The following is a 144179-nucleotide window of genomic DNA, read 5'->3' as shown; positions in this document are numbered from 1 at the left end:
ATACAGGGTGGGCCATTTATATGGATACACCTTAATAAAATGGGAATGGTTGGTGATATTAACTTCCTGTTTGTGGCACATTAGTATATGTGAGGGGGGAAACTTTTCAAGATGGTGGTGAGCATGGTGGCTATTTTGAAGTTGGCCATTTTGAATCCAACTTTTGGTTTTTTTAATAGGAAGAGGGTCATGTGACACATCAAACTTATTGGGAATTTCCCAAGAAAAACAATGATGTGTTTTTAACCACTTATAAAATGAGTTCAATGTTCTGCCCATTGTGTTGGATTGTCAATGCAACCCTCTTCTCCCACTCTTCACACACTGATAGCAACACCGCAGGAGAAATGCTAGCACAGGCTTCCAGTATCCGTAGTTTCAGGTGCTGCACATCTCGTATCTTCACAGCATAGACAATTGCCTTCAGATGACTCCAAAGATAAAAGTCTAAGGGGGTCAGATCGGGAGACCTTGGGGGCCATTCAACTGGCCCACGACGACCAATCCACTTTCCAGGAAACTGTTCATCTAGGAATGCTCGGACCTGACACCAATAATGTGGTGGTGCACCATCTTGCTGGAAAAACTCAGGGAACATGGCAGCTTCAGTGCATAAAGAGGAAAACACATAATCATGTAGAAATTTCGCATATCCAGTGGCCTTGGGGTTTCCATTGATGAAGAATGGCCCCACTATCTTTGTACCCCATATACCACACCATACCATAAATTTTTGTGTTCCAACAGTCTTGGAGGGATCTATCCAATGTGGGCAATTGTCAGACCAATAGCGGTGGTTTTGTTTGTTAACTTCACCGTTCACATAAAAGTTTGCCTCATCACTGAACAAAATCTTCTGCGTAAACTGAGGGTCCTGTTCCAATTTTTGTTTTGCCCATTCTGCAAATTCAGTGCTCCGATCTGGGTCATCCTCGTTGAGATGCTGCAGTAGCTGTGGTTTGTGAGGGTGCCATTTGTGAGTAGCTAATATCCGCCGAAGGGATGTTCGACTAATGCCACTCTCCAGTGACATGCGGCAAGTGCTGCGCTGTGGGCTCTTGCTGAATGAAGCTAGGACAGCCACTGATGTTTCTTCATTACTGACAGATTTCATGCATCCACATTTTGGCAAATCCAACACTGAACCAGTTTCACGAAACTAAGCAAGCTGTTTGCTAACTGTAGCATGGGAGATGGGTGGTCTCGTAGGGTGTCTTGCATTGAAATCTGCTGCAATGACCCGGTTACTGTGTTCACCAGACATCAACACAATTTCTATCTGCTCCTCACGTGTTAACCTCAACAACATGTCAATGGCTGTAAACAAAGAGAAACTTGTAAATAACTCATGAAAGAATAAAGTTATGTTAAAACCAAGCACATCATTGTTTTTTTTGTGAAATTCCCAATAAGTTTGATGTGTCACATGATTCTCTTCCTATTGAAAACAAAAGTTGGATTCAAAATGGCCAACTTCAAAATAGCCACCATGGTCACCACCCATCTTGAAAAGTTTCCCCCCTCACATATACTAATGTTCCACAAACAGGAAGTTAATATCACCAACCCTTCCCATTTTATTAAGGTGTATCCATATAAATGGCCCACCCTGTATATCAGGGGGCTGGACTAAAGCCCATTGGTAGCTGGTTGCCTGTGGTTACCTGTGCCCATGGAACTCTGGGTATATCATGTGATCACATAGCACATGACATATCACATGACCATAGGAAGGTCCTATACAGGGTAAATATCCTAACAACCTTCATATATTATTTACATTCACTGTACAATACATACAATAGATGTACATACTCAGGGCCGTTTGATGGAATTTGGGGGCCCCAAGCAAAATAGACATGGAGGTCCCCCTCCCCACAGGGGGCATTATATGTGAGGGGCACAGGACAGGGGTTATTTTAAGTGAGTAGCACATGTCTGGGGGGCATTATATGTGAGGGACACATTACAGGGGGGCATTAGGGGCACATGTCGGGGGGGCATTATATGGGCACATGACAGGGGGGCCCTGTCATGTGCCTCTCACATATAATGCCCCTCTGTCATGTGCCCCTCATATATAATACCCCCTGTCCTGTGCCCCCCACATATAATGCCCCATGTCCTGTGCCCCTCACATATAATCCCCTGTACCATAGTGACCGAGCAGCTCTCACCTTTCTCACACGCTGTTCTGTTCTTGCAGTGTGAGCAGCAGGGACGTAATCTCCGGGCGATGATGTGAAGTCATTGCGCCAGCCTGCCATGGATGGCGTCCCCGCGGCTCACACTGCAAGAACGGAACAGCTTGTGAGAAAGGTGAGAGAATAGTGGAGCGGGACAGCTGACAGCTCCCGCTCCACCATGCTACAGGACAGGAGGGGCTATCGTCTCTGCCTCCCATCCCACTCCAGGCTCTCGCACTGCTGGCCCGGCCGGCCGACAGGGCCAGCTGCTGAACCGGAATAGGTGCAGTAGGACAGCCCGGCCACTTTAAGCATTAATAACTCTGGGATGCTTTTACTTTTCATTCGAAATCCGAGATAGTTTTTTCGTGACATATTCTGCTTTATGTTAGTGGTAAAATGTTGTTGATACCTGCATAATTTTTGGTGAAAAATGCAAAAATTTGATGAAAAAATTTAAAATTTAGCATTTTTCTAACTTTGAAGCTCTCTGGTTGTAAGGAAAATAGACATTCCAAATAAGTTATATTTTGATTCACAAAAACAATATGTCTACTTTATGTTTGCATCATAATGTTGACATGTTTTTACTTTTGGAAGACATCAGAGGGCTTAAAAGTTCAGCAGCAATTTTCCACAAAATTTTCAGTAAGGAAATATCTCATGTGTATGTCAAGTTGGCAGGCGCAGTAGAGGGCTCAGAAGGGAGGGAGCGACAATGGGATTTTGGAGAGTGAGTTTTTCTGAAATAGTTTTTTGGGGGGCATGTCACATTTAGGAAGCCCCTATGGTGCCAGAACAGCAGAAAAGCCCCAACATGGCATACCATTTTGGAAACTACACCCCTCAAGGAACGTAACAAGGTGTACAGGGAGCCTTTACACCTGTCAGGTACTTGACGACTTTTTGTAAAAGTTGGATGTGTAAATGAAAAAAAAAATTTCACTAAAGTGCTGGTTTTTCCCCAGATTTTACATTTTTACAAGGGGTAATAGGAGAAAATGCCCCCCAAAATTTGTAACCCCATTTCTTCTGAGTATGGAAATACCCCATGTGTGGACGTCAAGTGCTCTGCTGGCGCACTACAATGCTCAGAAGCAGAGGAGCACCATTGAGCTTTTGGAAAGAGAATTTGTTTGGAATGAAAGTCAGGGGCCATGTGCATTTACAAAGCCCCCCGAGGTGCCAGAACAATTACATTTTTCATTTTCACGGACCACTGTTCCAAAAATCTGTCAGACACCTGTGAGGGGTGTAGTTTCAAAATGGTGTCACATTTGTAAACACACGTGGCCTTCAATTCCGGACAAATTTTCTCTCTAAAATCCCAATGGTGCTCCTTCTCTTCTGAGCATTGTAGTGTGCCAGCAGAGCACTTTACATCCACATATGGGGTATTTATATACTCAGAAGAAATGGGGTTACAAATTTTGGGGGGCTTTTATTCCTATTTTCCCTTGTGAAAATGAAAAATTGAGGGTAACACCAGCATTTTAGTGAAAAATCTTTTTTTCTTCATTTTCCCATCCAACTTTAAAGAAAATTCGTCAAACACCTGTGGGGTGTTAAGGCTCACTATACCCCTTGTTACATTCCGTGAGGGGTGTAGTTTCCAAAATGGGGTCACATGTGGGTATTTATTTTTTGCGTTTATGTCAGAACCGCTGTAAAATCAGCCACCCCTGTGCAAATCACCAATTTAGGCCTCAAATGTACATAGTGCGCTCTCACTCCTGAGCCTTGTTGTGTGCCCACAGAGCATTTTACGCCCACATATGGTGTATTTCCGTAATCAGGAGAAATTGCATTACAAATTTTGGGGGTCTTTTTTTTCTTTAACCGCTTGTAAAAATGAAAAGTATGGGGCAACACCAGTATGTTAGTGTAATATTTTTTTTTTTTACACTAACAGACTAGTGCAGACCCCAACATTTCCTTTCATAAGGGGTAAAAGGAGAAAAAGGCCCCCAAAGTTTGTAGTGCAATTTCTCCCGAGTACAGAAATACCCCATATGGGGCCCTAAACTGTTTCCTTGAAATACGATAGGGCTCCGAAGTGAGAGAGCGCCATGTGCATTTGAGGACTATATTAGGGATTGCATAGGGGTGGACATAGGGGTATTCTATGCCAGTGATTCCCAAACTGGGTGCCTCCAGCTGTTGCTAAACTCCCAACATGCCTGGACAGTCAGTGGCTGTCCGGAAATACTGGTAGTTGTTGTTTTGCAACAGCTGGAGGCTCCGTTTTGGAAACACTGCCGTACCATATGTTTTTCATTTTTCTTGGGGGGGACTGTGTAAGGGGGTGTATATGTAGTGTTTAACCCTTTATTTTGTGTTAGTGTAGTGTAGTGTTTTTAGGGTACACTCACAAAGGCGGAGGTTTACAGTGAGTTTCCCGCTAGGAGTTTGCGCCGCAGCGAACAATTTGCCGCAGGTCAAACTTGAAGCAGGAAACTTGCTGTAAACCTGCCCGTGTGAATGTACCCTGTACATTCACATGGGGGGGCAAACCTTTAGCTGTTGCAAAACTATAACTCCCAGTATGTATTGACAGACCGTGCATGCTGGGAGTTGTACTTTTGCAACAGCTGGGGGCACACTGGTTGGAAAACTTTCAGTTAGGTTCTGTTACCTAACTCAGTAACTCAGTGCATGCTGGGAGTTGTAGTTTGCCACAGCTGGAGGCACACTGGTTGCGAAACACTGACTTAGGTAACAAACTTTGCAACCAGTGTCCCTTCAGCCGTTGCAAAAACTACAACTCTCAGCATGCAGTGAAAACTGAAGGGCATGCTGGGACTTGTAGTTATGCAACAGCTGAAGGCATACTACTAACACTCCCACCATGCCCTTTGGCTGTCCGTGCATGCTGGGAGTTGTAGTTATGCAACAGCTGGAGGCACAGTGGTTGCTAAACACTGAGAGTTTGTTACTTAACTCAGTGTTTCCCAACCAGTGCGCCTCCAGCTGTTGCAAAACTACAACTACCAGCATGCCCAGACAGCCGAAGGACATGTTGGGAGTTGTAGTTTTGCAACATCTGGAGGGCCACAGTTTGGAGACCACTGTGCATTTGTGTCTAAACTGTAGCCCTCTAGATGTTGCAAAACTTCAACTCCAAGCATGCCCAGACTGTCCAGGCATGCTGGGAGTTGTAGTTCTGCAACATCTGAAGGGACAGATGTTACAGAACTACAACTCCCAGTATGTCTGGACTGTCTGGGCATGCTGAGAGTTGTAGTTTTGCAACATCTGGAGGGCAACAGCTTGGGCACCACTGTATAGTGGTCTCCAAACTGTGGCCCTACAGATGTTGCAAAACTACAACTCCCAGCATGCCCAGACAGCCTTTGGCTGTCTCTGACAGCTCCGATCATCCCTATTTTCTTGGCTATCGGGTCACCAGAGACCCGATCAGCCCGGAACCTCGCAAGACCTTGTCATTAGTCAGTCACTAACTGACTGACTAGTGACAATGATCAGCAGCAGGGGACCATTCTGATGCAGCTGCATAGTGTCATCGGTCAGCTGTTCAGAACAGCTGCAATGACGTTTCTATCACCATGCCACCGGACATGGTGATAGAAAATGTATTGGATGTTTATGAACGTTCATTTGCGTTAAGTCACAGGAAAAATGGACGTTCATAAACGTCCATTTGCGGGAAGGGGTTAAAATTCAATACAATACCATATAATGACTTAGGGGTGAACTCTGGACCAGGTGGACGCTCCTGCCTCGTACCTCTGCTCGTATCTGTGGGGAAGATGTCGTGCTGATGTTCTACATGAACTGTGAATAAAGCCGTGGCCGCAGGAACTTTCAGGTGTGTGCTCCGTTCTTTCATTCCTTTCATCGTATTGTTTATACCTATGACTTTAATGACATGACATACTTATGATATAACTTTTTTAGTAGGTATGACTATGGACTATGCACAATTAGTGACTATGCATATAACAGACATAGTTGACTATAGATTTCTGAATGACTAGAACATTTTATGACATTATATTGTATCTGAAATTCTATTATGACTATGACATCACATTATGAGTACTGCGACATTTGATTAGTACTATGATATATCTGACAAAAACGGACATTTGACTGACTATTAGACTTGGTCTGCATGGTGATGAAAATGCTTATACATCCACTTGAACATTATATCATAAAGTTATTAGACATTATACCACTGTTTATTTTTGCTGTTAGACAATAGTTGTGGATTGGGTTGCCTGAGGCTTTCTGCCCAATGCCTTGGCTACTAGGGTCTATCGGCATTACACGCTTGCCCCTAGAACACTTTACTTTAGATAGAATTTGACATTCTTTTACCTTACATTTGGTTAGCTACAGGAATACCTTCTGGCCAGTAAAGTACCCTGGACACACAAAGACAAGAAGAAATGAAATTAGTAATATGACATTTTAGTGACTAACAGTGGTATGGACTGATAAGAATGTTACAGTCCCTAATGTATATTTGACTGAAATTTGTGACTGATGTACATGACTTGTGTTTTGGATTTATTTGTACTGAATTTATGTGTGTACACTATTTAAGTCAGTCTAGATATCTGGCTATGTGAGGCGTTAGTGTGAAGGGGGTTTTCTCGTCTCTTCCACAGGAGCTGGGACAACACCTATGTGGTATCACTAGAACACCTTTATACCATTCTGTACACGTGTACAGTAAACCATTTACACTTTATTAAATTTTGTTAGACATAACTTTTATTACCTAGAGACACAAGGGTCAAGTACTACCAACCAGATAACTCATATGGTCATGTTAGATTCACCTGATATCCTGAAGTGCAAAATATATAATTTTTACCATATATACATTAAAGCTCACGTATGGCTCAGTAGTCCCAATACATTATGGAGTCTCTGGTTAGAATCCCGGCTGTAGCTTTAGACTTAATGGAATCTCCTACAGCAAGGAGTCTCTCGGCCGAAGCCGGGCACAAGACTTACAGAACATTGCAGGATAAACTGGCTTAACGAAAGTCTGTCAGACACTCTTTTTAAACGTTGCTTGAAGGTAGGAACCTTTAACAATAGGAATGTACTCTTGTACAAAACAGTTAGTCATTTACCCTTAGTAGGTGCAGTCATTGTACACAAAACTTTAGATGGTCACTCTTTTATTTTCCATGGGGTTAACATGAGTGTTCCACGCCACATGGGTTAATCTTGACTGAGCAATGGTCGGACTGACAGTGACCACTACACTCAGAGCAGCGGCTTGCGCCACTTGGGGAATTGTAGGTGCCTGTTGGTCCGGCCAAACCTCTTTGACATTTTGAGTAGGCCGTGGCACATTGGTTGGTGACTCTGGATCAGGCCACACCTCCGTAACTGGAGTAGGCCTAGGCACATAAGTTGGTGCCCGCTGATCAGGCCACACCTCCTCAGGGGGAGTAGGCCTGGGCACATTCTCTGTAACAGAAGATAAAGAGCTGGATCTCTTGAGGAATCTGGGAGCCATAGCAGGCGCCTCAGACAGGTCGACTTCATCCTTAATGGCGACGTCTGGAAACTTCTTTGATCTCAGCCCAAAAGTATCTGCGTCCCAGTTGTCTGAAGGAAAGTAGATGAATGGCAGCTGAGTGGTGTTCTTTGGACTTGTGATGTCTGCTGCCCATTCTCCTGGCAGGCTTCTCGCCGGAGTGTACTCTAATATTTCACCTTGCTCCAGTGAATGGAGAGCTGGGGGAAGATAATCTTGTTGGACGGCTCCAATGTCTGCAGTCCTGGAGGGTGCCAAAGCCGAATTTGATAACTGTGGCGTGTCGGCACTCCAGGGGTGGTTCACTCTCTCTCTCGAGGGTAATCTAATTTGCGGATGTAGAGGGCCTCTAATTTTTTTGTATCTTGCTGCTGCTCTTGGTACTTGTCATAGGGCAGCCGCTTGGGCCCATACTCTTCTCTATATTTTGCCCTCAGTTGCTCCACTATGGCTGTAACTTCTGCTTCCTGGCGGGCCCTTTCAGCCTGAGCTGCAGGCTTGTCATCAAACAACCATTTGGGCAGAGGGGGTAACTGTGGGCGTGCAGTAGCTCCAGTAGGCTTCTGGGCCTGGGGCTCTCTATCTGGGCTGGAAGTTGAAGAGTGGGTAGAAAACATGGCCTCAGCCGGGGTACTTACTTCCGACTCTTCCGTTGCGATTTCTGCCCAAGATCCCCAGATTCCTGGTGAGGGAACAGCCTCCCTGGTGATGCCCCTGAAGACTCAGATGATCCCACTGGTGGGGTGGCTAGCCATTCGTCATCCTCCGGAAGCGGGGGAAGGTTGTAGGCCTCCTCAGTCCCAAGGGACAAACGCTGCAAACGATCAGCCAAATCTTGAAATAGTTGCGCCGCAGCAACTTTCCGCTCTGCCAGCATCATCTTGTGCTCTCTCCATGTGCTCCGCCAGCGCTGGCGCTGGCAGGAAGGATGTCATTGGTGCAGCGCTGACTTCCGGTCCCCCGGCAACAACAAGCAAATACAAGCAGTTCCACCTCGGCATGGAGACGACTACATGATGTCCACGCCCAGGGGCGGGACACAGACCAGCGCGGGACATTTTCGCGTGATTCTCGGATTCCTCCTTAAAGGGGTTATCCAGGTGTGGTAGCCCTTGGGGGGGGTGTATGGTGGTGGTGGTATGGTATCGGTATATGAGGGGTTAATATTAACCCTGTCACTTGTGACGCCAGTGTGAGGGCTGGTATTACTGAGGTATAGCTTCGGCCTATTGCCGCCCTTCCCAGAAACGACAGGCGTATGCAGGTAATGACTGAAGGTCCACACTGGAGTTAAACTTGAACTGAAGTAAGCTTTACTCTTGAACTTGCAGTACATTCAGAATACAGTTACAGTCTCTGCAATACACTTCTATAGACTTCAATGACTGACAGTTGCTGAGGACCTTGCATCTTTTGCAGGTTAATAGAATCAAGGTAATTGGTGCGTGGATCCGTCCGAATTTATGGGTAGATTAGGTCCGGTGGTCCCACAGAGTGTTTGGGGATTGATACACTCTATATTTGCTAAGGATTGGCCGTTGCTGCAAGGCTTGGGCCTAACTCACGGTTTTTAGCAGCGCAGGTTCTATAGAGAGATGTTGCTCGCTTGGCAACCCAGGAACAAAGAGAACTAAAATGGCTGCCGTGTCCCTTATATGGACAGCGGGCGGAGCCTAATTTGATAGGTCAGCTGTCACTCACCGTCACACAGGCTTCTGGGTGATCATCTGACTTCCTATACAGGTCCTAAACACATAATAAAACCAAAACTAGGCTAGAAATACCAAAGTGAGGCCTGGAACGCATCCATAGTGAGGCTTGGAAAGCATCACATGACCCGAAGGACCCGCGACACCACGGTAACAAGTAATTAACATTTATTTACATATACTATCCTATTTACATTAACCTATGCATAAATTAGAGATTTATACACTAGAATAGACCAGGACTAGAACAGGATGCTATAGAACAGGATGATCTGTACATTTGCTATACATCCTAAGTAGACTAAACACATTTTGATGCTATTTAGACATTTGAATACTATCTAGACATTTGAATACTATCTAGACAATTGAATGCTATCTAGACATTTAAAGAAAGCTATCTATCCTTTAGTTTCTAGCTTCCTATACAACTTTATAAAACTTATGATACATTTTGAAGCTTACTAGGCAATTAGGTCTCTCTAGACAATTAGATAGCTGCCTAAGACATTTTTATTAGCTCTCTATACATTTTGATGAGGCTAAACTGAACAGTAGCGCATACTTCTGTACATAAAGCTAACTAGATATTAGTACAGCTCTATTTACCTTTTGCATCAAGCTGACTAGACATTTGTATTATCTCACACATTCTATAAGCCAAACATTAAGTTCGTTAGTACACGAAAGGTATACTGGCTAGCCGGAAGCTAGGTCACAGTAAGGGTGGCTGCTAGGGTCTATCGACTACACACTACTTACCCCTAGAGCACTTTCAAAACAACCTATCCAGGTTATTCTAAGAATTACGTGTTTATTTTCTGTACAGTGGTCCCTCAACATACAATGGTAATTCGTTCCAAACGACCCATCGTTTGTCGAATCCATCGTATGTTGAGGGATCCGTGCAATGTAAAGTATAGGAAGCTGTACTCACCTGTCCCCGTCGCTCCGGACCAGGTCCTCACCGCTCCCGATGCCTTCCCAGGGGCTCCCGATGCTGTCCCGCTGCTCTGGTGTCTTCTTCGCGATCCTCTGGCTTCTTCCGCATCTTCTGCATGGTCCAGGCCTCTCTTTCTGGTGACGTTATTACGCTGCTGCGCCGGCGCGGCGTGCGTAGTGACGTAATAACGACGCCGGAAAGCAAGGCCCGGACCCTGGAGAACATGCGCAAGACACCGGAGGATCGCGAAGTGGACCCGGATCAGCGGGAATAGGTAAGCGAACCTGCCAGGAATGCTTAAACTGCTATCCGACAGCAGCTTAAGCATTTTGCGCTGTCCGATAGCAGTTAATGCGATGGCCCCGACATTTAAAAGCATCGTATGTCGATGCTGACATCGACATGCGATGGCCTCTGAGAGGCCATCGTATGTCGATTTTATCATATGTCGGGGCCATCGTAGGTCGGGGGGTTACTGTATTAGCAAGAGCATCTACTGGCCAGGCAGAGCATCTCACACACGCAATGAATAAAGAAGAGAAGTGTACCTAACAGTGGCAGGAATTGGGTATCAATATGCTACAATTCCTTAAGTGTTTTCTTAAGTGAGATATTTATTTGTTTTTGTGTATGTACTAGAGAAATTTTGAGGTAGTACATTAAGTGAGTAATCTAAGGTACTATGTGCAAGTACTATTTGAAAGGGAATCCTCCCTATCATTTTTGGTTGAGACAGGTGCTAGCGATGGGCGACAGCAATAATACTACCCCCGGAGGAGCCGAGGTGTCCCCTATTGAGTTACTACTAAACACCTTTGATTCATGATACATTTGTATGTACAAAAATGTATACATATTTTTAGTGTTGAGTGTACACGTGCTGTACGTCGATATTTTCCATGTACAACTCTGACCTATTGTAATGTACATAGACATTTGACTATATTTTCTATGTACAAACCTTACTTACTATTTATGTACACAGACACAGGGACATCTTTCTGTGTATGGAACCATATACAAATTTTCCACATATTTATCAAAACTCCAACATATTTCAGGTGCATTCACCCGATAAGTGCAACATTTGTCATAAGAGTTCTTATGAAGTTGGTGTACATGAAGCAGGCGTGTAAGGATCAGCAGTCCACCTACACTAGGAGTCCAGGACAATATACAAGTTGGCGTGTAAGGATCAGCAGTCCACCTACACTAGGAGTTCAATTGAAAAAATGAACACGGCCTTAACCATAACTCAGCCGGGTACAGTCCTTGATGAATCTCCTACAGGCTAGGAGTCTCTTGACTTAATAGTCAGGCACAAGCTTAGTGGTTACGTTGCTGAACTTTAAACTGGAACAACTTAGCACAGTCCTGCTGGGCACTTTTCTTGAACTTGGTTACTGTAAGACAAAATGGTTAGACAGAGGGAAAAAAAAAACAATAAGACATTACTTTAGAGTCTCTTTAGAAGATGTTCTTCTTCACTCTTGTCAAGGGCAGGATCAGACTTGACATAGCTTTGCCACACCACATTGGTGAGAATGGAGTTGTAGAAGGCAGCTTGAGAAGGGGTTATAGGCTTACTAGCCGGGATCACAGTGGGGCAATAGGGCTTGAGCACCATCTCCAAATTAGGAGCAACCCATGACCCTTTCATTGGTACCGTAGGAATTGGCAAACTCTCACTGCTCCGAGAGGGTCTTGGTACATCTGTGGGTACCCCAGGATTAGACAAACTCTCACTGCGCCGAGAGGGTCTAGGTACCGACTTGGGTGGCCACAACTTTGGCCTGTTTTCTTCACCCTGTGCAGAACTTGACTTTCGACGGTATGAAGGGTATGAAGAAGATGAAGAACTTGATTCTTTGCTGTATGTAGAAGATGATGCACTTGACTCTTTGCTGTACACAGAAAATGATGAACTTGACTCTTTAGGCTCCTCCTCCTTGGGTACGCTGGTGGAGGTTTTAGGAGCAGACCTTTTCGGCCTCAAGTTGAACGGATCAGATTTCCATTCCGTTGACGGGAAATATTTGAAAGGAAGCTGTGTTGGGGCGGTTGGTCTGGTGACCGCTGCAGCCCATTCTCCACGAAGGCTCTGGACGGGGGTGTACTCCACAATTTCACCCACCTCCAAGGTGTTGAACTTCTTATGGAGATATGGCCTTTGCACTGCTCGCCGGTTTACGAGGATGGTCTGCCCAGTGTGGCAATCAAGGAGTGTCCCATAACCTCTGACCTTGTCGAACTTGGCCACAGTTGCTCTTCTCCTTTCTAATGGCTCCTCCCCTTCTCGGGGGTGATCCCATTTACAAATGTACAATGCCTCCATTTCCTTGGTATTTTCTTGATACCGCACTAGGGCAAGTGTACGTGCTTTGGAGCATAGAGTTCTTTGTATCGGGCCTTTAGCTTTTCCATCAATTCAGCCAGCTCGGCTTCTTGACGGGCCCTTTCCCTTTCTGCAGTTGGGATTGGTGGGAGTGTCTTCCCAGGTAACGGTTGAAGTACTCTGTGCATGTACTCGATCAGCTCCGGCTCATCTCCGAACACCCATTGCGGCAATTTTGGTGAGCACGGTCGTGCACTTGGCAAGCTTGATCGTGGAATGACCTCAGGGCTGGAGGAGGAAGAATAGGCTGCCTCTGGCGGGGTACTCACAGAAGACTCCTCTGACGGGATCTAGGCCCACGAGCCCCAGGTCCTGTGGTGAGGGGACAATCTCACCGGTGACGCACCTCCAGGTGTCCCTGCACTGTTCGCTTGAGGTGTCTCTGGCCAATCATCGTCATCATCAGGCAGTGGAGGTAGATTGCAGGCCCCCTCTTCGTCTAATGACAACCGCTGCAGACGATCAGCAAGCTCTTGAAAAAGTTGGGCTGCGACTGCCACAATTTTCCGTGTTTCCGACTTGACCACGTGGAACGCTGCTCTCCGCCATGTCCGTACTCTCTGGCTCTCTCTACAGACTGGAGAGGTTGCTCTGTGTGGCGTCTTTTATAGTAGGTTTCTCTAAAATGGTGCTGGGCAGGAAGGACACTATCGGTGCAGCCCTGACTTCCGGTCCCTCCAGAAACGACTCCTGCATCTCTGAGTTCCCTTTTGGCTGGGATACAGCAACTTGGCGTCCACGCCCAGGGGCGGGGCGTGGCGCAGCGCGGGCTTTCTTCGCGCGCTTTTCCGGCAGCAGTTCGGCTCCGCCTGCGCTGACCAGACCAGAGGATCGCAGCATGAACTCATTGCGCAGTTTACACATTTCAACTGTAGACAAATCTTCGCCTCCCCCCTTACTTTTCTCTTGGCCCCCTTGTATGGTGCACCACAAGCACCGTTCTTGTACACAGCAGCACATTAATAAAGTTCGCTTTCTGTGGGGGAGTACACTTTCACTAGTGGCAATGGTAGGCACACACCCAAATCCTGTTCGTGCAACGCCAAAAAGGCTTTGTGGTAGCCCTTGGCGGGGTGTATGGTGGTGGTGGTATGGTATCGGTATATGAGGGGTTAATATTAACCCTGTCACTTGTGACGCCAGGGTGAGGGCTGGTATTACTGAGGTATAGCTTCGGCCTATCGCCGCCCTTCCCAGAAACGACAGGCGTATGCAGGTAATGACTGAAGGTCCACACTGGAGTTAAACTTGAACTGAAGTAAGCTTTACTCTTTTGCAGTACATTCAGAATACAGTTACAGTCTCTGCAATACACTTCTATAGACTTCAATGACTGACAGTTGCTGCGGACCTTGCGTCTTTTGCAGGTTAATAGAATCAAGGTAATTGGTGCGTGGATCTGTCCGGATTTAGGGGTAGATTAGGTCCGGTGGTCCCGCAGAGTGTTTGGGGATTGATACACTCTATATTTGCTAAGGATCTGCCGTTGCTGCGAGGCTTGGGCCTAACTCACGGTTTTTAGCAGCGCAGGTTCTATAGAGAGATGTTGCTCGCTTGGCAACCCAGGAACATAGAGAACTAAAATGGCTGCTGCGTCCCTTATATGGACAGGGGGCGGAGCCTAATTTGATAGGTCCAAGGTCAGCTGTCACTCACCGTCACACAGGCTTCTGGGTGATCACCTGACTTCCTATACAGGTCCTAAACACATAATAAAACCAAAACGAGGCTAGAAATACCAAAGTGAGGTCTGGAACGCATCCATAGTGAGGTTTGGAACGCATCACACGACCTGAAGGCCCTGTGACGCCACGGAAACAAGTAATTAACCATTTATTTACATATATTATCCTATTTACATTAACCTATGCATAAATTAGAGATTTATACACTAGAATAGAGGCGACTAGGGGTAGACTGGCTAACAAGGATCCCTAAGTCCTAGGGACTCTGGCTATGGGGACCCATAAATAAACAAGTACCGTATAGAATGCGGTACTGGGACACCACACAGGAAAAAACTTTTTTATATATATATATCAACTGGCTCCGGAAGGTTAAACAGATTTGTAAATTACTTCTATTAAAAAATCTTAATCCTTTCGGTACTTATGATCTGATGAAGTTGAGTTTTCTTTTCTGTCTAAGTGCTCTCTGATGACACGTGTCTCGGGAACAACCCAGTTTAGAATCAAATTTCCACAGCAAACCTCTTCTACTCTGTGCAGTTCCCGAGACAAGCAGAGATGTCAGCAGAGAGCACTGTTGCCAGACAGAAAACAACAACTCAAATTCAGCAGCTGATAATTATTGAAAGGATTAAGATTTTTTAATAGAAGTAATTTACAAATCTGAATTTGAGTAGAATACAGACATAGTGCACATCTACAATCTTGTATAATGATCTGATTGCTTCTCAGCACAATATCAAAAACTAACAGGTTGTTAGTATACATTTTTGATCAAAAAGTACAAGCCCACTCGCCACGTCAAGGCCACCTATTCAGAGTAGGTCCCTAACGTCCCTAGCATAAAATGGCGTAGCACCGGGCGGCGACCACCACCGCCGCGACACAGATGCCCACGGGGGGGGGAGCGACCCACTGGCAGAGCGGCCCCAATGCCTCTCAAACCAGTCTATGGGCCGCACCCGCCCGCAGACACAGCGCCACGGCAGCAACGGACGCCGCCCCGCACCACACCAGTGTGAACAAGGTGTAAAGGCTCACTTACCTTGCTCTCCCAGTCAGACTGGGAGGCTGCTAGGAGTGAAATGGCCCTAGTGTGGCTAATTACCACCTATATAGGTTTGGGCTGAGGGGGTGGGGAAGAGTGCAGCACATGTTCAAAAAAAAAAAAAGAAAGGATAGAAATCACAATATGAATTCGAGTAGAATACAGACATAGCGCACATCTACAATCTTGTATAATGATCTGATTGCTTCTCAGCACAATATCAAAAACGAACAGGTTGTTAGTATACATTTTTGATCAAAAAGTACAAGCCCACTCGCCACGTCAAGGCCACCTATTCAGAGTGGGTCCCTAACATCCCTAGCATAAAATGGCGTAGCACCGGGCGGCGACCACCACCGCCGCGACACAGATGCCCACGGGGGGGGGAGCGACCCACTGGCAGAGCGGCCCCAATGCCTCTCAAACCAGTCTATGGGCCGCACCCGCCCGCAGACACAGCGCCACGGCAGCAACGGACGCCGCCCCGCACCACACCAGTGTGAACAAGGTGTAAAGGCTCACTTACCTTGCTCTCCCAGTCAGACTGGGAGGCTGCTAGGAGTGAAATGGCCCTAGTGTGGCTAATTACCACCTATATAGGTTTGGGCTGAGGGGGTGGGGAAGAGTGCAGCACATGTTCAAAAAAAAAAAAAGAAAGGATAGAAATCACAATATGAATTCGAGTAGAATACAGACATAGCGCACATCTACAATCTTGTATAATGATCTGATTGCTTCTCAGCACAATATCAAAAACTAACAGGTTGTTAGTATACATTTTTGATCAAAAAGTACAAGCCCACTCGCCACGTCAAGGCCACCTATTCAGAGTGGGTCCCTAACGTCCCTAGCATAAAATGGCGTAGCACCGGGCGGCGACCACCACCGCCGCGACACAGATGCCCACGGGGGGGGGAGCGACCCACTGGCAGAGCGGCCCCAATGCCTCTCAAACCAGTCTATGGGCCGCACCCGCCTGCAGACACAGCGCCACGGCAGCAACGGACGCCGCCCCGCATCACACCAGTGTGAACAAGGTGTAAAGGCTCACTTACCTTGCTCTCCCAGTCAGACTGGGAGGCTGCTAGGAGTGAAATGGCCCTAGTGTGGCTAATTACCACCTATATAGGTTTGGGCTGAGGGGGTGGGGAAGAGTGCAGCACATGTTCAAAAAAAAAAAAAGAAAGGATAGAAATCACAATATGAATTCGAGTAGAATACAGACATAGCGCACATCTACAATCTTGTATAATGATCTGATTGCTTCTCAGCACAATATCAAAAACTAACAGGTTGTTAGTATACATTTTTGATCAAAAAGTACAAGCCCACTCGCCACGTCAAGGCCACCTATTCAGAGTGGGTCCCTAACATCCCTAGAATAAAATGGCGTAGCACCGGGCGGCGACCACCACCGCCGCGACACAGATGCCCACGGGGGGGGGGAGCGACGCACTGGCAGAGCGGCCCCAATGCCTCTCAAACCAGTCTATGGGCCGCACCCGCCTGCAGACACAGCGCCACGGCAGCAACGGACGCCGCCCCGCACCACACCAGTGTGAACAAGGTGTAAAGGCTCACTTACCTTGCTCTCCCAGTCAGACTGGGAGGCTGCTAGGAGTGAAATTGCCCTAGTGTGGCTAATTACCACCTATATAGGTTTGGGCTGAGGGGGTGGGGAAGAGTGCAGCACATGTTAAAAAAAAAAAAAAGGAAGGATAGAAATCACAATATGAATTCGAGTAGAATACAGACATAGCGCACATCTACAATCTTGTATAATGATCTGATTGCTTCTCAGCACAATATCAAAAACTAACAGGTTGTTAGTATACATTGTTGATCAAAAAAGTACAAGCCCACTCGCCAAGTCAAGGCCACCTAGTCAGAGTGGGTCCCTAACGTCCCTAGCATAAAATGGCGTAGCACCGGGCGGCGATCACCACCGCCGCGACACAGATGCCCACGGGGGGGGGGAGGGGAGCCATTTAATGCTAGGGATGTTAGGGACCCACTCTGAATAGGTGGCCTTGACGTGGCGAGTGGGCTTGTACTTTTTGATCAAAAATGTATACTAACAACCTGTTAGTTTTTGATATTGTGCTGAGAAGCAATCAGATCATTATGCAAGATTGTAGATGTGCGCTATGTCTGTATTCTACTCAAATTCATATTGTGATTTCTATCCTTTCTTTTTTTTTTTTTGAACATGTGCTGCACTCTTCCCCACCCCCTCAGCCCAAACCTATATAGGTGGTAATTAGCCACACTAGGGCCTCTTCACTCCTAGCAGCCTCCCAGTCTGACAAGGTAAGTGAGCCATTACACCTTGTTCACACTGGTGTGGTGCGGCGTCTGTTGCTGCCGTGGCGCTGTGTCTGCGGGCGGGTGCGGCCTATAGACTGGTTTGAGAGGCATTGGGGCCGCTCTGCCAGTGGGTCGCTCCCCCCCCCCCCCCCGTGGGCACCTGTGTCGCGGCGGTGGTGGTCGCCGCCCGGTGCTACGCCATTTTATGCTAGGGACGTTAGGGACCCACTCTGAATAGGTGGCCTTGACGTGGCGAGTGGGCTTGTACTTTTTGATCAAAAATGTATACTAACAACCTGTTAGTTTTTGATATTGTGCTGAGAAGCAATCAGATCATTATACAAGATTGTAGATGTGTGCTATGTCTGTATTCTACTCGAATTAATTTACAAATCTGTTTAACTTTCTGGAGCCAGTTGATATATAAAAAAAAAAAGTATTTTTTTCCTGGAATACCCCTTTAACCCTTGCAGATACTATTTGTAATGGAGCACGTAGCATGGCTTTGGCCCGAATTTCACAAAATGTAGCAATACAGTATTCTTCACCTCCCCCCTTACTTTTTTCAGCGCCCCAGCAAAGCACAATTTCGCTAACAATGTCCCGTACACTTGTGGGCGCAATTCCTGTCGCAGCTTGGAATTACTGTCCAAACATTTTTAGATGTTCTTTAGCTGTTATTGGGGATATAGAAGTATAATGGTGGCATGCAGTGCTTATGCTGAATGTGTTATAGAGACAGTCATAGGTTCCTTCTTCAGAAGTAATAGCATGCATACGGGTGTCTATATATGTCTCAATAGTACAATCCGACACAGATATGCCATCTGCAATGAAAGTTCCTCCAAGAGAAGTAAATGTTAATATCCAGAGCGGTGTAGCAGACCAGTTCAACTTAAATAGTCACTTGTATGACTGCTATTACTATTACTGGTGAAGAAGAAACCTATGACTGCCTCTGAAACACGTTCAGTATAAGCACTGTATGCCACCATTATACTTCTAAATCCCCATTAACAGCTAAAGAACATCATGCTGCAACATTTGCCTATTCATTTGAGCTCTGTCATCAGAACGACCCAAGCATGAGCGCGTGCTCGGCATCCACAAGGACGTCAGTCAAACGCGGCCAGTGAAGAATCAACACATCTCTTCCGCTTGCTGCAAAGTTTACTGAGAGCGCGAGCCCTGCCAGCCGCACCGCAAGTACCTGTACATGCGCACTGCAAGCATCTTACTACAGGAGTCCAGATCCCCCGTGAGGTGAGAAGTGCGCTGCACCAATTCTAATACTCCTCCGGAGGGTAAGTTATATATATATGATATATACCACTATATGCCATACAAGTGACTATTTAAGTTTAACTGCTCTGCTACACCGCTCTGGATATTAACATTTACTTCTCTTGGGGGAATTTTCATTGCAGATTGCATATCAGTGTCGGATTGTACTATTGAGACATACATAGACACCCGTCTGGAGACTTAAGTGTTCACCTAAGCATGGAACTTTACAATTATTAACAGATTTTTCAGCTGTATCTATATAACGCAGCACATTGGAAGCAGTATTCAAACTATTATTGACTATTATTCCAATCTATCCACACACCAGTGGACAGCCATTTATGCATCATTCATTTTGGTGGTGCTATATAAGATTGCATGTACTGGTGGCATTACTGTGTTTTTATTGTGGCTTTTTAATGAATTTTATGAGGTGGTATCACAAGGGCCCTGTGAGACACCTGTATATATATTATATATTATATGTTTTATGTTATATTATTTTACCAATAAATAAACTTTTAGAATCCAAACATTTATAGACTTTGAGCTCCAACATTTTATTTTGTGCTGTTAAATACAGCTTGAGTCTCCCTGTTTGGGAACGTACTGGTTTATGGGAGCTCTCGAGAGGGAGAGTGCCCTAAAGGTACTAATCCATTTTTTGTGTTTTTCTTTTCTTCTCTTTTCAGATACCGGTATGCGGAGGACTACGTCGGATTTGAGGACTACGTCGATGACCAGCAATTTTTTTAAATAAAATAAAAGGGTTAATGAGGGCTTGTGGGGGAATAATTTTTTGCAATAAAAGTTTTAAAATCTTGGGTCAGGTTTTTTTATTTTATTTACTTTACAGGCTTAGTAGTGGAAGCCATCTTATAGACGGAGTTCACTACTAAGCTGGGGCTAATGTTAACCCCAAAAACAGTTGGCGCTAACCCCCAATTGTTACCACAGTACCTCTAGCCACAGGTGTACCCGGAAGAGCCGATACCAACAGGCCCGAAGCGTCTAAAAGGGCATGCCTAGGTGGTAACAGGCTGGCGTTATTTAGGCTGGGGAAGGCCAGTAACCGTGGTCCTCATCCACCCTGGTAATATCAGGCAGTTGCTGCTTGGTTGGTATCTGGCTGATAATGAAATTATGGGAAACCACACGCAGCCAACCAAGCAGCAACAGCTAGACGTTACTGGGGTGGGTAAGGACCATTGTTATGGGCCCTCCCCAAGCCAAAATAACACCAGCCTGTTACCGTCTAGGCCCAGGAGCACCATTTTTGATGCTCTGGGCTTAGTGGTACCAGTCTCATTGACACCTCTGTGGCAGTGGGTACCGGGGCAACAATTGGGGGTTAGCTCTAGTTGTTTTTGTTAAGGCTAAGCCCTGGGTCAGTAATGTATTCCTGTAAAGTTAAAGGGGTTATCCAGGAAAAATCTTTTTTTTATATATCAACTGGCTCCAGAAAGTTAAACAGATTTGTAAATTACTTCTATCAGCAGAGAGCACTGTTGCCAGACAGAAACTCAACTTCAGCAGCTGATAGTTATTGGAAGGATTAAGATTTTTTTTATAGAAGTCATTTACAAATCTGTTTAACTTTCTGGAGCCAGTTGATATAAAAAAAATATAAATTTTAATAACAATAAAGAACACAACCCACATTTTAAACATTTTTATTACAAAAAAAATCACTCCCCACAAGCCCTCCTTGACACTAATTAAAATAAAATAAAAATCTTTGTCATCGACTCGAATCCGATGTTGTCCTCTGCATACCGGTATCTGAAATGATATAGTTAAGCAACAGCTGGAGGCTTCCTGTTTGGGAACAGGCAGAAATGGTTTGTCCATATTACACATTCTTAAAATGCCTTTTAAAACAAAAAGGCATGCTAAAAACATGTAATGTGAACAGAGCCATACCTACCAAACCTTGTTCCAGGCTGTGAGCTTCTTCTGTAGCTCCGCCTCTAGTGGCCACATCGCAGGAGGCGGGGCTACACAAGAAGAGGCCCAGACCAGCAAGGAGGTGGTAAGTATGGCTTTCATTACTACAAACATTATACAGCCATATAGATGGCTATATAGATGTTACATAATGTATTCATCCCTCATGGGGTTAAAGGAGTACTCCTGTGGAAAAAAAAGGTTTCAAACCACAGTGCTCTCTGCTGGCACCTTTGTCCATGTCAGGAACTGTCCAGAGCAGGAACAAATCCCCATAGTAAACCTCTTCTGCTCTGGACAGTTTCTGACAGAGGTGGCAGCAGAGAGCACTGTGGTCTGTCAGAAAATAACTTTTTTGCACCAGTTTATTTGAATTATATTTTTTTTGAATTTTTTTTCACCTCACAATCTAAGAGTCATAACTCTTTTATTTTTCCATCTTTAGACCCATATGAGGGCTTGATTTTTGTGGGACCAATACCATAAATTGTATGGGGCAACCAAAATAAATATTATATTGTAGGGAAATTAATCTACAACTTTGCAACTTTTGAAGGGTTTTGTTTTTACAATAATAGTAGAGAATGTAACATTATTTTTATTGTATTGATACACAGAATAAAGAGAACATGTCGATTCTACTGTAAATTGCACTCAATTAACAGTAAAATCGACATGTTCTCTTTATTCTGTGGATCAATATGATAAAAAAAATAATGTTACATGCTCTACTATTATTGTACTCATTTTAAAAAACTCAAACTTTTAAAACAAAATTAGTATGTTTAAAATTGTCCTATTCTGACCGCATATAACTTTCCTATTTTTCCATATATGGAGCTGTATGATGAATTTTTATTTAATTTTTTTGGGGATGTGATATGACCAAAAAGCAGCAATTAACATTTTTATTAATAGTTTGGACATTTACATACGCAGCGGTACCAAATATGCTTTTTTATTTATTTATTTATTTTTACACTTTTTTGTAAAATGGAATGATTTAACCCCTTAAGGACGCAGCCCTTTTTCACCTTAAGGACTGAGCCCTTTTTCGCAATTCTGACCACCGTCACTTTACGAATTAATAACGCGAAAACGCTTTTACCGAATATTCTGATTCTGAGATTGTTTTTTCGTGACATATTCTACTTGTACTTTGTACTCTACTTTGGCAACATCTGGAGGGCTACTGTTTGGGCACTGTAACAGTGGTCTCCAAACTGTGACCCTCCAGATGTTGCAAAACTACAACTCCCAGCATGCCTCGACTGCCCAGGCATGCTGGGAGTTGTAGTTCTGTAACATCTGTCCCTTCAGATTTAGCAATTTTCATGACATTTTTGAAAATTGCTGCTCTACTTTGAAGACCTGGGCATGCTGGGAGTTGCAGTTTGGCCCCCCTAGTGGTTGAAGGGGTTACTGTATTGTATGTATCCATCACACAGTGTCTTTATCCTGTCAGCATTTAATGTTATCTCTTTGCTCGGAATGTAGCCGCGAAGGTTAATTAACCATATTAGGACTTCCTATTCTTACATGTGTTATGGCTTTCTCGACCATCTGTCTCTCCCATGAATTCTCTCAGAAACCTCCATATACCTAATATTATAGGCTAGAGATTATACCAAATATTTGAGTGACGGAAGGAGGGGTGCAACCCCCCCCCCCTATATTATGTGCTTACGGACTACCGAATAAACTAGAGTGAATTTGACCAGACAAACTGTTGTTACGTGTTATTTCTGGTAGATTCATTCTCCTGGATCCAGATAAAGACTTAAATCAAGCTAACCACCGAAGTTCGGTACCAGGGGTACCTAGATAAGATCAGATCTCCTTACAATCTGGGGGCTCAGTCCGGGGTCGAGAAAGTCATCCCTGGATCCGTATGAGGGATATCTGTTTTATCCTCTGTCTGATCCGAGGGCACTGACAGCGTCTCGATCCAAGTAAGTAGAACCATTTACTTAGAAACTTCGGGAGGTTGCTGTGTCTGGGACACAGAGTGTCAGGGACACAATAGACAAAGGCTCAGGGAGTCATAGGTGATTATAAGAGGTGCTCCGGGAGCCCCATATCACCTTAGTCAGAGATAAGTGCACTTAAAACTAAAAGAAGCTGTTCGGGGAACAGAAGGTTACAAGCTTGATTTAACTCTTATATATATATGTAGTTTGTAATAATAAGAAATTTTTGAAGTGATAAGATCATTTGTTTGTGTGAGACGTTGACCGGGTGGTAAGTGTACGGTCAAATCTCACTCTGATTTTTTTTGTACTAACATCATTGACTGTGTAAAATTGCATGCGTTGTGGAGAGCTGCAAGACGCCCCACCCCTCTGGCTAGGAGAGAATCTGTTGACCCAGAGACCGGTGAACGCAAGTGGCGGCTCAAAACAGCACTAGTCGATAGGGGTTTTGGGAGAGTGAGCAAACAGTACAGCCAGTCCTGACAGTGATTGTATGATCACACTTCAAAACCAAACATACTAACATGGGAGCAAAAGGCTCTAAAACTAAGTACCCTAAACCAGAGCCAGGGGAAACTTGCAAATGTTATGTAACCCGTGTTAGTCCAAAAAAACTATTACCTGATCAATCCATGGGTAGACGATTTAGCAGGCTGGACTGAGGTAATGGATGCTGCAGATCCATTCCCCAGAGACGGTGACAATAGTGTGTATCATATGGATATGGTCAAAGGACTATGTCTTGGTGATAAGGCAGCCTGGACGCATTTCGATGCGAACCCTTCCTGGGACATGGATTATATGTCCAAGGGAGGGGAACAGTGGCTAGAAATAGCCCCCCCATTGGTATGATGCAGGTAATAAGAAAAGGAATAAGAACCACAGCTGTCCCAAAGATGATAGGTCCCTTCATGAGATAGAACGGGAAATAAGTTTGAAAGGGAGAGACCAGAAATTTCCACCACCACCCCCTTCACCGTATAACAGACCCCCTCCAGTAGTGCCTCAGTACCCAGTGTTGACTCCAGATGAAGAAGATGCAGTCACAGCAGTCGTAGCTAGGAGAGCTCCCCAGCCACAACCTTTAGCAGAATTAGCAGGAGGGGAGCTGCAGGAAGAGATAAGGACGCTGGTGCTCAAGGAGTTACTAGTGGGGGGGTCCAGACCCGCAGTATGTCTGATAAACAAGAAGCAAGTGAAGAAGTTAAAATGTTTTCCCCTTTTCTAACAGCAGGACAGCATCTTATAAAAAAAGCCCATAGATCTAGAGACCATTGACAGGGAATACATTACAGATCACACTTTCAGCATTATACCTGAGTGCCCCGTGAGTCTTCTTGGGAGAGATCTGTTTGTACAGCTGGGATTGCAACTCACAGTTGAAAACAACGGTATCAGTATATACTCTGATGCTTTGCCCATTGTAACTCCACTGATTTTTACAAACATACAGGAACACCCAGAGCTAGGGGACATAGACCCATCACTGTGGGCAAATGGGGACTATGACACAGGGCTCATTGATTGCACACCATACAAAGCTACCCTAAGGGAAGGCAGTACACCTGTATATCAGAAACAATACCCCCTTTCAAGAGAATAACTTGATGGACTTAGGCCAATGATAGAAGAATTCCTTAAAAAAGGAATCCTGGAAGAGGTGATTTCACCCTACAGCACGCCCGTCAATCCAGTAACAAAGGCAGATGGTACTACCCGCTTTGTACAGGATTTGAGGGCAATAAACAACATTATTGTGCCTATTGCTCCTATTGTCCCAGATGTCAATTCACTTCTTTCTGCCATTCCTGCAGACGCTGTCTATTTCAGTGCGATAGATCTGAAGAATGCTTTCTTTTCTATCCCAGTTGATAAGGTGACCAGACCACTTTTTGCTTTTTCCTTTGACGGACGTCAACTGACCGGGTGCAGAATGCCCCAGGGATATGCTGATTCACCTGTTGTGTACAGAATAGTCCTCCAAGCCACATTAAAACCATGGTACTCCCCACAAGGTTCTGTGCTGCTGCAATATGTCGATGATTTGTTGTTATGTAGCATGTCAGCGGAGGCAAGCATTCAGGATGGTTTATCACTGTTACAATGGTTATCAGGATGTGGTCACAAAGTGGCACTTAAGAAAATGCAATGGTGTAAAACGCAGGTGAAATATTTAGGATTTGTCCTCACAAAGGGAGAAAGGAGAATCAGCACAGAAAGGGTCAAGTCTATTGCGGGCCTGGTCACCCCGCACACCAAGAAAGAAATGCTTTCCTTCCTTGGTATGATAAACTACTGTAGACAATGGATCCCTGATTGCTCCTACTATGACAATGTTCTGAGGCAAGCCACTCTGGAACAGAGTCCAGATTTGGTGAAATGGTCTCCTGGAATGTATGATGCATTTGATTATTTGAAATGTTCGCTCATGTCGAGTCCGGGGCTTGGCCTCCCTGACTATAAAATGCCTTTTCACATGTTTGCACACCAAAATTGTAAAACCATGGCGGGGGTACTGACACATGAACATGGAGGCAAGTTACGTCCTTGTGCATTTTTCTCAAAGGTGATGCCCACCTCTGTACAGGGGATGCCGGCATGTCTGCGTTCCCTTGCAGCCTGTGCAATGATGGTAGAACTGACAACTCCTATTACCCTGGGACACTTGACCTTCCTGCACACCACACATGATGTTGTAGGCTTACTTAAAGGTGTACATACACAGCACATGTCAGAACAAAGATTGGTGCTATCCAATTTTGCAGAAAAATCCAAAAACAGGATTGATCTGCAAAGAGGGGAAGCCGTGCCTACCAAAACACAACGCATCTGTCTTCATTGCACATTTTTATACAGTTTCAGCTCTGCTAATCCTACATTCCTCACACTGCTTCACATGCTTTTCCCTTCACAACCTTGAGTCTCTCTACTGATGTTTCCACATCACTGATGCCAAGCAGTTAGTCACAGACTACATACACAGATGCATCACATGTTTGAGAAACAATCCTAACAACCCATTGATGATTCCTCACCAACACCTTGACTACCCCACTACACCATTCACTCACTTGCAGGTGGATTACACGCATATACCTAAAACAAAAGGAAAACAGGAATATGCATTAGTGATAGTGGACATGTTCTCCAGATGGCCAGAAGTCTTTCCTACAAAATCAGAGGATGACAGCCAAAATCCTGCCCATAATACTTGCAGAGATCAGAATGACACCTAATAAGAAGCTAGGGTTGTCACCATTTGAAATTCTAATGGATAGGCCCTTCCCTACACCCTGGGCACAGCGCCCCCCTAGTGATACAGGAAGGGGATTTGGACCTGATCAGAGATGAGTATGTTATTAATCTGATCAAGGTCCTCAGTAAAACTGAAGAAAAAGTTGCTTGTAAATCTCCCTCTCTTCCACAGGAACCAACTCACCCATTCCGGGTAGGAGACCAGGTGATTGTCAAGGCCCTCCAGAAGGGAAAGAAGCCGGGGAGCTTCATCTACGGACAACCCACCGAGGCCATCACCAGAACAGCGGTCCTCACTGAGCAGTCACCCACCTGGATCCACGCCACAAGGATCAAGCTGTTAAAGAAAAGAGAGGTACTAACGGAGGCAGACAGCCTTGACCTCGAAAAAGGCGGAAAAGGGGTACAAACGGGGGCAGACAGCCCTGACCCCCAACTAGGCGAAGAAGGGGTACAAACGGGGGCAGACAGCCCTGATCCCCAACTAAGCGAAAGTCTCCATGAGTTCTGGCAGTTAATTTCTAATAATGACACTGATTGCGGAACCTGGAAAATGAAATACCCTTTGCTAACAGAGACCCCACACTCAGGGGCAGGTATACACATATACCCAGGGAATTACACATGCTATAGGGGAGAAAAGGAAGGTGTCAATAGAAAGTACTTTACAAAGGGATATTGTGCTAGTTATAGCTCTGTAGAAGTGTCACTCACTCAGAACCAAGTTTTTTCAATAGGTGACATTTACTGGATCTGTGGCGATGGTAAAATAAGGTTCAAGCTAGAGGGCAAGTGGAAAGGAGAGTGTGCTCTAGCTAAAGCCATTATGAAAATTCACATATTCGCAGAAGGGGGAGAACACGTAAACTCTGCCACAAAAAGGATAAAGAGGTCAACACCTGCAGGTAGCTTCGATCCACATGTATACATAGACACAATAGGGGTCCCAAGAGGGGTCCCTGATGAGTTCAAAGCCAGGAGTCAAGTAGCTGTGGGCTTCGAATCTATCCTTTCTATAATCACTGTGAACAAAATGTAGACTGGATTAATTACATTTACTATAATCAACAAAGGTTTGTAAACTACACAAGGGATGCGTTACGAGGTGTTGCAGAGCAGCTCCAAGCTGATTCCATTATGACATTTCAGAACAGAATGGTCTTAGATATGATTCTGGCAGAAAAAGGTGGGGTGTGCAAAGTGCTTGTGGATCCTACATCATCCTGCACCGTCATACCTAACAACACTGGTCCCAATGGTAAAGTAACTATTGCAATACAAAAGTTAGAGGACCTGTCTGCCGAACTAAAAAAGAACTCAGGTATTACAGATCCCTGGGATCAATATTTTGGATGGTTTACTAACTGGAAACATGCATTAACACAATTAGCCATTATAATTTTTGTAATCATTATAGTTATTGCTGCATTTTCTCTATGTGTGATACCATGTATTAGGAGGTTGCTAGAAAAGGGAGTCGCCAATGCCACGGCCACATTTTACCAGGCCTCGCCCTCATTGGCTAATGAAGACACTACACCCAGTGGATACATGCAATACCTAAAACTCTACAGAGAAAGGAAGTTAAAAAAAGGAGAACCGTATAGTATAAAATATTATAAGGTTCTAAGAGGGGATTGAAGGGGTTACTGTATTGTATGTATCCATCACACAGTGTCTTTATCCTGTCAGCATTTAATGTTATCTCTTTGCTAGGAATGTAGCTGCGAAGGTTAATTAACCATATTAGGACTTCCTATTCTTACATGTGTTATGGCTTTCTCGACCATCTGTCTCTCCCATGAATTCTCTCAGAAACCTCCGTATACCTAATATTATAGGCTAGAGATTATACCAAACATTTGAGTGACGGAAGGAGGGGTGCAACCCCCCCCCCCCCCCTATATTATGTGCTTACGGACTACCGAATAAACTAGAGTGAATTTGACCAGACAAACTGTTGTTACGTGTTATTTCTGGTAGATTCATTCTCCTGGATCCAGATAAAGACTTAAATCAAGCTAACCACCGAAGTTCGGTACCAGGGGTACCTAGATAAGATCAGATCTCCTTACAGTGGTTGCCACAGTAAAGATCGATTTACTTTCACTTTCAATCCCCCCCCCCCCCCCACACTGTCGATTCCCTACCTGAGCAAAGATCCAGCAGGCTCCAGCGAAGATCCCAGATCCCAGGTCCTGCGCTGCCATTGGTCAGAACTCCGTTCTGAGTAATGGCAGGGGATAGGAGGAGATCGCAGCTTTGCGATCTCACTCCTCTCCTTTAGGCTGATCGGGGCTGTTGCTGTCAGCTCCGATCAGCCCTATTTTCCGGTTGATCGGGTCACCAGAGACCCAATCAGCCCGGAATTGGAGAAAATCGCATGTCTGAATTGACATGCGATTTTCTCCGATCGCCGACATGGGGGGGGTCTCAGGACCCCCCCTGGGCGATGTGCCAGGGTGCCTGCTGAATGATTTCAGCAGGCATCCAGCACCGGTCCCCAACCGGCTAGCGATGGGGACCGGATTTACCACGGGCGTATGGATATGCCCTCGGTCCTTAAGGGCTCGGGATGCAGGGCGTATCCATATGCCCTGTGTCCTGAAGAGGTTAAATGAGAGGATTGAAATTGTATTGGGGGAGGGGCTTATTCACATTTTAAGTTTGCATTTTTATGTGACTATGTGGGACTATTTATAATAATAATTCGATTGCTATTACTGCTCAGTACTATGCATATGAATAACCGTGGTCAGTATATCTGTGGTAGCAGAGTGGCAGCAGAGTGGCACAAGGTAGGTAAGGAGACCTCTGGCCGCCATCTTAAATCATCAGATCCCCACGATAACGCCGTGGGTGGTCCAATGAGTCTAAAAAAGCCCTGATAAGTTACTTTAGTAGCCGTGATCAATATTGCCCATGAATTGATGTATTTTTGGCTTTAGATATTCTGCTGTAATTCTTATTTATGTGCGTTTTTATGTTTTACTGCTATAAAAAGATAAAGAAAGTTAAATTGTAAGGTGCAGCTGTGACGACAGAGAGAAAACAGGGTTAATGCCAATGTCAGTATTATGTACACCAATCATCCATAACATTAAAACCTATGGAAAAGTGAAAATGGCCTGTGTGGAGGGCTGGTATATATTCGGAAGGAAGTGATCAGTCAGTTATTGAAGTTGATGTGTTTTATTTACTGGCTAGATGACTGAGAAAAACATCTCCAAAACATCAGGTTTAGTGGGGTGCTCCTGGCATGCAATGGTTAGTACCAACCAAAACTTGTCCAGGGAAGGACAACCAGTAAAATGCATTTCTGTGCAGGCTCCGCAGAAAGAATAGCCATGTCTATTTTTTATGTAGACTTTGGAATCTGTATTTCCACAGCAGTCGTTACAATTTGCGCTGTGTGCACAGCAGAATCCCAATGGTTATTTAGTGTGTCTGAAACAAATATAAAAAAAGTTGGTGTTTATAACCGATATTTCGTCTTATTTATAATATAAAATGAAAAAATGAAGCAAATGTTTTTATTCTGCTTCAACAGCTATCTTGCAGACCTACCGTATTTTTCGCCGTATAAGACGCACTTTTTCTTTCCCAAAACTGGGGGGAAAAAATCGGTGCATCTTATACGGCGAATACACCCCTATCGCGGCGGTCCCTGCAGCCATCAACTGCCGGGACCCCTCGGCTAATACAGGACATCACCGATCGCGGTGATGCCCTGTATTAACCCTTCAGACGCGGCGATCAAAGCTGACCGCCGCGTCTGAAGGGAAAGTGACACTAACCCGGCTGTTCAGTCGGGCTGTTCGGGACCGCCGCGATTTCACCGCGGCGGTCCCGAACAGCCTGACTGAATAGCCGGGGGGGGACCTTACCTGCCTCCTCGGTGTCTTCTCCGTTCACGGATCCCCTGTATGCCGGCGCTCTCCTTCCTCGTCATCACGTCGTCGCGCACGTGCGTCAGCGTGCGTAACGACGTGATGGCGGCGACGGAGAGTGAGGATACCCGGCCGGCAGCAGAGACGTTCCAGAGCGACGGGGACACGGCGACAGCGATGGAGCGACATCCAGGGCAGCGGTGACAGGTCCGGAGCGGCGGGGACACGTGAGTATTACCTCCTATGCAGTGGTCTTCAATCTGCGGACCTCCAGATGTTGCAAAACTACAACTCCCAGCATGCCCGGACAGCCAACGGCTGTCCGGGCATGCTGGGAGTTGTAGTTTTGCAACATCTGGAGGTCCGCAGGTTGAAGACCACTATTGGGTTCAAAATCTTTATTTTTTTAGATTTTGCCCCTAAAAATTGGGTGCGTCTTATACGCCGGTGCGTCCTATAGGACGAAAAATACGGTATGTGTCTCCATGGTAACATACAACAAATACACTTTATGCAGTCTGATCCTGCCGTCATTTTCTAAAAATACAGTATTAAATATTTATTATTTAATAATGTGTTTTGAATGACATTGCTCCAAAGTACTGTATAGGAATGAAATACGTGAAAATACACTTTAGTGAAACAAGATCATACATGTCACGGGTTTCTATAAAAAAATTAATTTATTTTGTATAAATACAATAAATAGATAAATAAATATATGCATAAAATACACATATAACCTCTAGAGCAAAAAACTCCCTTTCTTTACAGGTTTTCAGTGCTTTCAGCCTTAAACGACATGTTGGTTACCCCAATATCATCTCCTCTTGCCCTTTTAATACTTCTAACCTTCTTTCTACTCGAAAACCAATAAATAAGGATAGAAACTCCCAATACACCAGCAAGTATTGCCAGACCAAACCCTATTGCCAAATACACATAGGATCCCTGTAAAGTATGAAATGTGCTACATGGTCCTACAATATCTTCTTGGTTGAATCCTTCATTTTGTCCATCTCCAGGCTGTACCTGGCTTTGTCCTGCTTCATTAATGGCTACCACACATACCCTATAGGCAGTTCCTGAGAGGAGATTTGTTATTGAAAAGAAGCGATAAGACTGATTGAGCGAGGGTCCCATCTCCAGTGGTCCTTCAGGTGTACCATACAACACTCTATATGACTGCACGGTAGAAAGAGGGGCGCACCAGTTCACTTCAATCTGAGTCTGTCCGGGAGTTACTTGTTTTAAACGAGGGGAATCGGGAATAATTGAGCTTCCACTAATCCCAGGACAAAGGCATCTCCCCCCTAACCTCTTCTGTATCTCATCACAAGGTAGCTGGAGGTGTTTGCAGCGATCATATGGACAAGCTTCATTTGAAAAATGTGGAATGTCAGTGAAAACCTCATCCCCATCATCTTCATTTTCATAGTCATCATAGTCAACATGTTCCGTTAGGTATAGAATGTGTTCCTGTGTTGTTTTCAGACTCCGTGTTACGTCAGGAGCTTGTGGGTCAGAAGCTTCATTGTTCCTCCCATGTGGTAAAACAGTAGTCGGAAAGCTGATCTCCCTACTCCACGGTAGAGTGTCATTGCTGTCCATCGGGGATGGCATGTCATTTTCAAGGGGAAAACCTGTAGTGATCACACAAAGTTGGAACAGAAGGAAAAGTGGAAACAACAGGAGAGATATATGTAGACACATGATGGCTGCACAGTTTGGAAATGTAAGCAAGAACAAAGACTGGAGAAAGAATGATAGAATAAGGAGAAAAAAAAGGAATGCTAATTATAACATTGTTCCTCCAAAAATACAAAATAAAACAAATAAAGATTCAGTCTATGTATAAAATATACAGAATAATTTATTACTGAACTTCTACTGTAGGTTATGGCTCAAATCCCGTGGTCTTATTGGCTAGTGTTAAACCAAGGCCATACCTAAAATTCATAGAACCCCATAACAACTAAACTCAACTGCACCAATGCGTATAGCATTTAATTGAGATTTACTGCTTTTACTTGAGCATGAACAAAAGGACAAAAAGTTGTGTTATATATCAGATAAGCAAAATCCTGAGATACAGCTGTCAGCACCACTCCAGTCCCGGCTGAGGATTCAACCCTGCAGGTCTGTGCGCTCTGTAGATCACTCGGTGCCTGTGTCTGAAGTGCAGCATGCGCAGATATTCCACAAAAGAAAATAATGACACGGCACCCGAAGCTCTACTTCAATCTTACTGCTTTATTGCCACTGGCAAGGCTTATAATGAGGATGTGCTACACCCAGTGCATCCTCATTGTCATTACTTTCTTTTGTGGAATATATATCAGATAAGCCCAAAGGAAAGCCTAGGGCTGGGCGGTATGGCCAAATATGTGTATCGCGGTATTTTTGTAACTTATGGCGGTTCCACGGTATATAATGGCATTCCCTCCCCCTCCCCCAAAATTAATTATTAGCCCAGCGCTGCACTGTCCCCATCGGGGTACTACTCACGTCACCTGCAAGCGCTGCTCTCCTCGTCCTCCTGTCTATTGTGGCCGCCGGCGCTGGCACTCTATACTGAGCGGTATCCCTATGCCTGGGCTGCAAAAGGTAAACTAACGCATGTTCCGACATCGGCCTTACGCTGGGGACGGGAATGTCGGCAGCCGTCAGCCTATCACCGGCCGCAGCGATGTACCGCCTCACCCGGTGATAGGCTGAGCCCACTGTCATGTAAGAAGCCGGCTTCTTACATGACAGTGGGCTCAGTCCATCACAGGCCGAGGCGGAGCATCACTGCGGCCGGTGATAGGCTGCCAGCTGCCGACGTTCCATTCCTTGGGAAGCAAGTCCGGATCGACGGGGAAGGTGAGTTAAAGTTTATTTTTTTTACCTATTGCAGCCCGTGCATTGGGATACAGTATAGAGCAGTGGTTTGCAATCTGCGGACCTCCAGATGTTGCAAAACTACAACTCCCAGCATGCCCGGACAGCCGTTGGCTGTCCGGGCATGCTGGGAGTTGTAGTTTTGCAACATCTGGAGGTTGAAGACCACTGGTATAGAGTGTCAGCGCCGGCGGCCGCAACAAACAGGAGGACCAGGAGGGCAGCGCTTGCGGGTGACATATGTGAGTAGTACCGCTGGGCTGATAATTAATTGGGGAGGGGGGGGGCAGAACAGCGCTCGCGGGTCACAAATGATTAGTTCCCCGATGGGAACAGCGCAGCGCTGGGCTGATAATTCATTCATTCCCGAGGGGGAGGGGGCAAACCGGTATTGCGGTATAGGTTAAAATTCATATCGTGCAGCACAAAACAATTTCGGTATGCGGTATGAACCGGTATACCGCCCAGCCCTAGGAAAGCCCACATATTAGCCCAAGAAATCAAAACTACACAATCATTTTTTCCCCTAAATAAAAAAAAAACACATTTGACAGGACCCCCCTCAGCCCATGAAACACAGCTGCTTGTGGCTGCTACAGCTATAGTTATGACCAAGTGTTGAACATTCACTATTAGCATGCTTGACTGGGAAATTCATTGACTACTATAATGTTTTAACCTTTTTAAAACTTTATAAAAATATGTGTTCCTTCTCAAGCTTTTTCTTTCTCATCGACAATTCTTGTATCACGTGGTCCTCTCATACACGTAATGTGTTGTATCTCTCAAGCTATGGTTTTATTGTTTGGGACCTCAGAAAACAAATGTTCATTCAGAGGAAAAATTTTTTTTAAATAAAGCAAACCCCTATTGAAAATTATTTTTCAATTAACCCATAAAGTTTTAGCTTACCTTGCTATCTTTAGAAATAGTATGTTGCAGAATTTCCTAATATCCTTTGTGGCTTTCCTCTGTCTAACTCTTCTGTGAAGCTTCTAGAACATGAATATATTCCTCTGTATAGATATTTTCCCCTCTTTACAGCTCACTTTGCACAAATGTTCTCTTTGCCTAAGAACCTTACGTCTGCTATTCCTGGTCCCACACTGCAACTCTTTATAATACATGAGACCATGATGTCACTTAACTTACCCCTGAATCACCGACTGAGTATGTGGGCGTAATGTGGGGAGGAGAGACAGACACACAAGTAAATCAATGGGGAGTGCAGGGGACTGCTAGCGGCCACATTACTAAAATATTCTTTCCAGATGTTTGATACAGTGTGGGAATCCGAGCTCCATAGCACCAGATGTGCACCGCAGACTGTGTTTCTAGAGGGCGTGTTGCTAGGAATTCTTCCCTTTATGGCTAGTTTAAGCAATAAATCATAACGTTCTGAAACATGAAGTAGTTATGAATAGTGTATATATGTATCCAAGAACAAAGCACTGTGTACTAAATAAGGCCCTGTTCACACATTTAGAATCCAAAAATCTGTTGGCGTTTCTTTTTTCTATGGCATGCTGCCCTGTGACCAGCATGAGCAATGTTCCTGAAATGTCTCTCTTTTGGAACAGTTTTCCTTAAAGGAGTATTCCCACTAGCTATAAATCTCTGTTCATGGGGTACAGACCACTGGGCCCCCATATGATTTAGATGAGCAGTTCTCAACTTGGGTACATGTATCCCCAGGGGTACTTAGCAGTTCTCCTGGGGGGGAGGGGCTTGAAAAAAATTTGTATTGACGACCACAGCCACTGGTCACTACTTCAAAAACAGGGACGCTAGAAGTGGCTGCGGCTATTAATTGACATTGCTGCCTCCAGGAACGGAGCAGCAGGACAGCAGAGGAGAAGTGTAGGCACCAGGCTGCTGTGGACTAAGTTAATTTATAAATTTATTTATTTTTTTACACTTTTTGGGGGTGAAATGGGGAAAATGGGACAATTTAAATTTTTATTAGGGGAGGAGTTTTTCAAATTTTTTTGAACTTTAAAAAAAAAACTTTTTCTACTTTTATTTTTACACTTTAATAGTCCCCATAGAGGACTATTTATAGCAATCATTCAATTGCTAATACTGTTCAGTGCTATGCATAGGACATCAAGGGAATAGAGAGGGCGCTACCTAGCGCATTACCACTAAAAACAAGGGTGAACAGAGGTAATTACAATGCTCACCCAGAATGTTACACTCGCCAAGTGTAACAATGGAAAAGGGCTTGTATGTAAGAATGCCGGCAGCCGGTCCACCTTCGAACAGATGCACAAAGAAACAAGGAGCCTCCAAGGAGGTGGCGGACATCAAGACGCACTGGACACACTCAGAGGGAAAAATCCACTTTAATCACCCATCATGCAACGCGTTTCACAGATTATCTGCTTCATCAGGATTATCTGCTTCATATATATGCAGTGGTCCCTCAAGTTACAATATTAATTGGTTCCACGATGACCATTGTATGTTGAAACCATTGTTTGTTGAGACCATAACTCTATGGAAAACTGGTAATTGGTCCTGAAGCCCCCAAAATGTCATCCAAAAATAGGAAAAAGGGAGGATTAAAGAAAAATAAGTAGATAACTAATACAGATAAAGCAAATCCTTACATATTTAAGTAGGAAAGAGCTGCTGGGAGCTGTAAATCACTCTCTATGTAGAGGACAGGAGCTTCTTAGGGTCCTGTACAGTACACACAGTGTCCCAAAAAAAGTAACATGGAGCCTCCCTCACCTGGAGCAGCCATCTCTGGCACAGGTAAAGAGTAGTACAGAACATGTATTACCTCCCTGTACTGTAGGGGGCGCTACCAGACAGCGAATCAGTGCATGCACTTCAGGAATACAGGAGTGAATGCCCATTCTGATTGGTCAGTTCTTCCAGCCATTGACATGTTTTGCAGATCTGGACTGTCTGTACATTGTATGTTGAGTCGGGTTTTAGGATACAATGGTCCAAAAAGACCATTATATGTTGAAACTATTGTATGTTGAAGACATTGTAAGTTGAAGGATATATATGTGTGTATGTATATAAGAGCTGTAGGAGGTTCAGCACAGGATGACCTCTAGTGCGGTGCATAGTATCCCCCAGTTTTCCATACTGGATCTAAATACAACTCTCCCCTCAAGGAAACAGCACCAGTCCCGAGGTCCAATAGAATGCAGGCTAAAAGGTCTTTTATTGCATCAGAGCATAAAGTGCAAAAAGGTTTGCTAAATAGCCTTTTTCAAGCATGATACAAAGATACAAACATCAATCTTAAATAGGTAAGATCTCTGCTCTGATCTATTGAAAGTCATTCCTCGAGCCAAGCTTTTGCCCTTCTGCTCCACGGGAGGTTTCTGTCCTCCCTGAGCTCGCCTGCATTGTAAACACAAGTGTAAACAATGCAGTAATCATCATTAAGCCATGCCTCTACATTTCATAGGCTGGAGCTGTGACCATGTTACATAGTTAGTACGGTCGAAAAAAGACATATGTCCATCAAGTTCAACCAGGGAATTAAGGGGTAGGGGTGTGGCGCGATATTGGGGAAGGGATGAGATTTTATATTTCTTCATAAGCATTAATCTTATTTTGTTCCAGGAATGTATCTAATCCTGTTTTAAAGCTGTTAATTGTTCCTGCTGTGACCAGTTCCTGAGGTAGACCGTTCCATAAATTCACAGTCCTCACGGTAAAGAAGGCGTGTCGCCCCTTGAGACTAAACTTTTTCTTCTCCAGACGGAGGCAGTGCCCCCTCGTCCTTTGGGGGGGTTTAACCTGGAACAGTTTTTCTCCATATTTTTTGTATGGGCCATTAATATACTTATATACGTTTATCATATCCCCCCTTAAACGTCTCTTCTCAAGACTAAACAATTGTAACTCCTTTAATCACTCCTCATAGCTAAGATGTTCCATGCCCCATATTAGTTTAGTTGCGCGTCTCTGCACCCTTTCCAACTCCGCAGTGTCCCTTTTATGGACAGGTGCCCAAAACTGAACAGCATATTCCAGGTGAGGACGTACCATGTGATCTGGCAACTGTCAAACAAATAAATATACAATCTCTCTCCTAAATACAGAGTGACAGGATCTGTCCAATTGGGGTATTACAGTAAGGGGGACTCCATATCAGTGATGCTGGTGTCTAATGTATGAAAGCTCACCGTGGATGCAGAGATCGCAGTGGGTCCACGCTCTGTCCTAGTGTTTGTAAACACTGCATGTGCGGCTGCGCGGCAGTCCCATAAGCGATCGCGTGCATCCAAACAGCTGATCGTCTGTGAGTGACTCACCTGCTCATGCGTGAAGAGCGCGCAGTGCAGCCTGATCGTGTGGCCATCTAGGGCAAGAACTTCCCCTGCGCGTGCGCATGAATGCCGCACACAGCGCAGCTGTCCTGAAACAGATACGTGGATCCCGTACTCAGTGGTGTACCAAGGGGGGGCGGGGGGTGCTGCCCGCCTCGGGTGCCACTCTCAAGGGGGGTGCCAGGGGCGGACTGACCCGCCGCCGCTGCTGAGGTCCGGGACACTTGTCCCAGATCCCCAGCAGACAGCGGTGCCTTCTCCTGTATGCGCGATACACGCACATAGAGGAGAAGGCGTCCCCTCTGTGTGAGCCGCATCTGCAGCTACACAGAGGAGACGTGACCTCCGCCCCCACGCAGCACGCAGTACAGGCTTTGGTGACGTCACTCATCAGCGCCTGTACTGTAGAGGGGAGAAGATGCGGGCCCTGCAGATGAGGAGATCGCTGCGTGGGATATCAGGTGAGCATCCTTTTTTATTTATTTTTTTTGCTGTACATTTACCTATGGGGAAGGGGGGTTGCTCAGCATTTACCTATAGGGAAGGGGGGGGTGCTCTGCATTTACCTATAGGGAAGGGGGGGGGTGCTCTGCATTTACCTATAGGGAAGGGGGGAGAGGGGGGGGTGCTCTGCATTTACCTATAGGGAAGGGGGGAGAGGGGGGGTGCTCTGCATTTACCTATAGGGAAGGGGGGAGAGGGGGGTGCTCTGCATTTACCTATAGGGAAGGGGGAGAGAGGGGGGGTGCTATGCATTTACCTATAGGGAAGATGGGGGAAAGGGGGGGGGGGTGCTCTGCATTTACATATAGGGAAGGGGGGGGAGGGGGAGGGGGTGCTCTGCATATACCTCTAGGGAAGGGGGGGAGAGGGGGGGTTGCTCTGCATATACCTAGGGCTGGGCGGTATGACCATATGACCATATATGTGTATCATGGAATTTTGTTAACTTACGGTGGTTCCACGGTATATAACGATATTCCCCCCCCCCCCCAAAATCAATTGACCCGCCAGCGCTGTTCAGCACCCACCCCCCCCCCCCCCCCCCCCGCCCCTATCATGTGACCCGCGCGCGGTGTTCGGCTTCTCCACCCCCCCCCCCCCAAAATCATGTTACCCGCCAGCACTGTTCTGCTCCCCCCAATTAATGATCAGCCCAGCAGGGTACTACTCACATGTGTCAAGCACTGCCCTCCTCCTCTTTGTTGGGGGCCCGCCGGCGATGGAACTCACTGTACGCCAGTGGTCTCCAACCTGCGGACCTCCAGTTGTTGCAAAACTACAACTCCCAGCATGCCCGGACATGCTGGGAGTTGTAGTTTTGCAACAGCTGGAGGTCCGCAGATTGGAGACCACTACTGTACGCTGTATACGGCTTCATATATGACAGTGGGCTCAGCCTATCACTGGCAGGTGCGGGGCATCGCTCTGGCCGGTGATAGGCTGGCGGCTGTCCGGCGTTCCCGTCCCCAGCGACGTGGGTGAGTTAAAAGTTTATTTTCTGTATCTTTTGCAGCCCGGGCATAGGTATACAGCGTACAGCAGTGTTCTCAAACCTGCGGACCTCCAGCTGTTGCAAAACTACAACTCCCAGTATGCCCGGACAGCCGTTGGCTGTCCGGGCATGCTGGGAGTTGTAGTTTTGCAACAACTGGAGGTCCGCAGGGTGGAGACCACTGGCGTACAGAGAGTTCCAGCGCCGGCTGTTCGGGCATGCTGGGAGTTGTAGTTTTGCAACATCTGGAGGTCTGCAGGTTGGAGACCACTGGCGTACAGTATAGAGTTCCAGCGCCCGGCGGCCCCCCACAAAGAGGAGGGCAGTGCTTGACATATGTGAGTAGTACCAAGCTGGGCTGATCATTAATTGGGGGGAGCAGAACAGTGCTGGCGGATAACATAGGATTAGATCCCCGATGTGGGGACAGCGCTGTGCTAGGCTGATAATACATTCCCGGGGGGGGAGGGGCCCAACCGGTATTGCAGTATGGGGGAAAATCCATATTGTGCAGCCCAAAAAATGTGGTATTCGGTATGAACCGGTATACCGCCCAGCCCTAGATATACCTATGGGAAAGAGGGGGGGGGGGGGGTGTAGCTCTGCATATACCTATGGGAAAGAGGGGGGGTGTAGCTCTACATATACCTATGGGGAAGAGGGGGTGGGGGGTTTAGAGGGGGGGGTGTAACTCTGAGGGGGTTACCTGGCTACCTACCTACCTGCCCTTTTACTGTGCAGGACACCAAGGAGGGCATTATTACAGTTTGTGGGCCTATAGATGGGAAGATTGTGTAGAGGAGGGCACTGAAAATATGCAGAGTCTGACATGTTTTTCCTGCAGATGTTAAGAGATCCACATGGCGGTCTTATCCGGACGGAGAAGAAAAGGAAAGAGGACGCCGCTGATCAGAAAATACGTAATTGTGAGTCCCAAAATGTAACTGTAATCGCTTATATGGTATACAGATCCTGTGTACAGCTGATATCTACCGCCATATGGTCCTGTATATAATCACTTATATGATATACACATCCTTTGTACAGCTGATATCTACCGCCATATGGTCCTGTATATAATCACTTATATTGTATACAGATCCTGTATAGCATACTGGTCTGTATATAGTGGTTTTATACAGTATGGCGGTATTATCCAGTTATTGTGGGGTGGTATATATTTACTCCTTATATACCAGTATTATTGGTTATAGAAATTTACCTACGTTAAAGTGTTTCTTACATATATAAATTTTAGTTTATTGTGTGTGGGATTTGGGTGGAATAGAAGTGTGGCAGAAGATTAACGAGCTGCAGGGGCCCTTGCTTATTTTTTGGTCCGGGGGCCCCGAGTTTTGTCAGTCAGCTCCTGGAGGGAGGGGGTGTAATTAAGGGGGGGTGCGTGTGTGTGTGTGTGGGGGGGGGGGGTGCCAAACAAAGGGTCCGCCCCGGGTGCCAAGTGCCACCTCCAGTTGTTGCAAAACTACAACTCCCAGCATGCCCGGACATGCTGGGAGTTGTAGTTTTGCAACAGCTGGAGGTCCGCAGATTGGAGACCACTACTGTACGCTGTATACGGCTTCATATATGACAGTGGGCTCAGCCTATCACTGGCAGGTGCGGGGCATCGCTCTGGCCGGTGATAGGCTGGCGGCTGTCCGGCGTTCCCGTCCCCAGCGACGTGGGTGAGTTAAAAGTTTATTTTCTGTATCTTTTGCAGCCCGGGCATAGGTATACAGCGTACAGCAGTGTTCTCAAACCTGCGGACCTCCAGCTGTTGCAAAACTACAACTCCCAGTATGCCCGGACAGCCGTTGGCTGTCCGGGCATGCTGGGAGTTGTAGTTTTGCAACAACTGGAGGTCCGCAGGGTGGAGACCACTGGCGTACAGAGAGTTTCAGCGCCGGCTGTTTGGGCATGCTGGGAGTTGTAGTTTTGCAACAGAAAATCTTGCATCAGAAAATACGTAATTGTGAGTCCCAAAATGTAACTGTAATCGCTTATATGGTATACAGATCCTGTGTACAGCTGATATCTACCGCCATATGGTCCTGTATATAATCACTTATATGGTATACACATCCTGTGTACAGCTGATATCTACCGCCATATGGTCCTGTATATAATCACTTATATTGTATACAGATCCTGTATAGTATACTGGTCTGTATATAGTGGTTTTATACAGTATGGCGGTATTATCCAGTTATTGTGTGGTGGTATATATTTACTCTTTATATACCAGTATTATTGGTTATAGAAATTTACCTACGTTAAAGTGTTTCTTACATATATAAATTTTAGTTTATTGTGTGTGGGATTTGGGTGGAATAGGAGTGTGGCAGAAGATTAACGAGCTGCAGGGGCCCTTGCTTTTTTTTTGGTCCGGGGGCCCCGAGTTTTGTCAGTCAGCTCCTGGAGGGAGGGGGTGTAATTAAGGGGGGGTGCGTGTGTGTGTGTGTGTGTGGGGGGGGGTGCCAAACAAAGGGTCCGCCCCGGGTGCCAAATGCTCTAGGTACGCCCCTGCCCGTACTGAATCTGTCAAGGTCCGGATCTTAAAAAGAGGATGATGTTGTCATACACTAGGAAGATGATCAGTAAGTCTATCCATGCTTGTGTTGCTCATCTGTGGAATCCCCCGTAGTGTGTTCATTCAATTGGTCAGGAACAGTACATATAATGAAAATTCGCTAAAAAAGTTAAAAAACATACAATTAAAATTAACACCTCACGTCATTATTATTTTCATAACCACATCTCTACATATTCTGAACATGAGCCAATTGAAGAGAAAAAAAAAGACGGGAAAAGAAAAAGAAGAAGAAGAAAAGGGGACAAGCTATGGAATAAAAGGAAAAAGAAGAAACAGAACAGGGAAAAATAGAAAGGGGGAGGGAAGGTGGGGAAAAAGAAAAGAAGGGGAAGAGAGTGGAAAAAATGGAAGGGAAAGCTAGAACCCAAGTGGGAAAGAAAGTAGAAGGGAAAAAGGGGGAGGAAGGAAAGAAAAAGGGGGGAAGTGAGGGGGAAGAGGGAAGAGGGAAAAGGAAAGGAGGGAAAGGAGGTAAACAGATGAAAAAAGGCTGCAGAGAAAAGGGAGAAAAGAAAAGAGAAAAATTGTAGCAAACACGAATAGAGTTACATATAAGGATTAAAGTAAAACTGTCACATATTTGCTCCCGCACAGGTATTGGTGGATAGTGCAGGAGACGCTGATTAAAACGAGCCCTACCTTGGTCTGATCCGCGCCGCCGTTCGCCTGCAATTGTAGTTTTAATCTCTGTGTATATCCTGCTGTAACTGGCAAAGGCGGGGCTTCTGCGGGCTAACGGACACTGACGTCAGCGCCGCTCATGAATATTCATCCCTCTTGTTCTCCCTCTCTTCTCCGTTCCTAACCAGAGGGAGGGATGAATATTCATGAGCGGCGCGAGCGGCGCTGACGTCAGTGTCCATTAGCCCGCAGAAGCCCCACCTTTTCCAGGTACATGATCGATAATTCTAAAGCGTAGTTGGCTGATGTTGTGGCATATTTCCAAGAAATGCTTGGGAATGGGATGCTCAACCTTCCTTGTTCTACTGGTCGATTTATGTCCGTTCAGACAGATGCGACATTCATTAGTGGTTTCTCCCACATAATATAGCCCACAAGGGCATTGTAATAAGTAGATGACAAACGACGACCTACATGTGTATCTTTCCTGGATCTTAAAGGTTTGCCCTGTTTGAGGATGCGAAAGCAGTCGCCCTTAAAAATGCCCCTTTCTGGAGCCCAGCCACATGCCTCTCTCTTTACCCGTTGACCTCTGACTCCCTATATCTGATTTCGCCAGAAGGTCCTTGTAATTCTGGCATCTATGATAGGCCATAACAGGAGTGGCTGTTAGATTAGTGGTACGTTGTACTATACTCCAATTCTGTTTTATTATTTTTTCAATTTTGCTACTATAGTATAGTATAGGTGGAAACAAAAGGGATTCTCTCACTCCTGTACTTGTTGGTGATCTGTAGTAACTCGGTTCTGCGTTTTGTCTCCAAGTTAGACCTATGCTGCTTCAGTAAACTCTGTGGATACACTCTTTTTTACACATTTCATCCAACCGACCCTCCAAATTCTCAGAGGGTGAAACAATCCGCTTCACCCTCAACATTTGGCTCCAGAGCAGGAATTGGATCATTGACCTAGGATGAAAACTGTCATAGACTAGTAGATTTTTTCTATCAGTTTCCTTCGTGAACAAGTCGGTTGTCAACTTGCCATCACAGAGGAAAACTGTGGTATCTAAGAATTGTAAAGAATTATGAGTGAGCTCCTCAAGGAAATACTTCAATTCCATCTCCGTGCCTGTCCAGACCACAAATGTGTCATCGATATAATGCAGCCATGTTACATTTTAAGCACAATAATAAAAGTTAAGTTTTATTAGGGAGGGTGCATTATCTAAGGTATGTAAGTATGTAGCTTCCACGTCAGTCATGTAGATGTGCGTAGCTTGGAGCTATATTAGAGCCCATGGCCGTTCCCCTGTTCTGGACGTAGAGGTCATCCCCAAACAGGAAAAAATTCTGTCTGAGGATGACCTCCAATAAGTCCAGAACAAGGGAACGGGCGCCTTCCGTCATGTCTGAGTCCCTTAAACATTTGGCTACTGCCTGAATACCTCGATCATGATCGATCGAGGTATACAAGTTTACAACATCAAGCGACATAAGTATGGTGTGACTAGGGTAGTTCGGGGACATTATTTTATGGAAGAAATCCGTTGTGTCTTGTACGTGGGAAACTGATTGCGTGGCAAAATTACACAATATCTTATCTAAATACACTGCTATAGGAGAAAATAAAATAGACAATAGGTCTGCCGGGAGGGTTCCGCAGATTCTTATGATTCTTCTGCAGTGTATAGAACACTGGCGTGCGTGGATGTTCCTTGATGAGGAACTTATGTAGTTACTCAACAATGATGCCATTTTCCCTAGCTTGGGCCAAGATGTTTTTAACCATGTTCTGAATCTTACTCAGGGGATCTAAATCCACTTTTGTATACACCGAGCCATCCCCCAATTATCTATTAGTCTCGGCTGGATAAAGGTGGGTGTCCATTATAACAATGGCACCTCCCTTATCCTCCGGCTTATTAGTAATGGCCTTGTTTTGCTATAAACCCTTAATTGCCTGAAGTTCTGCCCTAGGTGCATTGTGCCACCTTTCGTCTTGCCCATGTGTCAATCTCAATTTATCAACCGGAGCAGAGACATTTTAAATAAAGGCTTCAATACCGTTATGGTCCCTGGGAGGCTGAAAATTGCTCTAATTAAACAGACCCATCTCTTTTAATGTGAGGTCCACCTGTTTAACCACAGCAGAGGTATCATTAGAATCTCCAACATTCTGTGCAAAAATATTTTTTTAAACATACTCTACGAAAAAAAAGTCTCTAGATCAATGTGAAGAGTGAACCAATCTATATTAGTAGTAGGGCAATATGTAAGTCCCTTTTCTAACGCTCTATTTCCACATCAGTAAGAGTAATAGAACTGATATTTACCACTAATGTCCTCTCCTTGTTGCTCGTCCCCTTGGGGGTTTGAAGTGGGTCTTCTGTCGATTTTGGATCCCTCTTACAATGTTTTCTCAACCTGCCCCCTTCTGCGTGGGGGCCTTTGGATTTAAGTTTTAACATCAGCATTGTAATCACCCACAAACCCCTGTAGTACTGCAGGCACAAGGCATAGACATACTCTCAAATGAGAGTTTGTGCATAAATATATAGTGGGGATTCTGCTGGGTTTTAACTCATTGGTTCTTCATTTCTTCATTAGTTACATTTTAAGCACAATAATAAAAGTTAAGTTTTATTAGGGAGGGTGCATTATCTAAGGGGTCTTGCACCTCCCCCACCTGTAATTTTTCCTGGCATGGGGTTTGGTGGTATAATATTCTGGAAAATGTCCCATCCAGTCTTCAGTCCAAGTAAATCTAACATGAGGGTGGAGTAGGAGATGGGAAAGTTCTCTTATGCCAGTGCTGAGTTCAGAGAGTGTTGAACACATGTATACTGGGACTTAGGGACAGGAAATGTGGTCACTAGTTCATAATAGGAATAATTCCCATTTGCAGGGAGTGCAGTGAATAAACTGATGAAATCCAAAGATGGGAAAACATCAGGGACTGGGGAAAGTGAGAGTTAAAGGAAAAGAGGAAGAATATGTTGTCTGAACAGAGATGGGATTACCAGAGCAGGAAGAGAGATCAATGTTATAAATAGACAAAGATGAAAAGTAGACAGAAATATTAACATATGATGGTCAAACAGGAAAGGAATGACATAGACTCATAACTATGCAGAATGCTAGCACATAATCCATTGATGAACCAATGATCAAATCTCAGATCAGATCAAGATGTGTCACATGCAGTTGGGATGCGTATGATTTACGTTATGGCTCAAACATGACCAGCTAGACTCAGTGTCTCCATTTTAGATCCCCCTGGTCTTACCTTTACCATTACATCACATGATGTCTACAGCTTTCATTAATTTCTGAGAGTTTAATCAGCAAACATACTAAAATTAGAAAGAACTATTTGATGTAATATTCTTTATAGATATAGCTTCAACGGTCACATTAATCAATAGGAATATATTAGTTGGTTAAATATAAATAAAGGAAAAAAAATTTGAACCTTTTTAAAATAAGCCACTAAGGAGTTGAGCGTGGGTTATAGCGGGGCAGATAGCCACCAGGACCCATAGCTAATTCTGGATCACGGTGATGCCCGGCATTAACCCCTTAGACGCAGCAATCAAAGTTGATCGCTGCATCTAAAATGTGAAAAAGCACGTCCTGGCTGCTCAGCATTGCTGATCGAGACCACCAAAGTGAAACTGCTGTGTCCCGATCAGCTGAGAAGATGGTGGGAGGGCCCTTACCTGCTTTCTTGCCATCCGATCGAAGATCTGATGCTCCAGCCAGCCATGGCAGGCTGGAGCAGCAGAGAACCGATAAAACTGATCAATGCTATGTTATGGCATAGCATTGAACAGTGTATGCAATCTTAAGATTGCATGTAATAGTCCCTTATTGTGTAAAATAAAGTAAAAAAAAATAAAGTTAATAAAAGGGATGTAACCCCTTTCCTAATAAAAGTTTGAATCACCTCCTTTTCCCATTTAAAAAAAATATGTAAACAAAAATAAACATAAGTGGTATCGCCATGTGCGTAAATGTCAGAACTATAAAAATGTAATGTTACTTTAACTGCACGGTCTATGTTGTATACATAAAAGAAAAATACCAAGGTTCAGAATTGTATATTTTTGGTCACTTTGTATACCTTAAAAATGTATAAAAAGTGATCAAAAAGTCCCATCAAAACAAAAAATGGTGCAAAAAAAAAAAAAATGCAGATCACAGCACAAAAAATTAGCCCTCACCCTGTATACCTAAAAGTAAAAAAATAAAATAAAGTGGGTCGGCCAATTTTAAACATGCTACATTGTTACATGCTAATATAACAAAAAGTTATAATTTTTTAAAAGAAGTAAAACAAAATCAAACCTATATAAGTTGGGTATCATTTTAATTGTATGGACCTCCAGAATAAATATAAGGTTTCACTGTACGAAAAGTGCACTGTGTGGAAATGAAATCCCCCAAATTTACAAAATGGCATTTTTGTTTTCAATTATTCCCCACAAATAATTTTTTCATAGATTTTGTGGTGAAATGATTTATGTCATTACAAAGTAAAATTGGTGGCGTAAAAAACAAGACCTCATATGAGTGTGTAGGTGGAAAAGTTTAAGCGTTATGATTTTTAGAAGGGGAGGAGGAAAAAACAAAAGTGCAAAAATGAAATGTAATGTATATGAAATATATGTGGGTCGGCCGCATGCGTAAATGTCCAAACTATAAAAATATAATGTTAATTTAACTCCGCTGTCAATGGCATATACGTAAAAAAAATACCAAAATCCAACATTTTATAATTTTGGTCACTTTGCATACCCTAAAAAAATTATAAAAAGTGATGAAAAAGTCCTATCAATATAAAATGGTACCGACAAAAACTACAGATCATTGCACAAAAAATGAGCCCTCAAACATCCACGTATACCGAAAAATACAAAAGTTATAGGGGTCAGAAGATGACAATTTTAAACATACTTATTATAATACAAAAATTTTTAGTTTTTTGAAAAGAAGCAAAACAAAATCAAACCTATAAAAGATAAGTATTATTTTAATCTTATAGACCTACAGAATAAAGAAAAGTTGTCATTTTTACACTTTTGTCCCACAAATATTTTTTTTTTTGTTTTGCCGTAGATTTGGTGGTAAAATGAGTGATGTCATTACAAAGTAAAATTGGTAGCGCATAAATCAAGCCCTCATATGGGTCTGTAGGTGGAAAATTGAAAGCGATATGATTTTTAGAAGGTAAGAAGGAAAAAACGGAAGTGCAAAAATGAAAAAACTTGAGTCCTCAAGGGGTTAAAACACATATCTGAAGATGTACAAATTAAAGGGGTACTCCGGTGCTCATTGTTTGGAACAAACTTATTCGAACGCTGTAGCCGGCGCTGGGAGCTGGTGATGTCATAGCCCTGCCCCCTCATGATGTCACGCCCCACCCCCTAAATGCATAGACTTGCATTGAGGGGGCGGGGTGTAACATCATGAGGGGCGGGGCTATGACATCACGAGCTCCCGGCACCGGCTCCAGCGTTCGGAACAGTTTGTTCCAAACACTGAGCAACGGAGTACCCCTTTAAATAGGACCTGTCAGCTTTTGTGAGATGTTATATGGCCCATTTACATGTGTTCAGCTCCAGACCCATGTAGAGAATTGTTGGAGGCAAACTGACCACAAAACCGACCCTAAAGTTTTATAGTTCCCTTTTACTTTATATAAAAATTAAAGAGAAAATCCAATGTAGTGGGAATGTTGAAGTGTCAATAATATATCAGGGAGTTTTTTTTTTCTTTGGACCTAAAAGTTCAAGGTCAAAACATAACATATGAGTATCTAATAATAGTATTCATATGGACATTGTGATGTAAATTAGTAATAAAGCAAAAAGTAACTAAATAAATCCAAATCTCACACATCAAATGATACTACATGTTGCCACAGAGCAAAGATTGTTCAAATGCTTCTTTAAGAAAGCAGGTAAACGTAATGGTATGGTCAGCAAACTGTCCATATCTCAGTCTGATTTCAAATTTATGATTGAAATAAAATTAAAAAAAATGGTCTATAACACAGAGCCATCCTGCAAAACTGATCTGTCACCGCTCTTTGAGATTGTTGGAACCCGCTTGATGTAGAGTATTGTAACATAGTTCATAAGGTTGAAAAAAGACCAGAGTCCATCAAGTTCAATCTATATCCCTAATGAGTCCCTACTGAGTTGATCTAGAGGAAGGCAATAAAAAATTTGTTCCCAACTCCAAATATGGCAATCAGAATAGATCCTGTCCTATAGATCTAGAATCCATAACCTGTAATATTATTATTCTCCAAAAATGCATCCAGACCCCTTTTAAATTATTTTACAGAGTTCACCACGACCACCTTCTCAGGCAGAGAATTCCACAGTCTCACTGCTCTTACAGTAAAGAACCCCCGTCTGTGCTGGTGTAGAAACCTTCTTTCCTCTAGACGTAGAAGATGCCCCCTTGTTATAGATACAGTCCTGGGTATAAATAGATCATGGGAGAGATCTCTGTATGGCCCCCTGATATATTTAAACATAGTTATTAGGTCGCCCCTAAGCCTTCTTTTTTCTAAACTAAATAACCCTAATTCTGATAATCTTTCTGGGTACTGTAGTCCTTCCATTCCCCGTATTACCCTGGTTGCCCGTCTTTGAACCCTCTCCGGCTCCACTATATCTTTCTTGTACACTGGTGCCCAGTACTGTACACAGTATTCTATGTGTGGTCTGACTAGTGATTTGTACAGCGGTAGAATTATTTCCTTGTAGTGGGCATCTATGCCCCTATTGATGCACCCCATGATTTTATTTGCCTTGGCAGCAGCTGCTCGACACTGGTCACTACAGCTACATTTACTATTAACTAAGACTCCCAAGTCTTTTTCCATGTCAGTCGTTCATTTAATACATAATCTGGTCCCATCGCCTATTCACAGCCGGGACCCGCGGCTAATAGCACGCGGCCGCGATCGTTCGGCCACGCGCTATTAACCCTTCCGATGCGGCACTCAAAGCTGAGTGCCGCATCGAAAATGAAACTAAATGCTTCCAGGCTGCTCAGTCGGGCTGATCGGGGTCATCGAGATAAAATCGCGAGGCCCCGATCAGCTACCCGGAGAGAAGAAGGTCTCTTACCTTCTCCGGCGGCATCCGGGCTCCGATTGATTACTCCCAGCCTGAGTTACAGGCTGGAGCAATCAATCACCGATTTCACTGATTGTTGCCATGCAACGGCAAGGCAGCAGTCTGTGAATGAAATCAGCCATTGCAAGCTGATAGGTCTCTATGCCACCTATCAGCTTTCAGGTATTCCCTTCTGAATTAATAGATTAAATCACCCGCCATTTCCTAGTAATAAAATAAAACAGTGTAAATAAAAATACACATATGTGGTATCACCGCATGCGGAAATGTCCGAATTATAAAAATATACCACTTTTTAAACCGCACGTTCAATGGCGTACACGCAAAAAAATTCCAAAGTCCAAAATAGCGCATTTTTGATCGCTTTTTATACCACAAAAAAGTGAATAAAAAGTGATCAAAAAGTTTGATCAGAACAAAAATGGTACCGCTAAAAACTTCAGATCACGGCGCAAAAAATTAGCACTCATAGCCCCCTGAACGCAGAAAAATAAAAAAGTTATAGGGCTTAGAAAATTACAATTTTAAACGTATACATTTTCCTGCATGTATTTATGATTTTTTTTCTGAAGTAATTCAAAATCAAACCTATACAAGTAGGGTATAATTTTAACCTTATGGACCTACAGAATAATGATAAAGTGTCACTTTTACCGAAAAATCTACTGCGTAGAAACGGAAGCCCCCAAAATTTACAAAATGGCATTTTTTCTTCAAGTTTGTTGCACAATGAATTTTTTTTCCGTTTTGCCGTGGATTTTTCGGTAAAATTACTAATGTTACTGTAAAGTAGAATTGGTGGCGCAAAAAATAAGCCATAATACAGATTTTTTGGTGTAAAATTGAAAGGGTTATGATTTTTTAAAGGCAAGGAGGAAAGAACGAAAATGCAAAAACGTGAAATCGCTCAGTCCTTAAGGGGTTAAAAATCTCTTCTCAAGACTAAACAATTGTAACTCCTTTAATCGTTCCTCGTAGCTAAAATGTTCCATGCCCCATATTAGTTTAGTCGCACGTCTCTGCACCCTTTCCATAGTATAGTACTTACCTTGTTCAGTGTCGCAGGACCTTCGGTCATGTGACCATGATAGTAACCTCTATGGTATGTTGCAGGACCTTAGGAGGTCCTTGGGTCACGTGTTACCCCCAAATCTCTGTAATGGTGATTGACATCCGTTTGGACCAATTAGCGTTAGTCCAGCCCCTGCCCATATAAGGGAGCTGCGTCCAATTATCGCTCTCTTGGGTTGCTGCTCTCGTGGATGCCGGAATAACAGGATGGTGTGCTACGCACCTTTCAAAGACACGCTAGGCCTCAAAACCTACGGCCTCAGCAGAACCAAAAATCGTGAGTTTTACTCTAATTCCTGCTAATGCTAGCGTGACTACTGGACCGCAACTAATTCCCTTAAATCCAGTGGAACAGGGCAATAGACTAAAAGACTTCTAAGGCTAAAGTCCCAACCATTGTCAATCTCCAAAGGAAGCTGTTGTTATGATAAGAGACTGTTAGGTTAATAAAGTGTACAGAAAATCTTCAATAAAGTTAACGCAGTGTACAGAAGCTTTCCGGTTGTGGACAATCCATTATTATTATCTACCTCAAACCTATCATCATCTACCTCCCTATCATTCCTGGGAAGGGCGGCAGCAGGAAAAGCTTTATAGAGGAGCCCCCACCCTTACGTCACGAATAGCAAGGGTTAACAAGCACCCTTTGATACCCGCACAGCTACACTCCCCATACCCTACACCCCTTAGGCTATCACATAGCATTTAAGGACTCTATAATGGTAGGGTTTGTTCCCCAAAACTGTTGCATTGCAAATGTTGTTTCAATCTTATCTGCCAACACATTCTATGGGCCAAAAACTGACCCTGGGAATTATAGGACTATTAATTGAACCTTTGTGGTATGTAAATTGTTTGAAAGTTTTCTAAGATATGCTATATTGAAGTATCTCCATATCAGCATGGATCAGTCCTGTGAAAGTAGTGGGCCCCCCGAGATCAAGATGTATTTGTCCAGAATACCTCTTTAAGACTAGTCAGGGTGAATAAATGGAAGTTGTATACATTGATTTTTCTAAAGATTTTGCTATTGTGTCACATAAAAAGTTGGTATGAGAATGAGAATGCTTGGGCTGGGGGAAAATATGTGTAAATGAGTAATTGGCTCAAGGATACAGAGGGTTATTAATGGTACTTATTCTGATTGGGTGACTGTTACTAGTGGGGCACTTTTGAGTCCTATTCTATTTAATATATTCATTAATGACCTTGTAGAGGGGTTATATTGTAAAGTAGCAATTTTTGCACATGATACTAAGCTCTGTAAAGTGGTTAACACAATAGAGGACAGTGCACTGTTACAAATGGCTCTGGATAGGTTGGAGATTTGGGCTGAGAAGTGGCAGATGAGGTTCAACATTGATAAATGCTGAAGATTCTATATAGGAAAAATGGAGAAACAACTCCAAATAAGAGGTTCATAAAGGAAATTACATGCTCCTGAAATATGGAGGATTGGAACGGGTTAATAGATGTCCCAACAGAAGTCGCTCTTTACTTCAAGCAGATGCTCGATGGATATTGTGCTTAGATGCACAGGGCCTGCTAGGATTGAACGACAGACTTGACATGTCTCCCTTTCTATAATTTATATAATTTATCCTGTGGAGTTTTTACCCTTATGCGGTTTTGGTAGGAGTCACCTTATATATTATGTTTTTGTGGTTATATATATGTAAAATATAAAAAATAATCTTTTTCCTTACCAGTATCTATGGCGTACGTCTTGTGGTCACATGATCACAGCTTTGCACTATATCTTCTGCACAGTGCGATGACGTTAACGAGGCAAGAAGAAGCACATTACCTTTGTGCGAGAAACCGCCGGCAGTCGCCACTGAGCGCCCCTTGCCGAGTATGTTTGCCTGTCTGCTGGAGGTCCTGTGAGAGGAGCCATGTGACTCGAACCTCTGCGGTGAGTGCAGGATTGCTATTTATTTCTACATTTATTGATTGATAAATGGAAGGTTATGCACATAGGGAGGAAAATCCAAGCTGGGAATTTTTATTTAATAAGAGAAAACTAGGGAAGACTGACATGGAAAATGACTTAGTTTAAGTAGACAGTAAATTTAACTGTAGCAACTAATGTCAAGTAATTTTCCCTCACTTATGGTGCAATTGGTATCAGCCATATGAGAGTTTTTTACTGCCTTCTCTGGATCAACACAGTAGGGAAACAGTGGGAATATAGGTTAACACCTTAACGACCATGGACATGTATACACGTCCAGGGGGGATGCACGTTCCCGCACCAGGACGAGTATGCACGTCCATGGTTCTCGTGGGTGCTGCCCAGTGCACCCACGAGATCGCAGCAGGGACTCGGCTGTAACACACAGCCGGGACCCTGCCACACTGCCGGGACCGAAGTAAACTTTGGTCCCGGCAGTTTAACCCTTACAGCCGTGGTCAGAAGTGACCACGGGCTGTAAGTGTTTTGACAGAGGGAGGGAGCTCTCCCTGTCTTCCCTGCAGCACCCCACAGCGCGATCGCGGGGTGCTGTGTGTGATCCCCGGCAGGCGGGGACCTGCCGCACTGCCGGGACCGAAGAAAACTGTCAGTTTAGCCCTTACAGCTGCGGACGGAAGCGACCGCAAGCTGTAAGGAGTTTTGACAGAGGGAGGGGGCTCCCTCTGTCTCTCTCCAGTAGCACCCCGCAATTATAGTATCAGGCACGTCCTGATATGCTGCCTGCCAGTGTAAAACTGGCAGACAGCATATAATTGCAATGCTTTGATATACTAAGTATTCCAAAACATTAAAAAATAGTGTAAAAAAATAAATAAATAATAAAAGTGTAAAAAAAAGTGTAAAAACAATTAAATATAAGTACATTTATTAAATAAATAAAATGGAAAAAAATGCACGTGTAGGATCACACGGCGCACATCCTCAGCATATTACATGTTGCGGATGCCCGTCAGCAGTCACAGTAATGAGCTCCCTGCTGCAGCTGGGTAGCTTTGTGTGTCCACTCATAGCGGCGGATTTCCCGTCAGCAGTCATGAGCGGACAAATTGAGCTACTCAGCCACAGCAGTGATCTCGCCCTTGTCACTGCCGGGGGGCATCCGCGGTGTGAAATAAACCGCGTATTTGCTCTATGTGACCATACTGCGTTTCAGCAGTATGTTACAGCAACGCGTCACTGCTAGCCGACCAACAACCGATCAGAGTGGTCCCTGTCCATCCAATACTTGTAGGGGTGCGGTATCGTTCTGACAGCTCAGATCCTTTGCAGGCATGGGGTCTATAATTCATATAACCTCTTAAAGACAAGCGCCGTAAATGTATGGCACTGCTAGGAAGTATTTAGAGCACAGCGCCGTACATTTACGGCACAGCTGTCCTGGATCACCGCATCTCCGGACGCGGTGATCGAAACGGGATGACTGCTGTTATCTATCAGCAGCCATCCCGGCATATCACCCAGGGGGGTCCTGAGACCCCCCCATATCGGCGATCACGGCAAATTGACTGGTGATTTGCCGCTATTCCAGGTCAATCGGGTCTCTGGTGACCCGGTGACCCGGAAAAAAAGGGTGAATGGGGCTGTCCGAGATGGGTGCCACTTCACGATCACGTAATTGATCGGTCAGAACGAACGACCAATCACGGACCTGCTGGGCGGTAATCAGGGCGGCGATCGGAGCGGAGATCAGCGCTGGCGGGGGTCTCCTACCTTGCCCTGGTCTGGCAGGTGTCCCCTTAGGATCGGTGGCGGTGACAGGAGCAGCAGGATCGGTCCCGGCTGCAGGATATAGCGGCGGCGGTCACGGTGGCAGGATACAGCAAGAGGTGAGGCCTGTTCACCTCCTGCTGTTGCTTAGCAACAGCTCGCAGCATGCAAAGCCAAAGGGCATGCTGGGAGTTGTAGTTTTGCAACAGCTGGAGTTCAAACTACAACTCCCAGCATGCCCTTTGGTAGTCTGTGCATGCTGGGGGTTGTAGTTATGCAACAGCTGGAGGCACATGAAAAAGTGTGCATTCAGCTGTTGTATAACTACAACTCCCAGCATGCACAGACTACAAAAGGGCATGCTGGGAGTTGCAGCAATGTGCATCCAGCTGTTGCAAAACTACAACTCTCAGCATGCCCTTCGACTGTCAATGCATGCTGATTGTTGCAGTTTTGCAACAGCTGGAGACACATTGGTTGTGAAACCGAGTTTGTTACCTAACTCAGTGTTTCGCAACCAGTGTGCCTCCAGCTGTTGCAAGAATACAACTCCCAGCATGCACTGAGAGACTGTACATGCTGGGAGTTGTAGTTTTGCAACAGCTGGAGGCACACTGGTTGCGAAACACTGAGTTAAGTAACAAATTACAACTCCCAGCATGTATGGTCTGTCAGTGCATGCTGGGAGTTGTAGTTTTGCAACAGCTGGAGGTCCCCCCCCCCCTGCCCCCATGTGAATGTACAGGGTACATTCACATGGGCGGGTTTACAGCAAGTTTTCTGCTGCAAGTTTGAGACGCGGTAAATTTTCAGCCGCAACTCAAACTCCCAGCTCAAACTCACTGTAATCCCAACCGTGTGAATGTACCATAAAAACACTACACTACACTACACCTACACAAAAGAAAAAGAAAAACACAACATATACACATACCCCTACACAGTCCCCCCCCCAAAAAAAAAAAAAAAAAAACAACATCTCGTACGGCAGTGTTTCCAAAACAGAGCCTCCAGCTGTTGAAAAACAACGACTTCCAGTATTGCCGGACAGCCACTGACTGTCCAGGCATGCTGGGAGTTTTGCAACAGCTTGGAGACACCCTTTTTGGGAAACACTGCCGTGGGGTATTTTTGTGGCGGATTCAAATCCCCAATTTAGGCCTCAAATGCGCATGGCCCTCTCTCGCTCTGGAGCCCTGTCGTATTTCAAGAAAACAGTTTAGGGCCACATATGGGGTATCTCCATATTCGGAAGAAATTGCGTTACAAATTTGGGGGGCTTTTTCTCCTTTTACCCCTTAAGAAAAGGTAAAGTTGGGGTCTGCATCGGCATGTTAGTGTAAAAAAAATACATTTTTACACTAACATGCTGGTGTTGCCCCATACTTTTATTTTTCACAAGTGGTAAAAGGAAAAAAAAGACCCCCAAAATTTGTAATGCAATTTCTCCTGAATACGGAAATACCCCATATGTGGGTGTAAAATGCTCTGCAGACGCACAACAAGCTCAAAAGTGAGACTGCGCTATGTACATTTGAGGTCTAAATTGGCGATTTGCACAGGGGTGGCTGATTTTAAAAGCATTCTGACATAAACGCAAAACAATAAATACCCACATGTGACCACATTTTGGAAACTACACCCCTCATGTAATGTAACAAGGGGTATAGTGAGCCTTAACACCCCACAGGTGTTTGACAAATTTTCGTTAAGTTGGATGTGAAAATGAAAAAAAAAATGTCACTAAAATGCTGGTGTTACCCTACATTTTTCATTTTCACAAGGGAGAATAGGAAAAAAGCCCCCCAATATTTGTAGCCCCATTTCTTCTGAGTAAGAACATACTCCATATGTGGATGTAAATTGCTCTGCTGGCACACTACAATACTCAGAAGAGAAGGAGCGCCATTGTGATTTTGGAGAGATAATGTATCCGAAATTGAAGGGGGTTACATGTGGGGGGGTCAACTGTTCTGGCACCACGGGGGGCTTTGTAAACGCACATGGCCCCCGACTTCTATTCCAACCAAATTCTCTCACTAAATGCTCAATGACGTTCCTTCTCGTCTGAGCATTGTAGTTTGCCCGCAAAGCAGTTTACATCCACATATGGGGTATTTCCATACTCAGAAGAAATGAGGTTACACATTTTTGGAGGCTTTATCTCCGATTACCCCTTGTGAAAATGAAAAATTTGGGGTAACATCAGCATTTTCCTGTCCAACTTTAGCAGAAATTTGTCAAACACCTGTGGGATGTTAAGGCTCACTGTACCCCTTGTTACGTTCCTTGAGGGGTGTAGTTTCCAAATAGTATGCCATGTGTTTTTTTTGCTGTTCTGGCACCATAGGGGCTTCCTAAATGTGACATGCCCCCCAAAAACCATTTCAGCTAAATTTGCTTTCCAAAAGCCAAATGTGACTTTTTCTCTTCTGAACATTGTAGTGCACTTGATGTCCACACATGGGGAATTTCCATACTTAGAAGAGATGGGGTTAAACATTTTGGGTGGCATTTTCTCCTATAACCCAATGCAAAAATGTAAAATTTGGGGGAAAACCAGCATTTTAGTGAAAAAATTCATTAATTAATTTACACATCCAACTTTAACGAAAAGTCGTCAAACACCTGTCAGGTGTTTAGGCTCCCTGTACCCCTTGTTACGTTCCTTGAGGGGTGTAGTTTCCAAAATGGTATGCCATGTTAGGTTTTTTTGCTGTTCTGGCACCATAGGGGCCTCCTAAATGTGACATGCCTCCCAAAAACCATTTCAGAAAAACGTACTCTCCAAAATCCTACTGTCGCTGCTTCCCTTATGAGCAATCAATTGTGCACCCATAGAGCACTTGACATCCACCTATGAGGTATTTCCTTACTTGAGAGAAATTGGGTTACAAAGTTTGGGGGGCTTTTTCTCCTTTTACCCCTTGTTAATTTTCAAAAACTGGGTATACAAGAACATGAGAGTGTAAAAAATGAAGATTTTGAATTTTCTCCTTCATTTTGCTGCTATTCCTATGAAACACCTAAAGGGTTAACACATGGGGTCATTTATGGGGTATTTCTAATATGAAGACTCCTCAAATCCACTTCAAAACTGAACTGGTCCCTGAAAAATTCCGATTTTGAAAATGTTGTGAAAAATTGGAAAATTGCTGCTGAACTTTGAAGCCCTCTGGTTTCTTCCAAAAGTAAAAACATGTCAACTTTATGCTGCAAATATAAAGTAGACATATTGTATATGTGAATCAATATATAATTTATTTGGAATATCCATTTTCCTTACAAGCAGAGAGTTTCAAAGTTAGAAAAATTCAAAATGTTGTAAATTTTCATGAAATTTTGGGATTTTTCACCAAGAAAGGATGCAAGTAACAACGAAAATTTACCAATTTGTTAAAGTAGAATATGTCACGAAAAAACAATCTCGGAATCAGAATAATCGGTAAAAGCATCCCAGAGTTATTAATGCATAAAGTGATAGTGGTCAGAATTGCAAAAAAGGGCTGTGTCCTTAAGGTGAAAAAGTGCTCAGTCCTTAAGGGGATAATGATGCCCTGAAAGCCAAAGGGGGCTCCTCTCCTTCTTGGTCCTACCAGGCGGTCAGGCGATAAGATAAGGCCTAAGTAGTGGTACTACCCAGCCGGGACGTACATGGTGATAAACTATGGGCTCATTTCCTCCCTATCAAAAGCGACTTACCAGAATGATGTCCCACAAATAAAGTATTTGTGGGGAAAAAAAAGCTAATTTCTATTTTTTTTCACTGACTTTGAAATTATTCTAGCCACACAATAAGGGCTCAACGTAGGTGAATACTTTAGGGGCGTAGTTTCGGAAATGGGGTCTCTTCTGGGGGTGCAGCATTGTTCTGACAGCTAGAATGCTTTGCAAGATGAAGTGCGGCCTATAATTTGTATAATGATATCCTGAAAGCCAAATGGTGCTCCTCTCCTTCTGGGTCCCACCATATGGCCATGCAACCAAATATGGCCTAAGTGGGGGTTTTACCGAACACGGGACGAACAGCGTAATAAAATATGGGGTGCTTTTTCTACTTTTCAGATGCAATGTACATAAAATATGTCCCACAAATAATGCATTTGTGAAAAAAAAATAAAAAATTGTTTTTTCCACTGACTTTGTATCCATTCCAGCCACACAAAAAGGACTGAAAGTACTCACTTTTGGTCTAGATGAATACTTTAGAGGGTGTAGTTTCCAAAATGGGGTCACTTGTAGTGTTGCTCGCGAATATTCGCAATTCGAATATTATTCGCGAATATCGCATATTCGCGAATTCGCGAATATAGCGCTATATATTCGTAATTACGAATATTCGTTTTGTTTTTTCACAGTACACATCACAGTGATCATCCCTCTCTGCTTCCAGCTTGTGTGGTGTAAAGAAGGCTCTAATACTACTGTGTGAGACTGGCGTGCGAATTTTCGCATATGCGAACATTTGCATAGGCTAATATTCGCATATGCGAATTTTCGATTATGTTAATTTTCGCATGTGCGAATTTTCGAAAATAACACGGGGATATTACGACTATGCGAATATTCGCGAATTCGAATATGGCCTATGCCGCTCAACACTAGTCACTTGTGGGGGTTCTGTTTGGTTCTGGCAGCTAAAACCCTTTGCAGGCATGAAGTGCAGCCTATAGTCCATCCGGCCTAAAATGATGCCCTGAAAGCCAAATGGCGCTCCTCTCCTTCTGGATCCTACCACGCAGCCAAGGAACCATATATGGCCTAAGCGGGGGTATTTCCAAACACAGGCCGAGCAGCTCAATAAAATGTAGGGTGCATTTCTTTCAATATCAGAAGCTATGTACAAAAAATATGTCCCACAAATGATGCATTTGTGAAAAAAAGCACATTTTGAATTTTTAACACTGACTAATAATTTCTGTCAAAAAACTATGGTGTTAAAATACTCACTGTACCCCCTAGCGAATTCCTTGAAGGGTCTTATTTTTTGAATGGGGTCATTTGGTTCTACCATCTTCAACTTTCTGCAAACCTTGCATAGCACATAAAAAAAAAATTTAATTTTCAAATTTCCCAAATTAATTTAAAATGTAAATGAAAAACAAAAGAGATATTTTTAAAATAGACATCTGAAACTATATGTTTCATAAACTATTTGGTAAATATTTGCAACCTATTAGTGTTAAAATAGCAAAAAATCTTTCTTTTTTTGAAATTTCATGATTTTCTGCATTGTAAAAAAAAACTACAAATGATATCGGCTTACTTTTACTATGTACATGAAAGTAAACTTGTGACATAAAAAACTATGTCAGAATTATCGTGATTGGCAAAACGTTACCAGAGTTATTCTCTAATAAATTCAGACATCCCCGATTTAAAAAAAACAGGCCTGGTCTTTTCAGGGGCGTACAGGTTTACTTGTGTTGGTCCTTAAGTGGTTAAACTTAAGAGACTTAACCTTATAAATTCCTATAACTATAATTATTATTATCATTATTATTTAAAAATTTTGAAAAAAGCCATCAGTTTTGTCGGCTCACTCGTGTCTCATATGTACATCATGCAAGTAATCTACAGCTCATATTGTGTATGGAAAATACTTACCGTATTTATCGGCGTATAACACGCACTTTTTAGGCAAAAATTTTTAGCCTAAAGTCTATGTGCGTGTTATACGCCGATAAACCGCTGCAGTTCAATGATTTAAAGCGGGCGCTTTAAATCAATGAACTGCAGCGGCTTTGCAGGTGCAGAGACCGCCAGCGCTGCCGGCTTCTCTGCCCCTGCCTGCCCTGGGGTCTAGAGCCCTGCTGCCGGCCCTTCTCTCCCCCTGGATATCGGCGCTGCTGCCCGTTCTGTCCCCCTGACTATCGGTGCCGGCGCCCCATTGCTGGCGCCGATAGCCAGGGGGAGAGAAGGGGCAGCGGCATTTTAAATGCTCACTGAGAGCCACAACACAATCTCAGAGCAGGGCCATGAACCCCCACTCCTGTGATATGACCCCACCCTGCAACAGTGTAATAAATCCTATACACGGCTCCAGGTGGCTATGCTGCATAAATATATCACAGTGCACAAAGTTGAAATACACAGATAAGGATAATAATGCTTTGTTCAATATTGGCATCTCTCCACGTTGAAATCTCCTGAAATCTCTCCACGTCTTCCCACTCGTCTTTGACAGGTGGTTCTTTGCCGGGGGCAATTCGGGATAGTACATCGGCCTTGACATTCAACTTGCCGCTTCTGCACTTGATGGCAAAATCATAATTAGCCAATCTGGAAGCCCAAGGCTGCTCAATGGCACCGAGTTTGGCGGTGTTCAGGTGGGCTAACAGATTATTATCTGTGTAGACTTGTGGAATAGTGCAAAAAAGATTGCAAAAAAATGGTCTGCGGTGGCGCTGCCTTGTAGAGATCGGAATGAAGCTTCAGTCTTATAATTAAAATCTCATTTATTGTAACATAAACTGAGATATGAACATTCAAAACGCGTTTCAAGGGTAAGTTCCCCCTTTCTCAATTGCAAGAATTACAGTAATTGTAATTCTTGCAATTGAGAAAGGGGGAACTTACCCTCGAAACGCGTTTTGCATGTTCATATCTCAGTTTATGTTACAATAAATGAGATTTTAATTATAAGACTAAAGCTTCATTCCGATCTCTACAAGGCAGCGCCACCGCAGACCATTTTTTTGCAATCTTTTTTGCACTATTCCACAAGTCTACTGCCGGGCCTCTCATCGAGGACCCGGCTGGATCCTGCAGGCTGCAGCCAGAGACCATCTGACCCCACATGGAGGGGAGATATGCACACATCAAGCCATACCCCAGGTGAGTACCACTAACATTGGGGTTGTGGACCGGGATTATCCCACTGAATTACGCGAGGCGCTATCCTCTCCCTGTCTCTTTTTTCTCTTTTCTACATTATCTGTGTAGACAGTGAAGGGCTTAACGGCAAAGTAATCCTTAAACTTCTCAGTCACAGCCCAAATGAGGGCGAGGAGTTCCAGCTTGAAGGAACTGTAATTGGCATCATTCTTCTCTGCTCTTTGCAGATTATGACTGGCATAGGCTATCACCAACTCTTGCCCCTCTTGAACTTTGGTATATAACCGTAATGGCTGACTGTAGTTCGGATACGGATTCGGATACTCTTGCTCCTTGGCCCATTCCACAGGTAGTTTCCCACTGTAGTTCTCCTTCCCCGTGCCCTGTAAGAGAGGTTCTGCAACCTTGGCGAAGTGAGGAATGAAGCAGCGGTAGTAGCCGGAAAATCCTAGGAAGGTCCGGACATCTTTCACTGTGTGCGGGCTGGGCCAGTCCTTGACAACCTCCACCTTCTCGGGATTAGGCTGGACTCCCTCGGCATGACCTAGGTAGTGTACCTGAGGTTTAACCCCCTTAAGGACTGAGCCCTTTTTTGAAATTCTGACCACTATCACTTTAAGCATTAAGGACTGAGACCTTTTTTGAAATTCTGATCACTATCACTTTAAGCATTAATAACTCTGAGATGCTTTTACCGATTATTCTGATTCCAAGACTGTTTTTTCGTGACATATTCTACTTTAACACAGTGGTAAATTTCCGTCGTTACTTGCATCCTTACTTGGTGAAAAATCCCAAAATTTCATGAAAATTTTGAAAATCTAGCATTTTTCTAACTTTGAAACTCTCTGCTTGTAAGGAAAATGAATTTTCCAAATAAAATATATATTCATTCAGACATACAATATGTTTGCATCATAAAGTTGACATGTTTTTACTTTTGGAAGACACCAGAGGGCTTCAAAGTTCAGCAGCAATTTTCCAATTTGTCACAACATTTTCAAAATCGGAATTTTTCAGGGACCAATTCAGTTTTGAAGTGGATTTGAGGGGTCTTCATATTAGAATTACTCCATAATAAAAACTGCACCCCCCCCCCCCCCCCCCCAAGGTATTCAAAATGACATTCAGAAAATGTGTTAACCCTTTAGGTGTTTCATAGGAATAGCAGCAAAATGAAGGAGAAATTTCTAAATCTTCATTTTTTACCCTCGTATGCTCTTGTAGACCCAGTTTTACCAAGGGGTAAAAGGAGAAAAAGCCCCACAAAATGTGTAACCCAATTTCTCTCGAGTAAGGAAATACCTCATAGGTGGATGTCAAGTGCTCTGTGGGTGCACTACAAGGCTCAGAAGGGAAGGAGCGACAATGGGATTTTGGAAGGTAAGTTTTTCTGAAATGGTTTTTGGGGGGCATGTCACATTTAGGAAGCCCCTATGGTACTAGAACAGCAAAAAAAAAAAAAACAACATGGCATACTATTTTGGAAACTACACCGCTCAAGGAATGTAACAAGGGGTACAGTGAGCTTTAACTCAGGTGTTTGACGACTTTTCGTTAAATTCGGATGTGTAAATGAATATTTTTTTCATTAAAATGCTGGTTTTCCCCCAAATTTTACATTTTTTGCAATGGGTTATAGGAGAAAATGCCACCCAAAATTTGTAACCCCATCTCTTCTGAGTATGGAAACACCCCATGTGTGGATGTCAAGTGCACTGCTGGTGCACTACAATGCTCAGAAGAGAAGAAGTCACATTTGGCTTTTGGAAAGCAAATTTTGCTGAAATGTTTTTTGGGGGGTATTTCGCATTTAGGAAGCCCCTATGGTGCCAGAACAGCAAAAAAAAAAAAAAAAAACACATGGCATACTATTTTGGAACGTAACAAGAGGAAAAATGAGCCTTAACACCCCACAGGTGTTTGACAAATTTCCGCTAAAGTTCGACAGGAATATGAAAAATTTGATTTTTTTCACTAAAATTCTGTTGTTACCCCAAATTTTTCATTTTCACAAGGGGTAATTGGAGAAAGATGTCAGCAGAGAGCACTGTGCTCGTGATGTCATCAGTGTTCCAAAAAGAATGGAATTTCCTCTGTAAAATTCAGCAGCTAATAAGTACTGGAAGGATTAAGATTTTTTAATAGAAGTAATTTACAAATATGCTTAACTTTCTGGCACCAGTTGATTTAAAAGAAAAAAGGTTTTCACCGGAGTACCCCTTTAAGGAAGACGCCACCAGGAGAGTCCTAATTTTTTATCTTTTTCTCATGATCTGATGAAAGATGTCTTACTCTTCAGATGCACTTTGAAAGTGGTATCAGGGCCAGTGTGTTTCAAAAAGTCTCAAATGTTTGTGCAAAAAAATTGCTACAAAATGACACAAAAAGGTGTAGGGCCTTAATAAATCACCCCTGTCTTAGTGTGCACAATGTTTATGTTTTATGTGTATATACAGTATATGGCTGTGTTATGTATATATACAGTAAAGAATATATGTATGTGGAATGTCTTACAGGTGTCTCTTCTCTTCCTGCTGCATTTCTTCTGCGTTCCTCATACATTTCATCACAATTTCTTGTATAACAGCCGTGACCAGTGTATACATTCCACCCATCATATTCTGCTTTTATTTTGCAACTGTGTGGGTTTTACTGATTTGTCAAATATTTGGGCAGTGGAGAAGGAAACCCTAATGGGAACATCTGGAAATACTCAAGAATTCTATCTTTTGGTGGGTCCTATGTAGAGTCTGACACTAGGTAGTGCACAAGAAATATAAGAAAGGAATGTGATGATGAAACCTAGTGAAACTGCCATGTGGCCCATTATAATGTGTGTGACCTATTTTCATATATAGTCACAGCTTTATTAAAGGGGTACTCCCATGGAAAACTATTTTTTAAATCAACTGGTGCCAGAAAGTTAAACAGATTTGTAAATTACTTTAATTAAAAAATCTTAATCTTTCCAGTACTTTTAGGGTCTGTAATATGGTTTTCTTTTTGTGGAACCCAGTGCTCTCTGCTGACATCATGACCACGGTGCTCTCTGCTGACATCTCTGTCCATTTCAGGAACTGTCCAAAGCAGCATATGTTTGCTATGGGGATTTTCTCCTACTCTGGACAGTTCTTAAAATGGACAGAAATGTCAGCAGAGAGCACTGTGCTCATGATGTCAGCAGAGAGCACTGTGTTCCAAAAAGAAAACCATTACCTCTGTAGTTTTCAGCAGCTATTAAGTACTGGAAGGATTAAGATTTTTTAATAGAAGTAATTTACATATCTGTTTAACTTTCTGGCACCAGTTGATTTAAAAAAAAAGTTTTCCATGGGAGTACCCCTTTAAACATATTTTTGATCATAATATCATAAACACTGATGTGCAGCGTTATGTTGCCCCAAACTCCCAGGGTGCAAATCCACTTAGGTGCCACACTATATGCACAATTACACTATCTGTACTATTCTTGACCTGCTTTGACTTCAAGACACAAAATAGCAAATAAAAACACAAGTAATCATGCATAAACAGGGAGGGATGGAGGGAGAACTCTGGGCTTCAGAAATGTTCTGAGGTGAAAAGTCCGGGAGCAACTAAGGCTCTCCCCATCCAAGTGTTTCTATGGGAGAGCTGTAGATGCAGTGCTCGTGTGACAGTGACAAGTGACAGTGACACTGTCTGACCACAGTGCTCTCTGCTGACACCTCTGTCCATGTCAGGAACTGTCCAGAGCATGAGCAAATTCCCATAGCAAACCTCTACTGTTCTGGACAGTTTCTGACATAAACAGAGGTATCAGCAGAGAGCACTGTGGTCAGACAGAAAAGAACTACACAACTTCCTCTAGAGCATACAGCAGCTGATAAGTACTGGAAAGCTTATGATTTTTAAATAGAAGTAATTTACAAATCTGTATAACTTTCTGGCACCAGAACTGCATTTATGGTGCAGTCTTTTAAAAACTTGGCACAATATAAGCCCCACCCCTGTGCATCCTCCCCCCCCCCCCCCCATTTTGAAAATGTATGCTGCTGAAGTTCTCACACAAAAAAAGGTAAATTCAGTTTTGAATATTTCCCCAATGTAAAATGTTACAATACTGAAAATGCTCTGTGGTAGTGTCTGAGTAAAGTCAGAATGGTCATTGATTCATTATGATTTAGAAGCCGTTACTACAGTAGTTCTTACAAAACAGGAACAATTTCCTAATCTGTGGTTTTTCTATGATAAAATGTCAAGTTCCTTCCAGGTTTTTGTCACGCATATAACACGCACATAACACACATATTACACATTACACTCACACACAATACAATTTGAGAGAATACATCACAAAAACTGTGATATAACACATGGCTTTACAGTTTCCCACATCAGCTCCTTAAAGGGGTATTCCAGGCCAAAACTTTTTTTTATATATCAACTGGCTCCGGAAAGTTAAACAGATTTGTAAATTACTTCTATTAAAAAATCTTAATCCTTCCAATAGTTATTAGCTTCTGAAGTTGAGTTGTTGTTTTCTGTCTAACTGCTCTCTGATGACTCACGTCCCGGGAGCTGTGCAGTTCCTATGGGGATATTCTCCCATCATGCACAGCTCCCGGGACGTGACATCATCATTGAGCAGTTAGACAGAACACTTCAGACGCTAATAACTATTGGAAGGATTAAGATTTTTTAATAGAAGTAATTTACAAATCTGTTTAACTTTCCGGAGCCAGTTGATATATATAAAAAATGGTTTTGCCTGGAATACCCCTTTAATATTATACAGAGAGGGATTTGATATGTTTTTTCAGCATTACTTTTCGCACAGGGCATCTCGGTATCACTCCTGCACTATGAGACGTCTTCCATAGCGATGACTCCGTAGCAGGCCAGCCGTTCAGGGCTTGTTGGAGCGATATCACCATTGTTAACACACGGTTGTCTGACTACATTACGATGGAATGGTTATATGCATACGGTATTGAATAATTCTAGCTGTTTGATGCCAGATATATAAACTAGATTACATTTTAACCTATTGTTGACCTCTAAATGTGCACATATATCTATTATGTCTATCATAAGTGAGTCAGGCTCTGGTTATACTATGACTAGTTTTTATTCCCTTTTCCATGTTGTCTCCTTAAATCCTTGCACAAGAGGAAACATTTCTAAGAGCATATACCTAAAGGTGGAGGGTACACGTGGCAGAATGTCCACACGGAAACTCTCAGTTTGGACATTCGGCAAATTTCAGGCACTGGCAGAACCTGCCAGCGCTAAGACCACTCGGAAATGCATCGTTTCAATAGATGGCAATACATTTCTGTGCATTGCACATGTTCAATGTTTTTACAAACGCAGGAGTCAGATTTTTAACACCAGATGTTTCTACCATCTGCACAGTGCAGCGGAATCCCATTGAACTCAAAGGGACTCTGCTGCTGCAGAATTTCTTTTCCGGAATTCTTATGCGGAATTCTGCACAGAAATTCTGCCATGTGAACATACCCTAATGGTGCTGGACTGCACCTACAATGATTGGAATCTTGATGCTGGATCCTATAACCTAAACTATGTATTTTCCACATTCCTTTCTAAGATTTTTTTCTCTTTTTCTAAGTATTTATTAATGATAAAGGAAAATTGACAGCTGGATAGTGTAGATGATCCTAATTAAAACTCTTTTTTCCTTACCAAAATCTATGCAGCCGTCCCTTAGATATAAGGCATTGTTCTTATATGCAAATTGTATTTTCAGCCCAATGGATGCAGGTGTGAAGACTAAGTCTACGCTGTCCCCTATGTCCTATCCATGCTGCCATTTTCATAAATATGCATGCCACCCTCTCTGCTACGTCTCCATGACATGATAGTCCTCACCCATGTGCACCACAGTGCTACCATGCATACGCCAAGACCATAGTACACACTTCAGCAATGGCCATCGTACTGAGGCCAGAGTACACCATACTTTACCGAGTTTAAATGGCTTTGGTGCATGCAGGGCAGTGCCAAAACATGTCAGCATTAAGTTATTCTTAGGCTTATATTGAGTGGCAGCCAGAAAATCAGCATTCTCTCTATAAGCTACCAGGACAGGACATGGCAGCACCACCGCCATCTGTCAGCTCCTGAAACCTCAGGCTTGGAGGTGCACAGGAAGACCTTGCTCTCTTCTCTAGGCAAGACATACAAGAACCAAGAAAAACCATTAAACCAGGCCATCTTCTTCCATTGCTCCATGGTTCAGTCCTGATGCTAACATACCCAATGTAGGCTCTTTCGGCAGTGGAAAGGGGACAGCATGGGCACTCTGACTAGTCTGTAGTTACACAGCCCCATAAACATAATCAATCTGCAGTACACTGTGCATTCTGAAACCTATTATATTGGCCAGCAGTAACTTTTTTTTAGACATTTTTTGCTATCATAGCTCTCTGTGGGATCAGACCATGCTGGCTAGCTTTTACTTGCCATCCATAAACCTTGAGCATCTATGACCCTATCTCTATTTCACTGGTTGTCCTTCCTTGGTAGGTACTAACCACTGTATGCCAGGAATACCCCACAAGAGTTTGGGGGGTTGATTGATTAACGGAATAGCCCCATTAAGCAAACAGCAGAAGTAAAAATTGTATACATTAATGGGTTGTCTGGGGGAAAAAACTGTACTCACCTGCTCTGATTTTCCACTGTGACTTCCTGGACCCATTGTGCAGCACTTCCTAGTCTTAGTCTTTACTAGTGTTGAGCAGCATAGGCCATATTCAAATTTGCGATATTTCGCGAATATATGGACGAATATTCGTTATATATTCGCTAAAGTATTAGTAATATTCGCGTTATATTTTCGCATATGCGAAAATTAGCATATCCTAAAATTAGCATAACAAAAATGCGCATGTGCGAAAATTAGCATGTGCGAATGTTACGCCGAGCGCTCCGGGTCCTCGCTCCTCCCCGGAGCGCTCGCTACACTCTCCTCACTGCAGCGCTCCGGTCAGATCCACTGACCCGGGGCGCTGCGATACTGCTTCCAGCCGGGATGCGATTCGCGATGCGGGTAGCGCCCGCTCGCGATGCGCACCCCGGCTCCCGTACCTGACTCGCTCTCCGTCGGTCCTGTCCCGGCGCGCGCGGCCCCGCTCCTTAGGGCGCGCGCGCGCCGGGTCTTTGCGATTTAAAGGGCCACTGCGCCGCTGATTGGCGCAGTGGTTCCAATTAGTCTGATCACCTGTGCACTTCCCTATATCACCTCACTTCCCTTGCACTTCCTTGCCGGATCTTGTTGCCATCGTGCCAGTGAAAGCGTTTCCTTGTGTGTTCCTAGCCTGTGTTCCAGACCTCCTGCCGTTGCCCCTGACTACGATCCTTGCTGCCTGCCCCGACCTTCTGCTACGTCCGACCTTGCTTCTGTCTACTCCCTTGTACCGCGCCTATCTTCAGCAGCCAGAGAGGTGAGCCGTTGCTAGTGGATACGACCTGGTCACTACCGCCGCAGCAAGACCATCCCGCTTTGCGGCGGGCTCTGGTGAAAACCAGTAGTGACTTAGAACCGATCCACTAGCACGGTCCACGCCAATCCCTCTCCGGCACAGAGGATCCACTACCTGCCAGCCGGCATCGTGACAGTAGATCCGGCCATGGATCCCGCTGAAGTCCCTCTGCCAGTTGTCGCTGACCTCACCACGGTGGTCGCCCAGCAGTCACAACAGATAGCGCAACAAGGCCAACAGCTGTCTCAACTGACCGTTATGCTACAGCAGTTACTACCACAGCTTCAGCAATCATCTCCTCCGCCAGCTCCTGCACCTCCTCCGCAGCGAGTGGCCGCTCCTGGTCTACGCCTATCCTTGCCGGATAAATTTGATGGGGACTCTAAGTTTTGCCGTGGCTTACTTTCCCAATGTTCCCTGCATCTGGAGATGATGTCGGACCAGTTTCCCACTGAAAGGTCTAAGGTGGCTTTCGTAGTCAGCCTTCTGTCTGGAAAAGCCCTGTCTTGGGCCACACCGCTCTGGGACCGCAATGACCCCGTCACTGCCTCTGTACACTCCTTCTTCTCGGAAATCCGAAGTGTCTTTGAGGAACCTGCCCGAGCCTCTTCTGCTGAGACTGCCCTGTTGAACCTGGTCCAGGGTAATTCTTCCGTTGGCGAGTATGCCGTACAATTCCGTACTCTTGCTTCAGAATTATCCTGGAATAATGAGGCCCTCTGCGCGACCTTTAAAAAAGGCCTATCCAGCAACATTAAAGATGTTCTGGCCGCACGAGAAATCCCTGCTAATCTACATGAACTCATTCACCTAGCCACTCGCATTGACATGCGTTTTTCCGAAAGGCGTCAGGAGCTCCGCCAAGATATGGACTCTGTTCGCACGAGGCGTTTCTTCTCCTCGGCTCCTCTCTCCTCTGGTCCCCTGCAATCCGTTCCTGTGCCTCCCGCCGTGGAGGCTATGCAGGTCGACCGGTCTCGCCTGACACCTCAAGAGAGGACACGACGCCGCATGGAGAACCTCTGCCTGTACTGTGCTAGTACCGAACACTTCCTGAGGGATTGTCCTATCCGTCCTCCCCGCCTGGAAAGACGTACGCTGACTCCGCACAAAGGTGAGACAGTCCTTGATGTCTACTCTGCTTCTCCACGTCTTACTGTGCCTGTGCGGATGTCTGCCTCTGCCTTCTCCTTCTCTACTATGGCCTTCTTGGACTCTGGATCTGCAGGAAATTTTATTTTGGCCTCTCTCGTCAACAGGTTCAACATCCCAGTGACCAGTCTCGCCAGACCCCTTTACATCAATTGTGTAAACAATGAAAGATTGGACTGTACCATACGTTTCCACACGGAGCCCCTTCTAATGAGCATCGGATCTCATCACGAGAGGATTGAACTTTTGGTCCTCCCCAATTGCACTTCTGAAATTCTCCTTGGACTTCCCTGGCTTCAACGCCATTCCCCAACCCTGGATTGGTCCACTGGGGAGATCAAGAGTTGGGGGCCCTCTTGTTCCAAGGACTGTCTAAAACCGGTTCCCAGTAACCCTTGCCGTGACTCTGTGGTTCCTCCAGTAACCGGTCTCCCTAAGGCCTATATGGACTTTGCGGATGTTTTTTGCAAAAAACAAGCTGAGACTCTACCTCCTCACAGGCCTTATGATTGTCCTATCGACCTCCTCCCGGGCACTACTCCACCCCGGGGCAGAATTTATCCTCTGTCCGCCCCAGAGACTCTTGCCATGTCTGAATACGTCCAGGAAAATTTGAAAAAGGGCTTTATCCGTAAATCCTCCTCTCCTGCCGGAGCCGGATTTTTCTTTGTGTCCAAAAAAGATGGCTCCCTACGTCCTTGCATTGACTACCGCGGTCTTAATAAAATCACGGTTAAGAACCGCTACCCTCTACCCCTCATCTCTGAACTCTTTGATCGCCTCCAAGGTGCCCACATCTTTACTAAACTGGACTTAAGAGGTGCTTATAATCTCATCCGCATCAGAGAGGGGGATGAATGGAAAACGGCATTTAACACCAGAGATGGACACTTTGAGTATCTGGTCATGCCCTTTGGCCTGTGCAACGCCCCTGCCGTCTTCCAAGACTTTGTTAATGAAATTTTTCGTGATCTTTTATACTCCTGTGTTGTTGTATATCTGGACGATATCCTGATTTTTTCTGCCAATCTAGAAGAACACCGCCAGCATGTCCGTATGGTTCTTCAGAGACTTCGTGACAATCAACTCTATGCCAAAATTGAGAAATGTCTGTTTGAATGCCAATCTCTTCCTTTTCTAGGATACTTGGTCTCTGGCCAGGGACTACAAATGGATCCAGACAAACTCTCTGCCGTCTTAGATTGGCCACGCCCCTCCGGACTCCGTGCTATCCAACGCTTTTTGGGGTTCGCCAATTATTACAGGCAATTTATTCCACATTTTTCTACCGTTGTGGCCCCTATCGTGGCTTTAACCAAAAAAAATGCCGATCCCAAGTCTTGGCCTCCTCAAGCGGAAGACGCCTTTAAACGACTCAAGTCTGCCTTTTCTTCGGCTCCCGTGCTCTCCAGACCTGACCCTTCCAAACCCTTCCTATTGGAGGTTGATGCCTCCTCAGTGGGAGCTGGAGCTGTTCTTCTACAAAAAAATTCTTCCGGGCATGCTGTCACTTGTGGTTTTTTTTCTAGGACCTTCTCTCCGGCGGAGAGGAACTACTCCATCGGGGATCGAGAGCTTCTAGCCATCAAATTAGCACTTGAGGAATGGAGGCATCTGCTGGAGGGATCAAGATTTCCAGTTATTATTTACACCGATCACAAGAACCTCTCCTACCTCCAGTCTGCCCAACGGCTGAATCCTCGCCAGGCCCGGTGGTCTCTGTTCTTTGCCCGATTTAATTTTGAAATTCACTTTCGGCCTGCCGATAAGAACATTAGGGCCGATGCTCTCTCTCGTTCCTCGGATGCTTCGGAAGTTGAACTCTCTCCGCAACACATCATTCCTCCTGACTGCCTGATTTCCACTTCTCCAGCCTCCATCAGGCAAACTCCTCCAGGAAAGACCTTTGTTTCTCCACGCCAACGCCTCGGAATCCTCAAATGGGGTCACTCCTCCCATCTCGCAGGTCATGTGGGCATCAAGAAATCTGTGCAACTCATCTCCCGCTTCTATTGGTGGCCGACTCTGGAGACGGATGTTGTGGACTTTGTGCGAGCCTGCACTATCTGTGCCCGGGATAAGACTCCTCGCCAGAAGCCCGCTGGTTTTCTTCATCCCCTGCCTGTCCCCGAACAGCCTTGGTCTCTGATTGGTATGGATTTTATTACTGATTTACCCCCTTCCCGTGGCAACACTGTTATTTGGGTGGTCGTTGATCGATTCTCCAAAATGGCACATTTCATCCCTCTTCCTGGTCTTCCTTCAGCGCCTCAGTTGGCTAAACAATTTTTTGTACACATTTTTCGTCTTCACGGGTTGCCTACGCAGATCGTCTCGGATAGAGGCGTCCAATTCGTGTCTAAATTCTGGAGGGCTCTCTGTAAACAACTCAAGATTAAATTAAATTTTTCTTCTGCATATCATCCCCAATCCAATGGACAAGTAGAAAGAATTAACCAGGTCTTGGGTGATTATTTACGACATTTTGTTTCCTCCCGCCAGGATGACTGGGCAGATCTTCTTCCATGGGCCGAATTCTCGTATAACTTCAGAGTCTCTGAATCTTCCTCCAAATCCCCATTTTTCGTGGTGTACGGCCGTCACCCTCTTCCCCCCCTCCCTACCCCCTTGCCCTCTGGTCTGCCCGCTGTGGATGAAATTTCTCGTGACCTTTCCATCATATGGAGAGAGACCCAAAATTCTCTCTTACAGGCTTCATCACGCATGAAGAAGTTCGCGGATAAGAAAAGAAGAGCTCCTCCCATTTTTTCCCCTGGAGACAAGGTATGGCTCTCCGCTAAATATGTCCGCTTCCGTGTCCCTAGCTACAAGTTGGGACCACGCTATCTTGGTCCTTTCAAAATTTTGTGCCAGATAAATCCTGTCTCTTACAAACTTCTTCTTCCTCCTTCTCTTCGTATTCCTAATGCCTTTCACGTTTCTCTTCTTAAACCACTCATCATCAACCGTTTCTCTCCCAAATCTGTTCCTCCCACTCCTGTTTCCGGCTCCTCGGACATCTTCTCCGTCAAAGAGATTCTGGCATCAAAAAAGGTCAGAGGGAAAACCTTTTTTTTAGTGGATTGGGAGGGTTGTGGTCCAGAAGAGAGATCCTGGGAACCTGAGGACAATATCCTAGACAAAAGTCTGCTCCTCAGGTTCTCAGGCTCTAAGAAGAAGAGGGGGAGACCCAAGGGGGGGGGTACTGTTACGCCGAGCGCTCCGGGTCCTCGCTCCTCCCCGGAGCGCTCGCTACACTCTCCTCACTGCAGCGCTCCGGTCAGATCCACTGACCCGGGGCGCTGCGATACTGCTTCCAGCCGGGATGCGATTCGCGATGCGGGTAGCGCCCGCTCGCGATGCGCACCCCGGCTCCCGTACCTGACTCGCTCTCCGTCGGTCCTGTCCCGGCGCGCGCGGCCCCGCTCCTTAGGGCGCGCGCGCGCCGGGTCTTTGCGATTTAAAGGGCCACTGCGCCGCTGATTGGCGCAGTGGTTCCAATTAGTCTGATCACCTGTGCACTTCCCTATATCACCTCACTTCCCTTGCACTTCCTTGCCGGATCTTGTTGCCATCGTGCCAGTGAAAGCGTTTCCTTGTGTGTTCCTAGCCTGTGTTCCAGACCTCCTGCCGTTGCCCCTGACTACGATCCTTGCTGCCTGCCCCGACCTTCTGCTACGTCCGACCTTGCTTCTGTCTACTCCCTTGTACCGCGCCTATCTTCAGCAGCCAGAGAGGTGAGCCGTTGCTAGTGGATACGACCTGGTCACTACCGCCGCAGCAAGACCATCCCGCTTTGCGGCGGGCTCTGGTGAAAACCAGTAGTGACTTAGAACCGATCCACTAGCACGGTCCACGCCAATCCCTCTCCGGCACAGAGGATCCACTACCTGCCAGCCGGCATCGTGACAGCGAACTAGCATATGCAAATTTTCCCATATGCGAAAATTCATACGCCAGTCTCACACAGTAGTATTAGAGCTTTCTTTAGACCGCCCAAGCTGGAAGCAGAGAGGGATGATCACCGGCAAACCACTGGAGACCGATACCAGTCATTGCTGGAGGCTGACACCTCCGTGCCATACCGCAAAGCCGGCTGTCAGAACGATCCCAGGAGTGGTGCTGTGCACCGGACCCTGTGCTTTCACTGCTACTGTGTCACCAACGCATAACAAAAATGCGCATGTGCGAAAATTAGCATATGCGAACTAGCATATGCAAATTTTCTCATATGCGAAAATTCATACGCCAGTCTCACACAGTAGTATTAGAGCTTTCTTTAGACCGCCCAAGCTGGAAGCAGAGAGGGATGATCACCGCCAAACCACTGGAGACCGATACCAGTCATTGCTGGAGGCTGACACCTCCGTGCCATACCGCAAAGCCGGCTGTCAGAACGATTCCAGGAGTGGTGCTGTGCACCGGACCCTGTGCTTTCACTGCTACTGTGTCACCAATGCACATAAAGACTGTACTTCCAATACTGGAAATGTTGTATTACAAAACTGCTACCCTTGATTAAGATTGACAGTATATTGAAGTGCTGATCATATCATATTCTACAACCGTCACTATCCATTCTGACTATACAGAGAAGCTAACATCGTATTTAGCTATTTGAATGCTATTGAGAGACATTTAATACCAAGGACTTTTTAATAAGGACTACCTATTCCAACTATTTATTCACCATTATAGATGCAAGTTTCTGATTTTATAATTTTATTTGTCTTACCTATTATTTATACCATCGCTACATTTTACTTTGTTCTATGTCCCATGCAAGGGCCCTGCAGGGACAGCGAACAGTAGCTATTAATATATATAGTATCCAATAAATACTTTTATTACTAATACCCTGATCATCTATTACTGTCTATCTCTTCTTTATTTATACCTATCTATACCTTGAGGACTGGTATTTTAGCTGTTTGTTCAGCTTTATCCATAATCATGTGTTGATCAGGTTAGTGAGTACAGATTTTTTTTACTGCTTTTACCCAAGCTTGAGAACATTTGACCGTAAAAAGAATTCCTTGGACAACCTCTTTAAGGAGTTTCTTAACTGTGAAATTCCATTACAGTATATGAGTTAAGATAAAAAAAACAAGCCATACTCCACTGGGTAGATAAAATGTGAAACTGGTGCAACCTACAGGATTCAGAGAGAACCTGCCTCCATTATAGATAACAGAGCTATGATTAAGGACAGAATAATGGAATGCAAATTGCCTCTGGGCCCCCTATACCAGGGTCGGACTGGGGCCAAAAATAGGCTTTGGCATTTTAGAATAAGCAGCCCATTATTTGGTCTGTTTGGACCCTGCTCAATCACCTCGATTCAAGTGGCTCTCCAGCTTTTGCAAACCTACAACTCCGATCATGCCTGTAGAGTCTTAGGCATTATGGGAGGTAGTTTTGGAACAGCTGGAGAGCCACAGATTGGGATACAATTTCACCCATCATCCCTACAGAACTTACAAGTGACTACAGCTCTGATGGGAAACAGACGAAATACACATAGATATCAATAACTTCAGTGACGTCTTCTCTGTTGTCTTTCCTTTTCTTCTTCATCTGTTCCAGACCACTGTGACGTCTTCCAGCTACATCTTCTCTGCAGAGCCTGATCCCTGGACATCTTTGGCTCCTCACTTTGTCAATAGATACTCATTCTCTGTATGAGGACAATTATCATTACAACCCTGTCAGACGCTGTACCCTCCAAATATATCCCTGCTACACATTGTACCCTCTGAAAATAACCCTGTGCCCATAATAATAATAATACTGTCACACACTGTTTCTTCTCAGTTCAGCTTAATCCCACTCCTACACTACCCTCCTCCAGGCCCCTCTGTCCTTCTACTCCAGGCTCCTCTGTCCCCCCCCAGACACCTAAGTCTTACTCCTGACTCCTCTGTTACACACTCCTGACCCCTAAGTCCTCTCCACACTCCTCTGCCCCCCTCCCCAGACCCCTAAGTCCTCTCCACTATCCTCCACCTCCCCCTCCCCAGACCCCTAAGTCCTCTCCGGACTCCTCTGCCCCCCTTCACAGACCCCTAATTCCTCTCCATCGTCCTCTGCACCACTTTCCAAACCCCTAAGTGCTTTCCAGGCTCTTTTGCCCCCTCAATCAGACCCCAAAGTCCTGCTCCAGAAGGCTGTCAGAACATGATAGGAGTTGTGGTTGTGCAACAGATGGAAAGCAACAGAATAGACGAATCTTAACCAATTTTCCCCAACCCATTGGTGATGTATTTTAGGTTTGTGCTGCCTTAGGTCAACATGTACCCAATCGTCCTCTGGCCCTTAATCCCTAACAATTGATGCACAGTATATGCATGTATGTATGTAAGATAGATGTGTATATGACTAGTGTATGTAGGATAGATGTGTGTATGCATGATAGACATATGTATGAGATATGTATGTGTGATAGCTGTATGTATGATAGATGTGTGTATGCATGATAGGTATATGACTGGTGTAAGTATGATATAAGTATGTATGATAGATCTATGTATGATAGATGTGTATATGACTGGTGTAAGTATGATATAAATATGCATGTATGTATAATATTTATGCGTATGCATGATGGAGATGTGTATGTATGATGGAGGTGTGTATGTGATTTTTCGGGGAGAGGATTGTCAGGCATGTTGGATTTCAACTGCTTTGGGGGAGATAGGTTGCTGTCGGGCAGCAGTTTACCTCCCCTCTTCCCATAGATGACACATGAACATTTGGCCGAGCAGAGCGCCGCAGTCATATTTATGAGGGGATAAGGTGACATTTGGCCGACTCCTATTGAAGGTGCAGATCAGATCTAATATGTAAGTAGCAGGGCCGTCAATTCAGGGCTGTCAATGTAACTGGACACAATAGCAGCATTAGTGACAGGAGAAAATACTAGTAAAGAACATTTTTTATTCATCTTATAGGGGAAAGATTAATGTAAAAAAAAAAAAAGCACAAAAGAAAAAACACCACTGCCAATCAAAGCCACATGTGTAGCCCCCTTTGGATGATTAAAACTACAGTGTGGCCCCCTTATATCGATAGTGGATATCTTTAAACTAGGTAAGGAGGTAAAGCCTCGAAAAGTGGTCCCCAAGCAGTGATTTAAAAGCCACATGTGACCTGTGGCTCGATGCAATGTGGCAAGCCATTGCAGTCCTGAGTTATGACCGTATGCACAAATAGGTGACATTATTGGAGACAAATCCTAACAGAACAACATTGACAATTTGGATGATGTCATATTAGTGTCAGATTTACCTCTAAAATACTTTTAACAATGTTAGCAATTTCATGATCTCCTCATCGCCTCCATTTTTTAGTTTATTTGGCTCCAGATCATCACTCAAAGTTGAATGTAGCTCACAAGGAACAAAAGGCTGTGGACCTCTGGTGTAAAGGTCTGATTACATCAGCTAATTGAGCATTTCAAAAGGAATGCTCCTTCCCAATAACTGGCCCATATTGAGGCTGTGTTCACACGCTGCGGCTAAGTAGGCGTACTGCAGCTAACTACTGCATCTGTTTATGCTGTAAAAATTGCTTGCTTTACTGGGATTATGCAAATCATGCAAATCACTGTAAAATGCACCATTTTTACTGTGATCTTTTGCAGCAAATGCATGTACCGCTTATTAGCCAAAGCCAAAGCTGAGGGTATGTTCATATGATGGAATGTCTGTGCGGAAATCTGCAGTGTGCACTCGCTGGAATCTCTGATTCTGAAATTTCGATTCCGGTGTCTGCATAAAGAATAGACTTGTCTATTCTTTCTGCAAATTGTGCTCGGAAATGTATTGTTGTTTATGAGACGGCACATTTTCAAGTGGTCCTAGCACCCTCTGAATCGTGCAAACGTGAGGAATGTATGCCCGTGTTTCCCGGGAGTACATTCCGCACATTTTCGGCCATGTGAATCAGACCTACAGACCAGAGCAGTAGAGGTTTGCTATGTAGATTCGCTTCTACTCTGGACAGTTCCTGATATGGACAGAGGTGTCAGCAGAGAGCACTGTGTTCAGACTGGAAAGAACTTCACAAATTTCTCTGCAGCATGCAGCATCTGATAAGTACTAGAAGGATTAAGATTTTTAAATAGAAGTAATTTACAAATCTGTTTAACTTTTTGGAACCAGTTGATTTGAAAACATTTGTTTTTCACAGGCCTATCCATTTAAGTTTTGCAGTGCAGCCTTAAACTAAAAGTACCGTATTTATCGGGGTATACCATGCACCGGCCTATAACACGCACCCTCATTTTACCAAGGATATTTGGGTAAAAAAAGTTTTTTTACCCAAATATCCATGGTAAAATGAAGGTGCGTGTGTGCGCGTGTATACCCCAATACACCCCCTGGAAAGGCAGGGGGAGAGAGGCCGTCGCTGCCCGCTTCTCTCCCCCTGCCTTTCCTGGGGTCTAGAGCCCTGCTGCCGGCCCTTCTCTCCCCCTGGCTATCGGCGCCGCTGCCCGTTCTGTCCCCCTGACTATCGGTACCGGCGCCCCATTGCCGGCGCCGATAGCCAGGGGGAGAGAAGCGGCGCCAACAGCCAGGGGGAGAGAAGGGGCAGCGGCACCCATTGCCGGCGCCGCTGCCCCGTTGCCTCCCCCCATCCCCGGTGGCATAATTAACTGGGTCAGGTCCGCGCTGCTGCAGGCCTCCGGCGTGCGTCCCCTGCGTCGTTGCTATGCATGGCGCGGCGCACTGACGTCATGCGCCGCGCCGTGCAGCGCATAGCAACGACGAAGGGGACGCACGCCGGAGGCCTGCAGCAGCGCGGACCCGACCCAGGTAATTATGCCACCGGGGATGGGGGGAGGCAACGGGGCAGCGGCGCCGGCAATGGGTGCCGCTGCCCCTTCTCTCCCCCTGGCTATCGGTGCCGGTACCGATAGTCAGGGAGACAGAACGGGCAGCGGCGCCGATAGCCAGGGGGTGAGAAGGGCCGGCAGCAGGGCTCTAGACCCCAGGGAAGGCAGGGGGAGAGAAGCGGGCAGCGACGGCCTCTCTCCCCCTGCCTTTCCTGGGGCGGTATCGGCGTATAACACGCACATAGACTTTAGGCTAAAAAATTTTGCCTAAAAAGTGCGTGTTATACGCCGATAAATACGGTATATCACTGCAAAATGCCCCACCTCCCCACTTCTGTTTCACTAAACAAAGTTCCAACAAATAACATTCCAGCTGTCAGTTTGGATCATCAGACCAGTTGACAGGGCAGGACTTGCAGTTTGTAACATGGATTCAAAAATATGTTTGTATTAAAGGGGTACTCCCCTGGAAAAAAAAAATGAAATCAACTAGTGCCAGAAGGTTAAACAGATTTGTAAATGACTTCTATTTAAAAATCTTAATCCTTCCAGTACTTATCAGCTGCTGTATGCTCCACAGGAAGTTCTTCTTTTTTAATTTCCTTTCTGTCTGACCATAGTGCTCTCTGCTGACACCTCTTTTAGGTTAACCCCTTAAGGACCCATGACGTATGCATACGTTATCACACCCTGGGTCTTAAGGACCCATGACGTATGCATACGTCATGGTCTTTTCCTGGTGTCCGCCGCTCACCCGGCGGAGATCGGAAGCGGATCCCTGCTGAAATCCTTCAGCAGGGATCCAGGGCAAACGCCGAGGGGGGCCATGTAGGGGGAAATCGCCCTTGCGATCTGCGGCGATACCGGGCTGATCGGGTCTCTGGGACCCAACAGCCCGGTAATTTTGCATGATGCTGGCTGCCACAGACAGCCAGGACCATGCTAAAGTATAGGAGCGAGGTGGCTTGCCTGCCACCTCCTCCTATGCCCTGCGATCTGTCGGTTAGTTAACCGACCAATCGCAGGGGGGGGGGGGGCGGTTACTTCCTCCCGCCCTGCCCGGCCCCTGGAAGTCCGGAGAGGATGGGAGGAAGACCAGAGGACGCGGCGGGGGACGGGGGAGTGCTGGGGCCCGGCCCCGGTACTTACCTCGTCCCTGAAGACCCGGATCCCGGCGATGAATACGGCGACAGGTGAGTGGATCTTCAGCCGCGGTCGGGCCCTTTACGGCAATGCACGTCGCCGTAAAGCGACATGCATTGCTGTATTGGGACCCTGTATACTACAACTTCCAGCATGCCCAGACAGCCCTTGGCATCTGGGCATGCTGGGAGTTGCAGTTTTGCAACATCTGGAGGTCCGCAGTTTTGGGACCACTGTGCCCTTCCAGATGTTGCAAAACTACACATCCTCAGCATGCCCTTACTGTCCAGGCATCCTGGGAGTTGTAGTTCTGTAACATCTGGCCCTTCAGATGTTGCAGAACTACAACTCCCAGCATGCCTGGACAGTTTTGGCATACTGGGAGTTGTAGTTTTGCAACATCTGGAAGGGCACATATTGGGAACCACTGTATTAGTGGTCTGCAAACTGTAGTCCTCCAGATATTGCAAACTACAACTCCAAGCATGCTGGGAGTTGTAGTTCGGCAACATCTGGCTCTAAAGATGTTGCCGAACTACTACTTCCAGCATGCCTGAGAATGTTTGGGAGTTGTGGTTTTGCAACAACTGGAGGCACACTGGTTGGGAAACATTGTCTGTTCCCTAACTCAGTGTTTCCCAACCCGTGTGCCTCCAGCTGTTGCAAAACTATAACTACCAGCATGCACTGATAGACTGTACAGGGTACATTCACATGGGCAGGGGCTTACAGTGAGTATCAGGCTGCAAGTTTGCGATGCAGCTAATTTTGCGCGGCAGCACAAAACTCGCAGCGGGAAACTCGCTGTAATCCCCCGCCCGTGTGACTGTACCCTAAAAACACTACACTACACTACACTAACACAAAATAAAATAAAAAGTAAAAAACACTACATATACACATATCCCTACACAGCCCCCCTCCCCAATAAAAATGAAAAACGTCTGGTACGCCACTGTTTTCAAAATGGAGCCTCTAGCTGTTGCAAAACAACAACTCCCAGTATTGCCGGACAGCCGTTGACTGTCCAAGCATGCTGGGAGTTTTGCAACAGCTGGAGGCACCCTGTTTGGGAATCACTGCCGTAGAATACCACTATGTCCACCCCTATGCAAATCCCTAATTCAGGCCTCAAATGCACATGGCGCTCTCACTTTGGAGCCCTGTCGAATTTCAAGGCAACAGTTTAGGGCCACATATGGGGTATCGCCGTACTCGGGAGAAATTGCCTTACAAATTTTGGGGGTCTTTTTCTCCTTTCACCCCTTATGAAAAGGTGAAGTTCAGGTCTACACCAGCATGTTAGTGTAAAAAAATAAATTTTTTTACACTAACATGCTGGTGTTGCTCTATACTTTTCATTTTGACAAGAGGTAAAAGGGAAAAAATGCCCCCCAAAATTTGTAATGCAATTTCTCTCGACTACGGAGATACCCCATATATGGGCGCAAAGTGCTCTGGGGGCGCACAATAAGGCCCAGAAGGGAGAGTGCGCCATGTACATTTGAGGTGATTTGCACAGGGGTGGCTGATTGTTACAGCGGTTTTGACCCCATTTCGGAAACTACACCCCTCACGGAATGTAATGAGGGGTGCAGTGGGAATTTACACCCCACTGGTGTCTGACAGATCTTTGGAACAGTGGGCTGTGCAAATAAAAAATGTTGTACAGCCCACTGTTCCAAAGATCTGACAGACACCAGTGGGGGGTAAATGCTCACTGTACCCCTTGTTACGTTCCTCAAGGGGTCTAGTTTCCAAAATGGTATGCCATGTGGGGGTTATTTTGCTGTTCTGGCACCATAGGGCTTCCTAAATGAGACATGCCCCCGAGCAAAATTTGCTCTCAAAAAGCCAAATATGACTCCTTCTCTTCTGAGCATTGTAGTTCACCCGTAGTGCGCTTCAGGTCAAGTTATGGGGTACCTCCATACTCATAAGAGATGGGGGTTACAAATTTTGGGGGGTATTTTCTGCTATTAACCCTTGCAAAAATGTGAAATTTGGGGGGGAAACACACAATTTAGTGAAATTTTTTTTTACGTATGCAAAAGTCGTGAAACCCCTGTGGGGTATTAAGGCTCACTTTATTCCTTGTTACGTTCCTCAAGGGGTCTAGTTTCCAAAATGGTATGCCATGTGGGTTTATTTTGCTGTCCTGGCACCATAGGGGCTTCCTAAATGCGACATGCCCCCGAGCAAAATTTGCTCTCAAAAAGCCAAATATGACTCCTTCTTGTCTGAGCATTGTAGTTCGCCCGTAGTGCACTTCAGGTCAACTTATGGGGTACCTCCATATTCAGAAGAGATGGGGTTACAAATTTTGGGGGGTATTTTCTGCTATTAACCCTTGCAAAAATTTGAAATTTGGGGGGAAACACACATTTTAGTGAATTTTTTAAAAATGTTTTCACATATGCAAAAGTTGTGAAACACCAGTGGGGTATTAAGGCTCACTTTATTCCTTGTTAAGTTCCTCAAGGGGTTTAGTTTCCAAAATGGTATGCCATGTGGGGATTTTTTGCTGTTCTGGTACCATAGGGGCTGTCTAAATGCAACATGCCCCCCAAAAACTATTTCAGAAAAACGTACTCTCCGAAATCCCCTTGTCGTTCCTTCCCTTCTGAGCCCTCTACTGCGCCCACCGAACACTTTACATAGACATATGAGGTATGTGCTTACTTGAGAGAAATTGGGCTACAAATAGAAGTATACATTTTCTCCTTTTACCCCTTGTAAAAATTCAAAAATTGGGTCTACAAGAACATGCGAGTGTAAAAAATGAACATTGTGAATTTTCTCCTTCACTTTGCTGCTATTCCAGTGAAACACCTAAAGGGTTAAAATGCTGACTGAATGTCATTTTGAATATTTTGGGGGTGCAGTTTTTATAATGGGGTCATTTGTGGGGTATTTCTAAGATGAAGGCCCTTCAAATCCCATCAAACCTGAACTGGTCCCTGAAAAATTGGGATTTTGGAAATTTTGTGAAAAATTGGAAAATTGCTGCTGAACTTTGAAGCCCTCTGGTGTCTTCCAAAAGTCATAACACGTCAATTTTATGATACAAACATATAGTAGACATATTGTATATGTGAATAAAAAAAAATTATTTGGAATATCCATTTTCCTTACAAGCAGAGAGCTTCAAAGTTAGAAAAATGCTAAATTTTCAAATTTTTCATCAAATTTGGGGATTTTTCACCAAGAAAGGATGCAAGTTACCAAAAATTTTTACCACTATGTTAAAGTAGAATATGTCACGAAAAAACTATCTCGAAATCAGAATGATAACTAAAAGCATCCCAGAGTCATTAATGTTTAAAGTGACAGTGGTCAGATGTGAAAAAAATGGCCGATCCTAAGGTGTAAAATGGCTGGGTCCTTAAGGGGTTAAAAGGGTACTCCCCTAGAAAACATTTTTTTTTTAATTAACTGGTGCCAGAAAGTTAAACAGATTTGTAAATTACTTCTATTTAAAAATCTTGATCCTTCCAGTACTTATCAGCTGCTAGGGTATGTGATCCACAGTAAGTTCTTTTCTTTTTGAATTTCCTTCTGCCTGACCACAGTGCTCTCTGCTGACACCTTTGTCCATTTTAGGAACTGTCCAAAGTAGGAGCAAATCCCCATAGCAAACCTATCCTGTTCCAAACAGTTCCTAAAATGGACAGAGGTGTCAGCAGAGAGCACTGTGGTCAGACAGAAAGGAAATTTAAAAAGAAAAAAGAAATTCCTGTGGAGCATACAGCAGCTGATAAGTACTGGAAGGATTAAGATTTTTAAATAGAAGTAATTTACAAATCTGTTTAAAGGGGTACTCCGCCCCTAGACATCTTATCCCCTATCCAAAGGATAGGGGATAAGATGTCAGATCACCGCGGTGCCGCTGCTGGGGAGCCCCGGGATCCCCGTTGCGGCACTGCGCTATCACTACAGCACAGAGCGAGTTCGCTCTGTACGTAATGACGGGCGATACAGGAGACGGAGCCGGTGACATCATGGCTCCGCCCCTCGTGACATCACAGCCAGTCCCCTTAATGCAAGTCTATGGCAGGGGGCGTGACGACCGCCGCGCCCCCTTCCATAGACTTGTATTGAAAGGGGCGGGCCGTGACATCATGAGGGGCGGAGCCATGACGTAACGATGCTCCGGCCCCTGTATTGCGCGTCATTACGTGCAGAGCGAACTCGCTCTGTGCTGTAATGATAGCGCAGTGCCACAGCGGGGATCCCGGGGATCCCCAGCAGCGGCACCGCGGCGATCTGACATCTTATCCCCTATCCTTTGGATAGTGGATAAGATGTCTAGGGGCGGAGTACCCCTTTAACTTTCTGGCATCAGTTGATTACATTTTTTCCCCAGGGGAGTACCCCTTTATACAAATCCCATTTGGCGGATGTATGTCTACAACATTGTCATTGCAAACACTGTATTGCAAATAGTGCATAAGGTCATAGCTTGAGCCTCCTATGGTAAGTCACACAGATGAGGCTCAGGTGCTGCATATGGTTCTAAAGACCCTGACTGGTGATCACTGTTATTTTATATATTATTATTAGATACTGCAGAGGGAAATATAGAGGGAGATTTTTCAAAACCTGTGCATAGGAAAGGTTGACCAGTTGCCCATAGCAACCATTCAGATTGCTTCTTTAATTTTTAAAAAGGCCAATGGAAATGGAAAGAAGTGATCTGATTGGTTGCTATGGGCAACTGGTCAGCTTTTCATCTGCACATGTTTTGATAAATCTCCCAGATTGCACCATCATAATCTTTCATTTCATGTGTCACTGTCAACAGTATTGCTCAGGAAGGAAATCTCTGCTAACTGCATCCTCCAACTACTATGACAATATTCCAAGTAAATGCCGACTTTCATAAAAGTGGAAATAACAGAAACAACTACGCTTCCATGCTTGGAGGCACAAGATGACTGCAATCTACGATTAATACAGTGACACAAGATACATGTTTTCATTGTACATATACTACGATTATTATTGACCTAAGAAGACAACAAAGTCAATACATTCCTGATACAACAAGACGAGGCTCTGATCTGCAGCTTTCAAAAAAGGAAAAGTGTACAAAGCAAAAATGAAACATGAAACAATGCATTGCTGTACGGAAGGGCACAAAAACACACGCACTTGTGTATTTCAACACAAGTGATAGGAAGCTACTCATCTGAAATAAAAGCAATAGCTCAAAAAGGTCATACTGCTTGAACGGCAGGCCGGTTAATTGGAATGGCTCATATTGTATATGCTTTAACATGTAGTTGTCATTTGTTCTATGTCGGAAAGACCAAAAGGCCATTCTTCCACCGCCTCCGTGAACACACACGATCCTTGAAAACCAGAGTAGGAGCAGCTCGATTCCAATTCGCCGGCAATGAAAGGGTCGAGCGTGCACACGTAGGTATGACAAAAGAAGAGATTCTGGATAAAAAAGAAGTAAGGTGGATTTTAAGGCTAGAGGTTATGGGTATGACAGGTCTGAATGATAAAATGGAACTAAATGTACTGTTCTAATTCTCTCTAGTGTTTTTAGACATGTTTTTATTATCACTTACCTGTCCGATGTTGTTTACCTGTAACCATGGACACTGAAGGCGGGAATTATAAAACGTCTCGGAACGCAATGACGTGTGGGCCAGTTGAAGCGCAGCCAGTGCGCGAAATGGCACCATTGCCCTACGAGACACCCCTGCACCGATTCTTGTCTGCAGAGCACCTGATGTTATGAGGATCAGCTAATAAACCCTTCACTGAAGCATCCAATCGTGTGGGGAGTGGCCTGTTTTCATGTTCTTATGGATTACAATTATATGTATATTTGTAATATACATTGGTTAAAAAATGTGTATATTTATGGTTGAAAAAAGTGTTGTCCCTGCAGCTATTACCTGTGAGGAGTCCAAATACAGGAAATGAGGACAGGACAATCAGGGCTCTGTGCAGGCTCCTGGATTGTCAATAATCCTCACATGTGAGCCCGTAGCATGTCACAGAGCCTCACTGCGCAGAGCCCTGCTTGTCCTCAGTGTACAGAGCCCTGCTTGTCCTCAGTGTACAGAGCCCTGCTTGTCCTCAGTGTACAGAGCCCTGCTTGTCCTCAGTGTACAGAGCCCTGCTTGTCCTCAGTGTACGGAGCCCTGCTTGTCCTCAGTGTACGGAGCCCTGCTTGTCCTCAGTGTACAGAGCCCTGCTTGTCCTCAGGGCACGGAGCCCCGCTTGTCCTCACTGTACAAAGCCCCGCTTGTCCTCAGTGTACAGAGCCCTGCTTGTCCTCACTGTACAGAGCCCTGCTTGTCCTCACTGTACAGAGCCCTGCTTGTCCTCACTGTACAAAGTCCTTCTTGTCCTCAGTGTACAGAGCCCTGCTTGTCCTCACTGTACAGAGCCCTGCTTGTCCTCAGTGTACAGAGCCCTGCTTGACCTCAGTGTACAGAGCCCCACTTGTCCTCAGTGTACAGAGCCCTGCTTGTCCACCCTCACTTCCTGTATTTGGACTCCTCATAGAGACACACAGGCAATAGCTGCAGGGACAATAATATACACATTTTTTAACCAATGTATAATACAAATATACATATAATGGCATTATCTACGTTATATAAAAAGTTTTTGTTGATTACAGGTACACTTTAAATGCCCTGCACATTTCAGCAGAGCTGTAACGCATATAGAACTAGTATAATCTGTCATCTATTGACCATGCCTGAGTACCCGGAAGTTGATTGATAGCACTGATGTAGTGGAGACAACTGTCAAGTGCAGCCTTGTAAGTCAGAGTGAGCAATATTTTTATATATATTTTTAGTGTTTCCAGCTATATAACCCACCTACAACTATGATTTAATTTACCCAAACACCAAATTCAAGTCGTCCGGGAGCGTTCTCTTGTGTTGCCCTCTGATCCCGGCAGTGCCACGGTTCGCATTGCGGGACGATCCTGCATGCGAACCCGGACTGCTGCTCACCTTCCGACCCGTCCTCTTCTTTCCCCGATGGTCCTGTTCCTCGCATTGTGGGGCGCGCTTGCTTGCGGGCCCCGCTCAGTTCTCCTCCTCCTGCCCGTCTCTGCCGGCCCACTTCCCCGCCTCCTAGGGCGCGCGCACGCGCTGGTTCTTCTAAATTTAAAGGGCCAGTGCACCAATTATTGGTGCTTGTCTGAAACCTATCTTATTTAGTTCCGGCACTTCCTACTGTTCCCTGCAGGATCTTTGTGCCTTGTGCTTAGTGAAAGCGTTCTTCTGTGTATTGCCTTTTAGTGTTCCAGACCTCCTGCTCGTGAAATGACCTTGCATCTTTGCCGCCTGCCTCCTGACCTCGTGCCTGGGCCTTGATTACGCTTCTTTGCTGCCTGCCTTTGACCTTCTGCTATGACTGTCTATTCCTGTGTACTCCAATGCCAAGTTTCATCTAGGCAGCCTGTGTGGACAAATCGTGTCAGGGATAGCGACCTGGGTGCCACCTGCCACAGCAAGACCATTCCCCTTTGCAGCGGGCTCTGGTGAAAACCAGTGGCACCTTAGACTCCGCTCCCTGATACGGATCAGTTATTGTCCACACAGGTCCAGCGGATCGACTTCCTCCAGCCGCTGACAGTCCTAACCCCGGTAGACAGTTTCTCTCTTGACTAAAAGATCTCCCTTTTACATTAAAGCATACCTGTCAGATCCCACAAAAAACTGTTATATGTTACTCAATACCTCATTATGATCATGTACATGTAATTTTTATGAATCTATCACCGATATTTAACTAAAAAATAGCGTATTACAGCTGCTCAATGTCTTTTCCATCTTGTCAAAGGGAGGCGGCGTGTCCTTTTCTTCCTTGCACTGTGATGACTCCTCCCCCTCCCTCACTCTGCTGACTCACTGCTCTTGGAGGAACATAGAAGCCCTGGTCTGTAACCCTTTCCTCTCTGGGTTTTATGCTGTACACACACACACAATGATTATTGGAGATTGCCTGTGCTCTACCACCAAAGACAATATGAAGAGTGTATAACTTACAACTTCCTATGTCATTTATAAGTGTCAGCCTCAGGCAGTCCTGTAATGCTGGGATTTGTAGTTTTGGAATAGTTGGAAGTGTTTGGATAACTCTTTTTAAAGCAGCGTTGCCTTCAGCTGTGTGCCTACAGCTTTTACAAAACTACAACTCCCAGCATGCCCAGACATCCTTTGACTGTCCAGACATACTTGGAGTTTTGCAACAGCTGGAGGCACATGTTTGGTTAACCTCTTCAGGACGCCGGGCGTATGTATACGCCCTGCATCCCGAGTCCTTAAGGACGTGGGGCGTATGCATACACCCGTGGGAATTCCTGTACCCACCGCTAGCCGGTTGGGGACCGGACTGGGATGCCTGCTGAAATCATTCAGCAGGCATCCCGGCACATCGCCCAGGGGGGTCCTGAGACCCCCCATGTCAGCGAGCGCAGAAAATCGCATGTCAATTCAGACATGCCATTTTCTGCTATTACGGACTGATCGGGTCTCTGGTGACCCGATCACCCAGAAAATAGGGATGATCGGAGCTGTCAGTGACAGCCCCGATCATCCTGAGGGCTAGGAGCGAGGTTGCAGTGCTGCGATCTCCTCCTATCCCCTGCCATTGGTCAGAACTGATTCTGACCAATGGCAGCGCAGGACAGTGGGTTACCATGGTAACCCCCCGTTCTGCCCACCCCTGGATGTCATGGGGAATGTGGGGAGAAGATGGAGGCCGGTACCTGGAGGAGAAGATGCCTGGGGACCCCACAATCACCGCTGGAGACAGGCACAGGTAGGGAAACCACGTTGGGGGGGGGGGGGGAATGAAAGTAAAGTGATCTTTACTGTGGCAACCCCTAGGAAGGCCAAGCTGCAACTCCCAGCATGCCCAGACAGCCAAAGGCTGCCTGGGCATGCTGGGAGTTGTAGTTTTGCAACATCTGGAGGGTCACAGTTTGGAGACCACTTTTACAGTGGTGCCCAAACGGTAGCCCTCCAGATGTTGCCAAACTACAACTCTCAGCATGCCTAGACTGCCCAGGCATGCTGGGAGTTGTAGTTCTGTAACATCTGTCCCTTCAGATTTAGCAATTTTCATGGCATTTTTGAAAATTGCTGCTCTACTTTGAAGCCCTCAAATTTTTATAAAACGCTAAAATGTTTCCATTTTATGATGCCAACTAGAGATGAGCGAACTTACAGTAAATTCGATTCGTCTCGAACTTCTCGGCTCAGCAGTTGATGACTTATCCTGCATAAATGAGTTCAGCTTTCAGGTGCTCCGGTGGGCTGGAAAAGGTGGATACAGTCCTAGGAAAGAGTCTCCTAGGACTGTATCCACCTTTTCCAGCCCACGGGAGCACCTGAAAGCTGAACTAATTTATGCAGGAAAAGTCATCAACTGCCGAGCCGAGAAGTTTGTGATGAATCGAATTTACTGTAAGTTCGCACATCTCTAATGCCAACATAAAGTGGACATATTGTATTTGTGAATAAAAATAAAATTTATTGGGAATATCCATTTTCCTTACAAGTAGAGAGCTTCAAAGTTAGAAAAATGCAACATTTTCTAAATTTTCATGAAATTTGGGGATTTTTCCCCAAAAAAGGATTAAAGTAACGCCGAACATTTACCACCAAAATAAAGTAGAATATGTCACGAAAAAACTCTCAGAATCAGAATATTCGGTAAAAGCGTTTTCAAGTTATTAATTTGTAAAGAGACGGTGGTCAGAATTGCGAAAAAGGGCTCAGTCCTTAAAGGGGTACTCCGGTGAAAACCTTTTTTCTTTTAAATCAACTGGTGGCAGAAAGTTAAACATATTTGTAAATTACTTCTATTAAAAAAATCTTAATCCTACTTGTACTTATTAGCTGCTGAATACTACAGAGGAAATTCTTTTATTTTTGGAATGCTCTCTGATGACATCACGAGCACAGTTCTCTCTGCTGACGTCATTATAATAATAACGCTTTATTTATTGTTGTCCTTAGTGGGATCTGAACTCAAGTCCCCAGCACTGCAAGCCAGCAGTGCTAACCACTGAGCCACCATGCTGCCCTTAGCATACATCTGCTGTACATCTGCTGTGCATCTGCTGTGCATGGTTGCTAAAATGGACATCCACTCCAAAAAACGAGAAGCCGCAGCACTCCAGTAAGGTGAATAAGATTTATTGACCCAACATCAGGAACAACGTTTCAACTGCCCAATTGCAGTCTTTCTCAAGCTCCTTACTGGAGTGCTGCGGCTTCTCGTTTTTTGGAGTGGATGTCTATGGGACCCTGGACCTGGGACCTTTACCGCCTGCACCCGTCGCTCTCTTTGGAGGTTGTGCTGCTCTACCCCTTTTGCTCTGCTAAAATGGACAGAGATGTCAGCAGAGAGCACTGTGCTCGTGATGTCATCAGTGTTCCAAAAAGAAAGGAATTTCCTCTGTAGCATTCAGCAGCTAATAAGTACTGGAAGGATTAAGATTTTTTAATAGAAGTAATTTACAAATATGTTTAACTTTCTGGCACCAGTTGATTTAAAAGAAAAAAGGTTTTCACCGGAGTACCCCTTTAAGGTGAAAAAGGGCTGCGTCCTTAAGGGGTTAAACTCTGTTACAGCAGTGTTGCAGTTGGCTGTGTTCCTCCTGCAGCTTTGTCAATCAGCCATCTCATGTCCATGACCCTTGGACACGCTCATGCTGCTGTGGGACTCATCAGTGTCCCAGGAGTTATGGGGACCCCTAGTGGTGGGATTTTAAAAGGCAGTTTCTTTTAATAAAATGTGAACATTATTGTAAAGAAGTAAATTAGAAAAACTATTGTTGTGCCAGGATGTGCAACATATAAAAAGTTTTTATATCTGACAGTGTCCATTAAACCTTAGGTCAGTGATCCCTAACAGAAAGCTGTGAGCCATGCAACAGCTGGAAAGCCACAGGTTTGGGAGATTACTGTATGGAGTAATGCATGTTACGGTCTCTATGGATGCTACAAATTGGTGCCACTCACCGTACTTTTTTTTTTTTTTTTAGCTCATCTCATACCTGTTACTTAAGCAGGGCTGTCATCAGGGGGTTACAGTCAGTACCCCAGTAAGGGGCCCTAGCTCCCAGGAGGCCCGGGCTCCCCGCTGCACCCCCCTGCAGCAGCCCCAGCCCAGAAGCAGAAGACCGCTGTTAAAACATTGGCTACTTCCACTGGCAGCTGCGACCCAATACTTACTGCTACCTGTCCTCTCCTCCCTGTATGAGCGGGAGGCTCTTACAGGCAGCAACAGCAGCACAGTGGAGCGATTAACTGCCGAACATCGGGCTGTGTATGGGATGGCAGAGGACCTTTGGTGATGTCACTTATCATGTGATCGGTCACATGGGTGGGAGGAGCCTGACTGATGTGCTGTGGAGGCATAGGAAGAAGTTCCAGTGTAGGGGAATGTATTTATGATGGGAAGGTAACCTTTAGTACATACAGTCACACACACAAATAACTATATCTATATTTTCCAAACAGAGTACCTCCAGCTGTTACAAAACTACTGGGAATGCTGGGAGTTGTAGTTTTGCAACAGCTGGAGATACATTGTTTAGAAAACACTGCACTATAAAATTCACACACACACTGCATTTAACACACCCAACACACAAATTCTTTCCCCATTTGTTTTAAATAAAATAATTTAAGAATCCAAATGTGGTATCGCAGTGTGCTTAAATGTCCAAACTATTATAATACAGTATAACATTAATTAACCTGCACGGTCCATGGCTTAATTGTTAAAAAATACCAATGTCCACAACTGCTCATTTTTAGTCATATATATAAATATATATATATATATATATATATATATATATATATATATATATATATATAAAGAGAAGGCCTGACTCACTGACTCATTAATGCCCAGCCTAAACCCTGGGACCTAGAAATTTTTCTTTCTTACCCGACTGCTTTTTTCCCCTGGTATTTATTATTATGTCGCATCCTGTTTGTCGCACGTGGTTTTTGTTGGTTTTGGTTTCCAACTCCTCTGAGCTGTCGGGAAAAAATCCACAACAATTCAACAAATTCGGGTTGGAAACCTTTATAAATACGTGGGAAAGCTCAGAAATGTCGGGTTACGCCCCTTTTTCGGGTTTGGGAGAATCCACATCGGGTCCGTCGGGAAAAAAATGTTGCATCGTGTCGCAGACTGGCGCACGATGTCTGCGACATGTCGCAGACAAAGATGCGCCAGAAAAACCCGACAAAACAAGTCGGGTTTAGAATTGTAAATGAGGGCCAATATCATTTGAACCTTGCCGGTATTTCCCACTCCGAAGTAGGCACCATCCTGATTGGTTCACCCTCCAACATACGCCAAACTATCATGGACACTCCATGTTAACACGTCATAAGTCTCCAAACACCCTATTTCTCCAAGAGACTAAAACCTAACACCGATTAAACACAACTGAAGCTTCCCAGACATCCTTTTATTAGAACAAGCTGTCGCGATGCCGGCTGGCAGGAGGTGGATCCTCTGTGCCAGAGAGGGATTGGCGTGGACCGTGCTAGTGGACCGGTTCTAAGTCACTACTGGTATTCACCAGAGCCCGCCGCAAAGCGGGATGGTCTTGCTGCGGCGGTAGTGACCAGGTCGTATCCACTAGCAACGGCTCAACCTCTCTGACTGCTGAAGATAGGCGCGGTACAAGGGAGTAGACAGAAGCAAGGTCGGACGTAGCAGAAGGTCGGGGCAGGCAGCAAGGATCGTAGTCAGGGGCAACGGCAGGAGGTCAGAAACACAGGCTAGGAACACACAAGGGAACGCTTTCACTAGGCACAAGGGCAACAAGATCCGGCGAGGGAGTGCAGGGGAAGTGAGGTATATATATGGAGTGCACAGGTGAACACACTAATTAGAACCACTGCGCCAATCAGCGGCGCAGTGGCCCTTTAAATCGCAGAGACCCGGCGCGCGCGCGCCCTAGGGAGCGGGGCCGCGCGTGCCGGGACAGGACCGACGGAGAGCGAGTCAGGTACGGGAGCCGGGGTGCGCATCGCGAGCGGGCGCCACCCGCATCGCGAATCGCATCCCGGCTGGAGGCGGTATCGCAGCGCACCCGGTCAGCGGATCTGACCGGGGCGCTGCAGTAACGAGAGTGTAGCGAGCGCTCCGGGGAGGAGCGGGGACCCGGAGCGCTCGGCGTAACAGTACCCCCCCCCCTTGGGTCTCCCCCTCTTTTTAGCGGAGAGCCATACCTTGTCTCCGGGAGAAAAAATGGGGGGAGCTCTTCTTTTCTTATCAGCAAACTTCTTCATGCGTGATGAAGCCTGTAAGAGAGAATTTTGGGTCTCTTTCCATATGGTGGAAAGATCACGAGTTATTTCATCCACAGCGGGCAAACCAGAGGGCAAGGGAGTAGGGAGGGGGGGAAGAGGGTGAAGGAGACCAGCAGGCTTCTGGCGAGGAGTCTTGTCCCGGGCACAGACAGTGCAGGCCCGCACAAAATCAACAACATCCGTCTCCAGAGTCGGCCACCAATAGAGACGAGAGATGAGTTGCACGGATTTCTTGATGCCCGCATGGCCTGCGAGATGGGAGGAGTGACCCCATTTGAGGATTCCGAGGCGTTGGCGTGGAGAGACGAAGGTCTTCCCTGGAGGAGTTTGCCTGATGGAGGCTGGAGAAGTGGAGATCAGGCAGTCAGGAGGAATGATGTGTTGCGGAGAGAGCTCTACTTCCGAGGCATCCGAGGAACGAGAGAGAGCATCGGCCCTGATGTTCTTATCGGCAGGGCGAAAGTGAATTTCAAAATTAAACCGGGCAAAGAACAGAGACCACCTGGCCTGGCGAGGATTCAGCCGTTGGGCAGACTGGAGATAGGAGAGATTCTTGTGATCGGTGTAAATAATAACTGGAAATTTAGATCCCTCCAGCAGATGCCTCCATTCCTCAAGTGCTAATTTAATGGCCAGTAGCTCTCGATCCCCGATGGAGTAGTTCCTCTCCGCCGGAGAGAAGGTCCTAGAAAAAAAACCACAGGTAACAGCATGCCCGGAAGAATTTTTTTGTAGAAGAACCGCTCCAGCTCCTACTGAGGAGGCATCAACCTCCAATAGGAAGGGTTTAGATGGGTCAGGTCTGGAGAGCACGGGAGCAGAAGAAAAGGCCGACTTGAGCCGTTTAAAGGCGTCTTCCGCTTGAGGAGGCCAGGACTTAGGATTGGCATTCTTCTTGGTTAAAGCCACGATAGGAGCCACAATGGTGGAAAAATGTTGAATAAATTGTCTGTAATAATTGGCGAACCCCAAAAAACGTTGGATAGCACGGAGTCCGGAGGGGCGTGGCCAATCTAAGACGGCAGAGAGTTTGTCTGGATCCATTTGTAGTCCCTGGCCAGAGACCAAGTATCCTAGGAAAGGAAGAGATTGACATTCAAACAGACATTTCTCCATTTTGACATAAAGTTGATTGTCACGAAGTCTCTGAAGAACCATGCGGACATGCTGGCGGTGTTCTTCTAGGTTGGCAGAAAAAATCAGAATATCGTCCAGATACACAACAACACAGGAATATAAGAGATCACGAAAAATTTCATTAACAAAGTCTTGGAAGACGGCAGGGGCGTTGCACAGGCCAAAGGGCATGACCAGATACTCAAAGTGTCCATCTCTAGTGTTAAATGCCGTTTTCCATTCATCCCCCTCCCTGATGCGGATGAGATTATAAGCACCTCTTAAGTCCAGTTTGGTAAAGATGTGGGCACCTTGGAGGCGATCAAAGAGTTCAGAGATAAGAGGTAGAGGGTAGCGGTTCTTTACCGTGATTTTATTAAGACCTCGGTAGTCAATGCAAGGACGTAGGGAGCCATCTTTTTTGGACACAAAGAAAAATCCAGCTCCGGCAGGAGAGGAGGATTTGCGGATAAACCCCTTTTTTAAATTTTCCTGGATGTACTCAGACATAGCAAGAGTCTCTGGGGCGGACAGAGGATAAATTCTGCCCCGGGGTGGAGTAGTGCCCGGGAGGAGGTCAAGAGGACAGTCATAAGGCCTGTGAGGAGGTAGAGTCTCAGCTTGTTTTTTTGCAAAACACATCAGCAAAGTCCATATAGGCCTTAGGGAGACCGGTTACAGGGGGAACCACAGGGTCACGGCAGGGAGTACTGGGAACCGGTTTAAGGCAGTCCTTGAAACAAGAGATACCCCAGCTCTTGATCTCCCCCGTGGACCAATCCAGGGTTGGGGAATGGCGTTGGAGCCACGGTAGTCCAAGGAGAATTTCGGAAGTGCAATTGGGGAGGACCAAGAACTCAATTTTTTCTTGATGAGGTCCGATGCACATTAGAAGGGGCTCCGTGCGGTAACGTATGGTACAGTCCAATCTTTCATTGTTAACACAATTGATGTAGAGGGGCCTGGCGAGACTGGTTACCGGGATGTTGAACCTGTTGATGAGAGAGGCCAAAATAAAGTTTCCTGCAGATCCGGAATCCAAGAAGGCCATAGTAGGGAAGGAGAAGGTAGATGCAGATATCCGCACAGGCACAGTAAGACGTGGAGAAGCAGAGTTGACATCAAGGACTGTCTCACTTTTGTGCGGAGTCTGCGTGCGTCTTTCCAGGCGGGGAGGACGGATAGGACAATCCTTCAGGAAGTGTTCGGTACCGGCACAGTACAGGCAGAGATTCTCCATGCGGCGTCGTGTCCTCTCTTGAGGTGTCAGGCGAGACCGGTCAACTTGCATAGCCTCCACGGCGGGAGGCACAGGAACGGATTGCAGAGGACCAGAGGAGAGAGGAGCCGGGGAGAAAAAACGCCTCGTGCGAACAAAGTCCATATCCTGGCGGAGCTCCTGACGCCTTTCGGAAAAACGCATGTCAATGCGAGTGGCAAGATGAATGAGTTCATGTAGATTAGCAGGAATTTCTCGTGCGGCCAGAACATCTTTAATGTTGCTGGATAGGCCTTTTTTAAAGGTCGCGCAGAGGGCCTCATTATTCCAGGATAGTTCAGAAGCAAGAGTACGGAATTGTAAGGCGTACTCGCCAACGGAAGAATTACCCTGGACCAGGTTCAGCAGGGCAGTCTCAGCAGAGGAGGCTCGGGCAGGTTCCTCAAAGACACTACGAATTTCCGAGAAGAAGGAGTGTACAGAGGCAGTGACGGGGTCATTGCGGTCCCAGAGCGGTGTGGCCAATGACAGAGCTTTTCCAGACAGAAGGCTGACTACGAAAGCCACCTTAGACCTTTCAGTAGGGAACTGGTCCGACATCATCTCCAAGTGCAGGGAACATTGTGAAAGAAAGCCACGGCAAAACTTAGAGTCCCCATCAAATTTATCCGGCAAGGATAGTCGTAGGCCTGAAGCGGCCACTTCCTGCGGAGGAGGTGCAGGAGCTGGCGGAGGAGATGATTGCTGAAGCTGTGGTAGTAGCTGCTGTAGCATCACGGTCAGTTGAGACAGCTGGTGGCCTTGTTGCGCTATCTGTTGTGACTGCTGGGCGACCACCGTGGTGAGGTCAGCGACAACTGGCAGAGGTACTTCAGCGGGATCCATGGCCGGATCTACTGTCGCGATGCCGGCTGGCAGGAGGTGGATCCTCTGTGCCAGAGAGGGATTGGCGTGGACCGTGCTAGTGGACCGGTTCTAAGTCACTACTGGTATTCACCAGAGCCCGCCGCAAAGCGGGATGGTCTTGCTGCGGCGGTAGTGACCAGGTCGTATCCACTAGCAACGGCTCAACCTCTCTGACTGCTGAAGATAGGCGCGGTACAAGGGAGTAGACAGAAGCAAGGTCGGACGTAGCAGAAGGTCGGGGCAGACAGCAAGGATCGTAGTCAGGGGCTACGGCAGGAGGTCAGAAACACAGGCTAGGAACACACAAGGGAACGCTTTCACTAGGCACAAGGGCAACAAGATCCGGCGAGGGAGTGCAGGGGAAGTGAGGTATATATATGGAGTGCACAGGTGAACACACTAATTAGAACCACTGCGCCAATCAGCGGCGCAGTGGCCCTTTAAATCGCAGAGACCCGGCGCGCGCGCGCCCTAGGGAGCGGGGCCGCGCGCGCCGGGACAGGACCGACGGAGAGCGAGTCAGGTACGGGAGCCGGGGTGCGCATCGCGAGCGGGCGCCACCCGCATCGCGAATCGCATCCCGGCTGGAGGCGGTATCGCAGCGCACCCGGTCAGCGGATCTGACCGGGGCGCTGCAGTAACGAGAGTGTAGCGAGCGCTCCGGGGAGGAGCGGGGACCCGGAGCGCTCGGCGTAACACAAGCACTGTCCCATTTGTACTATTTTACAGCCACACAACAAGTATTTAGGAGCCCCATACAAATATTCTTGATTGATAGACTTCCATTATGAAGTAGGCACATTTTTGATTGGTTACTAGCGAACGAACTACCGCCAATCATAGGCAACACAATTCTGATTGGCCCTAACAACGTTGCTTGAGAAATTCCTCGGATTCAGATTTACTATCCGTTTCTTTTTCCTATAATATGAAGAACACATTTTGATTGGCCGTAAGTCCGCTCCATGAGCTTCCTGATTGGTCGCTCCCAAAAAAAGAGGTGACTATGTGGTGTCCCGGTACAGGACCTGGTCCTGTCCCTTTGTCTAAAGTTCCCTTAGCCAGAGTCCCTTCATGTCAATAGGGCTCTCCTCTAGGACTAACCCCTAGTTGCCTCATATAAATGGTATTTAATGTATAAATATGTATATATATTTAATATGTTATGTTATATAGGAATACCTCTGCATAGGACCTTTGGGTCATGTGAAACCCAGAGTTCACTGGGTCAGGACTGACAAGTTCTGCTGACCAATGAGCTTTGTCCCACCCCCTTAATATAGAAGGGGCTGAAGCCACTAAATTCTCTCTCTTATCTCCTTGACACTAAAGAAGCACATCTCAGCACAAATCTCAAATCAAGTCCAGCAGCCACAAAACTGTGAGTTACTCAAAATTCTAACTACTGAATCCTGTGTGACTACTAGAAACTCAAATCTCCTAAAAAATAGTAGCACAGTGGCTAGCAATCAAAGCTCATTGATCCCGGAATCCCAGCAAACCTGTGAGGAACCTGTACCACGGTTCTCTCTCTCAAAGATTGTTATGTTCCATGCCATTGCATAAAATATACAGTAAAGTTACTTCAAGTTTACTTCATAAAATCTGCTGTGGACATTCCGTTATTTCTCCCTGCCGTTTGTGGGATGGTTGGCGGTAGGATTACTACATTGAAGAAACCGCACCCTGGCGTCACACACTATCATCACAACACCCCAGTCACCATTGCTCTTCCTCCTGCTCACCACAACTATATATATGTAGGACTTCTCCTGCACTCCAGAGAAGGTTAGGCTCCTTTTTTTCCTCCCACACTTACCTCTAAGGTCAGTGCTTCACCTAACCAGTGGGAACATGGATTCTACACGGCTGGGTTTAGGTGGTATATGCATCCCCCTTATCCTTCCTGGATGTATTTTGGGTTTCATTGTGCCCCCCGATTGTCTTGTGACTTACGGTTATTACTATAATTCATCCAGAGTGTCTATGGACAATCAAGATTACCCTCTATTTAGTCCACATTTATTTGACCTAGCCTTTACCAACAGCCTTTTTTTATTAGCCACTGTTAACCACCTTATGTTTCCCCCTTATTGGCACTTTCCTGGGTCCTGAATGACAGGGGATTCTGCTACACACCAGAGTCCCTCTGCACACTCCTCTCTGGTGGTGGAGGGGAGTGGTTTCAGCTCACTCTGCAACTGAACCGGTGTCATCGTGCTGTACACATCCGGGTAACGGGGGATGACGTCAGACACCACCCGGCACTGGATGCATTAAACACGCAGCCTGACACGTGACTTCCAGCCTGCCACTGCACCCCAGAGCCACACATTTATGGTGCGTTCACACTGAGTAATTCACGAGGAAAAATTTCGGTCAGGAAATTGTTGCCTTCTCCATCAAGCGGAATTCCAGCAGAATTCAAGTGGAATTGGAGCGGAATTCAAGTGGAATTTCCATGTGGAAATGAAGAGGAATGAAGGAGGAGGCTTTTTAATCTACTTTTCTGAATTCCGCTTAAATTCTGCTCGAATTCCACTCAAAAACGATATTGGGCAGAATTTTTTTTTTTTACCATTGACATCTCTTGGGTTCTGCTCGCGGATTCCGCTTGAAGAATGAAAATGTTCTTTCTTTTTTTTTTATAATATATTTTTATTAACCATTTTGCAAAACAAAATCATAATCATACAAAAAGTGACAGTAGGATAAACTGTTCTAAGAGTAGCAATAATAAAGAACAAAACAATCCCCTTCCTTCACCCCTCGACTCCCGTGGGAGTCCATTTGTCATCTAGAGTCGTTGATCCATCAGCTCCTAACTGTCTGGAAGCTGTAGCGCTCCCAAAGTGCCCTTTAGGAGCTCCAAAATATACCACTCTGTGTGTCTGAAGGGTTTAACTATGTCAGCTATCCCCTGGGAATCAAAGTGTGTTACAATAAAGGACTTCCATTTAGAGAAGAACTTCTTTGTCCCTGAGTTGCGATGGCGTTCTGCATCTAAACGGTCTACCCCCATATAAACCTTCAATTGGGTTATCAATAAGCTTAAGTCTGGAATCAGCTGTTCCAACCACCTCAAAAAGAGACACTGCAAAGCCACCAGTAGCACTACATGAATGATATGCGGTATATGTCTACCCTCCCCCCCCCCTCCCTCGGGTGGCCTAAATTGGTGAAAGAGCAGGGCCTGAGGAGTGAAAGGGAGAGTAATCCTCCACTTATCGTGTATATAAGTACATACCATCCGTCAGTAGTCAGCCGTGTCCGGACAACTCCAAACTCCATGATATAGATTAGTCAAGGGTGTGGTGCATTTGGGACAACTCGTGAGTCTATCAGGAAATGTGGGTGAGGGTAGGATATTAAATCCGTAAAGAGCTGCGTGAGATAATTTGTAATAAGTCTCCCGCCATCTCTCGTTGATGATGTGTTTGCGCACTAAACCCCAACCCGACAAAGTTATATTGTGTATATTCGTGTCCCCCGTCCAGTGTTCCCATGTGGGAAACAGTTTCTGCGGGTCCAGTTTAAGAAGTCTATTCCGAAAAGAGGAGTAAAGCGAAGAAATAGACGCTCTCCTCGGCTCCAGGCCAATAACATGGTCAAGGGGGTGATCGACAGCTTCCCCTGATAGATTTCTCAACCTGGACGAGCAGAAGGAGTACAGTTGGTTGGCATAGAGTAAATGTGACTGGGGTAAACCAAAGGTCCTTAAAATATCCCCGGGTGAAAGCCATTGTGCATTGTTCTTGTCGATAAGGTGACCCGCCGTCAGTACCCCCCTAGATTCCCAAAGTCGTAACCAGTGAGAGGCGACACAGTGGGGCAGTTCGGGGTGGCCCCTAAAGGGCATGTGCTTAGAAAGGAGAAAGGGAAGGCGATAAAGCTTGCGCACTTCCCTCCAGGCCACGATAGTGTCTCGTAACAAGATAGAAGACTTGACCATAGGAGGCAACTTAGCATACGATGTATGAAGTAATGCACTCAGAGACCAAAGGTGCCGCCAATGCTCGTTCTACCAATATATTAGAGTAATAGGTTGTGCCATGCAGCCAGTCCCTAACATGCCGGAATAAACACGCCAAATTGTATCCCCGCACATTCGGGAAGTTGACTCCCCCTCCGCCTTGCTCAGCATGAGTTTTTGTAGGGCAATCCGTGGGTGTTTCCCCTGCCATAGAAAGCGGGTGAAATCAGCATTAAGTTGACGAATATCAACATGTCGCAAAAGTATAGGCAGCGTTTGGAGAGGGTATAGGAGGCGAGGAAAGCTAATCATCTTGACTAGGTGACAACTTCATAGAAAAGATAGTGGTAAATTTTCCCAGCATTTTAGTTCTAATGAAATCTTCTTAAGAATGGGGGCGTAATTTAGTTTATAGAGGGTGTCTGACGTGCGCCCTATGCGGATCCCCAGATAGGTGATATGAGACATTGTTAATGTCACCCCCAAGTCCCCCGTGGAGAGTAAGTTTCTAGGAGTCCCAGTACCCAGAGGTAACAGCATGCTTTTGCTTGCATTTACCCTATAACCCGTGAATTGATCTACTTCCGTTAGAAATTCCAATATTTTAACTACATCTCTCTCAGGATTATTGAGATAAAGTAGGACATCGTCCGCAAACATGGAAAGTCGTAATTCCCTGGAGCCTACCATGATCCCCTCAAATACATCACCCGATAAAAGTGCTCGAGCCAGGGGTTCGATAGCTAAGTCAAATAAGGGGGATAATGGGCAGCCCTGTCTCGTGCCCCTCAACAGCGGGATAGGGGGAGAAAGGAAGCCCGGGGTTGATACCTTGGCAGTAAGACCATCGTAAAGGCCGGATAAAAAGGAGCTAAATTTCCCACTGATCCCGAATTTAGATAAGACCAGTCCCAGCCAGTCCCAGCGAACATTGTCGAAAGCCTTCTCGGCATCAAGCGTCAGCAGTGAAGGCTGGGTGTCCGGCTGCGACTGACCCCGGATCCCATCCATTACCGCCAGGACCTTACGTATATTGGTTACCGCAGATCTGAATTTTAGAAATCCAACCTGGTGATCTCCCACTAAATGAGGCAAAAACCGAGCCAATCTATCTGCTAATATCTAAGAGAGTATTTTCACATCCTGATTGATGAGGGAAATGGGGCGGTAGGAGCCAGGGTCCAAGGGGTCTTTCCCCGACTTGGGCAATACCTTGATGTACGCCAATTTGGCAGTCGGGGAAACACTTCCCGTTCTATAAATTTCGTTGAAGTAAGCTGTCAGGGTGGGGGAAAGTTTGTCCTTTAATGCCTTATAAAATTCTCCCGGGTAACCATCAGGGCCTGGGGCCTTGCCCCCAGATAGGGAGCCGATTGCCTGGCGCACTTCCTCCTCCGATATCTCAGCGTCAAGTTCTTGACGCTGGTCGTCCGACAGAGATGGCAAAGTCAGTGAATTAAGAAATCGTTCGCCCTCTCCATCGGAGTCTCGGGGTTCCGCATATAAATCGGTATAATAAGAACACAAGATATGGTTCAGCTCACGTGGGCCATGTTTAGTCTGACCCTGTGGGTCACGTAATGCCAGGATATGGGATGGGGCCAGCGTCGCTTTAGCTAACCTAGCCAACAGCCGTCCCGATTTGTTACCATATTTAAAAAATTCCGTTTCTATGTGGGACCTATATATCCGTTCCCTCCTATCAAGCCATAACTCATAGTTAGATCGAGCTTCCTGCCATTTCAATTTGTTAGGCGGAGTGGGGGAGCCAACAAAGCGAGAGTACGCATCAGATAACTTCACACTAGCAGCCTTGAAACCCTCCCTGGTCTTACGTTTTAAGGAGGAGCAATACATCATAATTTTTCCACGGATCACTGTCTTGGCTGTTTCCCAATATAAAACTGGAGTGTCCCTGTGAGCTGCATTGTCAGTCTCAAACTCCACCCACCATCCCCGCAGCAGGTCCAAGAACGAGTCATGAGTGTGTAAATAGGCCGGGAATCGCCAAAGGAAATCAGTGCCCTTGGGACTGGTTGGCATGATGTCTAGAGTCACAGGAGAATGATCAGACAAGACCATCTCCTGGATGTGTACCTCCAGTATTCTAGAGCACAGGGATGGGCTTACCAGAAAGTAGTCAATCCGGGACCACGTGTTGTGTGCGTGGGAGAAATGAGTGTACTCACGAGCGTCAGGGTGAATGTGACGCCAGGCGTCTTGCATACTGGTTTGGTCGAGTAGAGGGGGGAGAACCTTGTCACTGTGACGAATGACCACTGGCGGATTCGATGTCCCAGATCTATCCAACATTGGGTTCGCCACCGTGTTGAGGTCTCCACCCAGTAGAGTGAGCGGACCTGCAACGCGATTGATAGTATCTGTTAAAGAGGTGAAAAAAGAAGCATTATCATCATTAGGCGCGTATACATTAAAAACATCATATGTCTGACCCTCCTGTTCAAGTGTGATATGGGATATACGACCCTCAGCGTCATGTACATGAGAAATCAATCTGCAGGGAAAAGCCTTGTGTATTAGTGTTGTAAGGATTCCTCCTTGGGGATTAGCTCTGGGATCGTCCTGGACCATGCCACAGGATGCGTTTCTTCTCAATAAACCAGCAAACAAACGCTTATAATGCAAATCTGGCACCTTGCCAGTTTTATTAGACAGGTTGCAGGGAAATAAATAAACAAAAAGCAGGAACAAAACAAAATCCTAGACCGTCTGGTCACTGACTAAACAGATCAGCTTGTCCTGACTAACAACCTGTTACGCCTAGCGCTCCGGGTCCCCGCTCCTCCCCGGAGCGCGTACGGCGTCTCTTTCTCCGCAGCGCCCCGGTCGGTCCCGCTGACCGGGAGCGCTGCACTGTCATGGCCGTCGGGGATGCGATTCGCACAGCGGGACGCGCCCGCTCGCGAATCGCATCCCAGGTCACTTACCCGTTCCCGTCCCCTGCTGTCATGTGCTGGCGCGCGCGGCTCCGCTCTTTAGGGCGCGCGCGCGCCAGCTCCCTGAGACTTAAAGGGCCAGTGCACCAATGATTGGTGCCTGGCCCAATTAGCTTAATTGGCTTCCACCTGGTCCCTGACTATATCTGACCTCCTCCCATGCACTCCCTTGCCGGATCTTGTTGCCTTGTGCCAGTGAAAGCGTTTTGTGTGTCCAAAGCCTGTGTACCAGAACTTCTGCTATCCACCCTGACTACGAACCTTGCCGCCTGCCCCCGACCTTCTGCTACGTCCGACCTTGCTTCTGTCTACTCCCTTGTACCGCGCCTATCTTCAGCAGCCAGAGAGGTTGAGCCGTTGCTGGTGGATACGACCTGGTCACTACCGCCGCAGCAAGACCATCCCGCTTTGCGGCGGGCTCTGGTGAAAACCAGTAGTGACTTAGAACCGGTCCACTAGCACGGTCCACGCCAATCCCTCTCTGGCACAGAGGATCCACCTCCTGCCAGCCGGCACCGTGACAGTAGATCCGGCCATGGATCCCGCTGACGTCCCTCTGCCTTATATCTCTGATATCACCACGGTGGTCGCCCAGCAATCCCGACAGATCGCCCATCTAACCCACCAGCTGTCGGAAGTATTCACCATTGTGCAGCAACTTCAGTCGCAACTTCAGCAGCAATCATCTCCTCCGCCAGCTCCTGCACCCCTTCCGCAGCGAGTGGCCACTCCTAGCCTCCGCCTGTCCTTGCCGGACAAATTTAATGGGGACTCTAAGTTTTGCCGTGGCTTTCTTTCGCAATGTTCCCTGCACTTGGAGATGATGTCGGACCAGTTTCCTACTGAAAGGTCTAAGGTGGCTTTCGTAGTCAGCCTTCTGTCTGGAAAAGCCCTGTCATGGGCCACACCGCTCTGGGACCGCAATGACCCCGTCACTGCCTCTGTACACTCCTTCTTCTCGGAAATTCGAAGTGTCTTTGAGGAACCTGCCCGAGCCTCTTCTGCTGAGACTGCCCTGCTGAACCTGGTCCAGGGTAATTCTTCCGTTGGCGAGTACGCCATACAATTCCGTACTCTTGCTTCTGAACTTTCCTGGAATAATGAGGCCCTCTGCGCGACCTTTAAAAAAGGCCTATCCAGCAACATTAAAGATGTTCTGGCCGCACGAGATACTCCTGCTAATCTGCATGAACTCATTCATCTAGCCACTCGCATTGACATGCGTTTTTCTGAGAGGCATCAAGAGCTCCGCCAGGAAAAAGACTTAGATCTCTGGACACCTCTCCCACAGTCTCCATTGCAATCTGCGCCTAGGCCTCCCGCCGAGGAGGCCATGCAAGTGGATCGGTCTCGCCTGACCCTGGAAGAGAGGAATCGCCGTAAGGAAGAGAATCTTTGTCTGTACTGTGCCAGTACCGAACATTTTTTGGTGGATTGCCCTATCCGTCCTCCACGTCTGGGAAACGCACGCTCGCACCCAGCTCTCGTGGGTGTGGCGTCTCTTGATGCTAAGTCGGCTTCTCCACGTCTCACGGTGCCTGTACGGATTTCGCCTTCAGCCAGCTCTTCCCTCTCAGCCGTGGCCTGCCTGGACTCTGGTGCCTCTGGGAATTTTATTCGGGAGTCCTTGGTGAATAAATTCCGCATCCCGGTGACCCGTCTTGTCAAGCCACTCCACATTTCCGCGGTCAACGGAGCCAGGTTGGATTGCACCGTGCGTTACCGCACGGAGCCCCTCCTAATGTGCATCGGAACTCATCACGAAAAAATTGAGTTTTTGGTCCTCTCCAATTGTACTTCCGAAATTCTCCTTGGACTACCCTGGCTTCAACACCACTCCCCAACCCTGGATTGGTCCACAGGGGAGATCAAGAGCTGGGGTACCTCTTGCTTCAAGGACTGCCTTAAACCGGTTCCCAGTACTCCCTGCCGTGACCCTGTGGTTCCCCTTGTATCCGGTCTCCCTAAGGTCTTTATGGACTCTGCCTGCCATAAGAAGTGCCTCTCCCCCCCTCCCAGTCCAGTCAGGCAAGCCTCGGTGCCTCCTCGTGGCCCTCGTCCTGGTGTCACACTGCCCCGTGCCAGGCCTCGCCCTCTGCCCTCCCTCCCCATTTCCTCTCCTGCTGTACTGCCTGCCGTTGAGGAATCCCTCCATCCTTTCCCGGTGTCCTCATCCCAGGGGGGGGCAGTTACCGGACAAAGAGAAGGGGAGACCTAAGGGGGGGGGTACTGTTACGCCTAGCGCTCCGGGTCCCCGCTCCTCCCCGGAGCGCGTACGGCGTCTCTCTCTCCGCAGCGCCCCGGTCGGTCCCGCTGACCGGGAGCGCTGCACTGTCATGGCCGTCGGGGATGCGATTCGCACAGCGGGACGCGCCCGCTCGCGAATCGCATCCCAGGTCACTTACCTGTTCCCGTCCCCTGCTGTCATGTGCTGGCGCGCGCGGCTCCGCTCTCTAGGGAAGCGCGCGCGCCAGCTCCCTGAGACTTAAAGGGCCAGTGCACCAATGATTGGTGCCTGGCCCAATTAGCTTAATTGGCTTCCACCTGGTCCCTGACTATATCTGACCTCCTCCCATGCACTCCCTTGCCGGATCTTGTTGCCTTGTGCCAGTGAAAGCGTTTTGTGTGTCCAAAGCCTGTGTACCAGAACTTCTGCTATCCACCCTGACTACGAACCTTGCCGCCTGCCCCCGACCTTCTGCTACGTCCGACCTTGCTTCTGTCTACTCCCTTGTACCGCGCCTATCTTCAGCAGCCAGAGAGGTTGAGCCGTTGCTGGTGGATACGACCTGGTCACTACCGCCGCAGCAAGACCATCCCGCTTTGCGGCGGGCTCTGGTGAAAACCAGTAGTGACTTAGAACCGGTCCACTAGCACGGTCCACGCCAATCCCTCTCTGGCACAGAGGATCCACCTCCTGCCAGCCGGCACCGTGACACAACCGCTGAGCTTCCCTCAGCCGGTTAAACTTATGTCCCCTGCAACCTTCTACTCACAATTCATGGCAGTCTCTATGAGCCCCTCATAGCTCGGGCTGTGTACTCCTCAGCAGCCTCTGTCTCTTCCCTACAGCCCACATGCTGTCTCCTAGGAAGAGTCCCCAACTATTCTGTTTCTTTTCCTTTTAAAACACACACTTTCCCTTCCTGATACCTCATTAATCAGGCCACAGGTGGAGCATTCTGCAGAGATAGCAAGGGAAATACACCCTTTCCTTGCCACACTGCCACATATCCCCCCCCTCTGCTCAGACCACCGGGAAGGAGCACTTGTATTCAAAAGGCAGAGTCCAACTGCCTTTCCTTTTCCTTGAACAACTACGTCCAACAGGTTTTGAGGCACTTGGCTTCCTTCATCAGTAGATTTTATCTGCACCACTTCAATGGTGCACCCTTCTTTCATTCGCACTTTCATCAGCCACCGAGCACAAGACTTTTGGTCACCTTTGACAAATTCCTTGTAAAAAGCTCCATTCATGTCACACCTTTCCAACACCAGGTTCTTCATCTTGGTCTGTGCAGTGCTCTGGACACTAGGTGCGGACAAGGCAGATGCTCTAGGCCATTGTCTTCTTCTGTCACTGGTATGACCATTGCACGAACTTTGCTGGTGGCCAACCGAGCCTGTATCACCCATTTGCAGGTCTTCTAAGTCATCCTCCACAATTTCAGGAGGCTTCCCTTTAATGCACCTGTCCATCTTCTCCTTGAGACGGACTCTTCTCCAAATTCTACTTCTGCAGACTTTCTTCCAGTGTTTTCTAATCCAGTGCCTCTCAGGGTTTCCACCACCACCCAGTCTTCTATCACAGTGACCTCTTTTTAAGGACTCTGCTTTCTTATTAGCCCTTTCTTTAGGGACACCGACTTTCACAGGCTCATTTTTAGGCTGAGAATTCTTGGCTCCTTTAGGCAGTTTTTCACCTGCACCTTCAGATGTGTCACTGACTTTACTTGCAGCTTCTGCAGTTATCTCTGGTTTAACTTCTACCTCAGAGAACTTCTCTGCCTCAGAATTTTCACCATGCAATGTCAATATCTCTGCAGCTTCAGAGGACTTCCCATATGGTTTCACCTCAGTCTCAGCTTCAGAGGACCTTTCATATGGCTTCTTCTCATGGTCTTCAGACACTACTGTTTCTTGCGTCCATTGTTCAGACTCCGCCTTTTTTAGAGAAAGCATCCCTGTCTCCAGTAGCTTTTGCCCCACAAGCAGTTTTTCTTCTTTTACACGGACGGCTGTGGCTTTGACCTCAGTTTCCATCTGAGACACTTTTAACCTCTCGTTAGCCAGTTCTACTATAACTTGGTCACGGCTTTCTTTTAGGACCTTCATGTCCCCTTCCAGCTTTAAACATTTCTGCTGCTCACTCTTGAGCTTAGCAGAGTTCTTCTTTTCACTTTCCAGCAATTCTGTCAAGTTTTTGACAGTATCCTCCAGGGACAGCAGTTGTTCTCTCATCTGCTCATTGTCTTTATTCAGTTGCGCCATCTTGGACACTTTCTGCCCATAGACTTTTAGCTGAGCCTCTTGTTCAGAAAGCTGAGTACCCAGTGAATCCAAGGCAGCTGCGCGAGACTTAATATGCGTTTCGTTCTGCGCCTCCAGGCTCTGCACCTTATGAGCCATTACCACTTTCTCCTTCTCCAGCTCTTCCATGGTTACCAACCTAGCCTTGTGATCACTTTGTAGAGCCAGATATGCCCCACACAGAACATTCACTTCTTCATCCTTGAATGAGATCTGCTTGGCCAGAATCTCCAATTCTCTCTCCTTGCTGGTCATAAGACCCTGGGAGCGGGACAGTTCATCCTGCAGAGCCACAAACTCACTTCTGTGATGCTCCATGACTTTTTCCAGCTGAAGCCTCACTTCTTGCTCTTTTTTAAAGTCAGCAAGTGATTTGTCCCTCTCCTCTGTCAAGCGATGTACCTCTTTTTCTTTCTCCAACAACTTCACAGAAACCATCTGCAGGGTTTCTTCCAGATTCTGGATCTGCTCCAGTTTTTTCCCAAGGCCAGCTCGTCTTTTCCGAGACCTTTTACTGACAGCGGTCTCCTCACTCTCGCTGTTAGACCTTGAGACATCCTCTGGTCCTCTGACAGTCACCTGTGCTTGGCCTGTCTCTTCCTTCAAGCCAACTCGTTCAGACTCTTTTCCACCTTTAGGAGTAGTCTCCCCCTTTTCAAGGGTCTTGGCCACTTGGGCTTCAGGGTAGTTCCTGGTCAGTCTCTCTGGACTGTCTCTCTGCTCACTGGCAGACTTCTCTTTTACTTCAACACTGTCTCTCTGCTGCCCAGCAGAAAGGTCTAGGGCTCCTGGGTCTGCAACAACATCTGGTCCAGTGGTTCGACTTTCCTGGTCACGATCCATCTCTGGTCCAGACATCTCATCTCCTTCACTCAGGACTCTGTCTGTGACAGTAAGCGCAGCACCCAGCTCCACATGTACTCTCTTCAGTACTTCTGCATTATCCACAGACATCTCTGTAGCTTCTTTTCCAGTCACCTCTTCCAGATGACCGCGCAACTCTAGCCCCACCTTGGGCTCATCTTCAGCTGGCGGATGGAAGCCATGTTCCTGTACCTGATCCGTTTCTGGTTTCACTGAAGATTCTGTTTCAGTCAGAGGCACACTTGTCACTTGAGTCACTGGATCCTCATGGACTTGACTCACGGTCTGGTCTTCAGCTCCCCCAGCAGTCTGGCAGACCCCTATCTGACCTACATCTAGTGACTGCTGACACTCCCCGTCCTCAGCCTCTGCTGAGTAACTCTCCACTAGTGTGTGGTGCAAGTCAGGTGTTGTGAGCCTATCAGATGTACCTGCTCTAGTCACCTGACAGTCTTCCCATAATTGCTGAAAAAATGGAAAATCCGTCCCCAGTACTACATCATACTCCAAGGAGGGCTCTATTGCAACCTTGTGACCTATAGTACCATAGGGAGTAGAAATACAGACATTAACCGTTTTATAACCCCAAATACCAGCCTGCATAGACACTATAGCGGGGTCTGGCCTTCTGCTGCTGGACTTTACCAGACTTATTACACATCTAGGGTCTAACAAAACCATCATCTTTTTACCTTCTATTGCCAGCTCACACAGGTTTTCTTTTGTCCTGTCAGAGGTGGCAGCAGTTCTCTTTACATCTGAACACATCAACATAAGTTTTTCAACAAAAACATTATCAGATTGCACATGTTCAAAATTTACAGGACAGTTCATAGCACTAGGACCTAACTCAGGCAAAGTGTGTTTTGTTACATTTTCTCCCAGTCCTGCATTTAACATTTTCTGTTCACCAGATTTTTTCAATCCGATCTGCACAGTGTGAACAGTCCCATCAGTCTTCATGAGGGGTTCCCCACCCTCACATGATTTTGCAACTGGACATAGGTTGGTACCACCTTGAACACTGTTCACACAGTCAACTAGGGAAACACCACCCTCCGACTCAGCCTTTTTATGCACAGTCCCATCATTCTTATGTATAGTCTCATAGTCATTAAACATGGCCCCCATAACCCCTCGAACAGTCATACCAGAATCTCATGCCATTCAGTCAGTTAAGGGCTGGTGCTGGACACCTCTCACCAGCTTCTCTGCTGCAGAACATCGCTCCACTTGCTCTTTAAGTAGCTCTGCAACCTTAAACCCAGCATCACTGTTAGGCTGCAGTGCACACTGTAGTCTTGCAGCGAGGCTTACTCCCACTTTAGTCAGGATCTCTGTCTTGACTTTCTCATAGTCCCGTAAGATCTTTGGATCCAGTTCACAATGAACTTTTTGGGCATCTCCTCCAATGAATCCAAACACCAAGTTTCCCCAGTGTGTCTTGGGCCATACCTCATGTGTAGCAATCCTTTCAAACTCTGCAAAGCTTGCTTCCTCCTGCGCTGCAGCCGTCTGCAACACCACACTTATCAGGACATCCATCTTGCAACACTTCAAACCTTGCAAACACAGTACAGTCCTCTGCCGAAATGTCAGCCGCTTGCCAACAAAAAAAATTTCCGTTGCCCCTAGCAACGCCTTTATACACAGTCTCAAAACGTAATCTGCACTCTGCAGGTGGCCCGTCCACCTGTCTCCTTACTTGAGAAAGAGTGCCCACTCGCTTGATGCGATCTGTTGCCCCTAACAACAACTTCACCACAGGCGCAGTCCTGCTCTTGTACTCCACAGCTGGGCTCGTCCCACTGTCCCCTCTCTGAGAAAGAGTACACCCTTGCACCATGCACGGTAGTTTTCTCTTGGCAACAACTTCACTGCAACTCGACCACTGGTTGCTCCTAGCAACGTGTTTGCCCGCATCCGACACCAATTGTAAGGATTCCTCCTTGGGGATTAGCTCTGGGATCGTCCTGGACCACGCCACAGGATGCGTTTCTTCTCAATAAACCAGCAAACAAACGCTTATAATGCAAATCTGGCACCTTGCCAGTTTTATTAGACAGGTTGCAGGGAAATAAATAAACAAAAAGCAGGAACAAAACAAAATCCTAGACCGTCTGGTCACTGACTAAACAGATCAGCTTGTCCTGACTAACAACCGCTGAGCTTCCCTCAGCCGGTTAAACTTATGTCCCCTGCAACCTTCTACTCACAATTCATGGCAGTCTCTATGAGCCCCTCATAGCTCGGGCTGTGTACTCCTCAGCAGCCTCTGTCTCTTCCCTACAGCCCACATGCTGTCTCCTAGGAAGAGCCCCCAACTATTCTGTTTCTTTTCCTTTTAAAACACACACTTTCCCTTCCTGATACCTCATTAATCAGGCCACAGGTGGAGCATTCTGCAGAGATAGCAAGGGAAATACACCCTTTCCTTGCCACACTGCCACAGTGTTAACACCCCAGATTTCCCATCCACTGCGGGCGAGCCTACTACCTGTCCCACCCATAGTTTGCGCATCCTCTGATAGTCACCCTCCATGAGATGCGTCTCTTGCAGTAACACAATATCGGGGCAGAGACGTTTGAGATACCTCAGAATGGACATACGTTTCTGTGGTGACTTCAGGCCCTTAACATTCCATGAAATGACTCTACACATGTTTACAACAGCCCCCTGTCCCCATAGGCACAGGAGGACAGATGATAACAGATGATATTCGTCCTCTCACCGGGGACATCCCAGCATGTGGAAAAAAAGAGTGGGAGCGGCAGACACAGTAGCAGGTGGTGCGATGAGGATAAGAGTAATTCAGAAAGTTGTACTGAGGACAGTAGTGGAACAGAGTGCGGCACAGCAGAGAGGAGAAACAATCGGACCAGATCAGCACAGAGAATGCGCAGGAAGATAGGAAAGAAATAGGAAACAAATAACATCAGAATAATAAACAATATTAAGAACAATCCACCATATAGAGGCGTCCAGGATGACACTATGGACGCCATCAGGGTGGTATGGGACTTCTCTTTTTTCGGACACATAGCGAGGCCAGTACTCCCGCCCCCACCTCGCTGAACAATGGACAGTGGCCACCCCATGATATCTTGTGAATAACTCAACTAGCAGTAACTTTCGCTGCAAAGACAGTACCTAGTGTTGGGCCCCTGGAGTACCCAGCGCATCAGCAAATTCGCCCCGGACTACTCACAGCAATGACAGGAATACAGGACCCATAACCCATGAACATTAATAACTGATATAACTGGATCCCCATCTGTCTCCTCTCCTACCTGTACCACCACCCCTGAGCAAATGTCATAACAAGAGAAAGACAATCAGTCCGGGGAAGAAGATCGGCTGCTGCGGCTCCTGCTGCGTCGATTTGGCGACTTTCTCCTTATCCCATGGTCATACGGCGACCGAGCTCTATCGTCCCGGCGGCGGTGGGACCTGGAAGATGTTTCACCCCTGCCCACCGGGGGTGTTGAGGAGCGTTGGGTGGGAGTCTGAGGTCGATCAGTCGCCTGAGATAGAAATTCCCGAAGCATGGTCGAAGCATCCTCTGGGGTCTGAAAGGATCTGTAGGAGCCATCTGGCAAAAAGACTTTTAAAGTGGCTGGGTATTGCAGGGAGATGCGCTTCTTCGCCCTGTACAGTGCCGTGCATACGGTGCTGAAAGCCTTGCTGCGCTTGGTAATTTCTGCTGAAAAATCTTCAAAAATCTAAAATTTTTTGTTGCGATAAGTCAATGGGGAGGTGCGCTGTCGGAAAGCCCTTAGTATTTCAATCTTGTCGTTGTAATCCAGCAACTTCAGGATCACCTGGCGTGGGCGAGAAGCAGCGTCATCTAAAGCTTTCGAGCGGCTGGGCTGTAACTGTCCCAGACGTTGTGCCCTTTCAACCCGACACTTGTGTTGTAATCCCAGAGCTTTAGGGAGATCACCTTCGCAGAATGCTTGGAAATCAGAATGTAGGAGAGTTTCACTCACCCCCACCAGGCGGAGATTGTTACGCCTGGATCTATTTTCCAAGTCATCTAGTTTCTCGCTGACATTGCATAGGTCTTTTTCCACTTGCCGTACTCTGGCGACTAGCCCTCCATTCACTTCTTCCAGGGTAGTTATACGTTTTTCCACCTCTACCAACCTGATATCATGATCTTGCACTGCAGACTGCAATTGAGATAAGGACGAGTGAATCGTGTCCTTCACAGTGTTCTGTATAGTAGGAGCGATCAGTTGCATTAGGGCAGCCGCCAGAGATTGAAGGTCAGCGGGACAGTTCAATATAGCATGGAGGCGGGGCAGAGGTGTCCTGATCTGGTGCGGTTTGGGAAAAAAGCATTTGGCTGCCTGTCACCACCATTCCTTCAGTGGGAAAGTTCACACCCGCAGTTATTGTCTGTTGCGAGGACACAGTCAGTGGGGGGTTAACTTGTGAGGCCTTCAGGCCACCCACCGGGTCCCGTACTTGACCCTTGGTAATATAGCGGTCCATAGGCCCAACGATATTGCTGGAGTGAGGACAGGAGGATCCTACCAGTGTGGGAGAACGTTCAATGGCTGGTTGTGATAAGAGCTCCCTCCAGAGTAAGCACAGTGAATTGCAGCAGTGAGGAAAATAAAGATGATCAGGAACCACCAGATCTATATATGAATATAGCTCCTAGTAATCTGGACCCTTGAAGGTAAGTAGGCAGTCTGTGCAGTGGCTGTGGGTCACCACCAAGAGATATGCTAGGCAGCAGGAGTTTAAATTGAGAACGTTCCTTATACTGTCCTAATCCAGGACAGGACTGGTCAGAGAGCAGGGCACAGCACCCAGAGGCGCAACAGGGCTATATGACAGTTCTAGCAGTGGCACCCAGAGAATGGAGGAGGTGACCTGGTCATGAGGGTAGGCACAGTTGCTGTTCACCCCAGAGATACCTTCTGTGTAATTCCGGGACCTTCTCCTGATCGTAGAGCTGCTGCGCTCCCCTCCTGTGGCGCGATCTCCTGCCCGCAGTAGATAGTGAAGATGGCGGCGGGTTGGAGCTGCGTGCGGCCGCACCTGAGATGCTCTGCTGCCGTGCGATCCCGCTGTCCGGGTGGGCCGAATTCAGAGTCCCTGGCAGTGCTGGCGTGTCCCGGGGCAATCCGGTATGTACAGGGAGCGGGGCCGGTGCCGGTACTATGCGGGTACGAGAGTGGTGAGCGGGAAATCCGTCTCCTCCCTCACTACATGGCCGCGCCGGAACCGGAAGTAAAATGTTCTTTCTTCAAGGGGAAAGGAATTCAGGACAGGACAGCAGAAATAACATTAAAGTCAATGGGCAGAGGGGATGTGCATTAATTTGGAGCGGAGAATCCAAGAGGAATTACTCAAGTAAATTCCTCTTGAATTACTCAGTGTGAATGCACCCATACTCGGATCGGGACTCATTATCCATGGTCTTGCTTTGTTCCCAGTTTATTGCAGGATGCTATTTATTTGTCATACAGCTGCCGTTCATATTACAGTGGGATTGGTTTACTACCTTGTGGTGGCACATTGTCACCACTGATTGTTGATGCTCACACATCCCTCAGTGGTTTCCCTCTTGAGGAAGTGACAGGAGACATTGTGACAGAAACGTGCTGCGTGGTCTGGAGGAAATTTTTCTTTATGTGAGTTCCAACTAAGATATAATGAACATTGAGGGGCATTTATTAAATGTGAACTTGCTTTTTGTTCACTTTAGACCAAAAAAGTTGTGGTCAAAGTGACGGCCGTGCGCCAAATTTATCAAATGGTGAATGCCCGCTGAACTGCTCTGGTTAAATGTCAAAGAGCAGTGGCGGCCAAGCAACAATTGTACTAAAAGTCGCACGGACCTTAATACAATTGTCGCATACTGTGATATAGGGCAGGGTTGAATTGCCCTGTGATTTCTTCTAAATCTGCTCAGTGTGACTTTTTTGTTACTTTTCTGCGAAAAATCGCACATGATAAATTAGTGACCACTGAACAAAGTAATCTAAATCAGATTACTTCATGGTAATAAAAATTAAAGTGTAAATGAAATGTCGCAGGAAAAGTCGCAGGAGACCAGCCTACAACTTTTCCTGTGACAAATTTAGACAAAAAAAACTGTATAAATTGCTTGATAAATTCCCCACGTGTATCTATCCTGTAAATTTTTTTTTTGCTTTTGATTTTATTCAGATTAATATATCATATCAGTGGCTGAAATTTCTGCATTTCAATCTGTTGTATGTATATTAAGTTATTTCGTTTCTTCTCCATCCTAAAGGACAAGTTGCTGCCAGAGACAAATTAGGACATGCAGGTTTTATATATGCTAAATGCTCATTTTAACAGGCTTTGCTAGTGGAGCTCAACGCAATGTGAACTTGGCCTTAGATGTTCCCTGCCCTTATTAGTTCAGTTGCACACATTTGTACCTTTTCTAGTTTCAGGACAGTTCCCAAAACTGAAGATCAATGTCCAGGTGAGGCCGCACCAATGCTTAATAAATCGGGATTATTATGTCCCTGTCCCTCAAGTCCATGTCACTTTTGATACATGACAATATCCTGCTGCCCTTAGACGCAGCTGCTTGACATTGTATGTTATTCTGTATTGTATGATCTACAAGTTACCCAAATCTTTCTCTACCAGTGGCTCTCCTAGTTTTTCTCTAAGTCATCCATGTTAGCAGAGATCCATGTCCATATCTTGTTTGGGATGAAACGTGTTCTGCTTAATATACTCAAAAAAGTTTAGTCTCAAGGGGCGACACGCCTTCTTTACCGTGAGGACTGTGAATTTATGGAACGGTCTACCTCAGGAACTGGTCACAGTAGGAACAATTAACAGCTTTAAAACAGGATTAGATACATTTATGGAACAAAATAACATTAATGCTTATGAAGAAATATAAAATCCCATCCCTTCCCCAATATCGCGCCACACCCCTACCCCTTAATTCCCTGGTTGAACTTGATGGACATATGTCTTTTTTCGACCGTACTAACTATGTAACTATGTAACATGGGGGAGATGTATAAAAACCTGTCCAGAGGAAAAGTTGCCAATAGCAACCAATCAGCTCGCTTCTTTCATTTTTAACAAGGCCTCTGTAAAATGAAAGAAGTGATCCGATTGGTTGATATGGGCAACTTTTCCTTTGCACAGGTTTTGATAAATCTCCCACCATTCATGTGTCTAAATTTTCTTTTGTAATTATTTGATATTATATATATAAAACTCAACGTGTGTGTGTGTGTGTATGTTCCACAAAAACTTCCAAACGGCTAAAGATATTAACATGAAACTTGGCACACAGGTTACTTATATGTCAGCAACAAACATAGGATAGGTGATTTAACCCTTACTCACCCCCATTTGCCAGGGGCGGGGTTTATGTTTAAAGTCCCATACAAGTCAATGGAAATATATGTTACTGCAAAACTTCCAAACGGCTGGAGATATTTTGATAATACTTGGTCACATGTTACTTATATGTCCACTTAAAATATAGGACAGTTAATTTAACCCTTAACTACCCCCATTTGTGAGGGTCAGGGTTTTTGTTTAAAGTCCCATGCAAATCAATGGGAAATGTATGTTCCCACATAACTTCCGTACGGCTGGAGATATTTCAATACCTGGTACACATATTATGGGTCGGGATATGAGGACGGGATGGGAGGTCGGGATAGGAGGTCGAGATTGGAGGTCGAGATAGGAGGACAGGATATGAGGACGAGATATGAGGTCGGGATAGGAGGTCTGGATAGGAGGTCGAGATATGAGGATGGGAAAGGAGGTCAGGATAGGAGGACGGGATAGGAGGTCGGGATAGGAGGTCGAGATAGGAGGTCAAGATAGGAGGTCGAGATAGGAGGTCGAGATATGAGGACGGGAAAGGAGGACAGGAAAGGAGGTCGGGATAGGAGGTCGGGATAGGAGGACGGGATAGGAGGACGGGATAGGAGGTCGAGATAGGAGGTCGAGATATGAGGATGGGAAAGGAGGTCGGGATAGGAGGTTGGGATAGGAGCTCGGGATAGGAGGTCGAGATAGGAGGACTGGATATGAGGACTGGATATGAAGATGGGATAGGAGGACGGGATAGGAGGTCGGGATAGGAGGTCGAGATAGGAGGTAGGTATAGAAGGTCGGGATAGGACTGGATATGAAGTCAAAAGCTTACTCCTTTGTTTATTTTCCTCCCCAGCAGGGATTAGGAAGGAAAAAACGGGCAACGCCGGGTACACAGCTAGTGTATATATATATATATATATATATATATATATATATATATATATATATATATATATAAAACTCAATGTGTGTGTGTATGTATGCATGTGTGTATGTTCCACAAAAACGTCCAAACGGCTAGATATTAACATGAAACTTGGCACACATGTTACTTATATGTCAACAACAAACATAGGATAGGTGATTTAACCCTTACTCACCCCCATTTGCCAGAGGCGGGGTTTATGTTTAAAGTCCTATACAAGTCTATGGGAAATATAAGTTACTGCATAACTTCCAAACGGCTGGAGATATTTCGATAATACTTGGTCACATGTTACTTATATGTCCACTTAAAATATAGGATAGTTAATTTAACCCTTAACTACCCCCATTTGTGAGGGTCAGGGTTTTTGTTTAAAGTCCCATGCAAATCAATGGGAAATGTATGTTCCCACATAACTTCCGTACGGCTGGAGATATTTCAATACCTGGTACACAAATTATGGTTCGGGATATGAGGATGGGAAAGGAGGTCGGGATAGGAGGACGGGATAGGAGGTCGAGATAGGAGGATGGGATAGGAGGTCAAGATAGGAGGTCGAGATAGGAGGTCGAGATATGAGGACGGGAAAGGAGGACAGGAAAGGAGGTCGGGATAGGAGGTCGGGATAGGAGGACGGGATAGGAGGTCGAGATAGGAGGTCGAGATAGGAGCTCAAGATTGGAGGACGGGATAGGAGGTCGGGATAGGAGGTCGAGATAGGAGGTCGAGATATGAGGATGGGAAAGGAGGTCGGGATAGGAGGACGGGATAGGAGCTCGGGATAGGAGGTCGAGATAGGAGGACTGGATATGAGGACTGGATATGAAGATGGGATAGGAGGATGGGATAGGAGGATGGGATAGGAGATCAGGATAGGAGGTCGAGATAGGAGGACGGAATAGGAGGACGGGATAGGAGGTCGGGATAGGAGGTCGAGATAGGAGGTTGGGATATGACAAGAATATATGAGGACTGGATATGAAGTCAAAAGCTTACTCCTTTGTTTATTTTCCTCCCCAGCAGGGATTAGGAAGGAAAAACTGGGCAACGCCGGGTACACAGCTAGTGTATGTATGTGTATATATATATATATATATATATATATATATAAAACTCAAAGTGTGTGTGTATGTATGTATGTATGTATGTATGTATGCATGTGTGTATGTTCCACAAAAACGTCCAAACGGCTAGATATTAACATGAAACTTGGCACACATGTTACTTATATGTCAACAACAAACATAGGATAGGTGATTTAACCCTTACTCACCCCCATTTGCCGGAGGCGGGGTTTATGTTTAAAGTCCTATACAAGTCTATGGGAAATATAAGTTACTGCATAACTTCCAAACGGCTGGAGATATTTCGATAATACTTGGTCACATGTTACTTATATGTCCACTTAAAATATAGGATAGTTAATTTAACCCTTAACTACCCCCATTTGTGAGGGTCAGGGTTTTTGTTTAAAGTCCCATGCAAATCAATGGGAAATGTATGTTCCCACATAACTTCCGTACGGCTGGAGATATTTCAATACTTGGTACACAAATTATGGGTCGGGATATGAGGATGGGAAAGGAGGTCGGGATAGGAGGACGGGATAGGAGGTCGAGATAGGAGGATGGGATAGGAGGTCAAGATAGGAGGTCGAGATAGGAGGTCGAGATATGAGGACGGGAAAGGAGGACAGGAAAGGAGGTCGGGATAGGAGGTCGGGATAGGAGGACGGGATAGGAGGTCGAGATAGGAGGTCGAGATAGGAGCTCAAGATTGGAGGACGGGATAGGAGGTCGGGATAGGAGGTCGAGATAGGAGGTCGAGATATGAGGATGGGAAAGGAGGTCGGGATAGGAGGACGGGATAGGAGGTCGAGATAGGAGGACTGGATATGAAGATGGGATAGGAGGACGGGATAGGAGGATGGGATAGGAGATCAGCATAGGAGGTCGAGATAGGAGGACGGAATAGGAGGACGGGATAGGAGGTCGGGATAGGAGGTCGAGATAGGAGGTTGGGATATGACAAGAATATATGAGGACTGGATATGAAGTCAAAAGCTTACTCCTTTGTTTATTTTCCTCCCCAGCAGGGATTAGGAAGGAAAAACTGGGCAACGCCGGGTACACAGCTAGTGTATGTATGTGTATATATATATATATATATATAAAACTCAAAGTGTGTGTGTATGTATGTATGTATGTATGCATGTGTGTATGTTCCACAAAAACGTCCAAACGGCTAGATATTAACATGAAACTTGGCACACATGTTACTTATATGTCAACAACAAACATAGGATAGGTGATTTATCCCTTACTCACCCCCATTTGCCAGAGGCGGGGTTTATGTTTAAAGTCCTATACAAGTCTATGGGAAATATAAGTTACTGCATAACTTCCAAACGGCTGGAGATATTTCGATAATACTTGGTCACATGTTACTTATATGTCCACTTAAAATATAGGATAGTTAATTTAACCCTTAACTATCCCCATTTGTGAGGGTCGGGGTTTTTGTTTAAAGTCCCATGCAAATCAATGAAAAATGTATGTTCCCACATAACTTCTGTACGGCTGGAGATATTTCAATACCTGGTACACATATTAGGGGTCAGGATATGAGGACGGGATAGGAGGACGGGATAGAAGGTCGGGATAGGAGGTCGGGATAGGAGGACGGGACAGGAGGTCGGGACAGGAGGACGGGACAGAAGGACGGGACAGAAGGACGGGACAGAAGGACGGGATAGGAGGTCGTGATAGGAGGTCGTGATAGGAGGTCAGGATAGGAGGTCAGGATAGGAGGTCGAGATAGGAGGACGGGATATGACAACAATATATGAGGACGGGTTATGAAGTCAAAATCTTCCTCCTTTGTTTATTTTCCTCCCCAACAAGGATTAGGAAGGAAAAAACGGGCAACGCCGGGTACTCCGCTATTATATATATATTAAACTCAACGTGTGTGTATATGTGTGTTTATGTTCCAGCATCACGTCCAAACGGCTAAACATATTAACATGACACTTGGCACACATGTTACTTATATGTCAACAACAAACGTAGGATAGGTAATTTAACCCCATTTGCCAGGGTCGGGGTTTATGTTTAAAGTCCCATACAAGTCAATGGGAAATATATGTTACTGCATAACTTCCAAACGGCTGGAGATATTTCGATAATACTTGGTCACATGTTACTTATATGTCCACTTAAAATATAGAATAGTTAATTTAACCCTTAGCTACCCCCATTTGTGAGGGTCGGGCTTTTTGTTTAAAGTCCCATGCAAATCAATGGGAAATGTATGTTCCCACATAATTTCCGTACGGCTGGAGATATTTCAATACCTGGTACACATCTTGCAGTTTGGGATATGAGGACGAGATAGGAGGTCGAGATAGGAGGTCAAGATAGGAGAACGGGATGGTCGGGATAGGAGGTCGAGTTAGGTCGGGATATGAGGGCAGGATATGAGGACGGGATAGGAGGTGGAGATAGGAGGACGGGATAGGTGGTCGAGATAGGAGGACGGAATAGGGGTTCGGGATAGGAGAACTGGATAGGAGGACGGGATAGGAGGTCGAGATAGGAGGTCGAGATAGGAGGTCTGGATAGGAGGTAAAGATAGGACGGGATAGGAGGTCTGGATAGGAGGTCAGGATAGGAGAACGGGATAGGAGGATGGGATAGGAGACAGGATAGGAGGATGAGATAGGAGGACTGGATAGGACGGGATAGGAGGTCATGGTAAGAGGACGGGATATGGGGTTGGGATATGACAACAATATATGGGGATGGGATATGAAGTCAAAAACTTCCTCCTTTGTTGATTTTCCTCCCAAACAAGGATTAGGAAGGAAAAACCGGGCAACGCCGGGTATTCAGCTAGTGATAGGATATAAAAATATATTTTATTACAATAAATATCACAACATATACAAATCTTCTCTATATTTACATAGTATCACATTTAGAAACATAAAATCTCACTCTGTCTTCACAAACCCAATATGACTCATCACTCTCACAACTGGTCTATGCTCCCTGCCTTATAGGTGTAGTTTGGTATTCCTCTGTCTTCTATGTTGGCTTCCATCTCAGTCTTGTTCCTCTTTCTTCTCCAAAGACAGTAGCCCAGAATAACCAGCAATACAGCCACTGCTGCCAGCCCTAGGCCAAGTCCTAAATATAGTGACTGCATGGTGGTTTGAACAGTCCTGCAGGGACCTGGCATACTGCCATCTGGTCGGTCTTCCATATCACCCACCTGACTTTCTCCTGCCTCATTGAATGCTACAACACACACTGTATAGAGGGAACCAGAGTGAAGATTATCAATGGTATAAGAGCGAAAAGAAGCATTGACATCTAGTCCTTTTTCCAATGAACCCCCTGGTTCTCCATGCAACACTCTGTAACCACGTACAGTAGATGAAGGGGAACACCAGTTTATGGTTATGTGCGAATCCCCAAGCAGGACCTCTTTAATGGGTGGAGAGTCTGGTGTACGTTCGGGACCATCAATTCCTGGACAAAGACATTTACCACCAGCTTGCCGCTGAATTTCCTCGCATGTAGATGCCAGGTGCTCACATCTATTATACTGGCAGGAATGTTTAGTAACAGGTGAAGTAGGAGCCACTGTTGGCGCCTCATCGTCATCATAATAATCCTCCTCTGACCCTCCAATGATGTACTCAATCTTGTCCACGGTGCTCTGGTGCTTTTTTGTGGTATGCTGGGTCAATGATGTTTGGTTCATGTCTGAGAATGGAGCAGCGGTGGTAAGAGAAGTGACGTTGCTGCCTTCTTGTGTCGAACCTGTTGTAAAAGCCAAGAAAGGCAGAAGTAGCAAGAAGAGAAGTTGTGCCATCTAAAGGCAGAAATTAATAAGTCATAAAAAAAGAATAAAAAACAGGAAGGGAATAGGTGGAATGAGTGCAGCAAGAGATAGAAGAAAAAAGTTATTGCTTTTTATTATTTATAATGGTGCATACATTTTTATAGTGAACATCACACTGTGCTTTTGCTTTAATAGAGATATTTTCCAATTCTTTATCTTTGACACATTCTGGTGGGAATTAATTTTTCATTTCCTTACATCTCCTCTACATTGTATCTTTCTATATTTGTAACAGCTCAGTTACTAAATATATATTTATATACTTCTGTCATATCAAAGGGTAACCAAACTTGCAAGAAGAATGATGACTTGTTTAAAGAACATAGAAAAAGTTCATAAAAATAAGGGTCCATGCACACAGCATTCATAGACACTGAAAGGATCCATGTCTATATTATAGCCTCGTAGGTCCTATGTGTGATAATATACACTGCTCAAAAAAATAAAGGGAACACTTAAACAACACAATGTAACTCCAAGACATTCACACTTCTGTGAAATCACACTGTCCACTCAGGAAGCAACACTGATTGACAATCAATTTCACATGCTGTTGTTCAAATGGAACAGACAACAAGTGGAAATGATAGGCAATTAGCAAGACACCCCCAATAAAGGAGTTGTTCTGTAGGTGGTGACCACAGACCACTTCTCAGTTCCTATGCTTCCTGGCTGATTTTTTGGTCACTTTGAATGCTGGTGGTGCTTTCACTCTAGTGGCAGCATGAGACGGAGTCTACAACCCACACAAGTGAGTCAGGTAGTGCAGCTCATCCAGGATGGCACATCAATGCGAGCTGTGGCTAGAAGGTGTGCTGTGTCTATCAGCATAGTGTCCAGAGCATGGAGGTGCTACCAGGAGAAAGGGCAGGACATCAGGAGATGTGGAGGAGGCCGTAGGAGGGCAACAACCCAGCAGCAGGACCACTACCTCCGCCTTTGTGCAAGGAGGAGCACGAAAAGCACTGCCAGAGCCCTGCAAAATGACCTCCAGGAGGCCACAAATGTGCATGTGTCCACTCAAACGGTCAGAAACAGACTCCATGAGGGGGGTATGAGGGCCCGACGTCCACAGGTGGGGGTTGTGCTTACAGCCCAACACCGTGCATGATGTTTGGCATTTGCCAGAGAACACCAAGATTGGCAAATTCGCCCTGTGCTCTTAACAGATGAAAGCAGGTTCACACTGAGCACATGTGACAAACTTGACATAGTCTGGAGATGCTGTGGAGAACATTCTGCTGCCTGAAACATCCTCCAGCATGACCGGTTTGGCGGTTGGTCAGTAATGGTGTGGGGTGGCATTTCTTTGGGGGGCTGCACAGCCCTCCATGTGCTTGCCAGAGGTAGCTTGACTGCCATTAGGTACCGAGATGAGATCCTCAGACCCCTTGTGAGATCATATGCTGGTGCAGTTGGCCCTGGGTTCCTCCTAATGCATGACAATGCTAGACCTCATGTGGCTGGAGTGTGTCAGCAGTTCCTGCAAGAGGAAGGCATTGATGCTATGGACTGGCCCACCTGTTCCCCAGACCTGAATCCGATTGAGCACATCTGGGACATCATGTCTCTCTCCATTCACCAACGCCTCGTTGCACCACAGACTGTCCGCCACCTCATCAGGAGCATGCCCAGGCGTTGTAGGGAGGTCATACGGGCACGTGGAGGCCACACACACTACTGAGTCTCATTTTGACTTGTTTTAAGGACATTACATCAAAGTTGGATCAGCCTGTAGTGTGGTTTTCCACTTTGATTTTGAGTGTGACTCCATATCCAGACCTCCATGGGTTGATAAATTTGATTTCCATTGATAATTGCTGTGTGATCTTGTTGTCAGCACATTCAACTATGTAAAGACAAAAGTATTTCATACGATTAGTTCATTCATTCAGATCTAAAATCAAAACCGAATGACCATGGATTCAGGAGTTTGTCTGGCGCAGAGAGGAACCATCAGGCAGCCAAGTAAAATCAATGGATTTATTAAATGCAACGCGTTTCGCTGCGCATGGGCAGCGAAACGTGTTGCATTTAATAAATCCATTGATTTTACTTGGCTGCCTGATGGTTCCTCTCTGCGCCAGACAAACTCCTGAATACATGGTCATTCGGTTTTGATTTTACCTCTACCCAGGAGGGCTGCAGTGGACCTTCTTCTACATTTCTTCTGCATTTTACCTTGCTGTGTGTGGGCGCACAACCAACTTTGGTAAGCGGCTTGGGAATTACCGTCCCCTATCCCCACTAACAAGATCTGCTGATCCCGCACATGAGGCGCCTTCCTCCCTCTCTCTAGATTTCATTCAGATCTAGGATGTGTTATGTTAGTGTTCCCTTTATTTTTTTGAGCAGTGTATATTGCTTTCTGAGGTTTGGTATTGTGCCTAGAGGCAATATTTAAGAGTACTATATTATGTGTCACTACAACACAGATCCACAGCATGGTTGTGTACATTACCCCATAGTGGGTTGGTGAACTACTCTCCCTTAACCCCTTAACGACGCAGGAAGTATATTTACGTCCTGCGCCGGCTCCCGCAAAATGAAGCGGCATCGCACCGCGATCCTGCATCATATCGTGTGGGACCTATAACACTGCAAAAAAAATTGTAAAAAAAAAGTGTTAATAAAGGTCATTTAACCCCTTCCCTAATAAAAGTTTGAATCACCCCCCTTTTCCCATAAAAAAAAATAAAACAGTGTAAAAAAATAAATAAATAAACATATGTGGTATCGCCGCGTGCGTAAATGTCCGAAATATAAAAATATATCATTAATTAAACCGCACGGTCAATGGTGTACGCGCAAAAAAATTCCAAAGTCCAAAAAAGCGTATTTTGGTCACTTTTTATACCATTAAAAAATGAATAAAAAGTGATCAAAAAGTCCGATCAAAACAAAAATCATACCGATAAAAACTTCAGATCACGGCGAAAAAAAATAAATCCTCATACCGCCCTGTACGTGGAAAAATAAAAAAGTTATAGGGGTCAGAAGATGACATTTTTAAACGTATAAATTTTCCTGCATGTAGTTATGATTTTTTCCAGAGGTGCGACAAAATCAAACCTATATAAGTAGGGTATCATTTTAACCGTATGGACCTACAGAATAATGATAAGGTGTAATTTTTACCGAAATATGCACTGCGTAGAAACGGAAGCCCGCAAAAGTTACAAAATGGCGCACAATGATTTTTTTTTACGTTTCGCCGTGCATTTTTGGGTAAAATTACTAATGTCACTGCAAAGTAGAATTGGCGACGCAAAAAATAAGCCATAATATGGATTTTTAGGTGGAAAATTGAAAGGGTTATGAATGATTTTTAAAAGGTAAGGAGGAAAAAACGAAAGTGCAAAAACGGAAAAACCCTGAGTCCTTAAGGGGTTAAAGGGAAATCTCAAGAGCAAAGGAAAGGATAATTTATCTCTACATAACTAGAGGGATTTGCCATTCAGGGAACTGTGTAAGGCCACGTTCACCACACATTAGGCTCTACATCATCAGTATACATCAGGAAAAAACTTATGCCAGTGTATATCATGGCGTACCCATAGCGGGCACATCCACTTTAGTGAACAAAATGTACATTACTAGTGACTAATGTTTGGTTTGTGTGGTGAATGTATGCTTTTATATTACAGGACTCAGAATTCCAACTGTAATAAGTGGCATGCCTCTTAATCCTATGGTGGCAAAAACCTGCCAGATAAATTATTAGATGCATGTGAGTACATAGAAATCCCATTCATAGAAATCACATTCACATGCATGGGATGTGTAATCATTTTGCATTTCATGCTGATGGGCCAAAAATGTACTCTTGGAACACAGCCATGACAATGGGGCATCCGCTACGTCTAGAAGAAAGAAGGTTTCACCAACATCACAGACAGGAATTCTTTACTGTAAGAGCAGTGAGACTATGGAACTCTCTGTCACATGATGTTGTGATGTCTGACTCAATAATCAAATCCAAGAGGGGCCTGCATCTTTTTCTGGAAAAATAAAATATTACAGGTTATGGATACTAGATTTATGTCGATAGAACATAGTAACATAGTTTGTAAGGTTGAAAAAAGACAAGAGTCCATTGAGTTCAACCTAAAACCCTACTGTGTTAATCCAGAGGAAGACAAAAAAAAGAAAACATGAGACTGATTTAAATTGCTCCATGATAGAGGAAAAATTCCTTCCCGACCCCAATATAGTGAAAAGATAGGGAAATCTACAAGATTAGGCAGAAAGAGGCCAAGCAAGTTATAAGAACTTTTAAAGGGGTACTCTGGTGAAAACCTTTTTTCTTTTAAATCAACTGGCTTTGGAAAGTTAAACAGATTTGTAAATTACTTCTATTAAAAAATCTTAATCCTTCCTGTACTTATTAGCTGCTGAATACTACAGAGGAAATTCTTTTCTTTTTGGAATGCTGTCTGATGACATCACGATCACAATGCTCTTTGCTGAAGTTATAATAATAAGTCTTTATTTATTGTTGTCTATAGTGGGATTTGAACCCAAGGCCCCAGAACTGCAAGGCAGCAGTACTAACCACTAAGCCACCATGCTGCTCTTAGCATACATCTGCTATGCACGGTTGCTAAAATGGACAGAGATGTCAGCAGAGAGCACTGTGCTCGTGATGTCATCAGTGTTCCAAAAAGAAAGGAATTTCCTCTGTAGCATTCAGCAGCTAATAAGTACTGGAAGGATTAAGATTTTTTAATAGAAGTAATTTACAAATATGTTTAACTTTCTGGCACCAGTTGATTTTAAAGAAAAAAGGTTTTCACCGGAGTACCCCTTTAAAGCGCAGGCAGAAGAAAAACTAGTTCAGTCTGTGAAAAAAGGGGATAAGACATTCTTCAGATATATAAATGAAAAAAGGAAATCAAAACAAGGAATAACTAAACTATGTACAAAGGAAGGAAGGTATGTAGAAGAGAATAAAGGGCTAGCCGACTGCCTTAATGAATACTTCTGTTCAGTTTTTACAGATTTTTACAGATAAAAAAAAAAGAAGGAAAAGGACCTCCATTAGGGAGGAAGACTAATTAATCGTTTGATGCATGTGTCTTTACAGAGGAAGAGGTTCTACATTTGCTGTCTAAAGTGAAGACAAATAAGTCACAGGCGCCTGATGGGATACACCCAAAATTATTAAAAGAGCTTAGTGGTGAGCTAGCAAAATCGTTAACAGATTTATTTAACCAATCACTGGTAACAGGAGTTGTCCCGGAAGATTGGAAATTAGCAAACGTCGTGCCCATTCACAAGAAAGGTAGTAGGGAGGAATCAAGCAACTATAGGCCAGTAAGTCTGACATCAATAGTGGGGAAATTAATGGAAACCCTACTAAAGGATAGGATTGTGGAACATCTAAAATCCCATAGATTGCAAGATGAAAAAACAACATGGGTTTACTTCAGGGAGATCATGTCAAACAAATCTTATTGATTTTTTGACTGGGTTACTAAAATAATAGATGGCGGAGGGGCAGTAGACATCACATATCTAGATTTTAGTAAGGCTTTTGACAATGTCCACACAGAACACTTATCAATAAACTACAGTCATTGAGCTTGGACTCCCATATTGTTGAGTGGATTATGCAGTGGCTGAGTGACAGACAACAGAGGGTTGTAGTCAATGGAGAATAGTCAGAGCAAGGTCTTGTTACTAGTGGAGACCTCTGGGATCTGTACTGGGACCAATATTGTTTAATATCTTCATTAGTGATATTGCATAAGGTCTCGATGGTAAGGTATGTCTTTTTGCTGATGATACAAAGATTTGTAACAGGGTTGATGTTCCTGGAGGGATCCGCCAAATGGAAAAGGATTTAGACAAACTTGAAGAATGGTCAGAACTCTGGCAAATGAAATTTAATGTGGATAGGTGCAAGATAATGCACCTGGGGTGTAAAAACCCTTGGGCAGAATATAGAATATTTGACAGTCCTGCCTTCAGTATCTGATGAAAGGGATTTAGGAGTAATTATTTCAGAAGACTTAAAGGTAGGAAGACAATGTAATAGAGCAGCAGAAAATGCTATCAGAATGCTTGGATGTATAGGGAGAGGTATAAGCAGTAGAAAGAGAGAAGTGCTCATGCCGCTGTACAGAACACTGGTGAGACCTCACTTGGAGTATTGTGCGCAGTACTGGTGGCCGTATCTCCAAAAGGATATAGATACTCTAGAGAGAGTTCAGAGAAGAGCTACTAAACTAGTACATGGATTGCAGGATAAAACTTACCAGGAAAGGGTAAAGGACCTTAACATGTATAGCTTGGAATAAAGAAGAGACAGAGGTGATATGATAGAGACTTTTAAATACATAAAGGGAATCAACATGGTAAAGGAGGATAGCATATTTAAAAGAAGAAAAACTACTACAAGAGGATATAGCTTTAAATTAGAGGGGCATAGGTTTAAAAATAATATCAGGAAGTATTACTTTACTGAGAGAGTAGTGGATGCATGGAATAGTCTTCCTACAGAAGTGGTCGCTGCAAATACAGTGAAGGAGTTTAAACATGCATGGGATAAGCATAACGCTATCCTTCATATAAGATAGGACCAGGGACTATTGATAGGATTCAGATTATTGGGCAGACTAGCTGGGCCAAATGGTTCTTATCTGCCGACACATTCTATGTTTCTATATGACCAATCAGAATAAGTCCCTGGATCAATGTTCTATCCCCATAAATCTACTATCCATAACTTCTAATGTTATTACTCTCTAGAAAAACATCCAGGCCCCCCTTGAACTTGTTTATTGGGTCAGTTCCATAGTCTCACTGCTCATACAGTATATAATCCCTGTCTGTGATGATGGTGAAACCTTCTTTCCTCTAGACGTAGAGGATACCCCCTTGTCATGGTTACCGGCCTAGGTAAAAAAAACATCACTAGAAAGATCTCTGTACTGTCCATTCATATATTTGTACATTGTGATCAGTTGCATCTTTTCTCTAAACTAAATAACCCCAGGCTTGATAACCTGTCTTGGTCCTGTAATCCTCCCATACCATCAATTATCTTTGTCATTCTCTTCTGCACCCTCTCCAGTTCAGCCATGTCCTTTTTATATACAGGTGCCCAGAATTGGACACAATCCTCCATATGTAGTCTGACTAGTGATTTATACAGAGGCAAAACTATGTCTTTGTCACGTGCCTCTATGCCTCCCTTGATACATCCCATGACTTTGTTAACCTTGACACTGCTTCCTGCCACTGATCATTTAAGTAGAATTTACTGTCCACTAGTACCCCCAAGTCTTTTTCGGTAGAAGTTTTAGAACATAATTGTACATTTTGTTTTCACCGCCCAAATGCATGACCTTACATTTATACACATTAAACTCAGTTTGCCATGTCTGTGCCCAAGCCTCCAGCTTCTCCAGATCCCTCTGTAAAATTTTGTTATCATCCTCTGTGGTAATCACCTTACCCAGTTTGATGTCATGTGCAAATATAGAAATTCTACTTTATAATCCCTCTACAAGGTCATTAATAAACATATTGAAAATAAGTGGACCCAGTACTGCCCCCTGTGGTACCCCACTTGTAACTGTCACCCAACCAGAGTAATTTCCATTGATCCTCACCCTCTGCTTCCTGTCACTGAGCCAGTTGCTAACCCATTTACATATGTCCTCCCTTAGGCCCAGCATCTTCATTTTATGTACTAACCTTATCCTAACTTATCTTTAAATATCAGAAATAAGCGTCTGTCTAGCATGGAATTTAATTCTTGCAAAACCCTGGGATGGATGCATCTAGGCCCGGGGATTTTTGTGTTTTTATATTACTTAACCGGCACCACGCTTTTTTGGTTTAAAAAGGTGAGATTTGCAGGAGAACTTACTTTGTTCCCTCCCCTGTTATCTTATATTGGATTTTCCTATGTAAATACAGAAGAGAAGAAGTCATTTAGTAGATTTCTGCAGCAGAAAATGTGCTAAAGGTAAAAGTAGATTCAACTGTAAGCGGACACGTTAAGGAAGGTGGTATACTTTCCCCGTCCAGCTGAATCCACTCCTGTTTTTGGCACATTTTCTGCTGCAGAAATCTGCAGCATATCTGCTGTGTGTGTTTCTACCCTAAATCTGTATTAAACAGACTTGTGTGAACAGGTGAATGGAGTGGGTGTACTTGCTAGGCCACCGCTCCATTTACTCTCTATGGGACCAAAGATTGCCAAGCGATGAACTCGACTATGTTTAAAAGTCCCCTAGACAGTGAATGGAGCAGTGGATGAACATGCTTGTTACCTCTCCATTCCCTTTTTTTAATTTCTATTCTTATGATCAATGGGTGTCCCAGCACATGGACCCTCACCGATCAGCTAGTTATCCCCTATGCCACGTTTTAATCTTAGGATAACCCATGGAACACTGTGAAAGAACAATCATTTCTATTAAAGCAGCATCGTGTTAATTGTAATATGCAAGTGAGAAATAATCATTGATACAAACTCATTGGTTATTTTATCAGTTCTGGTGATCAGTAATAACCGTGCCACAATGATCAGATCACAGCTCTCATCATATTACATTACTGAGACAAACTGTGCATGGTCTTGAACATTAAGTCACATTGTTACATGTCCTTACACAATGCAGGCATTTCTTGCTTTGTCAACTTGAAAATAAACTGAGCTGTTATTGCAGGAAAAGCTATTACAGATGTAGCAGAGCTGAGCTTATCAGAATGTGTTGTGTGTTACACGGGGCTGCATGTACCTTCAAGGCATTATCTAAGAAAGTTATCAAAATGTAGAAACAATATAGGATCAAAGAGTTAAATAACAAATTTAGCTTTGTCACATAGGATACTGTCTTATTACAATGTGTAGCTCATGTGCACTCTCTGGCTGGGTTCACATGTATTTTGTTCAGTATTGGGTGGGTTCAAAATACAAAAAAAATTTGCATCTTTCTATTTTTCAGTTCTACTCCCAGTTTTGGCTGAAAATACATGTGAATCAAGCATTACTCACATTACCTAATGAAAACCACTCATATGCTCGACTCGCTCTACAGTGTAAAGTGAATGCATTTTCTGTAACAGAAGACTTCGAGCCCACCAGATGTTGTATTGCATTCCCACTATTCTTAGCAGGTGTAGTTAAGTGCTGCTCAATCAGGATGATCGTACTTGTACTACAACATGTGGCACTACAGCTATTGTGTAAGTATATCTATCCCCAGGCCATTAAAATATACTGGCAATTATAGGAAAGTTCCGGTGACATCACTTCTATCTGTGGGATCCTCCTATTCATTCTAAAGCTTCTTCTGTCCAGTCCTGCACCATGAATGATGCAGAATTCAGGAAAGACATGTCACTTACCTTTCAGCGCACCACAGCTACTTCAGGGTGGACTTTGTTTGTTGTATATTTTAGCTGCGTGTGTTCTTCTCCAGAAGTCCCGTGTCTTTATATTAACACTTGATGTGATGTCATTCCTGAATCACAGGCTGGGTATGTGGGAGTGGAGAATGACTGGAAGGTGATTGGGATGAACGTGACAGGAGAGGAAAAGGAAGCAAATTGGAGAGTCCAGGCCTCAAGCACCTTTCCAATGTATACAGTAATGTGATCCTACTAAATGTTCGGGGTGTGTCCTTAGCTGTTTGTTACCTTAGTATAGCATTAAATCTTTCAGGATGTTTACATGTGGGCCCACCACATTCCTTACACAATCTTCTATAAGGGGTTAACTTGTACAGAACTTCTGCTGCAGGGATGAAGGAAAGGGGCCCCCGCCTGGCACAGTTTCACCACTTCATCCTAAAATAGGAGGGGCCTGATGTTCCCATACCTAGAAGAGATAAAAAGGTTCCCAACAGTTATGGTAAAAGGGAGAATAGGGCAACTTGAATTGAAGATTCCCCTTTCTACAGGTGCATAGCAGTGCAAAAAACAGCCTATAAAAGGTACAGCCATGCTAGATTATTATATCGTATTCTGAATGACCCTGTTGGGAAAATGCAGCCAGTCCTGTATTAAAGGGATTGCTCTGGGCCAGGTCAGGTAGTACACATCAGTCCCTTTCACCTGAAAGACATGAGATGCAAATAACATGGGTGATGTTTCCTTTGTACCTTAAGACATGACCCAATTCTAACGAAAACATGCACTGGAGAATGGATCTTTATAATAAAAGCACCTGGCACTGATTTCTAAAGTTGAGCTTACTCTCCACCAGCGTTTGGGAGATACTGGTGTACAGTAAGCTCAACTTTAGTGCCAGGCAGCGGCTGCCAAGACTAACAAAGTCATGGGATGTATCAAGAGAGGCATAGAGGCACGTGATAAGAACATAGATAACATAGATAAGATCATTCATCAGACCACATATGGAGCATTGTGTCCAGTTTTGGGCACCTGTATATAAGAAGGACATGGCTGAGCTGGAGAGGGTGCAGAGGAGGGTGATGTAGAGAATTAATGGTATGGGAGGATTACAGGACCAAGACAGGTTATTAGGCTTGGGGTAATTTAGTTTAGAGAAAAGACGTCTCATGGGTGATCACAATATAACAATGACAAGGGGGCATCCTCTACATCTAAAGGAAAGAAGGTTTCACCATCATCACAGACAGAAATGATTTACTGTAAGAGCAGTGAGACTATGGAGCTCTCTGCCACATGATGTTGTGATGTCAGATTCAGGGCCAGTCCTACCATGGGACCCGGTGGGACCATGGTCCCAGGTGGCACTTTTTCAGGGGCGGCACTTTGCTGCCCCCTTTCTTTTTGTGCCACCTGGGTCCATGGTCGGGCCGGCCCTGCCGCTGCCTGTTCTAAAGTGGCCTGAGCTGCTTAATAGTGCAGCGGCCACTTTAACACAGTGAGCCTGTGGGTCTCACGAGGGACATTGAGCAAGTGATGTCCCTCCGCAGACCTGCTCAGGAGGACATCAGTGATGCCACTCGTCAGGCTGCCACCGGAGAGGAGAAGCTTTGTGTCTGGGGTGGGTATGTTGGGGTAAGACTATGCTACCTAATAAGGGGAAACTGCTACCTAATGTGGGGAATCTATGTTACCTAATGTGGGGAAACTATGCTACCTAATGTCGGGGAACTGCTGCCCTACCTAATGCTTTTTTTTCTTTTGGGGGGAGGGGGGAGAGATTGGGAGTCCTTTAAGCATTTCACTCTTGAACCCAGGCAGCACTATGTCTTGGGCTGGCCCTGATCTGACTCAATGAACAAGTTCAAAGGGGCCTAGATGTTTTTCTGGAGAAATATAACATTTCAGGTTATGGATACTAGATTTATGGGGAAAGAACGTTGATTTATTCTGATTGCCATATTGTCAGGCTGGAAAGGAACTTTTACAGTCATGGGGCAATTGGCAGCAGCCTCATGTTTTGTTTTTTTTGCCTGCCTCTGGATCAACACTGTAGGGTTATAGGTTGAACTCGAAGGACTCTTCATCTTCTTTTTTTCAACCTTACAACCTTTGCTACATCAGCCTTAAGCTAGACATGTCCCCAATCACAGAAAAGGTATCAAATGCAAGTTGAGTAAATGTACAGTAAAAAATTGGAAAAAAAAAACACAATATTAAATTGACCATCAACTTGTTTAGCCATATAAAAGCATAAACATTCCTCTGCTAAGTCTGTAATGTGACTCTGGAATCAGGACACTTGGAAAGCAGATACAGCTTTTGCACTGGTGCCCCGGGTATCCAATCTATGTCTCTACTTGATAAGTAAATATTCTAGGACAATATAAGCTCTCTCCAAGTGTTGCAACACTCCCTAGTAAAGTCACTTCCAGGCAGATTTGGCAAATAAATTTCCAGTTATAGAAGCTTCAGTTTACCTTGTGGTGTCTTGGAGTACTATAACCAGATAGTTTAGAAACAAGGTTGTAGGTTACCAACAGTTTTAGGGTAGGTTTACACAGGTAGATCTTCTGCAGCAGAAAAACCGCAGCAGATTTTACTGTCTTCAATGTCTCCCTTATTTACATGGCTGGCAAAAAAAGCAGTTTTTTATTTACATATTGTGTACACAGATCTTAGATGTGTTATCACGGGGGGCCCGCCGCTGGGAACCCCTGCAATCTCTCCTAAAGCTCCCCTATCATCTGGTGCACAGAGCGAGCTTCACTCCGTGCCTGACAATTGGTGATGCAGGGGCCGGACGATCGAGACGTCACGGCCCCGCCCCCTCATGACATCACACCCAGCCCCCTTAATGCAAGTCTATGGGAGGGGGCGTAGTGGCCATCACTTGCATAGACTTGCATGGAGGGGGTGGGGTGTGACATCACGATCCTCTGGCCCCTGCATCGCCAGTCATCAGGCACGGAGTGAAGCTCACTCCGTGCACCAGATAGGGATGCTGCCGGAGAGATCGCGGGTGTTCCCAGCAGCAAGCCTCCCACAATCAGACATCTTATTCCATATCCTTTGGATAGGGCATAAGATGTCTAGGGGCGGAGTACCCCTTTAACTCAAATTTCCTGCTGTTAAGATGGCTTAACAGATTAGATAGCTTCTTGTCGGCCAACGCTATTCTTTCAGCACCTCTTTTCCCACAAATATATGTTGCTCAGTTGAACATGTCGATGTTCTAATAGAGGAATAAAACTAGTAGTGGCCTAGGCTGTGTTCTTTTAGGCAAAATCAGATTTGCACATGTTCTGGACTGATTCCTGGTTTTGGCTAAAAATACAGATCTAAACACCTTAAAATACTAGGTGTAAACCCTTAGGCTTGATTCTACATTTCCCATTTGACAAAATTTTACATGGAATCAACACTTAAATCTGCATAAAGGCAATACAATCCACATCACATGCATGTTATTGGGCCTTTTCCCAACTCCATTCACATGTAATCCTAAATGTTTGCCAGCACAGAAACAGAAATGAGGAGCTATCCCATTAAGAGGAGTATAGATATAGATGATGTACTTTAGGTTGTAGTCACCACAAAGTTAGTGAGTTTTTGGTACCTATAGAAAGCTTGGTGGGGGCTGATCACAAACCTTTTTACAGTATGTCAGTCACCCCCTCCCCCACCCTTCACTCCTGAAATAAAGCAATTTATAGTTTCTCTGACTAATTTGTTGAATCAGTCAGAGGCATACACTTTATTACAATATGGTCTGTGTCAGCACGTCCCTTGATAAAGTCAAGCCAGACGAAACGTACTTTGGGGCAGGCAGTATCAGTGCACCATATGGGTGAGTTGAATTCTTTATTCATGTTATGTGATAGCTGGGCAAGTTCATAGGAGGACGGCAGCTTTTCAGTGCACTCCATTACAGAGTTTAAGTCACATTCCATATTTATTCTTTGTCTCTCCCCTGCACGTTTTGTATGGTCACTACCGCATGATGTATAGGTTTAGCCTTTGTACACTCCTCCTTGGTTGTTTTTACAATCTATTTCCCTTAAATTTTTAATATGAATTAATAAAGTACAAAATTCAGTAGTTATTTTATTGCTCTCTGCCTTTTTGTATAAAAACTTTATTATCATAGAGAGACATTCAGAAATTATGTAAAAGAGCAAATGCTTTGTTTTTTACTTTCTCTATTGTATAGTAGTGCAAAACACAAGTGATACTGTACTAATGGTCAATGAAGTTTATGGGGAAAACATACTGGACAGGTATAAAGAATGGTTTTCATGTGTCATGCAAAAAAAACAGTACAAAGAATTGATACATGTTAACTTGAGCAGGTTTATTGGTGGTGTCCTCTCCCGTTCACTCTATTGTGAATTCACAGTTTTATATTGGTTTCAGAAAGCAAAGTTTCCTAATGGTGTAACACTATTCTATCTGGTCTGCGTATAAGCTTTGGAATGTTCCTTGTCATGTATACAGAGATGTTCTATGTATCTGTAAGTGTAGATATTGGGATCACAGTGAGCAGTTAAAATATTACTATGTGCATATTTGTGTTAAGCTAAGTCTAAACAGCCTGTGAATATTACACTAAAAGTATTACTAGGGTCTGTATATTAATATCTTCCAATGATTTTAGCAGTTTACAGACTTAAAAGAGCCCTGGATATGCCACAAGAGCAAAAACAACTAAAACAAAATAACACTGGTATGAGCATACATTGTAACTACTGCTGATTCACCAAGTGAACCTGCATTAAAGAGACACTAAACTAGAAAAGAAAAACCTCTGAACAAAACATATGTCCTATAGATATCTAGCAGAGAAAACAAATCCAACTCCAGTGCTCCAAGACTTAATCTTTAGCTGTGGTGTGACCAAAGGGCAGGCTTACCTGGACTAGCCTCTACAGCAAACAGAATAGGGGAAAGTTCCTGCTATAGAAATCTGCTTTCTATCTAGAAAAACAAAGCCTACGACTCAATTCTTATCCAAAACCAACAGAGATGTAGGCAAAATTCCTACCTCTAAGTCTTTTACACTTTGCCTTATAATACAAGACAGTGTCCTTTTACATTAGTCTCACCTATCAAAGAAATTGGTGACATTTCCTTAAGTGCCCCCTTTAATGTACTATTATGCCAGTGAACAGTGTGTTCTGTAAATAAATATGTGAATTCTGTGAACAGACTAAAACTAGCAACATCCTCAGGTATGTCATCGTCTTGTCTGGACACATTCTACGTGAACACTACATACCAGATCACTAAGGTGTGTTTGTATGGCTGCCAAATTGGAGAAAGTTGAAGTGATACAGGTAAGGAGGAGACTTCCTATTAGTTTGTGTGGAATGTTCTGCTGGGTAAGAGTTTGTTCATCTTAAACAGCCGAGTCATCACTTAATGAAACACTATATTCTTCTATGTGCTTGTGCAAGATAAGCTCATGAAATCACTGCAGGAAAAAGAAGGAATGTCAAAGACCTAGGTGTGTTGTGTAAGTTTACCCAGAAAAATAAATGGATGATGCTGTGTGTACATGTAGACTGAAGATAAGGAAACTCATAACCGCCAGGGTAAAATCACAAAAGTGAACAAGTAACAGGTTTCAGCAACCAGCAAGCAGTCTTTAACCTGTTGGGCACTGTGGCTGTCAGGACATGCTGGGTGTTCTAGTCTGACAACGACTGCAGAGCCATAGGTTCCGGGTCACTGCAGTAAGCTGTGCCACTGGAGGAATAACAATATTCTATAACAGAACATGGTGGAGTCAGTAGCCAGAAAGGGGAAAAAAAAGTGTCATCTCTAATTGGAATCAGCTCTGGCACGTCACCTCTGCCAACACCCTGGAAGGATGTGGGTTATTAAGTGCAATGATTTGAGTCATCAGTGGGCACTGCACTGAGTAATCCTCTGCTGCAGAATTAAACCAGTTTGAGCCTCCTCCATAGCTGTGCCCATAGTGGCAGAAAGGTCTGTGTCCCCAGGTAAACTTATATCGAGCTCTTCTAGGTCATTGGTCTCTTCAGTTATTCCTATAGGCCGAGGAGTCACACTTAGACCTAAGAGAAATAACATTGGTCAGATATCAGATAAAAACAGATAAGTGGAAAAACTTTAATAAAAATATCTAAAGCTACTAGAGTCTGCTAGCCCAATATTAACAATCATTTGAATGAACAGAAACGTACAATATGAAATGAAATAACACCATACAAAGTAAGAATAATACATAAAAGACTGTATGTCAGGACACATTGTAAAAAGGTCATATTAAGGAACCTCTGCTATACGTAAATTAATAATCCTGGTCATAAACTCAAGATCTGCCATGAAATGAGTTGTCCAAGGGTATCTTTGGCCAAGAGCATTACTCACATATACTACTGTTTTCAGACAATGATTGTCAGACATGGATGATAAATAATAAGCGAGACTAAATCAACAACTCCGCTGGATGGTTTTCACATTATTATCCAATTAATTGTAAACTTTGAATAAAGTGAAAAAAGATTTTTCAGTCCTCAGCATACCACTTCTTCCAAAATAGATGTATAATGGGATGACTGATCCCCTTTGGGAAAAAATTTAGAACTCACTGGACCAATCTTAAATCTGTATAATTTATTTAAAAATGTAAGCAACATGTATAACAGTATAAAACTGAATATAGCACAAACCGCAGGGCCCTAGGTTTTGCACTTTAAAATAAAATTGTATAACACTTACTAATAGTTGGCACACACAAATTCTCAATGGTATACCCTAATATTATCAGGTATGTCTTACTCACACTATAAAAATATGAAGGATATGCAGTTATAATTATGGTATTGATTGTGCTCCATAAATTCTGTAACAAATAGAGTCCTGCAAATGAAAATAATATAGTTCCGCATATGCTGTAGAAAACGTCCTGCAAATAGAAACAATGTAGCAATCGATGGCTAAATATTCAGTCTCATATGGTGGATAGGTATTTATGCACCGCAGGTCCTATAAAGAAGGTAAATGTAGCAATGCTCTGCTGTATTGAAATGATGCATTCAATATGAGTCCTGCAAAGTGAAAACAAATGGCCAAGTCCCGCTAAGTAGCGGTGCACTCCAGGCAGGAGTCGATGTTTGATGCCTGCAAATAGTAAGATTTGGGCACAGCGTGCCACTCACCACTGCACGTTTGTCCGCTGGCGATGTTCCTCTGCTCTAGCTGGAGGCGGTGGTGGTATCGCACTCTGTGAGACCACTCACTCCATTGAGTTCCCCGGTGGGGTGTGATGTGGGCAGTCAGCTGACCAGGTGAGATATGGCACGTGCTCTGGTCTCTTATCGTTCTCTGGCTCAGGTAAATTGTTTGAGTGTAGTATGGAAGGCTTTTTGCAGGTTTCTCTCTTTGCTGGGATGTGATGTGGAGCACTTCTCCTATTTCTTCAAGAGATGCACACCGCAAGAATGCCAATTGTTCAGTGTGAATAGGGTTCAAGTGCTATACTGCATAGCTACCATAACCAAATGCATTTGGGGGTATATAGACAGAGTTCAATACCCCTTCTTCAGTGGTGTATGATACAATGAAAGAAAGCAGGCTTTTTATATGGTCTAGGGGGGGACATGTATCAAAGATTTTACCCCTGTTTTGTGTGTATTTTTTTTGCGCAAAATTTTGTGCAAGCCCTTTTTTTGCAGACGTTTTGGTAGAGCATGTTGTCCAGATGTGGCCAAAACGGGGTAACTTGGAGCTGCATATATAGTACACATGGATTTATTACCTGCGTACTTTTCCTTTGCACCAAAAATTTTTACGCAAGTGCGTCTTTTTCCCCAAAAATATAAGCCAACTTTAACTGCACGTAGCAATCCTTTCTATTTCTGAAGGAAAGTTCTACTAAGGAACCACCAGAATGTTTTCACTTTCCTATCTCAATTCCTCACTTGGTTTGCTTTATATTGCTTTTTACTCCTTGGTTATTCCAAAGCACTTTTAAAATAATTTGCATATAGAATATTTGTTTACAGTTCAGTTATTCATTAGATCACTTGTATATTGATTTTGTTATTTTATGATCCAACAATTTAATACATTTACATAGGAAATGTTTGATATCTTACTTATCATTGAACAAGCTCCGTCACATTAAAATAGCTTTGTAATCCACTTAACACTGTAGATCATTCTCCTTTTATTTTTTAAATTTACTGCTTTCCGTTATACTTTTCCCCAGCGCCCGGTAAGATGGTGGCTATCACTGATAGCCAGCCACCTTACCATGTGACCACGGGGGGTTTCATCCCCCCCCCAGCAATCGCTGCTATCAGCTACTCAAATCTGACTAGCTGATAGCAGCGTTTCGCTATGAGAATACTTAGCAGCGCGGTGTGTGAGTCCGGATCACGGGGATCGGGACACACACCGCTCTGCTAAGTGTCCCTTACCCGTCCCCCGGCGTCACTTACCCGTCCATGCGGTGTCCTGAGCGGTCCGAGCGGCGTCCTCCAGTCGGTCCCGGGGATGGTGCGTCCCCGTGGTGAGTTTTCAGCAGCAGGGCGGCATCTTCATTGGCAGCAGTGAGATCGCCGTAAAGCGATCTCACTGCTGCCTCTGGGAGTTTCAAAACTGCAACTCCCAGCATGCCCAGACAGCCTTTGGCTTTCTGGGCATGCTGGGATTTGTAGTTTTGCAACATCTGGAGGGCCACAGTTTGAAGACCCCTGTATAATGGTCTCCAATCTGTGCTCTTCCAGATGTTCCAAAATTACAAATCTCAGCATGCCCACTCTGTCGAGGCATGCTGGGAGTTGCAGTTTTGTAACATCTGGAAGACCACAGATTGGAGACTATTATACAGTGGTCTACAAACTGTGGACCTCCAGCTGTTGCAAAACTACAACTCCCAGCATGCCTAGACTGCCCAAGCATGCTGGGAGTTGTAGCTCATCAACATCTAACCCTTCAGATATTGCCGAAATACAACTTCCAGCATGTCTTGCCATGCTGGGAATTATAGTTTTGCAACAGCTGGAGGCACACTAGTTGGGAAACATTGTTCGTTTCCTAACTCTTTTTCCCAACCCGTGTGCCTCCAGCTGTGCCTCCAAACTATAACGCCCAGCATGCACTGACAGACCATGCATGCTGGGAATTGAAGTTGTGCAACAGCTTGAGGCACACTGGTTTGGAAACACTAAGTTAAGTAAAAAACTTTCAAGTGTTTTGCAACCAGTGTGCCTTCAGCTGTTGCATAACTACAACCCTCAGCATGCACAGACTGCCAAAGGGCATGCTGGGAGTTGTAGCAGTATGCCTCCAGCTGTTGCATAACTACAAGTTCCAGCATGTCCTTCTGCTGTCACTGCATGCTGAGATTTGAAGTTTTTGCAACAGCTGAAGGCACACTGGTTGAAAAACACTGAGTCTATTTCCGTGTTTCGCAACCAGTGTGCCTCCAGCTGTTGCAAAACTACAACTCCCAGCATGCACGGACAGTCAAAGGGCATGCTCGGAGTTGTAGTTTTGCAACAGCTGGATGTTTCCCCCCAATGTGAATGGACAGGGTACACTCACATGGGCGGAGGTTTACAGGGAGTGCTGCAAGATTGAGATAGAGCAAACTCTCTGTGAACCCCCGCCTGTGTGACTGTACCCTAAAAACACTACACTACACTACACTACACTTAAATAAAATAAGTAAAAAACACTACATATACACATACCGCTACATAGCCCCCCTCCCCTCCCCAATAAATATGAACAACGTCTGGTACGGCACTGTTTCCAAAATGGAGCCTCCAGCTGTTGCAAAACAACAACTCCCAGTATTGCCGGACAGCCATTAACTGTCCAGGCATGTTGGGAGTTTTGCAACAGCTGGAGGCACCCTGTTTGGGAAACACTGGCATAGAATACCCCTATGTCCACCCCTATGCAAAACCCTAATATAGTCAAATGCGCATGGCGCTCTCCCACTTTGGAGACCTGTCGTATTTCAAGGCAACAGTTTAGGGACACATATGGGGTATCGCCGTACTCGGGAGAAATTGCCTTACAGATTTTGGGGGGCTTTTTCTCCTTTTACCCATTATGAAAAGGAACAGTTGGAGTCTACACCAGTATGTTAGTGTATAAAAATAAAATTATTTACACTGACATGCAGGTGTTGCCGCATACTTTACATTTTCACAAGAGGTAAATGGGAAAAAAGATCCCCATTTTTTGGGACACAATTTAGCCAGAGTACGGAGATACCACATATGTAGGCGCAAAGTGCTCTGCGGGCGCACAACAAGGCCCATAAGGTAGAGTGCACCATGTACATTTGAGGTGATTTGCACAGGGGTGTCACAGATGTTAAATGAAGAATAAGGACATTGGTATAATTGATGTGTTATAATTGGGTGCAAAAAGTGGTATTATTGTGAGATTAAAACTCTACATAATGAAGAAAAAAAATTCTGAAACTAATAACGAGGACACAATTACTGTTTAGGTGCAAATACGCTGCAGACAAAGCTCCTACTAAATAGAGCTGCAGTGTAAATTTATGTTCTGAGGAGAATTCTAAATTTAAACGCAATTCAAGAAAGTAGCTGCGGAAGAATGATAAATTTAACGCAGCTGCGCCAAATTTAGACAACAGGCAGAGGGGTAAAAAACTTCTATTATACACTGGAAATGATACATGTCCCCCTAGGAGTCTCACACCTGTGCGTTAACTGGAGCGCTTACAAAACATGAAATGGATCTCTCTCTGATCCAACCCAAAATCCGAAATGGATCACATAGAGTCTCACAATTTTTCAAACAAAACCCCTATTATCTCGAATGGTCTGGAAAAACCATAATATAGAAGCTTTTCTCAATAGAGGAAACAAGATAATCAGTATATTTAACTTTTTCTTTTTGAGAGGGGAAAGATGTTTCAAGTCTTTTATTCTCTTACACTTTATTCTGCTAGGACACTGTTCAGACCTCAAACTTGTACTTGCCCCGAATCAAAAAAGGATTAAAAATATACACAGGAATAAATTTATCAAAATATGAATGAATATAAGGTTGTGGAAAGAAAGAGAATAAAATATCAATAAAAATGAAATTAAAATAATGATAATAAAGAGAAATAAATAAAAATTAAATTTAAATTAAAATAGAAGAAAATAAAAATAATTATTAGGGTTATAGGTTGAACTTGATGGACTCCGGTCTTTTTTCAACCTTATGAATTATGTTACTATGTTAAAAAAACAAAAATAAAATTGAGATTGAAATATGAAATGAAGAATATGTGTGTTTGATGTTGATAGTAGCAACAGGAAAACTAATTCAATCTCGCCAAATATGGGGGTCAGCGGGCCGCAAAATTTCATTCCGCGGGCTGGGAGTTTGAGACTCCTGCTATAGATAGTCCCCTATAGGGACTATTAAAGTGTGAAAAAAGAAAAAAAAAAAAAAAAAGTGAAAACTCACCTCCCCAATAAAAATTTTAATTGTCCCTTTTTCCCCCAAAAAGTGTAAAAAAGACTAATAAATTAATTAATAAACATATTTGTTATCGCCGCATGTGTAAATGATCCCGTACGGTGAACGGCATAAATGTAAAAAAAAAATAAAAAAATCCTAAGTTGCTGCTTTTTTGTTTCATTTAATTCCCTAAAAAAATGTATTGAAAATTTATAAAAAGTTTATATATGAAAATGTGGTATCAATAAAAAGTACAGATCACAGCGCAAAAAAATTAGCCCTCATACCACTGCTTATACGGTAAAATTAATAGAGGGCTTTTAAATGTACTAATTTGGTTAAAAAGTTTGCGAATTTTTTTTGGTTGCGCCATACATTTTATGGTAAAGTGAGTGATGTCATTACAAAGGACAACTGGTTGCGCAAAAAACAGGCCCTCATACATGTCTGTGGATGAAAATATAAAAGAGTTATGATTTTTAGAAGTCGAGGAGGAAAAAACTAAAATGTAAAAATAAAATTAGCTGAGTCCTTAAGGCCAAAATGTGCTGAGTCCTTAAGGGGTTAAGGGTCGTTTGGTTCTGCCTATATACTGCTTGTTGCAGTTACATTGTAAAAGGTAGATAACTCCTTTCGTATTGCATGTAATTAGATCAGAGGTTTTCCATTTAAATCAATTTACTGTATAATGTACATTGTAGATTTATTTCTCTTTTTTATTTGTATTATTATTATTTTTTGTTACTATTTATATATATATTTATTTTTCCATTTCATTTTTATTGATATTTTAGTCTCTTTCTTTGCACAACCTTATATTCATTCATATTTTGATTTATTTTTTCCTGTGTATATTTGTAACCCTTTTTTGATTCAGGGCAAGTACAAGTTTGAGATCTGAACAGTGTCCTAGCAGAATAAATGTAAGAGAATAAAAGACATGAAACATCGTCCCTTCTCAAACAGAAAAAGTTAAATATACTGATTGTCTTTGTTTCCTCTATTGAGAAAAGCTTATATATTATGGTTTTCCCTACCATTCAAGATAATAGGGGCTTTGTTTAAAAAATTGTGAGACTCTATGTGATCCATCCCGGATTTTGGGTTGGATCAGAGAGAGATCCATTTCATTACATATAGACAAGCCTGATGCATTTTGGAAACAAGTTCTGTGGACCGATGAGGTTAAAGTTTAACTTTTTGGCCGGAATGAGCAAAGGTACGTTTGGAGAAGGGGAACAGAATTTAGTTAAAAGAACCTCTGTCCAACTGTTAAGCATGGAGGTGGGTCAATCATGCTTTGGAGTTATATTGCAACCAGTGGCACAGGGAACATCTCACGAGTAGAAGGAAAAATGGATTCAATAAAATTTCAGCAAATTTTGCATGCTAAATTGATGCCATCTGTGAAAAAGCTGAAGTTAAAGAGAGGATGGCTTCTACAAATGGATAATGATCCTAAACACACCTCGAAATCCACGGCGGATTACATCAAGAGGCGTAAACTGAAGGTTTGGAAATGGCCTTCACAATCACCTGACCTCAACATAATTGAAAATCTATGGATAGACCTTAAAAGAGCAGTGCGTGACAGACAGCCCAGAAATCTCAAAGAACTGGAAGACTTTTGTAAGGAAGAATGGACAAAGATACCTTAAAAAAGAATTGAAAGACTCTTGGCTGGCTACAAAAAGCGTTTACAAAGCTGTGATACTTGCCAAAGGGGGCAGTACAAGATATTAACTCTGCAGGGTGCCCAAACTTTTGCAGACACCATTTTTTGTTTTTTTGTTGTTTTGAAAGTGTAAATGATGGAAATAAAATCTAACTTTTGTTG

At 44.9% G+C, this 144179-nt stretch overlaps 3 protein-coding genes across 8 annotated transcripts in view; all 3 read right to left on the bottom strand.

The window, feature by feature from the left end:
* Positions 1-30877: 30877 nt before the first annotated feature.
* On the bottom strand, positions 30878-90698 carry LOC130277750 (LRRN4 C-terminal-like protein). 3 transcript variants are annotated; one of them, XM_056528490.1, is made up of 2 exons: positions 90641-90698; positions 30878-31904 (listed from the first exon to the last, which is right to left on the bottom strand). In XM_056528490.1, exon 2 carries the CDS (start codon positions 31863-31865, stop codon positions 30921-30923), a length of 945 nt encoding a protein of 314 aa, XP_056384465.1. In that variant the 5' UTR covers positions 31866-31904; positions 90641-90698; the 3' UTR covers positions 30878-30920. The 3 variants fall into 3 exon arrangements, with proteins under 3 accessions (XP_056384465.1, XP_056384464.1, XP_056384463.1); XM_056528489.1 differs by lacking the exon at positions 90641-90698 and adding an exon at positions 37193-37216; XM_056528488.1 differs by lacking the exon at positions 90641-90698 and adding an exon at positions 33948-34111.
* A 29865-nt stretch (positions 90699-120563) lies between these two features.
* On the bottom strand, positions 120564-130977 carry LOC130276999 (LRRN4 C-terminal-like protein). The gene is made up of 2 exons (XM_056527149.1): positions 130865-130977; positions 120564-121468 (listed from the first exon to the last, which is right to left on the bottom strand). Exon 2 carries the CDS (start codon positions 121466-121468, stop codon positions 120620-120622), a length of 849 nt encoding a protein of 282 aa, XP_056383124.1. The 5' UTR covers positions 130865-130977; the 3' UTR covers positions 120564-120619.
* Positions 130978-134972: 3995 nt separating this feature from the next.
* The window catches only part of BSCL2 (BSCL2 lipid droplet biogenesis associated, seipin), a 57032-nt gene continuing 47825 nt past the window's right edge, over positions 134973-144179 (bottom strand). For all 4 annotated transcript variants that reach the window (XM_056527144.1, XM_056527143.1, XM_056527145.1 and 1 more), the window contains one exon: positions 134973-136950. In XM_056527144.1, the coding sequence (XP_056383119.1) occupies positions 136775-136950 (176 nt within the window). In that variant the 3' untranslated portion in view covers positions 134973-136774. The remainder of the gene's footprint in view (positions 136951-144179) is intronic.

The sequence above is a fragment of the Hyla sarda genome, chromosome 6 (genome assembly GCF_029499605.1).
Source record: "Hyla sarda isolate aHylSar1 chromosome 6, aHylSar1.hap1, whole genome shotgun sequence".
NCBI lineage: Eukaryota > Metazoa > Chordata > Amphibia > Anura > Hylidae > Hyla > Hyla sarda.
The sequence above is the reverse complement of the archived record's forward strand: the minus strand, read 5'-3'. Positions and strand labels throughout refer to the sequence as shown.

What these genes read in the sequence shown, in the direction of transcription:
- LOC130277750 (XM_056528490.1), bottom strand. Translation starts at nt 31,865, where the DNA reads ATGTGTCTACATATATCTCTCCTGTTGTTTCCACTTTTCCTTCTGTTC.
- LOC130276999 (XM_056527149.1), bottom strand. Translation starts at nt 121,468, where the DNA reads ATGGCACAACTTCTCTTCTTGCTACTTCTGCCTTTCTTGGCTTTTACA.